This window comes from Rhinopithecus roxellana, chromosome 20 (genome assembly GCF_007565055.1).
Source record: "Rhinopithecus roxellana isolate Shanxi Qingling chromosome 20, ASM756505v1, whole genome shotgun sequence".
Taxonomy (NCBI): domain Eukaryota; kingdom Metazoa; phylum Chordata; class Mammalia; order Primates; family Cercopithecidae; genus Rhinopithecus; species Rhinopithecus roxellana.
The window spans coordinates 41687682-41812844 of record NC_044568.1 but is presented as its reverse complement, the minus strand read 5'-3'; the positions used below and the strand labels follow the sequence as shown (position 1 = coordinate 41812844).

The 125163-nt window shown below is 52.3% G+C and overlaps 4 protein-coding genes and 1 pseudogene across 16 annotated transcripts in view; 4 read left to right on the top strand and 1 right to left on the bottom strand.

Annotated features, from left to right (window-relative positions):
* The first annotated feature begins 5170 nt into the window (after nucleotides 1-5170).
* DRC7 (dynein regulatory complex subunit 7) lies at nucleotides 5171-40577 on the top strand. Of its 3 annotated transcripts, XM_010365498.2 has the most exons (19): nucleotides 5171-5217; nucleotides 6824-6953; nucleotides 8297-8536; nucleotides 9235-9409; nucleotides 10508-10633; nucleotides 12254-12448; nucleotides 15198-15356; nucleotides 17371-17589; nucleotides 28274-28402; nucleotides 31628-31700; nucleotides 32684-32812; nucleotides 32964-33092; nucleotides 34570-34790; nucleotides 35956-36171; nucleotides 36707-36817; nucleotides 37170-37280; nucleotides 38556-38750; nucleotides 40052-40191; nucleotides 40286-40575. In XM_010365498.2, exons 3-19 carry the CDS (start codon nucleotides 8334-8336, stop codon nucleotides 40377-40379), a joined length of 2625 nt encoding a protein of 874 aa, XP_010363800.1. In that variant the 5' UTR covers nucleotides 5171-5217; nucleotides 6824-6953; nucleotides 8297-8333; the 3' UTR covers nucleotides 40380-40575. The 3 variants fall into 3 exon arrangements, with proteins under 3 accessions (XP_010363800.1, XP_010363799.1, XP_010363801.1); XM_010365497.2 differs by lacking the exon at nucleotides 6824-6953 and having other exon boundaries at nucleotides 40286-40577; XM_010365499.2 differs by lacking the exons at nucleotides 6824-6953; nucleotides 12254-12448.
* On the top strand, nucleotides 23675-24832 carry LOC104664073 (annotated as a pseudogene).
* Nucleotides 40578-44946: 4369 nt separating the features above from the next.
* Nucleotides 44947-66636, top strand: KATNB1 (katanin regulatory subunit B1). 2 transcript variants are annotated; one of them, XM_010365500.2, is made up of 20 exons: nucleotides 44947-45072; nucleotides 46191-46496; nucleotides 50887-51017; nucleotides 53558-53675; nucleotides 60269-60369; nucleotides 60707-60748; nucleotides 61088-61171; nucleotides 61387-61502; nucleotides 61950-62021; nucleotides 62199-62349; nucleotides 62498-62688; nucleotides 62810-62940; nucleotides 63359-63409; nucleotides 64341-64408; nucleotides 64538-64657; nucleotides 64764-64913; nucleotides 65221-65297; nucleotides 65372-65446; nucleotides 65744-65860; nucleotides 66202-66636. In XM_010365500.2, the coding sequence occupies exons 2-20, from the start codon at nucleotides 46457-46459 to the stop codon at nucleotides 66332-66334; spliced, it is 1968 nt and encodes a 655-aa protein (XP_010363802.1). In that variant the 5' UTR covers nucleotides 44947-45072; nucleotides 46191-46456; the 3' UTR covers nucleotides 66335-66636. The 2 variants fall into 2 exon arrangements, with proteins under 2 accessions (XP_010363802.1, XP_030780611.1); XM_030924751.1 differs by having other exon boundaries at nucleotides 63359-63418.
* Nucleotides 66637-67618: 982 nt separating this feature from the next.
* Nucleotides 67619-112395, bottom strand: KIFC3 (kinesin family member C3). 10 transcript variants are annotated; one of them, XM_010365501.2, is made up of 22 exons: nucleotides 112148-112394; nucleotides 107867-108077; nucleotides 104805-104947; nucleotides 98456-98594; nucleotides 95366-95568; nucleotides 81599-81664; nucleotides 80924-81067; nucleotides 80579-80818; nucleotides 79910-80083; nucleotides 79183-79330; nucleotides 78973-79103; nucleotides 76260-76371; nucleotides 74869-75050; nucleotides 73546-73650; nucleotides 71565-71695; nucleotides 70866-70989; nucleotides 70494-70623; nucleotides 70178-70407; nucleotides 69705-69839; nucleotides 69125-69233; nucleotides 68523-68549; nucleotides 67619-68307 (listed from the first exon to the last, which is right to left on the bottom strand). In XM_010365501.2, exons 2-21 carry the CDS (start codon nucleotides 108036-108038, stop codon nucleotides 68545-68547), a joined length of 2823 nt encoding a protein of 940 aa, XP_010363803.1. In that variant the 5' UTR covers nucleotides 108039-108077; nucleotides 112148-112394; the 3' UTR covers nucleotides 67619-68307; nucleotides 68523-68544. The 10 variants fall into 10 exon arrangements, with proteins under 10 accessions (XP_010363803.1, XP_030780605.1, XP_010363804.1 ...); XM_030924745.1 differs by lacking the exon at nucleotides 68523-68549 and having other exon boundaries at nucleotides 112148-112395; XM_010365502.2 differs by lacking the exons at nucleotides 95366-95568; nucleotides 98456-98594 and having other exon boundaries at nucleotides 112148-112389.
* Nucleotides 112396-120865: 8470 nt separating this feature from the next.
* Nucleotides 120866-125163, top strand: part of LOC104664081 — a 5421-nt gene continuing 1123 nt past the window's right edge. The window contains 2 exon segments of the mRNA XM_010365520.1: nucleotides 120866-120938; nucleotides 123484-123703. Coding sequence (XP_010363822.1) covers nucleotides 120866-120938; nucleotides 123484-123703 — 293 coding nt within the window.

Sequence of the window (125163 nt, the reverse complement as noted above, 5' to 3'; positions counted from 1 at the left end):
CCAACCATCCTCCCTACCCGGCCCCCAATCATCCCCAGGGAGCTCTGTGGACTGTCAAGCCCTGTCTGCAGGTGAGAAGTTATTGTCACTATTAGGCCTCCCCCAACAGCCCCGGAAGCTGCAGGCTGCAGCCCACCTCCCCGTCCAGATGCTGTTGTTGGCTGCAAATGGATGCGCTTCACTTCCCCTCCCAGCCCGCAAGCAATTGAAAGACAGGAAGGCCAGCCCTCGCCTTGTGCAAGTTGCTGTGTTCCTGGAAGGGAAATCCTGGGGTGTGAATATTTCATCAGTTGAGCCATAGGAGCAGTTCTGGTGAACAAACTTGGTGTGTTTTGGGGCTTATCTTCACAGACATCTGTTTCTCATTCTCAAGGTCTCGTCTCCCTTATCTCAAAGACTCAGGGTTAGTAACCTAAGAAACAGCTGTTCCACCATCTGATAGGTCTGCGCTTAAATCCTGGCTCAGCTGCTTAGGAGCTGTGTGATCCTGGGCATGTTACTTCACCTCTCTGAGCCTCAGTTTCCCCCTCCGTAAAATGGGGATTATAAGTCTTCACCTCATCCTGATAGCATTAAATGAGGTGACAGAAATAAAGTGGCCAGCACTGACTCTGCAGGAGTTAGTCAGCTCCCCGATTCCCCCTTGATTTAAAGAAAGATGAGCCAAGGGTAATGGAACGAAGAAATGGAGGCCCAGACAGGCCCAGCCACCTGCCAACTAAGGTCACTTCATGGGCTAGGCCAAAGCTAGGGCCAGGCCTCCCCAGGTTGCCCTCCTCCTAGAGCGGTCCCTGAGTTTCAGGATTATCACCTGGTCCTTGGCTGGGCTTGGTGGCTCATACCTGTAGTCATAGCACTTTGGGAGGCCAAGGTAAGAGGATTGCTTGAGCCCAGGGGTTCAAGACCAGCCTGGGCAACACAGTAAAACTCCGTCTCTACTAAAATACAAAAAAAAAAATTAGCCGGGCGTGGTGGCGTGTGCCTGTAGTCTCAGCTACCCTGGAGGCTGAGGCAGGAGAATTGCTTGAATCTGGGAGGTGGAGGTTGCAGTGAGCCGAGATTGCACCACTGCACTCCAGCCTGGGCAAGAGAGCGAGACTCCATCTCTAAAAAAAAAAAAAAAAAATTATCTAGGCATGGTAGCTACTTGGAGGAGGAAGCAGGAAGACCACTTGAGCCCAGCAATTCAGGAATTCAGTGAGCTATGATGACGTAACTGCACTCCAGCCTGGATGACAAATTGAGAGCATGTTTTTTAAAAAAAGAAGGAGGAGGAGGAGAAGGAAGAGAAGGAAGGAGGAGAAGGAGGAGGCGGAGAGGAGAAGAAGGAGGAGGAGAAGGAGAAGAAGGAGGAGGAGAAGGAGGAAGAGGAGAGGAGAAGGAGGAGGAGGAGGAGGAATAGAAGGAAGGAGAAGAAGGAGGAAGAGGAGAGGAGAAGAAGGAGAAGGAGGAGGATGAGGAGGGAAAAGGAGGAGAAGGAGGGGGAAAAGGAGGACGGGGAAGAGGAGGAGGGGGAAGAGGAGGAGGGGGAAGAGGAGGAGGGGGAAGAGGAGGAGGGGGAGAAGGAGGAGGGGGGAGGAGGAAGAGGAGAGGAAGAAGGAGGGAGAAGGAGGAGGAGAAAGAAGAAGAAGGAGGAGGAAGAAAAAAGAAGAAGAATAAGAATTATCACCTGGTCCCAACCCCCAGTCTCAAGGGAAATTCTGGGTCGCAGAGTTTCCCAAACTGCTCAGTGGGATGTGGGACCAACAAGACCACAAGCCCCTGATGGCTGGGCTTCCTGGCTCAGATGGAGAGGGCAGTAAGGAGGTGTGACTAGCACTGGGGGTGCACTGCTTTTCTGGCTGGCTCTCCACCCTGGGGCTAGGCAGGGGCCGAGGGGCTGGAGTTCTTCATCACCTAGGGTTCCTGCAAAAGCAGCTCCAAGTGCCAAGCTGAGCACCCATAAGGCCAAGGGGGCTATGATGAAAATACACCCCAAAGCCCAGAGCGGATGGATGGAGTTCCTCCATCATTGCACAGCAACAACAGCAACCTAGGAGGTGGGCCGTCATCACAGGCGGGAGCACAGACCCTGACCTCAGTTCAGCAGTTTCAAATTTGGTTTTCGCAACTTGTCTTGGGCAAATTTTTCAACTACTGAGCCTGTAAAACAGAAATAGCAGTAGCTGCCCCACAGGGCTGATGAAGGAAATGAATAAATGAGATAGTGCCTGCAAGGACTGCCCACTGCCTGGCCTGCCGGGCCCAAAATGAATGTGACGAAGCCAGAGCTTTGCCTTGGCCATCATCTCATTAGGTCCTGGGCACAGAGAGGGTCCCTTCTGCCATGGCTCCTGCCTGGTTCTCTGTTCTGCCCAAATCTCTTCATTCCTTATATTTTTTCAAAACAACATAGCAAATACACAGGAAACAAGAAGACTTTTTTGCTCTATGCTATCAGATAGACAACACTAAAAGATATAAATCCTTCATCAATGAATGGATTCAATGCAATTACAATAAAGATTCTGGGGCAGGCACGGTGGCTCACATCTCTAATTTCAGCACTTTGGGAGGCTGAAGCAGGAGGATTGCTTGAGCCCAGGAGTTCCAGAACAGCCTGGGCAACATAGCGAGACCCTGTCTCTACAATAAAATAAAATAAAGGAAAAAAATAAATATTCTAATTGATTTTACTTTTTTGGATTCTCCAGAAACTTTTAAAATTGATATGGAGGCATATAGACCTCAAATAGTGAAGTCAATCTTAATGGAAGAGGGCATACAGGAGGCAGAGGTTGCGGTGAATAGAGATCGTGCCACTGCACTCTAGCCTGGGAGACAGACCTAGACCCTGTCTCAAAAAGAAAAAACAGAAAGAAGGCATAGAAGGAAGACTTGACATCTAGACATAAAGATATTACAAGACCACTTTGGTAAATACAATGTAGAGTCTGTGCAGGGATAGGAAAGAAGATCAGTGGAACAGCAAAGAGTGCTCAGAGGCAGACCCACAGACACCTGGGAGATTTAATACATGACAAGGGTGGCATCATCATTTTCAGAGGAAGAAATACCTAAAACTAACATATTAGTTCATGAAGACACATTTAAAATCAATAGTTATCAGAGAGCTGAGATTGAAATTACAATGAGACCTCATTGTATCCTTATTAAATTGATGAACTAGAAAGCTAGATGGTACCAACGGGAGGGATGATATGGGAGCCAGGGAGTCTAGACTGCTTCAGCTGCCTGGAGAAAAACATAGTGCTTCTACTGAGTCAGCAATCTTGCTACTGGTTGTTTATCTTAAGGAAACATTCTTCCAGATCCAGACTCTTCTAGACCTGTGTAGCATTGTCTGCGATGGAAGGGAGTTGGTAGCAAATCTGAGTGGTCTGTCCAGTCCACCCAACGTTTGCTGGGGAGTTCCCTCAAGACTGCCCCAAACCGTCAAGAGATAGGGCCAGCTGGAATTCCAAAGAAATAAACACTAAGAGCAGGGGTGATCTGTATCCGTCCAAAGCATTGATTATGGAAACGTACATAGGGAAGGCTGTAGTGTTCTCAAGACAGACAGCAAGAAGGGAGATGTGTCTGTTCATAACGAGGAGGTGGGTTTATGGAGTTTATATGAGGGTTTAAGGAATTTGGTTCAGGGCTGGGGCACATTTAGCATTTGTTTGATCTTTCTGTGTTTCCAGTAACAACCTAAACCACTATCAGTGCCTGGGGACATTGAAAGCTCCCTCAAGAACACTTGGACACCGAATGCCCATCACTGGAAGGACAAAGAGGTAATAAGTGTGGATCCACACAGTAACATGGAGAGATCTTGAAAACACAGCCCTTCATGAAAATATAAGAACCAGAAGGATATATTCATTCAGTCTCATATTAAACATATATTTAAAATACCAGCACGCAAAACAATGCTCATTTTGGAAAAAAAAAATACGCATCAGAACTCTTGCTTTATGGAGGTGGGAAATGCAAGTGGGTATGGAGAGGAAAAGGAATGAATAAATATGTAAAAGGAATAAAATATTGCATAGGGTTGAAAAAGGAAAATGAAGCCTATGCTGCATCCCACCAGCATAACACGTCACCTGTTTTCCTTTCTCTTCCCTCCTCACTTCCCTCCCTCATCCCAGCCAGTTCCCCACAGAGGTAATTACGAGTTGCTTAGCACCAAGTCTGAAATACACACACCCTCTGGTGAGCTCTCCACAGTGCAATTGATCCTTTACAGCTTATTTTTATGGCTGCATGATATTCAAACCGGGAGGGGGAAAATCATTCTCTATTCATGAGAACGGAGGCAATTCCTAAGTTTTTAGCAGTAACACTAACTGTGCAACCTTGTCAGCACAGTGACAGTCTGGATTCCCTCCTGGCAGCCCTATCCCCTGACCAAAAAAGGCCTGGGCACCCCTCCCTCCAAAAATAAAACAGTAAAGATTATATTTTAGGCCTATATTGGTACAAACATAAATATAATTCAGGGCAGATTCATAGTTATATAGTCATTATTATTCTCATTTTTTTCTTCTGAATTTAAAAGAAATTAAACATTTTCATGAGCCACTAGCCTAACGGATAGGTTTTCCCCGTACTTCGAAGTAATGTTCTACATCAGAGCCCCAGCCTGGACTAGAACCCAGGACTCAGTCAAGGCAACGTGGCTCTGTCCACCACAGCTGGCAGCTACTCCAGGCCCCACACTGGTTTCTGTCCGTCTGGATCACGGCCACATTCGGCATGCCGTGTGGCAGGGGCTGCAGTGTGCTGGTAGATGTTTAACAACTGGCTCGCTCAGGGGAAAAGCCCTGGTTTTGCCATTTGCTAATTTTTGTGGTGTAAATAACCCCATGGCCTTTTTTTTTTTTTTTTTTTTAAGAGAGGGTTTCACCATATATTGCCCTGGCTGATTTTGAACTCATGGGATCAAAGGATTCTCCTACCTCGGCTTCCCAAAGTGCTGTGATTACAAGTGTGAGCCACTGTGCCCAGCCCTTTTAATTTTTAATAATGGCTGTGTTTCACAAACATTTTGAAAAGGTTAACAACTAGCAAGTTGATGCCACGCTATACCAGCGCAACGCAGGCCCAAGGACCCATGCAACCTGGGAAGACTACATTTCCCAGAAGCCTCCTCTCCCAGGACCGGCCTTTAGCGTCCCAGGCTGTTACCATGGAGACGGCTAACAGCTAGCGCAGGCTGTCCTCGGAGGGGTGAGGAGGGAGCAAGGGACTTGGGGTGGCTGGACCCTGTTTGGCAGGGAGAGGGCGAGGCTGGTGGCCCCCTTCTGCCTGGGGGCCTCCAGCCCTGATCTTTCTGGGGAAGTTGTTGGGGTGTGTGTGTGTGTGTGTTTATGTGTGTTGGGAGGAGGAAGTTGCTGGTGGAGAGGGGGTGCAGGAAAGGGCCTGTGGGTTGGGGCCGAATCTAGGGAACCTTGAGACAAGACTGCCTTCCCCACACTGGGCTATAGCTGAAGAGGCCACCTGTGTAGGGAATAAAGTACTGTGGGTTCTTCTCCCCAGCTCTGCCTCTGATGGTGTTCTGGGACTGACACGGTGTTCTGGGACTGACACATTGGCTTTCTCTTCATCCTACTTCTTTCCTTGCCCACCACTCCCCCACCATCCCTTCTAGCACTTCCCCATCTCACATCTCTTCTAGCCTGAGATGCACAGGTTTCACAACCAGAAATACTTGGGTTCAAATCCCAGACCTGCTACTTACTAGCTGTGACCTTAAGCAGTGCACTCAACCTCTCTGGGCCCCAGTCTTCTCATCTGCAAAGTGGGTGTCCTAGTGTCTGCCTCCCAGAATCAGTAGAGGATAAGTGAGATGATCTCCGTACAACCCTCAGCACAGGGCGTGGCACACAGTAGGTGTTCAGCAAACTGTAAGTGCCTTGTAATGGTGATGACTGCCCTCCCTGTGCTCATTCTCTCTGGGACCAAGAGGCCGACAAATGGATCTGATGACTGGGAAGTGCTGCTTGGCTAGAGGTTCTCCCCTGAGGATCTGGGGTCCTGAATGCTGTTGGCCCACCTGGGCTTGGGTGGGCTCCAGCCAGATGAGCATTTGTCCCCTCCTGAGTCCCAGAGCACAGAATGTCAGAATTGGACAGAAAATATCTGTCCTCCCTTCCTATTGTAAAGAGAAACTGAGGCACAGAAAGGAGCAGACAGTGACCCAAGGGTCCAGCAGGAGCTATTGGCAAAGCCAGGGTTTCCCCAACCGGGCTCGGTCCTGGCTGGTGGCCAGTGACTCACCTCCCTAAGAGGCGGAGGCGGCCCGCGTGGGTGTGGAGTGGGGAATGGGACCAGCCTTTATCTGCTGCTCCCTTCTGCCCTCTTGTTCCTGACTTCACCCAGGGAAGTGGGGGATGATTACAAAGCCGAGGGGATTCTGCTTTTTTCTCCTCACTACTCGCGCCCTTTGTCCTGTGGGTTTCATTTGTTTTCCTCCTCTCTGGACCCCTGTTTACTGTAAGGAAAACAGATGTTGGAGGAGAGAAATAGAAAGACCCCAGCTGGGAGGCTGCATCAGCTGGGGTGGCATTGGGCAGTGTGGATCAGGGACCCCCATAGAGGCTGACGTTTTTTATATGAGGAAAGGCTGGAGGTGGCACTCCAGTCCTCTGTGGCACCACAGCTCCCCGATCTCTTGGCCCTGCCATCCTTAGCAGGCTGCTTTAGCCCTCATCTGTGGTCACCTCATGGTCTCACCTGGACTGCCCCACCTCCCACTCTATCTCCACATTCCAGGTGGGAGGAGGAGAAGGGCAGAGGGCGCCCCGATAACTTCTGCCCACATCTCATTGGCCAGAACCACGTCACATCCCAGGCCCACCTCTAGCTACAAGAGGATCTGGGAAGCTGAGCAATTCAAACCAGGCACACTGCTGACCCCACACAACTGGGGTTCTGCCGTACAGAAGAGGAGACTGGATCTTTGGGTAGGTGACTAGCAGTACCCGCTCAGTGAGGCTCTGCTCTGTGGTCGCAGGACATATAGTGAGCACATGTGGCGTCTCTGCGTGGATCACAGAATGAAGCCTGTTCTCTGGGCCGACACAGGCCTTGGCCAAGTGAGAGCAGGCTCTGTTACCCCCACCCCCCACTTCCTGTTTGTGTGCCCTGGTGCAGGCACCTTCACTCTCTGTGCCTTGGTTCCCAATTTGGTCAGGTGAGATATCATTCACCTGCCGTCTTCATTTTTGGGTGGGTTGTAGTCCATATTACCTTACTGTTAGGATTTTCTTTAAACCAATTTATTTATTCATGTATTTATTTATTTATTATTTATTTGAGATGGAGTCTCACTCTGTTGCCCAGGCTAGAGTACAGTGGTATGATCTCAACTTACTGCAACCTCTGCCTCCCAGGTTCAAGTGATTCTCCTGCCTCAGACTCCTGAATAGCTGGGATTACAGGCATATGCCACCATGCCTGGCTAATTTTTTTGTATTTTTAGTAGAGACGGGGTTTCGCCATATTGGCCAGGCTGTTCTCGAACTCCTGACCTCAAGTGATCCACCTGCCTCGGCCTCCCAAAGTGCTGGGACTACAGGCATGAGCCACCACACACAGCCAATTCATTTATTTAAATAGGAAACTTGACAATACTATAGTAACCCCCACAGCGTTAGCAGTACTTGTCATTGCTAACTGTCAGCTGGCACAATGGCTCATGCCTGTAATCCCAGCACTTTGGGAGGCCAAAGCAGGAAGATCGCTTGAGGCCAGGAATTTGAGCCTGGGCAACATAGCCAGACCCTGTCTCTACCAAAAAAAAAAAAAAAAAATAGCCACGTGTGGTGGTGTGTGCCGTGGTCTCAGCTACTGGGGAGGCTGAGGTGGGAGGATTGCTTGAGCCTGGGAGTTTGAAGCTGCAGTGAGCCATGTTTGCGCTACCGCACTCCAAGCCTGGGTGACAGAGTGAGACCCTGTCTCAAAAAAATAAACAATTTAAAAAAGGATAACTGTCAAATACACTAAAAGCAAATTGACATGTGTCCTGCCCTGTCCTGTCCTGATGATGGCTTCCAACTGGAGGCCTGCTTTGTCTTTGTTGTAAAGGAATATTTGCCAGGATTAGAAAGGTGTTACAGATGGGGTAGCACCAAACAGAGACCTTCTCCACGTTTGAAAGGAAGTCAAAGAGGGAATCACTGCCTTCCTATGTGCTCTACACCTCCCCAAAACCATCTCCCAGGCCTCCCAGGGATGCCCTGGTGCTGTTGGTGGCTCCTGCCTGGTCTAACAGTCAGCCATGGAGTATACTTACCCTTCCCCACAGAGACATTCTGTCTCCAGACAGCCAGAGACGCTCCAGAATGGAGGTCCTGAGGGAGAAGGTGGAGGAGGAGGAGGAGGCAGAGCGGGAGGAGGCGGCCGAGCGGGCTGAATGGGCGAGGACCGAGAAAATGATGAGGCCAGTCGAGGTGCGGAAGGAGGAAACCACCTTGACACAGGAGACGCTCAGAGACCTGGAGAAGAAGCTGTCGGAGATCCAGATCCCCATCTCAGCGGAGCTCCCGTGAGTGTGGCAGGGTGGGGGCCCTGGCAAGGGCAGACCGGGGCTGGGCACAGGGAGACCCAGGCAGAGTGGTGGCGACTGGTCTGGCAGGGTGACCAGTTAAGAGTGAAGTCTTTCTGCTTTCAAATGGCCTGGGCTGAGTGTCCAAGCTCCCCCCACTAGCAGTGTGACCTTGGGCAAGTCACTCAGCTTCTCGGTGCCTCAGTGCCTTTATCTGTCTAAAAGTGCGGGTGCTGGCCGGGCGCTGTGGCTCACATCTGTAGTCCCAGCACTTTAGAAGGAAGAGGTGGGAGGATTGCTTGAGACCAGGAGTTTGAGACCAGCCCGGGCAACATAGCGAGACCCCCATCCATCTCGACAAAAAATACAAAAATTAGCCAGGCGTGGTGGTGCCTATAGTCCCAGCTACTTGGGAGGCTGAGGTGGGAGGGTCACTTAAGCCCAGGAGTTCAAGGCTGCAGTGAGCTATGACTGTGCTACCGCACTCCAGCCTGGGCAACAGAGCAAGACCTGTCTCTTAAATATCAATCAATAAATAAACAAACAAATAAATAAATAAGCAGATGTTAATGATACCTGCTTTCTCAGTAGCTGTGAGGATTAAATGAGGAAGGGATAGAGCCAATGGCAACTCAGTGGAACCAGGGCTCCTGTGTACCAGGCATGGCTTCCCTAATGCCGTCCCTCTTGTGGCACAGGGCCTTTACCAAGGACACTATTGACATCTCCAAGCTGCCTGTTTCCTACAAAACCAACACACCCAAGGAGGAACATCTGCTGCAGGTGGCAGACAACTTTTCCCGCCAGTACAGCCATCTGTGCCCGGATCGTGTGCCCCTCTTCCTGCACCCCCTGAACGAGTGTGAAGTGCCTGTAAGGCTGGCATGTTGAGGGCAGGACCAGGGAGCCTGGGGCTGGAGAGCAGAGGGCACAGGGAAGTAGGGCGGGTTCTCCAAGGGCACTGGGCCAAATCACAGACCTCCTGTGGACTGGAGTGCTTCTAGTCTGGGGGAAACATAAACTCGAATGCCAGCAGGCCTCAGCAGGCTCAGTGCAGAGTACCCTGGAGGGTGGTGGTAGCCTGGAGACCCCATGCCTCACCTAAAGAGGCAGCTGCTGATTGCTCCAGGGAAACTGCAGGTCTGGGGCTACCTGATCAAGAGGAGACTGGGGATTTGTGTGGGAGTCTCTGATTTTTAAATGCTGGCAGCTGACAAAAATGCTAAACATCGTCACGTGGGCCAAATAAAGCGGGTCTGTGGGTCCCTGTCAGCCAATGGGCAGCTGTTTCCTACCCCTTGGATGAACCCCATGTCATTCCATCTACAGATGGAGAAACTGAGGCCCAGAAAGGCTCAGACACATGCTCTGGGTCACAGACCTGGAAGGAAGAAGCCAGAGCTTAGGTTCTTATGCCTGTCCTGGTCCAGTTTGTCTTATTTCTCTGTCCTTCCCTGGACAGGCTGACCTCTGAGGCTTCAGACTGTACTGGCCACCAGCTGGCCCCAGCCCAGAACCTCTGTAGGCCCCAGGGAGAGCATCGCCCCCAGGAACCCCAGGAAACAGACCTGATCTCCTCATTCAGCCCTGACTTGCTGGGTCACCTCAGGCAGCTCTCAAGCCCGCTCTGGGCCTCAGGTGTCTCCATGATGCCCTAGGGGTTGAAGGCGGCAAAACTTCAAAGCTCTTCAAAGTCCAGATCCAGAATATGCTTGTGCTGTCTCCGGGTGCTGGCAACGTGATGGGGGCCTCCCAGTCATTGCCACTACGCCACTGATGGCTGCCATGCGCCAGATCTGGGCGTCAACTTCCCAGCCAAGGGCTGCTCTGCCACCCCAGGGCATGTGGGCCTGGCCTTCCGCATTTGCTCGGGCCTCTAGGGTCCCCCTGTGGATTCGGAGAAGGCCCCAACACTGGATCTCAGAGATTTTTACTGCCATGACCCCACTGGCACCATCTCTTTCCTTGCAGAAGTTCGTGAGCACAACCCTCCGGCCCACACTGATGCCCTACCCCGAGCTCTACAACTGGGACAGCTGCGCCCAGTTTGTCTCTGACTTCCTCACCATGGTGCCCTTGCCTGACCCCCTCAAGCCGGTAAGTGCCACTCACAGGCTGCATGCCTGAGCCCACTAGGACTAAGATGGTGTGAGAAACAAACTCACCCATCCAAACCCAAAGAATGGAGTTAGAGGCCAGGCACGGCAAGGTGGGCGGATCACAAGGTCAGGAGTTTGAGACCTGCCTGACCAACATGGTGAAACCTCGTCTCTACTACAAATACAAAAATTAGTGGGGTGTAGTGGCGTGTGCCTGTAATCCTAGCTACTGGGGAGGCTGAGGCAGGATAATCACTTGAACCTGGGAAGTGGAGGTTGCAGTGAGCCGAGATGGCGCCATTGCACTCTAGCCTGAGTGACAAGAGCAAAATTCCCATCTCAAAAAAAAAAAAAAAAAAAAAGACATAGAGACCTGGAGAACAGTGAAAGTAAGACTTTTAATGATGGTCTTGCAAGATTGGGTGTCAGAGAGACAGACACACCCAGCACAGTTGTAACAAGCAATTTATCCCCTAGTGCACAGGTCCCTCCCCTGGTTCTTCACAGGCTAAGTACTATGGGATCACAATCTTCACAGACATCGCCTATTGATTGTTAGGCAGGGGCTTTAGGTGTTTTTTCTAGGGTTGTTTTGCGGCATTTTGTTGCAACCCACAATGCATTGCAATCCTAGTTCGCTCAGGGGCTCTTTAAGTATTTGACTTACGACCTAGGTAACTGGGCAAGCTGATAAGAACAGACAAAGCCAACTATTTTGCAGACTAGTAAACTTTCATCTTAGGCTAAACTTTTTTGGTTTGAGTGAGGGCAGCTAAGGCAGTAGGTAAAGCGGAGGAAGGAGGAGGCTGACAAACAGGCTTTGGCTATTCAAGCAGGGGCCTAGTATATCCTGGGTTTTTATTTTTGGTAGTTTGCTGACCTAAGCAGATTCAAGGCACTTTTCCTTGGAAACTGATCACTGTGTACATTATTTCCTTCAATGGGATGCCAGGCATGGTCTGGGAAAAGGAAGTTCAGCCAGACTCAGGGCATAGCCTCTCAGGGCCCTAAGGGCAAACAGGCCCAGAGAGAGACAGCCACTTGCCTGAGGACACACAGCAAGCCTGGGCTTCTGGTTCCCACCTGTTTTCTCCTTTGCGTTCAGAGCTTCCCTGCCATGGCTTCAAGAGGTGCAGGAAAGAGAAGGGAGGCCTGGCTACCCATGGCCCTAATCCCATCTTTGGGCTTCTGGTCAACTCCATCAGCTTCTCCTTCAGAATAGAGGGAGGGAGGAAGAAAGGGCAAGATCAACAGTGGAGAACTGATAAAGGGAGGAGGAGGAAAGGTAGGGATCAAAGGAAAGGGGAACATTGGAGCGAAACAGTAAACTAACCAATCAGAGGGCATTAGATCAGACACTTCTACAGTCCAAAAGGTTTTCTCTATCAGCAAGTCCATAGCCCCTTCAAATGACAGGCAAATGTGAATGGCATGGTGTCTGGTTTTCATTCCATTCTTAGCAGGCTCCCTGACCCCACAAGGGTTAGGGGCCCAAAGCAGGTCCAGCCTGTGCATTGGTCCTGGCTCCCCGCCCTGACAGGTGGTGGGCTGTGACCGGTGGGGAGGACAGGCTGGGGCAGTGGAGCCCCAGCTGTGCTGACCGTCCCACTATGACCAGCCCTCGCACCTGTACTCCTCGACCACTGTGCTCAAGTACCAGAAGGGGAACTGCTTTGACTTCAGCACGCTGCTCTGCTCCATGCTCATTGGCTCCGGCTATGATGCTTACTGCGTCAACGGCTACGGCTCGCTGGACCTGTGCCACATGGACCTGACGCGGGAGGTGTGCCCACTCACTGTGAAGCCCAAGGAGGTATGGTCGGGCTCGAGCTGCCTGGGTTTCCCAAAGGATGCACATTCCCGGTGCTGTCGTGCCATTCTTAGAGACATCCATCCCTGCCGCCTCATCCCCAGCCCTGGCCACATGGACAGAGATCCCTCACGACCAGCCCTTCCACTGCCCTGGAGTTCATATTTCAAACCACCAGTGATTTATGTCCTCAATGTCTTAACACATCCAGCCCAGTTTTCCAAGCTGGCTGTTCTTCTCTGTCTGTTGTAACTCAGTTTTCAGTTACTATGCTCCCTGCTTGGTAAATTTTATGAATGCCACATAGCTTATATCTTAAGTCAAACGATTCCAAATTTACCCTATGCATTTGATAAAAATCCAGCCAGCCATTTTTATATAAGAAAATAGGCTGGGTGTGGTAGCTCACGCCTGTAATCCCTGCACTTTGGGAGTCCGAGGCAAGTGAATCACTTGAGGTCAGGAGTTTGAGACCAGCCTGGCCAACAAGGTGAAACCCCGTCTCTACCAAAAATACAAAAAAATTAGCCAGGCATGGTGGCATGTGCCTGTAGTCCCAGTTACTCAGGAGGCTGAGACAGGAGAATCACTTGAACCTGGGAGGTAAAGGCTGCAGTAAACTGAGATTGTGTCACTGCACTCCAGCCTGGGTGACAGAGCAAGACTCCATCTTAAATAATAAATAAAAAATAACAGACAAGTGGACAGACATTTGGTTCTCAGTTCCACACTCCTGAGGTAAAAAGCCCCCCACCACCCTGCTTTTTTTTTTGAGATGGGGTCTCTCCTACTCTGTCACCCAAAGCTGGAGTGCAGTGGCGTGATCTCAGCCCACTGCAACCTCAGCCTCCCAAGTGGCTGAGACTACAGGCATGTACCACGACGGCCAGCTAATTTTGTTTGTTTTTCATAGGTTCTCACTATGTTGTCCAGACTCGTTGTGAACTCCTGGACTCAAGCAATCATCCCGCCTCAGCCTTCCAAAGTGCTGGGATTATAGGCATGAGCCAAGGTGCCTGGCCCTCAGGCCCCTTTTTAATAACAAAAAAAAAAAAAAGAAGAAAAAAAAGAAAATCACCAACCCTTTAGTGGCTGGTGGCTGTGTTTTTAGATTTGCTCATTAAGAATTCCATAAGGACCAGAGGCTGCTACAGACACAAGAAACACTCTGAAATGAATATCAGAATCACAAATGCATCTCTTTACATTTAGACAATAGTCATACTACAAACAGAAAATGCTCTTCATGAGGTGATTAATTCCAGGACTCTGGGATCAGGGTCAGGCTCCCGTGGGTGTCTGCAGCTTGGGGATGGGGATCCAGGGGCCTGAGGCACCCAGCAGGATCACCGTGTAGCTGTGTTATACTTGGGTGAGCACCCAGGGACCCCAGGGTGGGTGCTCTGGTGGGAGAAGGGCGAGACAGAAGGGGAGGCACAAGAAGAGCCTTGCTCTCTCAGGCCTGCCTCCCCAAGAGAAGATGGAGCATGAGCTCCGCCATGGCTTTTGGCTTCAAAAGCCTCAGGCTGGGTGCGGTGGCTCATACCTGTAATCTCAGCATTTTGGGAGGCTGAGGCAGGTGGACCACTTGAGCCCAGGAGTTCCAGACCAGCCTGGCCAACATGGCAAAACCCCATCTCTACTAAAATATAAAAATTAGCTGGGCGTGGTGGTACGTGCCTGTAAACCCAGCTACTCCGGAGGCTGAGCCAGGAGAATCGCTTGAACCTGGGAGGTGGAGGTTGCAGTGAGCTGAGATTGCACCATTGCACTCCAGCCTGGGTAACAGAGGGATACTCTGGCTCCAAAAAAAAGAAAAAAAGAAAAAAGGAACCTCTGAGCTCCCACCCAGGCATCTCAGCCCTCTCAGCTCAGCCAAAAGCTTAATGATTAATGTTGTATCAATAACAAAACAGATGCAGAGAATTTTCGGGTTTAAAATCCACTTTTATGTCCATTGCGCTCGTTGCTCCCCATGATGGCCCAGTGTGGTAGGTATTGTCACTCTTATTTTACAGATAAGTATGTTGATGAAATCAAAAGGTAACATAATGTGGCCAAAGTTACACAGTGGGAAAATGGAGACTCAGGAACTGAAGCCCGGGTCAGGTGAACTTGAAACCCTGGAGATTCACTATTTCTCCTTCATAACTATCATAGGCCCACTTCTGCAGCCTCTGCAGTGCACTTTCCTGGGAATACTTCTTACCACCTAGCACATATTTGTACACACACAAGTGTACTCGTGTACACACACACATACACACACAGAGTTTATTCTCATTCCTGGCCCAGCAAATTCTTAAAGTCAACATATGAGGCCCTCTGATGACAAGATCTGAAAAATCCAACTCCTGACAATTCTCCCCACTTCTGGATCAGACCTAGGTCACAGCTAGGATGGGTGGTAAGGATTGAAGAGGAGAAAGCCACACCTCCTGAGCTCTTGGCCCTGACAGGTACCTCCCTTGGGCATTTTTTCTATCTTCACTTCTCAGAAAGAGGCTGGGGAGAAAGTTGCTATTATTCTCACATCATGAACCTGAGATTCAGAGAGGTGAGAGGACCTCCCAAGGTCAAGGAGCTGGAGCTGGGGCTCCCTCTGCATTTAGGGCCAGAAAGGCCACAGGCTACAGGAGTAGCTGCCATCCCCTGGTCCGAGGGACTGGCTGGGCAGGTCTCACCTCTTGGAGTTGCATGTGTGAAGGGGGGATGCAGGGCCACTGACTCTTCCTCTTCTTTTGGGTGACAGACCATCAAGAGTGAGGAAAAGGTTCTGCCTAAGAAGTACACCATCAGACCCCCCAGGGACCTGTGCAGCAGGTTTGAGCAGGAGCAAGAGGTAAAGAAGCAGCAGGAGATCAGAGCCCAGGAGAAGAAGCAGCTGAGGGAGGAGGAGGAGCGCCTCATGGTGGGTCCTCAGCCTCAAACCCCTGGGCTCAGCTATCGAGAAATGACTGCTAGGGATGGGAAAAGAGGCACAAGTCATGGAAGGGATGTGTGTATGGATCCCCCAACTAGGTCCACCTCACAATCACCCCCGACCTCTACCCGGCCCTGCAGGAATCTCCCACTGGTGGTCAGCCAGCTTCTCATGATGGACTCCTAACATCAGGGCACTGTACTGCCTGGGGTAGCCCATTCTATGCTAGGCAGCTCTGGTGTCCTCTTTGCTTTAGACTCTTACTGGGGATATACCTGCATACACTCTCCCATCCATTCATCCTCCTGTCTCTCCTCCCATCCATCCTCCCATCCATCTTCCCATCTGCCCATCCATCCATCCATCCTCCCATTCATCCTCCGATCTCTTCTCCCATCCATCCTTCCATCCATCCTCCCATCCATCTATCCATCCATCCATCCTTCCATCCATCCATCCTCCCACCTATCCTCCCATACATCCATCTTCCCACCCATCCTCCCATCCATCCATCCTCCCATTTCTCCTCCCATCCATCATCTTCCCATCCATCTATCCTGTCATCCATCCTCCGATCTCTCCTCCCATCCATCCTCCCATCCATCCTCCCACCATCCTCCCATCCATCCATCCTCCCATCTATCCACCCTCTTACCCACCTATTCTCCCATCCATCCATTGTCCTGCTCCATCCTCCCATCCATTCTCCCATCCATCCTCCCATCCATTCTCCCATCCATCCTCCCATCCATCCATCCATCCTCCCATCCATCCATCCTCCCAACCATCCATCCTCCCATCCATCCATCCTCCCATCCATTCATCCTCCCACCATCCTCCCATCCCTCTATCCTCCCATTTCTCCTCCCATTCATCCGTCCTCCCATCCATCCATCCTCTCACCCATCCTTCCATCCTTCCATCCATCCATCTTCCCTTCCACCCATCCTCCCCTCCGTCCATCCTCCCATCCATCCATCCTCTCACCTATCCTCCCATTTATCCATCCTCCCATCCATCCTCCCACCATCCTCCCATCCATCCATCCTCCCATCTGTCCATCCTCCCATCCATCCATCCTCTCATCTATCCATCCTTCCCATCCACCCATCCTCCCATCCATCCTCCCATCCATCCTTCCATCCATCCTCCCACCATCCTCCCATCCATCCATCCTCCCATTTCTCCTCCCATCCATCCATCCTCCCATCCATCCATCCTCTCACCCATCCATCCATCCATCCTCCCATCCACCCATCCATCCATCCTCCCATCCTTGCATCCATCCATCCATCCATCTTCCCATCCACCCATCCATCCTCCCATCCACCCATCCTCCCATCCATCCATCCTCTCATCCTCCCATCCACCCATCCTTCCATCCATCATCCCATCCATCCATCCTCCCATCCATCCATCCTCCTATCCATCCATCCTCCCATCCATCCATCCTCCTATCCATCTGTCCTGCCATCAGTTCTCTCATCCGTCCTGCCAGCCATCCTTCCACCCATCTCCCATCTCTTCTTTCAACTCCACACTCCTATCCTTCCTCCAATCCTCTTTCCCCCCTCCCTTCTTTCCTTTCCTTCCATGGAGTATTCCTTGAGCTTCTCTTCTGGTCCAGACCTATTTATACATAACAATGAACAACAGGACAGTCACAGTTCTCGCAGAGGGAGGCAGATAAGGAAGCTGCTTGGTCTCCCATTTCCTTTCTGTGGATGAAACTTCACCCAAAGTCACAACATATAAAGCCAGTAACCCCCAGATGCCCAGTGCCCCAAAGAGTCCAATTTGTAAACCACAGATCTAGTCAGACTCTCCCATTGTTTTGATTTTACAAATGGGCTCAGCGGTTGGGTGATGGGAGATGAGGTGGGCCATCACACTCCAGTTGATGGTGCCATCTGCATCAGAGCCCAGCCCCAGGGAGATGTCTGGGCCCCTGACACTCCTCTTCCAGCCATCTGACTCATAGTCACTCACCTTTCCTTGGCAGGAGGCGGAGAAGGCAAAGCCGGATGCCCTGCACGGCCTGCGGGTGCACTCCTGGGTCCTTGTGTTATCAGGGAAGCGCGAAGTGCCTGAGAACTTCTTCATTGACGCATTCACAGGACATAGCTACAGCACCCAGGACGAGCGCTTCCTGGGCATCGAAAGCCTCTGGAACCACAAGAACTACTGGATCAACATGCAGGATTGCTGGAACTGCTGCAAGGTGCCTGGGGAAGGGGAGCTGGGGGGGCGTGGCAAGCACAATGCAGGTGACAGGAATAGAGGGAAGCGATGGCAGCCAGACCTTGGGGAGAGCGAGACACCAGGCCACGAGGGCTTTGAACCTTCTCCATAGCTGAGTCTCCATGGCCCACTCCCTTGCCCATGAATAATCATTCTGATACGATTATTGTCTCTCCTGATTTGTGTATCCTTCTAAAATGTGGATTGTTTGCATTTTTAAAAAACTCTATATTGAAGTGTAACCTACATACAGAAAAGTGCACTCATCCCACGCATACATACAGTTCAATGAAATTCCACAAATTGAACACACCTTGGTTTCCTACACCCAGATCAAGAGATAGAACATTGGCCGAACCCCAGAAAGTCCCTTTGTACAATTACTATCTTGCCCCAAATGTATTTTTAACTTTTGTATGTGACACTGGTACGCACACGCACCTACAAGAGGATACAGAGGAGGTCACGATCCTAAGTGTACATGTCATTGAATTATCACACACTGAACACACATATGTAGCCAGGACCAGCATAAGCCCCCTCATGTCCCCTCCTGGCCACCAACCCCACCATCGTCCCCAGAGTTAAGCACTACCTTGACTTCTAGCAACATCCATTAGTTTCATCTGTTTTTGGAGTTTACATCAGTTGAATCACACAGTGATTCAATACTCTTATGCCTGGATTCCTTCACTAATGGTTATGTTTATGAAATTCATTATGGTTTTTTGTGTGGTTTGTTGATTTTCATTTTTTATTACTTTTCCATTATTTGAATACACCAGAACTTATTTGTCCTTTCTACAGTTGCACATTGAGACTGTGTCCAGTTTGGGACTATTTTGAATAGTGCCGCCATGAACATTTGTATACATGTATTTCGGTGAACACATATACATATTTCTGTTGGGTAACTACTGAGGGGTGGAATTGCTGGGTCACAGGGTGGGCATGTGCTCAGTTTTAGTAGATACTGCCCGATTTCTCAAGTGATTGCATCCATTTACACTCCCACCAGCAATGTATGAGGGTTCTCGGAGCTCCATCCACATCCTTGCCAATGCTGGATACTTTCTTTTCCATTTTAGCTGTTGTAGTGGACATGTATTGCACTGTGGTTTTATTTAATGCAATTGATTTTTGGCTGGGTGCGGGGGCTCACACCTGTAATGCCAGCACTTTGTGAGGCCGAGAAGGGTAGATCACTTGAAGTCAGGAGTTCGAGAACAGCCTGACCAACATGGTGAAACCCTGTCTCTACTAAAAATAAAAAAAATAGCCCAGTGTGGTGGTGGGCACCTGTAATCCCAGCTACTTGGGAGGCTGAGACAGGAGAATTGCTTGAACCCGGGAGGTGGAGGTCGTAGTGAGCCTGTATCGTGCCACTGCACTCCAGCCTGGGAGACAGAGCGAGACTCTGTCTCAAAAAAAAAAAAAGCAATTGCTTTTTACAAACTGTTCACATATCCAGTAAGTTTTAAACCTACTTATTCATTTTAAAATTTAATCTGTAAAGACTTTGGGATTTTCTGCATACACAATCAGTCCTACAGCTGAATGACGGCTGTTGTATTTATTTTTAATCCTTATACTTTTTCATTTCTTTTTCTTGTTTTATTTCTCTGGTTAGTACATCCAGTATAATGTCAAATTAAAGTGGGGATTCTGAATATCCTGTCTCAGTCCTGATTCACAAGTAAAGCCTTAGTATCATAACATTTCACTTTTATCTTAACTGTAGGGTTTTTATAGCTAGCTACCCTTTAACTAAGGGATTTCTTTCTGTTTACTAGCAGTTTTTAATCAAACAAAATTTGTTTATATCAAATTTTTTTCATCTATTAAATGATCATAATTTTTTCTTCTATTAACTGGTAAATTAGACTGTGTTCCCCCCCTTTTTTAAGTTGAGGTGTAATTGACATAACATAAATCCACTAAAGTGCACAAGTTAGTGGCTTTTGGTGTATTTACAAGACTGTGCAACTATCACCACTATCTAATTCCAGAATTTTTTCATCACCCCAAAAGAAGATTTTTATTTTTTGTGACAGGGCCTTCCTTTGTTGACCAGGCTGGAGTGCAGTGATGCGATCATGGCTCACTTCAACCTCAACCTCTGGGCTCAAGCAATTCTTCCACCTCAGCCTCCCGAGTAGGTGGGACTACAGGCATGTGCCACTATGCCCAGCTAATTTTTGTATTTTTTATAGAGACAAAAAATTGGTTTTGCCATGTTGCCCAGATTGGTCTCAAGCAATCCAACCATCTTGGCCTCCCGAAGTGCTGGGATCACACGTTTGAACCACCGTCCCATGCCCTGAAAAGAAGATTGTGACTGAGATTATATTGGATCCATAGATCAATTGAGAGAGAACTGTTTTATCAACAATATTGAATTTTTCACCCATGAACATGGTATCTCTCTTCAGTTATTTAAGTCTTTTAAAATTTCTGTCAGCAACATTTTGTAGGTTTCGGTGTACAGTTCCTGCACATCTTTTGTCAGATTTATTCCTAAATATTTCACTTTTTGATGCTATGATTTTTTTTAAATTTCAACTTCTGACTATTCTTTGCTAGTGAATAGAAATGCAATTGATTTTTACATATTGATTTTCTATCCTGAAATCTTCCCAAATTAACTGATTTGTCCTAATAGCCTTTGTGTGGATTCCATCAATTTTTATATAGATAATTATGTTATCTGTGAATAAAAACAGTTGTACTTCTTTTCCAACCTGGATGCTTTTCTTGCCTTATCACACTGGCTAGAATCACCAGTAAATATTAAATAGAAGTGATGAAAGCACACCTGTTTATTCCTGATCTTAGGGAGAGAATTTAGTCTCATACTATTAAGTATAGTATTAGCCACAGGTTTCTCTTATTGGTTCCCTTTATGAAATAAAGGAAGTTTTTCTCTAGTCCTAGTTTGCTGAGACTTTTTTCAGAAATAGATGCTAGATTTTTGTCAAATACTTTTTCTGAATCTATTGATATTATTATGATTTTTCTTTTTTAGTCTATCTACATGGTAAGTTACTTGGATTGATTTTTGAATGTTAGACTAATCATGCATTCCTGGGATAAACCTCATTTCATTAGGATGGTTTAATCATTTAAATATTATTAGTTTTGAACTGAAAATTTTGCTTAGAATTTCTGCATCTTTGTTGAAGAGAGATACTGTTCTGTAGTTTTCTTAGAATATCTTTGCCAGGTTTTGGTATCACAGTAATGCTGGTCTCGTGGAATGAGTTGGGAAGTTTCCCTTTTCTTCAGTTTTCTGGATGAGTTTCTGTAGAATTGGCATGATTTCTTTTGTACATGTTTGCTGGATTCTGCAAGTGAAGCCATCTGTGGCTGGAATTTTCTTTGTGGAAGGGTTTTAAGGTACAAATTCAATAGGGATATTCAGGTTATTTCTTTTTGAATGATCTTTGGTGTTCATATCTCTCAAGAAATTTGTGCATTTGTTTTCAAATTTGTTATTATAAAGTGTTCAAAATAGCTCCTTATTTTCCTTCTAATATGTTAGAGTCTCTAGTGACATTACCCCATTCATTCTTAATATTGGTAATGTGTGTGTCTCTCTTTTTCTCCTGTCAGTCTGGTTAGAGGTTTGTCAGTTTTGTCGGTCTTGACGTAGGGGCAGGCCCCAAAATCAGGGCTTTGCCAGTGAGGATTCGTGGCTTTTTCCAGGAAATAATTCAAGGGCAAGCTGGTGGTGTTACAGGCAATTTTTCTTGAAGTGGCAGCGTACGGCAGCAGCAGACGGGCTGCTCCTTGTGGAGCAGGGCTACCCCATGGGCAGTGTGCCCAGATTGTAACCACCCAAGGGACCCACCTTGCCCGCTGCCTAGACAAAGCTGATTCAAGTCTGGGGAATTGCAATAGAGAAAGAGTAATTCATGCAGAGCTGGCTGTGTGGGAGACCAGAGTTTTATTATTACTCAAATCAGTCTCCCATAGCATTCTTGCATTCAGGGAGCAGAGTTTTGAGGGACAACTTGGTGGGTTGGGGGAGGCCAGTGAACCAGGAGTGCTGATTGGTCAGAGATGAAATCATAGAAAATCAAAGCTGTCTTCTTGCACCAAGTCTGTTCCTGGGTAGGGGTCACAAGATCAGATAAGCCAGTTTATCCATCTGGTGGTGCCAGCTGAGCCATCAAGTGCAGGGTCTGCAAAATATCTCAAGCACTGATCTTAGGAGCAGTTTAGGGAAGGTCAGAATCTCGTAGCCTCCAGCTGCATGATTCCTAAACCATAATTTCTAATCTTGTGGCTAATGTTAGTCCTACAAAGTCAATCTAGTTCCCTAGGCAAGAAGGCAGTCTGCTTTGGGAAAGGGCTATTACCGCCTTTGTTTTAAACTATAATAAACTAAGTTTCTCCCAAAGTTAGTTCAGCCTGCACCTAGGAATGAACAAGGACAGCTTGGAGGTTAGAAGCAAGATGGAGTCAATTAAGTGAGATCTCTTTCAATGTCTCAGCCATAAGTGTACAAAGGTGGTTTCAAGATTAGCAGCTCAGAGGCAGTTCCCCAGTCACATTTATATCCATTTTAATCATATGCAAATGAAGGGGCAGATTATGCAGAAATTTCTAGAAATAGGGTGGTAACCTCTGGTTCACTGGGTCTTTGCCATGGAAAGGTGTAATTTCTGGGTGTTGCCTGGCCCTGTTTTAGCTAGTCCTCAATTTGGTCCAGTGTCTGAGTCCCCCGCTTGGAAGTCAAGTCCCACCTTCTGAGTCGAGTCCCACCTCCTACCTCATTGTCAATAAACCAGTTTTTGGTTTTGTAGTTTTTCTCCATTGTTTTTGTTTTCTATCTCATTGATGTCCACTCTGATCTTTATTATTTTATACCTTATGCTTACTTTGCGCTTCATTTACTCTCTTCTAGTTTCTTAACATGGAAGCCGAGATAATTCATCTAAGACTGTTCTTTTTCTTTTTTTTTTTTGAGATGGAGTTTCGCTCTTGTTGCCCACGCTGGAGTGCAATGGTGCGATCTTGGATCACTGCAACCTCCACCTCCTGGGTTCAAGTGATTCTCCTGGCTCAGCCTCCCGAGTTGCTGAGATTACAGGCATGCACCACCATGCCCGGCTAAGCCTGTTCTTTTCTAACATAAGCCTTCTTTCTCTCGGAAGTACTACTTTAGTGACATCCCACACATTTTACTCTATCGTGTTCATTTTCCTTCCATTCAATATGTTCTCCAATTTCCCTTTTAATTTCTCCTTTAATTCATGGACCATTTGAAAATGTGTTTAGTTTACAGATATTTAGAAACCCTCTAGAGATCTTTCTATTGTTGATTTCTAATTTAATTCTGTAGTGATTAGAGAATATAACTTGGTATGACTTCTATTATTTTACACGTGCTATAGTTTGTTTTATGGACCATAATATGGTCTGTCTAGGAAATTCACCAAATTCTTAATACGGTGAATTTTCTGTGTGTACTTGACAAGAATGTGTATTTTGCTATTAGGTGGAATGTTCTATAAATGTCAATAATCTGAAGTTGATTGATAGTGTTATTCAAATCTTGTATATCTTTGCAGATTTTCTGCCTACATTTCTTTCAATTATTGACAACATTATTGAAATCTTAGGGCTACAATTTTGGATTTCTCTATTTCTTCTTTCAGTTCTATCAGTATTTGCTTCATGTATTTTGAAGCCCTACCATTAGATGAGTAAATGTTTGAGATTGTTATGTCCTCATGACGAATTGACCTATCAGCATGAAACAATCAGCTTTGTCCCTAGTAATATTTTTCATTCTGACATCTATTTTGTCTGATATTAATAGAGCCACTGGAGCTTTGATTTATATTAGCATTGGTTGTCCTCTTTGTGGAACTGTGAGTCCATTAAACCTCTTTTTTCTTTGCACATTACCCAGTCTCGGGTATGTCTATCAGTGCTCTTTCGTTGTCTCGAAGGCACTCTGTTTCTGACCAGGCCCATTTCCCTTGGGTCCTTTTTAAGGAGACCCTGAGGAATGGCTTTCTCATTTGCTTGGTGGCTTGGTCTGTCTGTCCATCTGCATGGTGGACGCAGCCAGTCTGGTGCTCCTGAGCTCCCGTCTCACCATCCTGTCCCAGCTGCTCTCATGGGGTATGAGCTTCTTCCTGCAACAACAGGTCAGAATACTTTGGGGCAGCAAGTAGGTCAGCTTCCTGGTCCCTTTAGTTATACTCAGTACATTGCCAGCATTGATGGGAGGTGCAGGTTGTTCACACACTTAACTCCAAAACTGCTTGGGAATCCACGGTCAAATTTTGCAGTAGTTAGGACCTGGAAATGTACAGAAAGCTGTCTCATCTTCCTTTGACTGAGTTATCATGGAGATAACTCGAGAGATAATCACTCGTTCTGCTGCTACTCCCATTGCACATCCCTTCTGCATGATTACTGAGATTTATGGTACAATTCATTGACAGAGAGTCCAAGTACTGTGAACTTTGTGACTCCATAGCAAACATCTACTGGGAAGAAGGCATCCTAGGATTTCTCATCTGTCTTGTTCCTCACCTCCTCCTAGGCAACATCATTTCTTTATGGCTCTGTAACTCGCTGGCCTACCTCATCAATACCTATGCACTCTGGTGGGGCATGGCAGCTTACGCCTGTAATCCCGATACTTTGGGAGGATGAGGTAAGAGGATCGCTTGAGCTCAGAAGTTTGAGACCAGCCTGGGCAACAAAGTAAGACCTCATCTCTATAAAAAAAAATTCAAAAAAATTAGCCAGGCATGACGGCATGCACCTGTAGTCCCAGCTACTAGGGAGGCTGAGGTGGGACAATTGCTTGAGCCCAGGAGGTCAAGGCTACAGTGAGCCATGATTGTGCCACTGCACTCCAGCCTGGGCAACAGAGAGAGAGTCTCTCTCTTTCTCATGCACACACACACACGCGCGCACGCATGCACGCACTGGACAGTGAGGTTTCTATCAGGAATGAAATGAACAGTATGAAGAGTTATTCTCAAGCTGTCACAGCACTGCTTGCCAGTATGTTGACCTATCCCTTTGTGCTGGGCTCTAATCTTATGGCTGTCAACAGCCATGGGCTTGCTGGTGGACTCCCTTCTTATACTACTTGCATACATTGCTGGTGCATGCTACAAAAACAGGGAAATATGAGCCGAGGAAATAGCTTGTTTTTCCCAAAGGATCCCTTTGGAAGACTTGTGTTGACCTGAGAATGTGAATTTGAAGATGTAGGGTGAGACAGTGACATTTCTATAGTCCCAGACGCACCAAATTATGGGAGACAATGTTGATTTCTATATAGTGGTCCACACTTTTATTTTATTTTATTTTTGAGACAGAGTCTCGCTCTGTCACCCACGTTGGAGTGCAGTGGTGCGATCTTGGCTCACTGCAGTCCCCGCCTCCAGGGTTCCAGTGATCTTCTCACCTCAGCCTGAGTAGCTGGGATTACAGGCAGACACCACCACACCTGGCTAATTTTTTTGTATTTTTAGTAGAGACAGCGTTTCACCGTTTTGGCCAGGCTGGTCTCGAACCCCTGACCTCAAATGATCTGCCCACCTTGGCATCCCAAAGTGTTGGGATTACAGGCCTGAGCCACTGTACCTGATGACCTTTTTAAATGGTCATTTAGTCCTGGGGAATGAATAAATAAGTAAATAAGTGTCAGAGGGACGACTGCCGGCCCCTGCAGGAGACAGGCAGAGTTGATGCATGATTGCTCTGCTGGTTGCTCTGTCTCTGTGAATAAGTCAGAGGCTCCAAGATAGAGAAACTTCTGCCTTCAGCAAAGGAGATGCCTCTCGTCACTCTGCCTCCCTTAGACACTGATTCCAGGGTTGTGGAAAGTAACACTCAGTAGGTGCTCAAAATAGTCTCTAGCTGTTCAATACATGTTAACTATTGTTGCTCCCATTTACAGGTAAGGAAACTGAGGCCGAGTGAAGTGAGATCGCTTCTCCCACGCCACGCAGAGGGAGAAGAGCCGACACTGCCCTCCCCCAGGGCCTGGGCTCATAAGCACCATGGTGGTCAGTGTCCTCTGAAGGATAACAGCCCTTCAGAGGATGCTACAGTCCTCCTTCAGCCCCTCTTCCAGCCTGAATGTCCCCATCCCATCCATCAGGCTCCAAGGTGAAGGCGGAAGTGAGGCCAGAGGGGCAGTACTGTACCAAGTGAGGGCATGAGGAAGAGATGATGACATAGGCTGTCACTTTTACCACCACACGAACATTGGAGCAGCTGCTTTGTTTCTTCAAAGAACCTTGAAATAGCGAGGGGTTGGAGGAGGATGGTAAGGCATCCACAGAGTGACTGCCTGTTGCTAACATACCCTGGACACATGGATGTGGCCGTTGTCCATTCAATTATGCTTTTTCTAAAGAAATAGAACTTAAAGTAACAAAGCATAATATCTAACTAATGCTTACACTGGTTTACAAAAGTAACAAAATATAGGCCAAGAGTGAAAGTAGGTTGGCCAGGCACGGTGGCTCACGCCTTTAATCCCAGGACTTTGAGAGGCCAAGGTGGATGGATCACTTGAGGCCAGGAGTTCAAGACCAGCCTGGCCAATATGGTGAAACCCCATCTCTACTAAAAATACAAAAATTAGCCAGGTGTGGTGGCGGGCGCCTGTAATCCCAGCTAACTGGGAAGCTGAGGCGTGAGAATTGCTTGAACCGAGGAGGCAGAGATTGCCGTGAGCCGAGATTGCGCCAGTGCACTCCAGCCTGGGTGACAGAGCAAGACTCCACCTCCAAAAAAAAAAACAAAGTGTGAAATGCGGCAAATATCTATACAGTTGGGTTCCTATCCACTAAGCCCACTAAGCTTTGTCCGCAGTTGCTGTGACATCTACCAGCAGTTCTCTCCCCCACTCTCCTCTGTTGTGCCCCCTATTTCTCTCCCCTCCACCCACCAGCTAGGGCAGAGAAATACTCAGGAGCCCTCCCAGGACTCATACACGACAGTGAGTACTAGGCTGAGTGTTGGCTTCAGAACAGCTTAATATTAACACCCCTCCAGGCAGCTGTTCTGCAGCTTTTGATTTCCTCTGGAACATGATTTAGGGTGAGGAGAACACCTTGCTCTAGGAAGGTGTTGCTTAGAATGTGAGGTGCTCCCCACCTTCTAGGAATTATCTGACAGATGAACCACTTTTATTGAGGGGACCGAGGCTTCAGGTGGGCTGGGTGAAAAGAGGTCAGGAGTTTGAGACCAGCCTGACCAACATGGTGAAACCCATCTCTACTAAAAATGTAAAAATTAGCTGGGCTATGGTGGCGTGCACTTGTAGTCCCAGCTACTCAGGAGGCTGAGGTATGAGAATCGCTCAAACCCAGGGGGTGGAGGTTGCAGTGAGCCAAGATCGTGCCACTGCACTCCAGCCTGGGCAACAGAGGGAGATCTTGTCTCAAAAAACAAAAAACAAACAAACAAACAAAAAAAACCAGAGAGAAAAGAAAGAGAAGAGGTGGCAGACACACTCCATAAAGGAGAAATTCCCACCCACCTGCTGTTTTTTTTGTTTGTTTTGTTTTGGAGAGACAGGGTCTTACTCTGTCTCCCAGGCTAGAGTACAGTGGTGTATTCACAACTCGCTGCAGCCTCAACTTCCTGGGATCAAGTGATCCTCCTACCTCAGCCTCCCAAGTAGCCAGGACTACAGGTGCATGCCACCATGCACTGGCAAAAAAAAAAAAAAGAAAAGAAAAAAAAAGGCCAGGCACAGTGGCTCATGCCTATAATCCCAGTACTTTGGGAGGCCAAGGCAGGCGTATCACTTGAGGTCAGGAGTTCGAAACCAGCCTGGCCAAATTGGTGAAACCCCATCTCTACTAAAAATATAAAAATGAGCCAGGCATGGTGGCATGTGCCTGTAATCCCAGCTACTCAGGAGGCTGAGGCAGGAAAATCGCTTGAGCCTGGGAGGCAGAGGTTGCAGTGAGCCAAGATCACGCCACTGTACTCCAGCCTGGGCAACAGAGTGAGACTCTGTCTCAAAAAAAAAAAAAAAAAAATTGTAGAGATGGGATCTCCCTTTGCTACCCAGGCTGGTCTTGAGCTCCTGGGTTCAAGTGATCCTTCTGTGTCAGTCTCCCAAAGTGCTGGAACTACAGGCACAAGTCACCATGCCTGGCTGTCCACCTGCTTCTTATGTATAACCTCCACGTGTGCCTGCCTAGTTCCCTTGTTCCTGGCATGGGTAAAATAAACAGGAGGAAGCCTTTTTTAAAAATCTTCCGCTTTCTGGGAGGTGCTAGACCCTTCTGCCATCAAATCTTGCTGGTTTGTTTTCGTTGGCTCTAAGCACTGCCCAGCTGATGCGGAAAGACCTGCACATCCAGGTCTAGCCTAGGCCAGAGAGCCTCATAGTCTTTCACAGAGGTCAGCACGAGATTTCCTCACAGAGAGGCTGAATGATGGGCAGGGAGTTCTGCTTCCCCTCGGGGCCTCAGTTTCCCTGTTGGGATGAGGAGGGTGGGCGTGGACTCTCAGAGCCGCCTGGGACTGACATTCTGCTTCTCTAAGCCCTGGGCCCAGGTCCCTTCTCTGCCCTGGAGTAGCCGTCTCCCAACTCCTCATGGAGCAGATGGGGACGTGGTGGCTGTGGGGTACACTCAGTTGACTGTCCTCATCCCCAACAGGACTTGATCTTTGACCTGGGTGACCCTGTGAGGTGGGAGTACATGCTTCTGGGGACTGATAAGTCTCAGCTGTCCCTGACTGAAGAAGATGACAGTGGGATAAACGATGACGATGATGTGGAAAATCTGGTGAGTCTCAGCAGCTCAAGAACCAAGGGAATGTGTGTGAAGGCTTCAGGGAGCCTGACAAGTGTCCCCAGCAGCATGTGTGTGGCAGTGGGGGATGGCCCAAGTAGACCAATGATCCGTTCCTCAAAGCATGAAGGCTTGGGCAATTCCCTTATTTTACAGATGGGCACATTGAGGCCCAGAAAGGCCAGTAGCCTACCCAGGACCTCCCAGTGGGTTAAGGAAGGGACAGGACTTGAAGTCAGGTCTTCTGCCCCCCATATCGTCCACCTTGTTCAGGAGTTGCCCTGCTCCTTTGAAAAGCATGCCCCTTGCCAGCCTGGGCAACATAGTGGGACCCTGTCTCTACAAGAAAATTTAAAAATTAGCTGGCTGTGGTGGCATGCACCTGTAGTCCCAGCTACTTGGGAGGCTGAGGCAGGAGGATCACTTGAGACTGGGAGGTCGAAGCTGCAGGGAGCTGTGTTCCTGCCACTGCATTCCAGCCTGGGCAACCCCACCCCACCACAAAAAATAAAAATAAAAATAAATTTAGAAAAAGAAAGTTGCAGAGCGGGGTCATAAGACCCCACTCTGCAACCCCCTGGGAGTCCCAGAGCTGACTGTTCTCCATTCCATCCCACGTAGCCATCATGAGCCCCACACGCTGCCAGGCCTTTCTTGTCTGTTCTGTCAGTTCCTCTGAAAGTCGTTGGCCAGGGCCTTACCCACATCACCAGCCTCCCTTCTCTGAATTCAGTTTCAGCCTTTATGTGAAATGGAGGCAGAAGGGTCATAGTTGTATTCATGGTAATTCTAATAGGTGCATTCGTCTGGCATCACAAAGCACCACAGATGGGGGTGCTTAAACGACAGAAATTAATTTTCTTACAGTTCTGGAGGCTGGAAGTCTGAGATCAAGGTGTGGACAGGGTTGGTTCCTTCTGAGACCCCTGTCCTTGGCTTGTAGACAGCTGTCTTCTCCCTGTCTTCACACTGTCTTCCCTCTGTACAAATCTATGTCCCAATCTGTTCTTATAAGGACATCAGTCATATTTTTTTTTAATTGTTTTGAGGCAGGGTCTCCTCTGTTGCTCAGGCTGGAGTGCAGTGGCACGATCATAGCTCACTGCAGCCTCGAACTCCTGGGCCCAAATGATCTTTCCACCTTGGCCTCTTGAGTAGCTGGGACTACAGACACACACCACCACACCTGGCTAATTTTTGTTTTTCAGAGAGACATGGTCTTGCTATGTTATCTAGGCTGGTCTTGAACTCCTGGGCTCAAGAGATCCCCTTGCCTTGGCCTCCCAAAGTGTTGGTATTACAGGCATGAGCCACCATGCCCAACCAACACAGTCCTATTGGATTAGGGCCCACTCTAATTGAACTCATTTGATCTTAATCACCTCTCTAAAGACCCTGTCTCTAAATACAATCATTCAAACAGTAAGTGATCATGACAACAACAACAAATAAAACATATGAAAAATAAATAAAACAAATATAGTCACTTTCAGGGCTTAAAACTTCAACCTATGAATTTTAGGGGGTCGCCATCTATTCAGCCCGAAGTAAAAGGTAGCACTCATATGGTCCTTACTAAGCATTGGGATCTGTTGTATCTATTTAACCTGAAGTAACTCGTTAAAATCCCCACAGCCACCTGGTGAGGTGGGCGCTGGTATTACCACCTGTGATTAATATGATCCCATTTTACCGATGGGAAGACTCACACACAGAGAGGTTAAGTCACTTACCCAAAGCGACACAGCTGGTAAGTGACAGAGCTGGGATTTGAACCTACACAGTCTGGCTCCACATTCTGGGTTCTCAGTGGTAACTCTGTTCCTTCCTGGGGCTGCTTGATGTGATATGCTTGGTACAGCAGTGTAGACCGCCTGAAAAGGGTGCTAAATGTTCTCAGCGTCCTCATCTCCAGAGACTGGGGACGGCTCGTGTGCAGTAAATCCGGGCATAGGCGCCCCCTGCTGGCTGTGGGGCATGGACCAGCCAGGGCCTGAGAGCCCAGCCCTGCAGGCAGCTGGCTTAGTGCCAGCATGGCTAATAATCAAATAGTTCCAGTCACAGAGTCCTGGTCCACCCTGGCCCAAGAGCCCTCGTTACAGCAAAGATGGACAGAGGGCAACCCAAAGAGTCAGAGCCCAGTCATGGACCCCCAGGAAAAAACAGACCCCTGGTGACAGCCCACCCACCTGGCTGTCTTAGAGATTTTTGACAATACTAACTAACTGCTGACTGCTCACCTATTTTTGTCCCCTGCAACATGTCACAATTAGATAAGCAGGTGTCAGACGTATGAGCAATGTTTGTGGAAAAAAAGTTTTAAGATAAGAAAGTCTTATCCAAGTTTCTGTGATTATCTAGTTTGAGGACCATTTATCTAGATCAGGCCTTATTTCACAAATGGGGAAATTAAGGCTCAGAGAGGAAACAATAAGAGGCCAGGCATGGTGGCTCACGCCTGTAATCCCAGCACTATGGGAGGCCAAGATGGGCGGATCATTTCAGGTCAGGAGTTCGAGACCAGCCTGGGCAACATGGTGAGACCCGCCCCCCCCCCCCCCCATCTCTACTAAAAATACAAAAATCAGCTGGGTGTGGTAGGCGCATGCCTGTAATCCCAGCTCCTCAGGAGGCTGAGGCAGGAGAATCACTTGAACCTGGGAGATGGAGGTTGCAGTGAGCCAAGATCATGCCACTGCACTCCAGCCTGGGCAACAGAACAAGACTCCATCTCTAATAATAATAATAATAATAATAATAATAATAATAATAATAATAATAATAATGTCAGCCAGACAGAGTCCCAAGGCCTTTACAGACATTATATCATTTAATCCTCCTAAAAGGTCCAGTTTACAGTTAAGAAAACTAAGGCTTAGAGCAGTTAACAGACTTGCCCAGGACCCCTTAGCTGGTCTTGGAGAGAGGGTGGGGCTTGGGCACCCTGACTCCAGAAACACCTCTCTAATCACGAAGGGCCTGCAGCCAGGGCAGGGGGTGCTGCTGTCCTAAGCCAGGCAGGTATAGGGAAGGGCTCCCTGCCCAGAGTAGATTCCTCCTCTTCCACATCATGAGTCGTGCTCATGACCTCCAGTTCCCCTGGGGAAGGCAATGGACCACCTTGGCTTGGCTCTGCAGGCAGAGACAGAACTTTGACCATAACTTCTGCTTCAAGGCCCTGACCAACACCACCTCCCCCACCCGCTTCTCTCCCATCAGGGCAAGGAGGATGAGGATAAGAGCTTCGACATGCCCCACTCGTGGGTGGAACAGATTGAGATCTCCCCGGAAGGTATTTTCTATTTGTGTGTTCACTTACCCTCTCCAGATCCAGTTCCTGGGCCTCTAGAGAGGTCTGCAGCAGCAGTGAGGCGGGGGGACACAGCAGGGAATGCCGTGCTCCACATTTCCACCCTTCCCACCTTCAGCTGCACCCTCTCTCCCTCCCTCCTCCCTTCCTGCCACAAGCACTCAGCTCTGACCCCGAGGCCCTGACACCAGTCAGGCACACAGGGCGACGCAGCTTAGTGAGCATGTGTGGGATGATGGCGTGTGGGCAGCAGCAAGGCCTGGGAACCCAGCCCGTTCCCCTCTCACACTCTTCTACCCAGAGGAGGCTATGGGCAGTGCCCAGATGGTGCGGGGGGTCTCAGGACCAGACAGGGGCAGGTAGAGAAGGCAGGAGGGCAGGGGCTGTCATGCTCCATGTCAATATCTGCTGGTGCCCACCTAGGAAGCACCCAGGCCTATGGGGAGGGCATGGGCCATTTCATCAGGGTGGGAAGTGCCAGAGAGGGTGTCACGGGAACCCAGAGGAGGCACACCCAGCCCAGCACTGGGGCTAGGGCCTGGGGATGGGTGAGCAGAAAGGGGTACCAGAAGTAGGCTAGAGGTCACCTGGGCAAAGTTTTGAAGGATCTGAAGGAGTCAGTCCAACAAGAGGAGGAGAGGATGATAGTGTTTCTGGCAGAGACCTGTACAAGCAAAGGCCTGGCAGTGGGTGGAATAGTGTGGTTGGCTGCGGGGCAGACCCTCTGATGGGGCTCAAATCCACTCAGATCTTGGATGGATTTGTGCTTCTGTCTGGCCTGAGAACCGCTCTAGGGCTGGGGCCACCCCTGGTGATTATTCTCCTCGGCCTCCCTGGATCAGGGCTTGGGGCCAGAGGAGTTCAGCACACAGAGAACGGGCAGTGGATGGATGAGTGGCTGGGCAGGGCTGGCCCCCCCTTCCCCCAAACTAGGAAGGAGAGACCCCAGCTGACTGTGTCCACAGCATTTGAGACCCGCTGCCCGAATGGGAAGAAGGTGATTCAGTACAAGAGGGCAAAGCTGGAGAAGTGGGCCCCATACCTCAACAGCAACGGCCTTGTGAGCCGCCTCACCACCTACGAGGACCTCGAGTGTAAGGGGGATTGCTCTGGCCATGGGTCCAGGCCCGCCCAGGGGTGGGGGTGGCTTCTACTCTCTCTGGGGGCATTGCTGGCCTCTGTGTGCCTGGGGTTAAAGACTAGGGGAGCTGGCCTGGCTGCAGCAAACATCCATCGGCCCCACAGGTACCAATATTTTGGAGATAAAGGAGTGGTACCAGAACCGGGAGGACATGCTGGAGCTGAAACACATAAACAAGACCACAGACCTGAAGACTGACTACTTCAAACCTGGCCACCCCCAGGCTTTGCGTGGTGCGTGGCTCCCCTATCCTGGGCCGGCCAGGAGCCTGGGGTAGAGGCCTCACACACCCTGTGGCAGGTGGTATATGGTGGGAGGAACCAGCATACATATTACACACGGGTTCTTGGGCAGCAAGTAGTAGAAGCTGCCCTGCCTCCCTCAGCAAACCCGATGTGTGGGAGGTCAGGGAAAGCTCAGAAAATCTAAGGAAACATGACAAATGCTCCTCCAGGAAAGCTAAAGGGGGCACCACATGCCTGTTCAGTGGTTGAAATCAGGCCAGAACCTCACCACAAGGTCGCACGGCAGAGGCCATATTTAAAGGAGGCAGTGCCAGGCACAGGGTCTCACACCTGTAATCCCAGTACTTTGGGAGGCCAGTGTGGGCAGTTGAGCCCAGCAGTTCAAGACAAGCCTGAGATATATGGTGAAACCCCATCTCTACAAAAAATACAAAAATTAGCCAGGAGTGGTGGCACGTGCTTGTAATCCCAACTACTTAGGAGACTGAGGCAGGAGAATCACTTGAACCCAGGAGGTCCAGGCTGCAGTGAGCCGAGATTATGCCACTGCACTCCAGCCTGGGTGACAGAGAGAGATCCTGTCTCAAGGAAAAAAAAAAAAAAAAAAAATCCTGACCAAGAAATTTACAAAAGAAAAGTACAGGGGTAATATACATTTTTTAAAATGATCAACCTCATTTGGAGGTTGATATTGAAAAAAAGAAACTAATAAGGTCCCTAACCAATAAAGGACCCATCTTATAACCCCCATGTTGGCAAAGATGAAAAAAATGGTACTACTGGGTATGAACAAGTGTGGCAGCAACAGTCACTCTGTGTCACTGTTGATGTGACAGCAAATTGGAACTTTTATGGACAGTTGGGCAAAATATTGATAATGACCACAAAACGTGTATGCTTTTGGCTGGGCACAGTGGCTCACACCTATAATCCCAGCACTTTGGGTGGATCACCTGAGGTCAGGAGTTTGAGACCAGCCTGGCCAACATGGTGAAACCCTGCTACTACTAAAAATACAAAAATTAGCCAGGTGTGGTGGCAGGTGCCTGTAGTCCCAGTTACTCGGGAGGCTGAGACAGGCGAATCACTTGAACCCAGGTGGCGGAGATTGCAGTGAGCTGAGATCACGTCACTGCACTCCAGTCTGGGTGACAGAGCGAGGCTCCATCTCAAAAAAAAAGTACACTTTTGGACCCAGCAACTCCACTGCTGATAATTTATTCTTAGCAAATAATGGACAAGAATGAAAAATGCACGATGCAGATGTTCATCATGGTGTTGGTAATAATCAGAAAAAGTTGTACACAACCTAAACACCCAGCAATAGGGGACTGGTTCCATAGTTAACCTCATCCATAATGTGGGGCTGTCTTCTCCCTGGGCCTGGGGTTGGACGATCAAGCCAGCAGCCATACTTCCTAGTGCTCATGTAGCTGTCTCCTCCCACCTCCCGCTCCCCACCCAGTGCACTCGTACAAGTCCATGCAACCTGAGATGGACCGTGTCATTGAGTTTTATGAAATGGCCCGTGTGGATGGCCTGATAAAGCGGGAGGAGACAGCCAGGACAATGACAGAGTACTATCAAGGACGCCCAGACTTCCTCTCCTACCGCCATGCCAACTTCGGACCCCGAGTCAAGAAACTCGCTCTGAGCAGTGCAGAGTCAAACCCCCGGCCCATTGTGGTAAGAGCTCGCCGAGGCTGGGAACAGGTCGCCCTCCTTCTCTGGCAGCTGATGTCACCTCTGAATGGTGAGAGCCCTGGCTCTGGAGTGGCATTAAGGCCTGAGACATATCCAAGGGCACCAATGATGAACAAAGCATTTTACCAAATGTATATTAGTCTGTTCTCATGCTGCTATTAAGAAATACCTGAGACTGGGTAATTTATAAAGAAAAGAAGCTTCATTGACTCAGTTTCGCATGGCTGGGGAGCCCTTAGGAAACTTTGCATCATGGCAGAAGGGTCCTTTTCACCAGGCAGCAGGAGCGCGAATAAGGGTGGAGCAAAGGGGAAACCGCTTATAAAACCATCAGATCTCAGGAGAACTCACTCACTATCATGAGAATAGCATGGGGGAAACCACCTCCATGATTCAATTATCTCCACCTGGTCCCGCCCTTGACCTATGGGGATTATTACAATTCAAGGTGAGATTTGGGTGGGGGGACACGAAGCCAAATCGTATCACCAAATGCACCATCCTGGGGTTGTCTGGTGCCAGACTGTGCCCTCAACCGTGGGGCCAAGGATGTGTTATTTCCTTATTGTTATGCAAAAATACACACTCATGACTAAACATTTGGAAAACATGTAAGAATGTAGAGAAAAGCAAAAATATCTCAGAATGGCATCTCTCATATATTACCATGGATTATAGGTTTGGTTTTGAGAGTTTTTTCTAACGTAATTGAGATAGGGATCTGGGAATTGTAGTCCCTGTATTACCCACTTAACATGAAATTGTGCATTTCCCCCTCCATATCATTACAATTTAGTTGGCAACTGTGTGTAATGGCAGCATGCCAAAGAAGCTCTTTCTAGCAGTAAGGGATGTCTAGGGGTCTAGCAATGGAGTAGGCTGCCTGCAGAGGTGGTGAGCTCCCCATCTCTTGAGGTAGGCAAGCAGAGTCTTGAAGGAGCTGAGGAGGGGCCCAGCAACATACAGGACTAGAGTGGCGTGGCCCTGAGAACCCACGAAATCCATTGTCTGCTTAGCAGGAGGGGCTATTCCACATGAATCCCCAAACAACCCCAGACTCCAGTGTCCTGAAGGTCCGTTGCTCCTGCCTGCGGGCATGCACAGAAATCTCTCACACCCTCATCCTTTGCTTGTTCTCGCCTCCCAGAAAATCACAGAGCGGTTCTTCCGCAACTCAGCGAAGCCCGCGGAGGAGGACGTGGCAGAGCGCGTGTTTCTGCTGGCGGAGGAGCGCATCCAGCTGCGCTACCACTGCCGCGACGACCATATCACAGCCTCCAAGCGCGAGTTCCTGCGGCGCACCGAGGTGGACAGCAAGGGCAACAAGATCATCATGACGCCCGACATGTGCATCAGCTTCGAGGTGGGCCTGGGGACCACGGCGGGCAGGGGTCGGGTGTAGGAGGAACTGGGGCTCTTTGTCTTATTCCAGCAATTTGGGAGAGCCTGGATGGGCACTGGTGAATTCCGGCCCCCAAATTCATCTTTGCCCCTTGGGAAAACCAAAAGTTCCCATCTGGGGACCCTTCTCTTTGCAGCTCCTCTGAAAATCTTCCCTTTTCTACCAAAAAAGAGAACTCAGCAGGCTAAGACGACTCCTCATGTTCCCCACTCCTGGTCAGGGCAAACCTCAGATCCTAGGGAGGCTCTGGGGGAGGGGCTAGCCTTCCTAGTCAAACCCTTACTCTCCCGGCACAGTCCCCAGCTTTTCTGAGTCTTCAGTTTCTCTTTTATTATTATCTGTATTTTTATAAGTGAGAAAATAAAGGCTCAGAGAGGTTTAGCAACTTGCTCGAGGTCACACAGCTAGAAAGTGGCAGGGGTAGATTTGAACCCACGTGGTCCTATGCCCCGATCATGGCAGCCTCTCTGTGTTACCGAGGTGGTTGTTGTCCCAGGTGGAGCCCATGGAGCACACCAAGAAGCTGCTCTACCAGTACGAGGCCATGATGCACCTGAAGAGGGAGGAGAAGCTGTCCAGACATCAGGTCTGGGAGTCAGAGCTGGAGGTAGGGTTCTATGGGAGAGTGAGCAGGTGGGCGGTATCTTTGTTTTTGAGATAGGGTCTCGCTCTGTAACCCAGGCTGGAATGCAGTGGTGCAATGATGGCTGTACATCCCGGGCTCAAGTGATCCTCCCACCTCATCCTCCCAGGTAACTGGGACTACTAGTGCACACCACCATGCCTGGCTAATTTCTTGTTTTTGTTTTTGTTTTTCAACAGACAGGGTTTTTCCATTTTGCCCAGGCTGGTCTCACACTCCTGAACTCATGCGATCTGCCCTCCTTGACTTCCCAAAGTGCTGGGGTTACAGGAGTGGGGGGTGTCTTCATCACGCCCTCCAACACTTCTCATTTCAGGTGCTGGAGATCCTGAAGCTTCGAGAGGAAGAGGAGGCGGCGCACACGTTGACCATCTCCATCTATGACACCAAGCGGAATGAGAAGAGCAAGGAATATCGGGAGGCCATGGTCAGTCCCAATCCCTTCTCCAGGCCCCAGCTTTTCCTAGACCCCCCGGCCTCCAGGGTGGTGGGGACCATGAGGGATTCTGCTGAGAAACCCTCTGTGGGGGGTACGGTTATTGATACCATGTGGTCATCCTTGCTGCCGAGCTGACCATTTCTGTGGTTCATCCCAAAGAGTACTTGGGATTTGGGCAAAGTCTCCCCCCATCCCCAGGGTCTGTAGCCAAGCCAAGGCCTGTGGTTGGGAAAATAATTAAAATTATGTGCCCACCTCTACTCAGGGCTCCCACTGAGGTTGCACCCTGGGTCAGTGGCCCCAGTGAGCTACCTCTGGCTCCAGGCCTGAGCTCTCCTGCTCTCCAGCACAGGGAGGGCATTCGGGTTACACCATCGGGTTGCAAGGCCCCACCTGGTTTACAGGGCTGGCTTCTGAATCCCTTTCACCAATTTCTAAAAATAGTTTGGGGATCGTGAGGCAGGACGGTGCATCAGATGACCGTTCTCAGATCCCAGGGAAAGGTGTCTGCCCCCACGTCTCCAACTTCACTACCCCCTGTCTGCAGATGTAGGACACAGACCCCAGGGTGGAAAAGAAAAGTGAAGGGAGTTACTGGCAGTTTTTAACTAACATCATTAATAACCACTACCATTGACTGAATAAGCATCTGCTGTGGATTGTCAGGCATCAGGCTGCGTGCTTTACAGACATGATCCTGTCAGATCCTCAGAGAAGGAAACCAAAGCTCAGATAGAGAGACACAAATTCATGTAAGAAAAAAAGAGTTGGCTGTCACCGGTAAACACAGGTCCAGAGGCTGGGCACGGTGGCTCACGCTTGCAATCTCAGCACTTCGGGAGGCCGAGGCGGGCTTATTATAAGGTCAGGAGATCGAGACCATCCTGGCTAACACGGTGAAACCCCATCTTTACTAAAAATACAAAAAATTAGCTGGGCGTGGTGGCAGGTGCCTGTAGTCCCAGCTACTCGGGAGGCTGAGGCAGGAGAATGGCGTGAACCCAAGAGGCGGAGCTGGCTGTGAGCCGAGATCACACCACTGCACTCCAGCCTGGGTGACAGAGTGAGACTCCGTCTCAAAAAAAAAAAAAAAACAAAAAAAACCCCCACAGGTCCAGAGACCAGCATGCAGGCCCTTCTAAGGCCTGTCTTGGAGGCACCATGCACCGGGACCGGGACCTGGCTGTGAGGTCTCGCTTTGTGCTGGCACACTGTTGATGCAGAGCTGGAGACGTCTCTGCTGACTGCCCCTCACCCTTACAGGAGCGGGTGATGCATGAAGAGCACCTGCGGCAGATGGAGACCCAGCTGGACTACCTGGCCCCATTCCTGGCCCAGCTCCCGCCAGGAGAGAAACTAACACGCTGGCAGGCAGTGCGCCTCAAGGATGAGTGCCTCAGCGACTTCAAGCAGCGGCTCATCAACAAGGCCAACCTCATCCAGGCCCGCTTTGAGAAGGTGCCGCCAGCACCTTTGTTGGGGAAGGGATCTCAGCATCTGCATCCAGAAAATGGGCCTAGGGCTCTCTGCCCACCACCTCACAGGCTTATGAGGGCCTGATGAGGGGGATGAATATGTCAATGCTTGGAGTTTCCAAATGACTGAGTTGTTCCTCCTCACACTTGTTTATCAGATAGATGAATGGATAGGGAGATGGATGGGTGTAGGTATGGATAGGTGGGTGGGTGGGTGGGTGGATGGATGGATGGATGGATAGATGGGTGGATAGATGGGTGGATGAATGGATGGGTAGATAGATGGATGAATAGATAGATAGATGGGTGCGTGGATTGATAGGTGGATAGATGGATGGATGGGTGAATGAATAGATGGGTGGGTGGATGGGTGGATAAATGGATGGATGGGTAGATGGATGGGAGGATGAATGGATGGGTGAGTAGATAGATAGGTGTATGGGTATATGTATGGATAGGTAGATGGATGGATGGGTGGGTGGATGAATGGATGAGTGAGTGAGTGGGTGGATGGGTGGATGAATTGAGTGAGTGAGTGGGCAGATGGATGAGTGGGTGAGTGGATGGATGAGTGGGCAGGTGGATGGATGAATGGATGGATGGGTGGATAGATGGATGGATGATTGGGGGGATGAGTGAGTGAGTGGGTGGGTGGATGGATGAGTGGATGGATGGATGGGCAAGTGGATGGATGGGCGAGTGGATAGATGGGCAGTTGGATGGATGAGTGGATGGACGGATGGATGGATGGATGGATGAATGGATGGGCAGGGATGAGTGGAGGGATGGGCAGAGGAATAGATGGGCAGATGGCTGGGTAGACAGAGAGATGGTACATTATAACAACTCCTAGTCCTTGACCCATTTTTGTTGGTCAGGCACACACCATGTAGTTCCCATGCACTACTAAGATTATGTCACTTAATCTTCACAAGGAGCTCTACAAGGGGAGGGGGTAGTACAATGACCCTCATTTTGTAGACAAGAAATTGCAGGTTCTGAAAATGCCAGTAACTTGTCCAGAGCTATATGGCTCTCTCAGTCTTGACCCCTGCTCTGACCTCATAGACATGACATCCCTTATAAACATGACCCCATTGGCTCCCACCCAAGATATTTTGTGGTCCCTGCCTCTGTGGCAGCTATGGATAGGTGGCTTGTGTGGGTGGGGACAGTGGGGCCAACTGTCATGGGGCTGTCTAGTGACCAGTGGGATTGCAGCCTGCAGCCTGGGTGAAGGTCAGCCTTGTCAGCCCTCCTTCTCTGTCCTCCCTGTGACCACAGGAGACCCAGGAGCTGCAAAAGAAGCAGCAGTGGTACCAGGAGAACCAGGTGACGCTAACACCTGAGGATGAAGACCTGTACCTGAGTTACTGCTCTCAGGCCATGTTCCGCATTCGCATCCTGGAGCAGCGCCTCAATCGGTGAGCAGGCAGGGCAGGCGGAGAGAACCCACTGGGAGGCTGGACCACCAGCTTTGTTACCTCTCACCGTCTTTCCTTGCCCCTCTGACTTCAGACACAAGGAACTGGCCCCACTGAAGTACCTGGCTCTGGAGGAAAAGCTCTACAAGGACCCACGCCTGGGGGAGCTCCAGAAAATATTCGCTTGATGTCTCTCCTGGGGCCTCAGCCAGAACTGCCAGAGAAAGGAAACCTCTTCCCTGAAGCCTGGCTCCTGTGTTCCCTCTACCCAATCAATGCCTGTTTACACAGACACCTGGCCTCACTGCCAGCCCACCTCTCCTACAGCCCTGTTTGTTCCTGCTTCTCTTGATTTTCCTGTAAATAGACACACTCTTAATTGGCCATTTGTGCCTCGCACTTCACAAGCTCCAGCAGCAGGCTTTCTCTTCTTCCATTATCTATAGCCTGGGACCACCTGCTTCCTCCCCTTGGCCTGTCATTTACTTCCTGTCCTTCTCTCCATTGGAATGTCAGGTCTTCACAGCACCTCTGCATATGGTCCCGCAGCCATCTGCAAACAACTGGTTAGATCTCAGTGTGACTAGGGTGGCCCACCTCACCAGGTGGGATGGGGAAAGCTAAGATGCATGCCCCAGGATTTGAGGGCTGAATCCCAGATCCTCTTCTTACCAGATACTGATCTGTAGAATGGGGTAGTATTGTTGCATTAAATAAGACTTGTGGCCAGGTGTGGGGCTCACACCTGTAATCCCAACATTTAGGGAAGCTGAGGCAGGAGGATCGCTTGAGCCCAGGAGTTTGAGACCAGCCTGGGCAACATAGTAAGAAAGACCCCATCTCTTAAAAAAAAAAAAAAGAAAGAAAAAGAGCCAGGCATGGTGGCATGAGTCTGTAGTCCCAGCTACTCAGGAGGCTGAGGTAGGAAGATCACTTTCACCTACGAAGTCAAGGCTGCAGTGAGCCATGATTGCACCACTGCACTTCAGCCTGAGCAACAGATTAAAATCCTGTCTCAAAAAAAAAAAAAAAAAAAAAAAAAAAGACATAAAGCAGGGAGGCTGGAAATGGCACATAGAAAGCAGTCATTAAATGTTAGCTTAAAAAATAGTCAAAAAACACATGAAATGATTGTCAAATTCATGAGTCATCTGGGAAATGAAATGTCACAACACCCTCTGGTGTGAAAAAAATAAAAAGTACTGGTGATGATGAGAAACAACTGGAACTCCCAAATAACCTTCCTAGTGAAAGTATAAATCAGTACAACCATTTTGGAAAACTGCTTGGCATTATCTATTAAAGCTAAACTAAAGCCCAACAATTCTACCCTTAGATTCTACTCCAATCCATCATTCATCAAGTAAGAATGATGAACAACTCAACAGAAATGTAGATAGCTATCTGCCAAAAGGCATGTGCTAGAATGTTCATAGCAGCATTATTGATAATAGCACCATACTTGGAAGTTACCCAAATGTCCATCAAGAGCAGAATGGATACAAAATACAGATATTTTGGGTTGTCAACTGCTTAGGGAGAATGCTACTGGCATCTAGTGCATACAGGCCAGGGATGCTGCTAAACATTCTACAATGCCCAGAACAGCTCCCCACAGCAAATAATGATCTAGCTCCAAATGCCAATGATATTGAGGTTATAGAGTGTATTAGTCTGTTTTCATACTGCTGGTAAAGACATACTCAAGACTGGGTAATTTGTAAAGAAAAAGGTTTAATGGACTCACAGTTCCACATGGCTGGGGAGCCCTCACAATCATGGTGGAAGGCGAAAGGCACTTCTTACATGGTGGCAGACGAGAGAATGAGAACCAAGTGAAAGGGAAAATCCCTTATAAAATCATCAGATCTCATGAGACTAATTCACTACCATGAGAACAGTACAGGGGAAACCACTTCCATGATTCAGTTATCTCCCACTGGGTTCCTCCCATATGTGGGAATTATGGGAGCTACAATTAACAAGATGAGATTTGGGTGGGGACACAGCCAAACCATATCATAGAGCAATGAAAACAAATGAACTTGCAACACAAGTATATGGAATGATATGGTCGAACTGCCTAAGTATAATGTCAAAAGATTCAAGACACAAAAGTACATACTGAATGATTCCATTTATGTAAAGAACAAAAATAAGCAAAAGTAACTGGTGATATTAGAAGTCAGGACAACCGTCACTCTTGGAGTGTGAGGGTTAGTGAATAGATGTGAGCATGGAGCCCTGGGAGGGGATTCTGGTTTCTGGTCATGTTCTGCTTTTTGACCTGGGTGTGTTCAGTTTGTAAAAGTTCATCAACCTTGTACACTTACAATGTGTCCTCTGGAGTGTTTTTAAGTGCTTGTTGTCATGAATGTAATCAAGCCTTTAGCCCTAACTTAAGAAATTCAAGGGAAGAAATGCATTTAAGAAGAACTTCCATCGAACAAGAACTTCAGGAAATTCAGGTAAATGACACTAAAAGGAAACATTCCTAACGTGGGACAATATACTAGGTAAATGGCCTGATCTCTTCAAAAGATCGATGTCATACAAATAAAAGGTTGGGGACAGAAATGGAAAGAACTTAAAAGAGTCAAGTGTGCTGAATACTGATTGGTTCCTAGTTAGAAAAAAAGTCATAAAAGGTTTTTGGGATGACTGGGGACATGGGAAAATGGACTGGTTGTTAGAGAATTAAATTTTCTTAGCAGTGGTGATACAATGGTTATGTAGAATAAGGTCATTATTTTTTTTTTATTTTTTTGAGACGGAGTCTCGCTCTGTTGCCTAGGCTGGAGTGCAGTGGCACGATCTCAGCTCACTGCAAGCTCTGCCTCCTGGGTTCACACCATTCTCCTGCCTCAGCCTCCCGAGTAGCTGGGACTATAGCTGCCCGCCACCACGCCCGGTTAATTTTTTGTATTTTTAGTAGAGACGGGGTTTCACAGTGTTAGCCAGAATGTTCTGGATCTCTTGACCTCGTGATCCGCCCACCTCAGGCTCCCAAAGTGCTGGGATTACAGGCGTGAGCTACCGCGCCCGGCCTTTACTTTTATTTTTTGAAATGGATCTCACTCTGTTGCCCAGGCTGGAGTACAGTGGCCCCATCTCGGCTCACTGCAACCTCTGCTTCCCAGGTTCAAGTGATTCCCAGGTTCAAGCAACTGCGCCTGGCCAAGGGCCTTATTTTTAAGGGCTACATGCTCAGTATTTGGTGTTGGGGTGAAATGTCGTATCTACAATTTTCAAATGGTTCAGAAAAAGACACACAGACGAAGCAAATATGGCAAACTTAACAAGTGCTGGAATCTACGTGGTATCATGATATTGTGTTTTCAAGTTTTCTCTATTTAGTTTTTTTTATAATACAAAAGTTAAGGGGAACTACAGACTAGACAGCTTTGATCCGATGTTATTCTAATCTTTTAAAGGTGCCTTGCGGTGACTCACGCCTGTAATCCCAGCACTTTGGGAGGCTGAGGCGGGTGTATCATCTAAGGTCAGGAGTTCAAGACCAGCCTGGCCAACATGGAGAAACCCCGTCTCCACTAAAAATACAAAAACTAGCCTTACCCAGGCATGGTGGCAGGCGCCTGTGGTTCCAGTTACGCGGGAGGCTGAAGCAGGAGAATCGTTTGAACCCAGAAGGTAGAGTGGGGACTCCCCCATGCTTCGGCTTTCAGAACAAGGGTTCGAATTCTGGGGCTATTACTTTCTGACCGTGTGGTTTTTTGCAAGCATCTTAACCTGGGCCTCAGTTTCCTCATCTGTAAATGGGAACAGGAATTCCTACCCCTTAGGGTTGTAGTGAGCGTCATGTGAACCCAAGGAGCCCTGACCTGAGGTGAGAGGCTGGAGGCCGAATGGCGAGGTTCGAGGAGCTCTGGGTGCCCGGGCCAACCTCTGGGCAACAGGAAGAGGCAGCTGCGGGGCCGAGTCCGTCCTAAGCGGCCACGCGAGAGGCCCCGAGTCGAGAAGGGTTACGGCGCTTCCCTGAGCCCACCCCGCCCAACGTGTCACAAAGCCGGCCTTTCTCCGATTCCCTGATTGCGGCCCCTCAGGGTGCACCCCTTGCCCACGCATCTATTAGCCGAGGCAGTGGCTGCGTGGGCAATGCTCCAGGGCTCAGCGCCTGCCTCGGCTCCGGAATCAGGCTGTTTCCTTCTAGACCTTCCGTGGGGGATTCATGCTGGCGTCCGGATCAAAGAACAGGGGCAAAGTCCTCCTGGGTACCATCTGCAGGCAAAGGGAAGAATGAGGAGGCAAAGGGAAGAATGAGGAGCTTCGGCAAAATGCGGACTAAGGCCTCCCTAGGTTTTGCCCCACTCCAAGATGGAAGGCCTGCGGCTTCACACTGCCCCCGAAGTCTCCTTCCCATTGGCTATCTTGTAATTGGTTTTCCAATAATGCGGGCTCTGATTGGTCAATCCAGGACGGTTGCTCAAGCCATTGGCGCAGCCGCCATTGGAGGGCGGCTCTCAAAAGTTTTCAGACACAAATTAGGTTCGAGGAAGGAAACGGAAAGGAAAGGGAAACTTGAGACGGAGGCGGGACTAAGGAAAAAGCAGCTTGCATTGGTTTATCAGAGGCCAAAGGGCGGCTCTTGAACGCTCCTTCCTCTTGATTAGTCCGATTTAGGAAAAGAGGGCGGGTACTTAGGAAAAGCGGCAGAAGCGCCTGCTTCCATTGGTCAGTCCTGGCAGGAGGCGGAGCGCCTGCGGCAGCTGATTGGTGCGGGAGGCGAGGTGGGCGGGGCTCTGAGCCGGAGGTTTTGTTGTGAGGGTCGGTTGTCAAGCAGCGGCCAATCAGGGCAGGGGATGGAGGCAAGTGGGGGTCGCGCCTGGAGCAGAGCCTCGGCCTCCGGAGCTGCAGCTGCAGGTGGAGTGGGCAAGGGGACGAGGTGGCGAGGGGACGGTGGGCCCTGGGCTGGGCCGAGCCAGGCGGGGCTGGCCGGGCTTGCGGGCAGAGAGCTCTGGGCGTGGGGAGGCTAGAGCCCATACTCCGCAAGCAGAGGGTTGGGAGGATCAGCCGAGGCCGAGGTACCTGCCCCCGCCCCCGGACCAGAGGGGTCGGGGTGGAGGCCCGAGGGGGCAAAACCAGGGAGGCCGGAAGCAGAGCTGGGGGCCTGCAGAAGGACGGGTAATGAATAGGGAGACAGAGAAGCAGGAGAATGAATGAATGGGAGACCCCGGGAACATATGGGAAAGGGCAGTAACGGGAGTCTGGCGAGGCAGGGGCCACGTGAGGGAGCTCGGGAGGCAGGATGTGCATGAGTGGGAGACTCAGGGAGCAGGGAGAAAAGGGGATGTGAACGGAGGACTAGAGAGGCAGACCCGGGGACCCCGGAGAAAGGGGACGGAGAGGAGCGGGCTCATGGGAAAGAGGTGAAGTGGCTGTGGGAAGGAGGTAGGAGGCCCCATGAGGTGGCCTTTCAGAGTTGAGGAGTCATAGCCACTCACGCCCAGACCGGAGGCCTAGTTCCTAGCTCTGTCCTTGGGAATCTCAGGGAGCAGGAGCGGTTCCCTTGCCAGGAGCTGGGGAGTTGGGCCATCACGGTCGTCTTCGAGATTCTTTCCAGGGAGGACTTCAGTGGCCGTCTCTGGGATGCCTTTCCTAGGCCCATAAGCTTAGCTTCTGACTCCACTCCCCCACATCCCACACGTCAGACAAAAACAACGACTCCCGGGAAATCTATGTGAATTGCAGACACGTGGTCTTCTCCGCCCCACTGCGGCTGGCTGCTGCACTTTAGGCAGCCAGCATCCCGGAACAGAGCTGCATCTCATTATCCTGGTCTCTGGGAGGAGTTTCTTTTTCCTTGTGTTCCAAATCACCCTACCTGAGGTGCCCCCTCTGCAGATTCCCAAACCCAATTTGCTTCTGGCTCTTGTGGCTTTGATGGGTGCCAGTCTTTATCAAGTGGCCTTGGTGATCCAGGTAGCAATAGCTCTTACCAAGCATTTTCTAACATGACATCACCTCTGTTTGTATTGCAGCCTGGTACTGAGCTGAGATGGCTCAAGCCTAACATCCCATGATCCAGGATCGTGACAGATGTGCACAGGCTGCTGCTGTTGCTGCTGTGGGTGATTTGGAACCACGAGGCAGCCCACAGCCAGAAGACGAGGCATTCTCCCTGCCTGGATGTGTGGGAACTCTCTGCCAACTTGATTGGTGGATCTGGGGGGGATCCACCCCCACCCCACGAGGAAAGCACAGTTTGTTTTGTGGGTGGGGCTTCAGGTGGCCAGCCAGCTGAAGGATGGCCACCCCTGTGGTCACGAAGACAGCCTGGAAGTTGCGTGAGTGGTTTTCATTTTTCTTTATCACCCCATTTATTCTGTTAGCTGCTTGTTGCTGGGAGGCCTGAACCTACAGCTTTGTTTCCTGTTCTTGGCACAGGAGGAGACTCCTGGACTTTGGAGTAAAATAGACCACGATGTAAATCATGACTGTGGCACTTCGTAGCTGGGTGACACTGGGCAGGTGACTTAACCTCTCTGAGGCTCAGTTTTCTTGTCTATACAATGAGATGACGCCTGCATTCTATGGTTGCTGTGAAATTCAAGTGACAAGATGAACATCCTAAAGCACTTAGCACAGCATTTCCAGTTAGGCTGACAGTGGGGTGAGAAATCCTGAAAGATGTTCACAGCATTCTCAGACATCTATCTCACAAGTCAAACTTCCCCAGTCAGATAAAAGCATCTTGGGCCCAGGATGGGGGAAGGAGTGGGAGCGAGAAGGGATGGGCAGAGGGTTGCAGACAGGGCTTGGACTGTAACTGATGGGCACTGCCCACTTCCACCATTGTCCTGAACAAGCGGTTCTAGACTCTTTGATCTAAAGATTTCATACTCTTAACAATTATTGAGGACCCCAGAGTGCTTTTGTTTGTTGGATTTATATATCGTCAATATTTACCATGTTAGAAGTTGATACTGAGACACTTTCAAACAAGAGTATATAATCATATAGGCCTCTAGTGATGTTCTGGGAAACTCCACCATATGCTTGTGAGCAAATGAGAGTGCATAAAGGCAGATGCCATCTTAGTGTTATTGTGAAAATCCGTTTGTCTTCTCAGACCCCCCGAAAGGATCTCGAGGATCCCAAGCATGCCCAGATCAGAGTTTGAGAATTCCCGTACGTGTTGGCACCTCTATCGTAACTGGTTGGCATAGCTTTTGTGCTCTCCACCTGGTCACTGTCTGCTGCCAGCTGTCCCTGGGCTGGTTTTCAGGAGCTGGGACAAGACTCCACACTTGCTTTTTTTTGAGACAGACTCTCACTGTTCCCCAGGCTGGAGTACAGTGGTGCGATCTCAGCTCACTGCAACCTCTGCCTCCCGGGTTCGTGCGATTGTCGTGCCTCAGCCTCCCGAGTAGCTGGGATTACAGGCATCCACCACCACACCCGGCTAATTTTTGTATTTTTAGTAGGGACAGGGTTTCACCATGTTGGCCAGGCTGGTTTCGAACTCCTGACCTCAGGTGATCCACCTGCCTCGGCCTCCCAAAGTGCTGAGATGACAGGTGTGAGCCACCACACCTGGCCAAGACTCTACACTTTTTAACCATGAATTTAACCATAAGACTCTGGGCAAAGTTCTTTGCAGGGCCTCTGTTTCCTTGTTTGTAAAGTGAGAGGTTTGGGCCATTTTCATGTTGTTCCCCAAAGCTCTAGGGCTCTGGGAGAACCCTGTTATGGTTCCCCAAGGAGGGCACACTTCGGTCAGAGTAACTTTGTCATTATTGGGATTACATATTCATCCCTTCAACAGCTGGCCTTTCCCCAGAGCTAGGCACTGGGAAGCCACTGGGCAACAAAGTCGTCAAGGTCTCTGTACAGTGGGAGCTCAGAGCCTGGGGAGAGCAACAGGCAGGAACTGGATAACTGTATCCCTCTGTGTCTCCTCTAGTTGCAAGCTGAATTAGTTAACTCGGGGGTGGGGTAGGGGGTGGGTTGGGAATACTGCAGGTTGCTTGAACAGCAAGCGCAAAGGCCCTGAGGCAGGAGGCTCGACGTATTGGAAGGACTCAAGGGAGGCCATGGGCAGTGGCACAGCAGCAGGAGGAACATGGGGCCGCACAGACCTAGTGAGTTCGCAGGAGCACGTGTCCACAGGACCCCAGCCCTCCTGAGGCTGCCGTGGCTTTATCTTAAAGGCAAGGCCAAGCCATCAGAGTGTGCCAGCAGGAGGTAATGAGATCAGGCGTGTTGGGCATCTGCTACTGCTGCTGATTTCATGTGCATGGTGGTGTCCATGGAAATCAACTCTGAAGAGCCCAGGGCCACATGACCTCTGGCTCCTTGTGGCTCCAGGGTCTGGTGAAGATCAGAGGTGCGTGGCCCACATGAGGTCGTTGAAACCTAGTACTTTGTATCTTGCATCTGGGATGTGGATCCTCAGCCCTTACCACACCAGTGTTGCCCAGCTTTGGCTGGATATGGGGCCCAGGTTGTATGTGCTCCCAGAGCTTGGCCTGCCAGTAGACACTGAGGATTTTTATTTTTCATTTTTTGTATGAAAATCAAGTATTCGGCCTGGGCTGTTGGTCGCTGTCCTTCAAGCCAGGATGAAGGAGGAGCTCTCGGGGTGGTGCCCCGTGCCTCCTTTGCAGGTGCCTGTGCTGTGTCCCTGCCCCTCTGCTCGCCCTCCTTGGGGTCCAGTCAGTCCCTGGTCAGGCTGCTTAGAGGGGAGTGATGTGGGCTCCTCAAGAAGGGCCCAACTTCTAAATTCTTCTCACCCCAAAGTCTGTGGTTTTGCCAGCTCAGTCTCCCGCCCCCACCACCGTCTGATCACACTGGGGCATATTTTGTGCAAGGCCTAGAGTGGGCACCCAGGAAATACTGATATTATGAATGAATGACTGTCTCCAGGGGCAGCAGTCCTGAGGCCCAATGAGGTGGGGCCCAGCCAGACACTTTCCCTGGGAAGAGTGAGGGCCAGGGGATAGACAGAGCCCTCCAGGTAGGCCAGGGGGAGTGGGCAGTGCCTCCACGGAGAGGATGCCAGGCTCGGGCACAGAATGCCAGGGAGAAGGTGCTTTGCCCTCTTTCCGGGTTGGGCGGAAACTCTTGAACAGACACATGTCTGTGGCTGGACTCCCCAGGTTTCTGTCCCCACAGTGTCCAGAGGACAGAAGGCTCTTGTTGAGATGGGACTAAAGTGGGGCCCAGCTCCCTGGGATCCCCACGGCAAGCTCCCCGGTGCCCTGGCCCAGGTTTGGGCCCACAGGGAACCCTCGCCCTTGCTGGTGCTGCTGCCTGTGCCAGCTCTGCCCTGGCTGGGCCAGGAGGCATGGTGTCATCGGTGAGATTGAGCCTGCGACTTGTCCCCTGAGCATTCCTGGTGGCCCCTTGGAGCCCGGCTTTCTGGCAAGCAGCTTCCGTGGACCCAGTTTCCCAACCTCCTTGTGGTCTGAAGTCCGCAGCAGAGACACCCAAGCAGGGTGGAGTTGGAGCTGGGGTGCAGGAGGAGCCTCTGTGGAGCACCGTGGCTGCAACACCCTTTTCCTTGGCGTCACCCACGCTGGCCTCCCGGGTGCCTCGGGGCGTCAGCACCTTGGGGTTTTCCCCTGGCCTGTGTAGGGAGAACTGTCTTTTTCCTTCTTTCTTTCCAGAAGGAGCTTGCACAGGGATGGGCTCCGAGGCCCTGGCTGCCTCTTGGTTCCCTGCCTGTGCTTTGCTCCCTGTAGAGCCCTCTGAGGCTCATGCCTGCCATCTCCACTGACCAGGCCAGGGACCTTGGGCTGTCTTCATGGCTTCCTCCTCTGTGTGGTCAGCCCTCACCCCCACCCCGGCTGCTCAGTCTGTTACCTCCTGCCCTCTCCTCATGAAGCCCACCCTCCAGTGCCTGCCCGGGCCCCCATGCCCATTCTCTCATGGTGACTAGCCCCGAGCCTGCCCAACGTCACGGAGCCCTCACCTGCTACTAAGCAGCACGCAGGCACACTCTGAGGGAGTCCTCAGCATCAGGTGTGAGCAGGCACCATGGGTATCCCCACTTTCCAGACGAGGAGCCAGGCCCTCAGAGGACAGGTGACCTGGTAGCCAAGGCCACGCAATAGCAGATCGCAGACCTCAGACCAGAACCTGATCCATGATTCTGAATCTGAGCCACAGCCCCGTGCAGGCTCACCTGGGGGCAGCTTGTCTAGAGGTGACTTCAGTTGTTCTTAGAGTGTGTTCTCCAAAGCAGGGTTTGCATGTCCACATAAGCAGCAGCTGAGAGGTGCATAGGCAGTGCATGGGTCAATTTTTTTTAATTTTAATAACTGTTTTCCTTTTTGTATCATAGAAAGAGTATCATGAGTATATCATACTTGTAATTTCATGGATATGGCCTAAGACCAAGCTAATAAAAAATAGCAAGTCAATTTTAAAAATTGAGTATAACTAGTCAATATTACCAAGTGATGTGCAGAAACAGGAAGACAATCGTGAAGTCTAAAGGTAAGAAGGACGGGCATGATGAAAGTTGAGAAACAGTGATTTCCATCTCAGGCCCATGCCCTGCCCTGTCTGCTGGTCCTACAGCTCATGGTGGGCACCAAAGCGGGAGCTGAAGGAGGCAGAGCCTTCCACTGGGTTTCAGGTTCTGGAGCGGGTAGCCGAGCAGGGTCACCCCTCCTTCACAAGGCCACATCGGGCCCCCCTGATGGCCTCTCCCTCTCCTTCCCTGTGTAGAAGAGATCGTTGCACATGCCAGCAATGTGTCCTCACTGGTGCTGGGCAAAGCCTCCGGGCGGCTGCTGGCTACAGGCGGGGATGACTGCCGTGTCAACCTGTGGTCCATCAACAAGCCCAACTGCATCATGGTAAGCCCCGACAGCCAGCAGGGGGTCAGGACAAGGGCCTGGGGAGGGGACAGGGACAGGGGTTGGAGGCTGAAGAGTGAGCAGCTTCTCAGGCTCTCTTGAGCCCAGGGCCCCCTATCCGCTGGGGCCCAGCCCAGGGGTGGAGGAGGTGTGGTGCTCAGTGAGGCGCAGGACAGCCCAGCGTGGCTGGGACAGTGGCCAGCCCTCAGGAGTGAGGGAGTCACCTGTCTGTGGTACTATTAAGAACTCCAGGCAGGCTGCGTGAGAAGGTTAAAATAAGCCCGGGGCCTGTGGTTGAGCCAAAAGACTTATACCCCTCCCCTCCCACCTGCCCATCTGCCTGCGTGGCAGCAACATGTGGGCGTTTATTTTAATTCATTCCCAGCCTTCATTCCCCAACGAGGATTTGAGGGGACCTGACTGGAGCTGGTTAGGAAGCGAGTTCTTAAATAGTATCTCCCCACTATTTATGCAGCTATGTTCAATGCTAGAAACTGTTTACCAGATAGGAGCACATAAAGGAGAAAACACAAAATGAATTACATATAGTTCTTTTATCCAAAGGCCACCACAGTTGGTGTTTTGGGCTGAGTCCTTCTAGATGCTGAGACAGATACGTATACGTGTACATGCACATGTGTACACACTTGTACATGCATGTACACATGTATACACGCAAATACTCATACAAGCACACACACACAAATAAAAATACACTGCCACTCTTGTGCAGTCTGATTTTTAAAAATAACAATGTTGTAAGGATTTGCCTGTGTCAACAAGTATTCTTTTACAACATAATTTTGAATGACTTAATGGTGTTCCATTGTAGGGATGAGCTGTAATTATCTTAGCCACACCCTGTTATCAGCATGGAGGTTGTTTCCGGCTTTTTTTTGGCTCCGCTAAACCACCCTGTGGTGAACATCCTCAGCCACCTAGATCCTTGAGCAGATCCGTGATCATTGCATTCAATCCAAGGGTGTGTGCTTTTGTTAAAGCTTTCAAAACAGATTGCCAAATTGCCCTCCAGAAATCATTTTACATTCTCACCAGCAGCATCGGAACCTGCTCTTTCCTCCATGCCCCACCCCCCATCCCTTGCCAATCAGGGAAGTATCATTGTTTTGACTCTTGGTGAAATAAAGAAAAATAGGACAGGCACAGCGGCTTACACCTGTAATCCCAGCATTTTGGGAGGCCGAGGCGGGTGGATCAACTGAGGTCAGGGGTTTGAGACCAGTCTGGCCAACGTGGTGAAATCCCGTCTCTATTAAAAACACAAAAATTAGCCGGGTGTGGTGGCAGGCACCTGTAGTCCCAGCTACTCAGGAGGCTGAGGCAGTAGAGTTGCTTGAACCCGGGAGACGGAGGTTGCAGTGAGCCGAGATTGTGCCACTGCACTTCAGCCTGGGTGACAGAGCGAGACTCCATCTCAAAAAAAAAAAAAAAAGAATATGGCAAAGGATGCATTTCTTAGTAGAAACTTAATCACCTCTGTTTTTCTGAGATCCAGGGGTAGAACTGAGATCCACCCCAGCCTCAGCAAGGGTGCCAGGGGTCAGTAAAGATGAATTGAAATGTTTTGTTTTACTTTGCTTTTAGGGTTCAAATGTGTGTTTCTACCCCCCCTGAAATGCCAAAGTAGTAGCATACACAAGCTGAAAAAGCATCACCAATGACTGACCAAAGATAGGACATGCCACGACCCCCGGAGAAACGGGGCCAACCGTCTGGGGCCTGGCCTGCAGGCTTGTCTTTGAATGCCAGGTACAGCTGTCAGGCCCCAGCCGGTCTCGCCCCGGGCTGCTGCCCTGGCTCACACACACCAGCCTCCCAGGCCTTACAGTGCCTCCAGCCTGCCGGGGTCTCTCTCTCCTTGGGGTTTCTGTGCACGCTGTCCCCCTGCAGGCCGTCCACTTGGATTTATATTTGTTTGTTTTTGAGTATGGGATACACTTATTCCTCTCAACATCCAAAAGATAGAGGGTCCACAGTGAAAAGTCTTCCACCCTCCTCCAACCCCCACAGCCCTCTCCTTTCCATGGGGATGAGCAGTTGGGAGAGCCGGGGTTCCAGAGGGGCAAGATTTGTGCCCGGGACCAGGCAGGCCTTGGTTCTGCTGTGGCTTTCCTCGCTGAGGGGCTTGTGTGGGGCAGAGTGAAGAGGGGAATAGAGCAGGGGCGGGTTGCTTGACTTAGGGCCGAAGGGACAGCATCCCTTTATCTTGGCCAGTCACTCCCCTCTGAGAGGCCCAGGGCCATTTCTGCAGGTGACGCCCATGTCAGAAGCACAGCGCGGAAGAGGGAGGTGGTGGGGGGGATGACTGGGGTTTGTCCACTTTTAGCCCTGAGAGCTGAGGGCGAGAGGAGTAGCTGCTCAGAAAGGGCCTGCAGGAGGGCTCCGCTGTGGCCCCATGGGGCGCCCTCTCCTGCCTTAGCCACTTCTCGCTGAAGTGTTTCCGGGGGACCTGGAATTCAGGGCGGCAACTGCGGGGGTCTGTTCAGCAGTGTCCTGAAGCTGCTGCCCTCTCTCCACAGAGCCTGACGGGCCACACGTCCCCAGTGGAGAGCGTCCGCCTCAACACCCCCGAGGAGCTCATCGTGGCTGGCTCCCAGTCGGGCTCCATCCGTGTCTGGGACCTGGAAGCTGCCAAAAGTAGGCCTCCGAGCTTGCCTCCTGTGCACGCGCACCTGCCTTAGTCTTCAGGCTCTGCAGTTGTGCCACTTCCTCCAGGAAGCCTGCCTGGACTAGGTTGGCTGCTTTGCTCCTGGAGCACTAACCGGGCAGTGTGGCACCCACTCCACCCCTATTAGCCTGGCATTGACATGCACTGCTGCCTCTAGCAGCTGGCACTGAGGGCCTGCCGGAAAATGTCTGCATGAACCATCGTGTGGGTTGGGGGATGCGCAGGTGTGTGTGTGTGTGTGTGTGTTTGGATGTGTGTGTGTTTGGATGTGTGTGTCTGCATCTGTGTGTGTGTGTGTGTGTATTTAGAACCTAGAGGGACGTCACATGTGGCCAGGGGCCCTGCAGGTCACGTGAATGAGTGAGGTGGCTGTGTGGGACATCCGTGAAGAACCGGGGAGCTTGTACCCCGACTCCAGGTGGTTCCCACTCTGCCTTGGCTCCCTGGTGCCATCAGGCAGCCTGGAATGGCCAGATCTGTTTGCTTGTGCTCTGTTTTAATTTAGTTTTCATCTGTATGGAAGCTGTACATAGCCTAAAATTTAAAACCTCAAATACCAGTAGTTCTGCAGTTAATTCCAATGGAAAGAGGAAACTTCTGCCCCACTCCTTCCCATTCTCCAAGAGCCGAAACGTTCTGTGCTTTCGTCTGCGCTTTGCTGATCGCCTCCACCTTTCTAGACCACATGGTTATACCACAGTTTCTTTATTTTCTTATTTAAAAAACATCGTGGCCAGGCGCAGTGGCTCACGCCTATAATCCCAGCACTTTGGGAGGCTGAGGCAGGCAGATCACCTGAGGTTGGGAGTTCAAGACCAACCTGACCAACGTGGAGAAACCCCATCTGTACTAAAAATACAAAATTAGCTGGGTATGGTGGCACATGCCTATAATCCCAGCTACTTGGGAGGCTGAGGCAGGAGAATCACCTGAACCCAGGAGGTGGCAGGAGGTGGGGGTTGTGGTGAGCTGAGATCGCACCATTGCACTGTTGCCTGGGCAACAAGAGCAAAACTCCATCTCAAAAAAAAAAAAAAAAAAAACACACACATTATTCTCTTCCTACTGTAGAGGATGAAAATGTAGCTCTCTCGTGGCACCACCCCCAGCCCTATCGCTCGTGTTTCTCCTCCCACCCTCCCAGTAGCACCATTTCAATAAGCGGTGTTTATAACGTAAGGACGCGTAAGTGTCATTTACCGCTGACTGTTTCTTTTTAATAACTTGGTTTCCCTGGAGTTAATAGTTGTTCTTTTTTCTTTTTTAATCTGTGTGTTTTCTATGTCTGTATTACTCATTTATCCCCAGATTCTCTGCCAGAAGAGTAAAGCTCCTCCTATTTCTTTGAAACCCTTGCCATAATCCAGGCGCCTTTTCTCAGAGCCTCTCCTCTGGTCCTAGAGGCCTGCAGCCCGGCTGTCATCCTGGGCCTCCGTGTCTCTTCTCCGGGGAATTCTCTAATCTGCTGTTCCTGGTCCCACCCCGCCACCTTTCTTGGTTTTCTCCCTCTTTTTGATGGAGCACATTCTTTTGTAGCTTACTGAGAAAGGGTGCTGGGAAGGCATAGTTTTGGAGACCTTCCATGGCTAAAAATGACTTTATGCTACCCTCATCACTTTTTTTTTTTTTTTTTTTTGAGACGGAGTCTTGCTCTGTCGCCCAGGCTGGAGTGCAGTGGCCAGATCTCAGCTCACTGCAAGCTCCGCCTCCCGGGTTCACGCTATTCTCCTGCCTCAGCCTCCGGCGTAGCTGGGACTACAGGCGCCCGCCACCTCGCCCGGCTAGTTTTTTTGTATTTTTTAGTAGAGACGGGGTTTCACCGTGTTAGCCAGGATGGTCTCGATCTCCTGACTTCGTGACCTCATGATCCACCCGTCTCGGCCTCCCAAAGTGCTGGGATTACAGGCTTGAGCCACCGCGCCCGGCCTCTACCCCCATCATTTGCTTTTGTGTTTGTTTTATGAGTTTGAGTGTAGAGTTCTATGTTGGCAATAAAATATCGCCCTCAGAATTTGGACGGTGCAGCTCTTCTGCCTTTTAGGTTCTAGCGTTGCTATTGGGAGGGGCTGGTGCTGTTCTAATCCCAGATCCTTCACAGGGGACTGGCTTCATTCCACGTTCTCTCTCTTTTTTCCTCTCTCTCTCTCTTTTCTTTCCTCTCTCTCTCTCTTTTCTTTCCTCTCTCTCTCTCTTTTCTTTCCTTTCTCTCTGTCTCTGCAGGCTTTTAGGGTCTTTGTCCCAGTGTTGTGGTGTGATGAGCCTTGGGGTGGGTCTGTTTCCACCCTGTGCTAGGTCATCGCTGGTTTCTTGCGGTTGTGGTCTGGAAACTCATGCCCTCAGTTCTGGGCTGAGTGGAGAGTCTCGCCCACTGCTCCTGTGCTGTGCCTCGGTGCCTTGGCAGGTGGTGCCAGCTCTACAGATTTTTCAAGAGAGGCTGGAAATCTGGAAATTCATGTGGATTCACCCATTTAAAAATGTTGACAGCTCACTCAACATTTGTTTCAGAATACCATGCAGGCCAACACTGCGAGGTCCAAATGAGACCTGTTTGCCTGATGCTTTTCTTTTCTTTCTTTCTTTTTTTTTTTTTTGAGACAGAGTCTTGCTCTGTCACCCAAGCTGGAGTGCAGTGGTGCAGTCTCAGCTCACTGCAACCTCTGTCTCCCAGGTTTAAGTGATTCTCCTGCCTCAGCCTCCTGAGTAGCTGGTACTATAGGCACGGACCACCATGCCCCACTAATTTTTATATTTTTAGTAGAGGTGGGGTTTCTCCATGTTGACCAGGCTGGTCTTGAACTCCTGACCTCAGGTGATCTGCCCTCTTCAACCTCCCAAAGTGCGGGGATTACTGGCATAAGCCACCGTGCCTGGATTGCCTGATGCTTTTTGACAGCCTTGGTTGGATCATCCCACGTGCCAGGCAGGAGGCCACCTACCTGAAGCCCTAGAGAGGAAGCAGCAATGTGGATTTTGCCGAGGCTGCTTTTTCCAGAAGAGAGCCCCTCTGGCCCGGCTGAGACTTCAAGATTCTTCTGGGCCTCTCCTTGGTTTGTGCTCTATGTTGGCAGCAGTGCAGCAGCCATGAGCCACACATACACAGTGGCAAGGTTCCCTTTGCTCAGGAACAGTGGGCTTTCTGTATAGGTGGTACTCAATAAAGATGCACCCAGGCCTCTTCAGTGATGCTTGCCTACTCAGTGATGGTCAGTTTAAGAACAAAAGAGCCCCAGGACCTCTTTGATAACAAACAGGACTGCAGGCTTTGCGTCTCGGCACGTGATCACACTGCCTGGTCACACCAGGGCATGCTGTGCTTGGGTGTCACTGAACTCAAGCAGGCCAGGGAGGAGCGAGTCCAGGATGGCTGGGCTCTAATGGAGAAGGTGGGAAGGCTCAGGCAGAAGGCGGGCAGCTCCCTGGACCTGAATCCCAGCGTGTGGGCACCAGCCATTCAGTATTCACTGAAGAACAAGAGACAGAAGAGAGAAACCGAGGGCGCCGTGCCCCCTGTCCAGGCTTTCTCAGCCACAATTGTTTTGCTCATAAGGGAAATGTGAGGAATTCCTTGAAGTGGCTGAGAAATGAAAAATAAAGACTGCTGGATTCCTGGGCCCTGGACAGCCGGGGCTGGCTCCTCCACAAGGAGCTTATTACAAACTCACAGCCCAGACTCCACCCTCAGAGAACCCGACTCAGTACTGGGGTGGGCCCAGGATCTGGATTTTAATAAGCTTCCAGGTGATTCTGATGGACAGCCAGGTTGACAGATGGGCAAATGGAGGCCCAGGGAGGGCACCAAACTTAGGAAAGCCCTGGTAGTTGCAGGCAGCAGAGCCTGGGACTTGAATCCTGGCGTCAGGAATCCCATCCCAGTGCTCTCTGTTGTGCCATTGAATGGAAGAGAAACTTGCCTTCAGCATAGCAGGTAGAGCTAAGACCTCTGGCCTCCTCCACCCCCACTTGCAAGAGCTCGGGTGACAGTGACAGACAGGCAAATGGAGGCCCCAGGTGTAGAAAGGTTCCAAAGAGAGCTGCTCCACTGGCATGGTGGCTCACACCTGTAATCTCAGCACTTTGGGAGGCCGAGGCAGGAGGATCACTTGAGGCCATGAGTTTAAGACTAACCTGGGCAACAAAAGGAGACCCCTGTCTCTATTTAAAAAATAGAGAGAGAGGGAGAAAGAGAGAGAGCTGCCTGTCATATTGGTTGCCTTGGAAGGCCACCCATCACTGGAGGGCTCAGATGTAGGCTAAGGATGTGCTCAGCTGGGAGGCCATGGGGGTTCCTGTATGGGGCAGACAGACCCTGGAGGCCCCTCCACTCTGCAGTTCCTAGATCCCATGATTGAATGTGGGCATCAGAGGCCTTCGTGGGATAGAAGAGCAAGGACAGGAGTCAGGCCAGAAGAATGTGGTCCTGCCTGCTTTCCACAGCGCAGCCAGAGGGCGAGGGTGGCTCAGCGCAGGGGATCCCACGGGATCCCACAGGAGGGCGGCCGGCACTTCATGCTGCCAGCCCACACAGGGTGGGACTCCTCCACATCCTCTCCAGGCAGGGCAGAATTTTGGAAGCCTTGCTGTGGGATCCAGGCTGAGTGGGCTGGGAGCGGGTGTGGACTGGAGCAGGAGCTAGCGTGGCCTCCTTGGCCAGGAGGCAATGCCCAGCCCCCAGCAGCACCTGATAGCTACACGGAGCAAGGAGGGACAGCTGCAGAGATTCTGGTGCAGGTGAATTGGATATGCATTCGACAGACTCCAGAGGGATGTGAAAGTGTCCAGACCCAGCTCCAGTGCCAGACAGGGCCAGCTGCAGAGGGGCACTGAGGCCTGGGGAGGAGGAGAGAAGGCCCAGCTTGCGGGACAGCCAAGAGCAGAAGGCAGGCCTTGTGCAGGAAGACATGTGAATGGGACTAATTACGACTGGCATTTATTGAGCACTTACCATGTGCAGAGCCCGTGCTAAGCACTTTATGTCTGTTTGTTTACTCCATTCTGTGACCCAACGTGAGGCCCAGAGACAGTATGTGATTGGCCAGGGTCACACCACCAGTGAGGATTGGAGCCAAGGCTGATCCCAGTACTGTCTGACGCCACAGCCCACATCCTGACTTTGGAGGTAGAGAAGATCATACAGTAGAGTTCATTTAATTCACCCAGTGCTTGGATCTCGACTCTGCAGTGAAGTGTTATATATGGAATCTTGAATACCTCCTCTGACAGAGAGCTCATCACCTCACAAGGCACCCTATTGCACCTTGGTTCAAAACTAAGAATGGCTGGACTCCCACATTTCCTGGCCCCGCCACTCAGGATGGTCAGTTTTGTTCAGATAGTGAATTATAAATCTTTCCAAAAGCAGGAAACATGAGACAAATTTGAGTGGTGCTGGAAGACACCCTGAAACACACAAGGTTTGCCTCCAGGCTGGGCCGCTCCTGGCCATGGAGATGCCTGCAAAACCTTCAAGGAAAGGATGGGAGATGTGGTTCCTAGGGCAGCGGGAGGCGATCAGGCCCCACCCCGGGAGTTCTTTGGTCCTTGCGTGTCCTCCCTGTATCCTCTCAGTTCTCACTGCTCCTCAGTGTGTCCTCACAACCATCCTCAAGATCCCATGGACAGGGGTCACCCAAGAAGACTGGTGTGTGTACCAGGGCCACCCCAGCCATGCCCTCCCCTTGCCCTCCTTAGGGCCTTTGCCCATCACCTCCATCTACCTAACAGTGCATCCCTTATCCTCCACCCACTGACATCTACTCAAATACCACCTCCTCCATAAAGCCTTCCTGGATTTCTCTTTCCAACCAAGCTGTTTCTCTCCCAGCTTGAACCTCTCCTGGTCTCTCTCTCTCCTTGCGCTGTCTTGGGTGGGGTTCAGCGCCCTGCAAACCATAAGCTGCATGCCCATAGGGCCTGAACTGAGTGTGGTGGTTCCCTGGCTCTGCTGCCACTGGGGCATAGTCTTTGGGGAGAGTGCGGTACAATTTCTGCAGACTTGAGGTAACACAGGGCTGTCATCTCTCAAGAGAAATATAGGAAAATTAGTTGTCGACTGGACGCAGTGGTTCACGCCTGTAATACCAGCACTTTGGGAGGCCAAGGCGGGTGGATCACTTGAGGTCAGGAGACCAGCCCAGCCAACATGGTGAAACCCATCTCTACCAAAACTATAAAAAACTTAGCTGGGTGTTGTGGCACATGCTTGTAATCCCAGCTACTTGGGAGGCTGAGGCAGGAGAATTGCTTGAACCCGGGAGGCGGAGGTTGCAGTGAGCCGAGATTGCACCATTGCACTCCAGCCTGGGCGACAAAGCAAGAAGACTCCTCAAAAAAAAAAAAAAAAAAAAAAAAAAAAAAAAAAAAAGGAAAGAAAATTCATTGTTAGGGTGGTGGGACCCTTGATTATTTCCTCCTGTTTTAAAAATACGTGTCATTGTTCTATTTTTCTGTTCTGTTTTCTGTGCAGTTAATCCAAAAGCGCACACACAAATCCCCACAGCAGCCCTTCCTCTGCCAGCCTTCTCATTTGCCTCTTAGCCACTGTCTCTGCTTTCCTTCTTGTCAGTTCTTCGCACACTTATGGGACACAAAGCCAACATCTGCAGCCTGGATTTCCACCCGTACGGCGAGTTCGTAGCCTCCGGTTCCCAGGACACGAACATCAAGGTGAGAGGCCGGTCCATGCCCCCGTGTCTCCTGCTGGGCCTGCGGCAGGACCGGCCCGGCCCTCAGTGCTGGATGCCCGCTGAGGGGACCTCTTCCCTTTCTGCAGCCACATCTGCATCATCCTAGGGAAGGTGGGTGGCAGGCATCTGCCAGACGTTTCTGCTCAGAATGCCAGCTTAGTGAGCAGTTTCTGTCCTTGTTACCGTGGGGAGTAACAACCTAGAGAAGCCTGTGTCCCGCCCTCTGCTCACGGCCACACACCTTCCTCCAGTCGTGGCTCTGGGCCTCAGTCATGACCTCTCCTGACTCTGCCCCTTTGCTTCTCTCACCCCCACAGCTCTGGGACATCAGGAGGAAAGGCTGTGTCTTCCGATACAGGGTAAGGATGCGCTCTGTCAGTGACTCCATGAGCACCTTGCAGGCAATTGAGTGTGGCGTGGTGCCCAGACCTCGGCAGGGGATGGAGGGGACGGCTGTCTCACATGAGTGAGAACATAAAACATGGATCTGGAGCCGAGCAGGAGTGCCATGGGTGGCCCACCTGGATCCCCTGGCTCTCCATGAATCCCCTAGAGTCACGTTCATCAAACTGCTCCACACAGAACCAGGCGGATAACCGGTGTCGTTACATAGAAGGGGTCCCATAGGAGTGAGGAGGCAGGGAGAGGTCTGTTGGGCCCAGGATCCCAGGGTGAGCTCATGCTGTGTCCTCCCTCAGGGGCACAGCCAGGCCGTGCGGTGTCTCCGGTTCAGCCCCGATGGGAAGTGGTTGGCGTCGGCCGCAGATGACCACACCGTGAAGGTAGCTCCCAGCCTGACCTGGGCCCGGGGGCTGGAGGCTGGGGGCTGCTGATCACACCAGGCTGAGTCCTCACCTCCCTCCTGATCAGGCTCACATGTCCCAAGCCTATCCCAAGTGGAAGGTAGCTTGTGGATAAAAAGCTTGGCCTGGATTAGAGAGAGGGTGGGTAGCCAAGATGCCTGGTCGCCCTGACCTCCTCCCTGCCCTGCCTCCAGCTCTGGGATCTCACTGCTGGCAAGATGATGTCTGAGTTCCCTGGTCACACGGGGCCTGTCAATGTGGTCGAGTTTCACCCCAACGAGTACCTCCTGGCCTCTGGCAGCTCTGACAGGTGAGGAGGAGCGGGCAAGTTGTTCGTGACTGCTGTCCTTCACCACCTTGCCCTCTGCGCGTCTCTGCTCTCGGTCTGTCACTGTCTGGGGTGTTATATGCCTGATGATCCTGTGTAGACTGAATTGGATTTCAGCCCAGCCAGGACTGGACCCTGGTCCATCTCGCCTGGCTCTGGTTCCCTGGCCTCAGTGTCCCAGGTCTATGGCTTCATGGGCAGGTTGGGCCCCAAGGCACCTAGCGGGGCCCCATAGGGCAGGGAGGCTGATGGCTGTTGGGGCCAACCCTGGGGCCAGGGCCATTGGGCCCAGCCTCCCCCTTGCAAAGTCAGGGCCAGCTCTGCCCCAGACGTTGCTCCTGGTGGCCCTGCCCTGGGGGATAGGTTTCTGGAGAGAAGCTGGCTTCCCAGGGGCATAGGCTTGGCAGCACAGCCTGGCTACCTTTGCAGGACAATCCGTTTCTGGGACCTAGAGAAGTTCCAGGTGGTGAGCTGCATCGAAGGGGAGCCTGGGCCTGTCAGGTACGCAGGCTGTGGGGTGGGCGGCCCAGCGCTTCTCCCAGGCAGCGGAGTGTGGCTGTGGGTGGGCCTTTCCCATCTCCGCTGCTGTGCCCTCCTTGCCCCGGGCTCTCTGGGTTCCTCGGGGTGGGGACCAGGCTGGGTGCCACAGGACCCACAGCCATGTCTCGCCTGGCCCAGGAGTGTCCTGTTCAACCCCGACGGCTGCTGCCTGTACAGCGGCTGCCAGGACTCGCTGCGTGTCTACGGCTGGGAACCTGAGCGGTGCTTTGATGTGGTCCTCGTCAACTGGGGCAAGGTGGCCGACCTGGCCATCTGCAATGACCAGTTGGTGAGACAGCCATGGCACCCACCGCCCCCCACTCCCACGGGGCCACCCGCCTCCCTCCAGCCCAGGCCCTTCCTCCTACCCCCACACTGGGGCTGGGATTTTGCTCCCTCAGCTCACAGGCCCAGCCCCACCTCTCTGCTTCCTGCAGATAGGTGTGGCCTTCTCCCAGAGCAACGTCTCCTCCTACGTGGTGGATCTGACACGTGTCACCAGGACTGGCACGGTGGCCCGGGACCCTGTGCAGGACCACCGGCCCCTGGCACAGCCACCACCCAACCCCAGTGCCCCGCTCCGGCGCATCTACGAGCGGCCCAGCACAACCTGCAGCAAGCCTCAGAGGTGAGGGCGTGGGGGGCCTTAGGGGGCACAGGAGAGGGCCTGTCATAGGGGAAGCCTTGGAGTTCCAGCCCTGGGCCTTACAGGGCACCTGCTTCCTTTGGGCTTGGCCTCATGCCCCCAGGGTGAAGCAGAACTCAGAGAGCGAGCGCCGCAGCCCCAGCAGCGAGGATGACCGGGACGAGCGCGAGTCCCGCGCAGAGATCCAGAACGCCGAGGACTACAACGAGATCTTTCAGCCCAAGAACAGCATCAGTGAGGCCGGGCTCCCGCCCCCAGCCCAGCATCCCCATCGGTGAAAGGGAGGCTGGGGGTCCTTCCAGGATGGCCTGCTGTGGCTCTACGTCCCTTTAGCTTCTTCCTAACCCAACCTGGGTTCCACGCCCTGTCCTCATGTTCCCTGGGCCAGGCTGCGCTCTGATGGAACTGAGAGGGGGCCCTGGGCACTCCCCAGCAGCGGCCCAGCAGCTGCTCAGGGTCTCAGTCCCTGCCCTGCCAGGGACAAGTGGGCTGGGAGGGGCAGGACTGAGGGTTCCTGGGACCAAGAGCAGGGTCCACAGTCTGCAGCCGCATGCCTGGGAGCTACTCTCTGTCCCCCGCACTCTGACAGGGCCCTGGGTCCCAGGTGGCCTGGCCAGGAGCGCTCACAGCCAGGGGCCTCTTTCCTCTGCAGGTCGGACACCACCCCGGAGAAGTGAGCCCTTCCCTGCACCCCCAGAGGACGGTGAGTTGGGTGAGCCTGGTTTCCTAAGGTCTCTGATGCCCCCTGTCCCTCATCTTCTCTCCCTGTCAGTCCTCCGGACAAGCCCCTTCCCTGGAACCTCCCCTCTCAGGACACGACCCACAGCCTCTTCCCCTGGGTCTCTGCCCTCCACCTGTTATGTGCTGGGTCCCTGCAAGACTGACAGTGCCTCCCAAGGAGCCTGTGCCCTGGTGTGTGGGGGACAGACATAGACACCACCGCACGGGCGGGCCTGCCGGGGGCACTCGGGCTGTGGAGGATGGAGAGGAGTCACTGGGGGCCCACCTTAGATGGGGTCTGCTGTAGATGGGATGATCGGGAGGCTCTCAGGAGGCCCAACAACTGCTGAGGCCTGGGGGCCAGCAAGAAGAGGGAGAGGGGAGCGCTTCTGGCAGGAAGGGAGCTGAGAGGCGGGGAGCTGGGGTGAGTCCCAGCAAGAGGTCAGGCCCACAAGGCCTCAGCTGGGGTTTGGATTAAGAAGGGAGAAAACATGATCTGCGTTGTGGTTGGAGAAGGGGCAGGTGTGGGGCCCCCTGTCCTGCAGAGTACCCCTGCCCTCCACCTGGCCTTCCCTCAGGGACCGTCCTTGCCGTCTTCTGGAGGCTGGGTTTCCTAGGAGATCCACTTCCATCTTGCCAGTCACTTATCCCAGCCCCCTCCACACACATGCCAGTGAAGGGACAGGACAGCCACATCCTAGAGCCCCCTGGGTCCCACCCACAGGCAGACTTAAGATTGAGTTCGGGGAGAGGGAGGAGGCAGGTCCAGGCCTGCCCCCAGGTCGTCTGGAGCCCCCATGCTACTGGCCTGCTGCCTCCCCACGCTCCTGCTCCGTCCCCATTGCGATGTTGCCCAGAGCTCCGCCCTGAGGCCCTTCTGGCCGGACCCAGTCATCTTTTCCTTTTGCCTCCAGATGCAGCCACAGCAAAGGAGGCAGCAAAGCCCAGCTCTGCCATGGATGTGCAGTTCCCAGTGCCAAACGTACGTCCATGGAGGGAGCATGGTGTGGGGCCTAGAGAGGGTCCTGACCCAGGGTTGGGGGTCCCTCGTATTGGGAGGCAGAGAGGGAGGCCCCAGGCTGGCACCCACTGAGCTTCACACCCATTTCAGCCGGAGGTCCTGCCCCGGCCCCCAGTGGTTGCTTCCACACCTGCACCCAAGGCTGAGCCTGCCATCATCCCTGCCACCCGGAATGAGCCCATCGGGCTGAAGGCCTCCGACTTCCTGCCCGTGAGTGGGAGCCCAGTGTGAGGCATGGGTGGAGGTCTGTGGGTGGAGAGCAGAGCTTTGCTGCCGGCTCTTCCCATGGCAGCATCTGGGTGCCCATCCCACACAGGCTGTGAAGATCCCCCAGCAGGCCGAGCTGGTGGACGAGGATGCCATGTCACAGATCCGCAAAGGCCACGACACCATGTGTGTGGTGCTCACCAGCCGCCACAAGAACCTGGACACCGTGCGGGCTGTGTGGACCACGGGCGACATCAAGGCAAGCGCCCACCGTCGCCCAGGGCCTCATCTTGCCCCTTGCCCCTGCCACCTGCCTGCCCAGGCTTGAGGCAGAACAAGAAGAGGCCACCCATGTGGGATAGGCCATCCTGTCGTCATCATCACGGCTGCCGTTTAGTGAGCACCTGTTTAATGCCTGGCCTTACACTCACTGCATTAGGTGCAGTGCTGTAAACACCCACAGCCCCTCCAGCACACTCACATTCACGTTCGTGCCCCCACCCTCACCCTCACAGGGCCACACTGTCCCCCCCTGCCCCTCCCCTGACGGTGCTCTGTTTGCACAGACGTCGGTGGACTCCGCTGTGGCCATCAACGACCTGTCGGTGGTGGTGGACCTCCTGAACATCGTCAACCAGAAAGCGTAAGTGGCTGCCGAGGGGGAGTGGGTGGAGAGGCAGGGCTGGGCTGACGGCAACATGTCCTGGCCTCTCCTAGCTCCCTGTGGAAGCTGGACCTGTGCACCACGGTGCTGCCACAGATTGAGAAGCTTCTGCAGAGCAAATATGAGAGGTGCGTGTGGGGAAGCCATGCCTGCCTCAGGCAGGGGGAGGGAAGAGGTAAGGAGCCTCCTCCTGGACCATGGGAAGGCCCCCCAAGAGCCTGGGTGTTCCTGTGAGCTGGCTGTGAAGCATTGCTGCCCCTCAACGGTCCAGAGGTGGGAGTGGAAACAGGCGTGTGTGTGTGTGTGTGTGTGTGTGTGTGTGTCTGTGTGTCTGTGTCTGCCCCTCTCCTCCTTTGTTCCTCGCTGTTTCTCTTTCTGTCTGTGGCCCTGAGTCCATCTGTGACTTCATCCATCTCCCTCTGAAGCTATGTCCAGACGGGCTGCACCTCCCTGAAGCTGATCCTGCAGCGGTTTCTGCCCCTCATCACGGACATGCTAGCGGCCCCTCCCTCCGTGGGTGTGGATATCAGTAGGGAGGAGAGGTGAGGGCCAGGCGGCACGTGTGTTGGGGGCAGGGGTGCCACAACAGGTGAGGGGACAAAGGCCTGGAGACCCTGGCCCCTCTTACTGACAGTCCTGTTGGGACAGAGTACAGAGGGTGTGTTGGTCTGGGGCCATGGCTCAGGGCATGGGTGGGCTTAGCCAGAGCTGGGTTCCTCCATGGCCTGGCTGTGCCCACAATCCCTGGCAGGGCCTGAGTAATTCCCTTCTGGGCCTCCGCCTTCCCCTGGGAGGAGGGGCTGGAGCAGTTAGGATAGCAAAGGCCCTGGGGTTGGGGTGGTGGTGGTGCCAGCTGGCCCCTCAGGCATTGCCGTCTCTACAGGCTGCACAAGTGCCGGCTCTGCTACAAGCAGCTCAAGAGCATCAGCGGCCTGGTCAAGAGCAAGTCGGGCCTGAGCGGCCGCCACGGCAGTACATTCCGCGAGCTGCACCTGCTTATGGCCAGTCTGGACTGAGGAACGCAGTGGGCAGGGGCGCTTCGCTGCCCTCAGGGCCTGGCCTCAGACCCCCCACTCCTGTTCCTTGTGTGCCTAGTGGCCCATGAGCCTCTGCCTGGCCCCTGCCGCTGTCCTGTGGCCGTCCTGGAGGAGGTGACGCTGGTCCCTGGCCACCTCTACAGCCCTGAACTGAGACAACTCTCTCCAGCAATAGCTGCCCAGCTTTGCCCAACTGTTGCTTCTTGGGGCAGCGAACTGAGCCCTGGGGCTGCTGCTGTAATTTATAAGGCAAATTTTATTAAATTTGTAACTATTCCCAGGTTTCCTTGCGGGGAATGTTTTCTGCTGGCCACAGGGCTCCCGGCGGCCCAGGAGTGCCTGCCCCGTGGTTTCTGAGATGAGGCCACACCCCCTCCAAGCCCTGCGGTGGGGCTCCGGGCCGTGTGGCCAGCAGGGGGCAGCAGAGAGTCAGGCCTGTGGGACAGCACCAGTTCAGCCAGTTCAGACTGGGTAGGAAAGGGAGGCAGCAACCACCCTTCCACCACTGGGTGTTGAGGTTATGTAGGGGTAGGCCCCACCAGCCGGTCCTCCCCACCTCAGCCACACACAAGCTATCTTATGGACACCCCCAGGACGCCTCCAGGGGCAGGACTGGAAGGCACCTGCCCCTTCTGAGCAGGGCTCTGATCAGCTGTCATTCCCTGCTGGAGCCCCCAGCACTGGCTGGCGGGAAAGGGTCCACCGTCTGTGGTCACTGCGACAGGTGGGCCCCCTTCTGCTCCCAAGGCAGGGACCAGGTACGGCCCTGCCCTGGGGTGGTCAGGGTCCTCGGCACTGGAGGAAGGTGGCACGGACCTCTGGCCAGTTCACTGAAGAGGAAAAAGGCCAGAGCAAAGGGTGGGCACAGGGTGGGCAGTGGGTGGTGCCCAGCAGTAACCCGGAAGCCCAGCATGGTTCGGGCAAGGCTTTAATGAGCCTTTGAAGCTCTCTCCAGCCTTAGTTTCCTTCCCATCAGTAACATGGAGGGATGCCCCTGTTGGGAGGTCGGTCAGTTATTGTGGGCACACGGTAGGCACTGCAGGAGGTGACTGTGACCACGAACAACAGAGAAAGTGACCCAGGGTGGGACAGCACGGGCTCCCCCCAGTTGTTAAGGACGCGTGTCCCTAATTGACCTAGAGGACAGATCCTGAAGGGCTGTGGGGTGACCAGCCAGCACAGGAGTCCACAGGACCTGCCAGTGCCCCATCCCCCTTAGCAGACCAAGAGGGGCTCACAGACCAACTTTTTCAGATCATACTTTGTAAAAAGGCTTTTATTTTAATAAGTAAAAATGGCTAAGCTTCCAAAAGTTCTTAAATAGGATTTCAGAGGGAAGAAAATTCAAGAGACCAGTGAGCCAGGCAGGTGAGGGAGCAGCAGAATCCCCCACCCACTGGCTGCCTCTGTCAGCCATAAATACAGCACAGCCCCATGGCAGGAGGCCGTGCGCCTCTGTACACACCCCAGCTGTGGGAACCCTCCTTGAAGGAGGGGTGGGGAGGGCTGCCCTTGGTGCCACCAACCCACCCTAGTCCGCATGGTTCTTGGGCCTGCCAGGAGGCTCCTTGCCCACCCACTAAGGAGGGGGCTGGCCAGTCCTGCAAGCTGAGGAGAGCTGGGGCAGCCTGGGTGAGAGGCCCGCCCTCCTCCACACTCCTGCCCTCCTCACGGGGCCCAGCTTACTGACAGCCCAGGCCCGCCAGGAAGAGCAGCCACGCCCGCTTTTCCGCCCATGCAATTTGCACCCAGAGCCACAACCGAGAGACACCGCTTCCTTCTGAACATGTTTCTCATCTCTGAGGGGAGACGGGGCAGAAGAGGAGCCTTCACTCTTGCCTCCACCTCCGGGGGTCCTGGCGCTGCAGCAGGAACAGGCCAGTGAGGCCTCGGGGCCCAGCTCCAGGCCCAGCAGGGTCACATCCGTCACACAGGCAGTGGCCGCGACTTCCCTGCAAGGGCACCAGGATCATCAGCCTCTTGTCCACTCGCCCACCGGCAGCCCACAACAGGTGCCACCAAGAGCAGGAGGGAACCCAGCAGAAGCACACAGACAAGCACCAGCGGAGGCTAGACCCAGCCCTGAGCAGCAGAACGTCCCAGCGCAGCCCTGCAACCCACGGGGGCAGGCAGGTGGGTAGCCATGGGCCACTGGCCCCACACTCACCTAGAGGCTGCAGCCCCAGCCGTCAGGCTGAAATCAAAGTGACAGGAGTCTCACTGGTGGGCCTGCCTCAGGCCAGTACCCCACAGGACCCTGCTGCTGCTACCCCTTTAGACTCAAGGACAGGCCAGGCCTTCCCATGATCTGGGCTAAACAGGGGCTGGAGTCCTGGGTCCCGGTCCTGTGGTGGGGTTCACTCCTCACCTAGGACGTAGGCAAGCCCTGCCCTTTCTATTCCCAGGGCAGCTGAGGCGCAGGGAGGGGGATGCAGGGACTGCTCTGGAGGGGGCTTACTGCACAGGCCCAGCCAGCCCACCCTCAGAGAGCAGGGTCCCAGGGTAGAGTCAGCACCCCAAGCTGGGAGGCTGGGGTCTCCTTACACTGCCCCCTCCCCACAGACCTTCCATTTCCCACCTGCAGACTGAACACAGCACTGTCTGCCCTGACGACTGCCTGGGGGCAGGGGAGGTTGTAAAACAGGTTCTGGAGAAGTTGTAAGAACTTTTTAAAAAGGAAAGAAAATAGAAAGCCAATCCAGGTAAGGGCAGCCTGGTGACTATTATCCTGGGGAGACTCCCCCACCCACACTTTCACTCCAGGCTCACCCGAGGGCTGCAGCTTCCTCCGGATGGATCCAGGGCGGCTACTGGTCCCAGAGCTGGGGGCTGAGTGGGCCCGTGCTGAGGGCTGTGGCGTCTGACAAGCCGGCTCCCACTGTCAGCAGGAAAGGGCGGGTGGGCGTGGGCCACGGCTGCCCTGGCCCCCCACCCTGCTGTGCTTTTCTCTATTCCCCTGCCCTGCCTCCTAACCTCCTAACAACCCAGTTCCCTCATCTGCAAAACGGGCATGATGCTCGTGCCCCAGCCTCACAGTTATGGCAAGAATTAAACGAGATAATACATGTAAAGAAGTCAACTAGTTACCACTGTGTGCTAGGTACAACTAGTACCTACTGTGTGCCACCCCCACGGCCAGCTGGTCACCCCACAGGAACCTCTGAGGCCAAGAAGAATTACCTGTACTGAAGAGGCTCCTGGCTGTGGGTTCCAGCTGTAGCTCCACCCACCTCCGGCAGCTTCCCCGCCCCCTGTGCTTCGGGACGTCCCCACCCAGTTCCCGCTCCTGCCATGACCCAAAGTCTCTGACCCAGGGCCACCTGAGCCAGGCCTGTGACAGTCCCCGTACCTCTAGATGCTCCTGGCTCGACCAGGACCCAAGCTCTGCCCTGCGTAGCCCAGGCCCCAGCTCCACAGAGCGCACCCGCTCAGCAAACTTGAGGGAATACAGCGTCTCGCTAGTGTTCTTCTCCACAGGGGACACCTAGGGGACACAAGAGCTCACTGCCCAACCAGGCCAGCTGGAGGGACAGCAGGGTCACCAGAGGGAGCTCACAACTGGGGATGTCAGAAGGCTTCCTGGAGAGGACTGAGATGGGGTCGGAGGGCAGGCAAGGTGGCAGAGGTAGCGTGGTCAAAGGTGGAGAGGAGGGACTGGGAGTTACGCAGGGTGTGTGTGGACAGGTCTGGGGCTGGGGGCTGTTGCTGACTATGGAGCTGCTGAGACAAGGGTCCCTTTGCACAGCCTGGGGTCACTGGGTCTCGCTGCTAGCGCAGCCCGTACACTCTAGGGACTGGCCCGCCCTAATCCAGGGCACTCACCTGTACCACCATGAGGGTCTTGCTGTCACCACTAAGTGAATCCTGCAGCAGGTAGGTGAGCTTGGAGTTGCGGAAGGGCACGTGGCCCTGGCGGGAGCGCAGGGCAGCAATGACGTCCCCCAGAGCTGACAGCGACTTGTTGATGTGCTGTGCCTCCCGCAGGCGGCTGCCCTCAGCCCCCGACTTGCCCACGCGCTCGGAGCCAGCCAAGTCCACCAGGTTCAGCTTCCCTGCAGGGAGGGCACCCAGCAGATCAGGCCTGCCATGCCCCTTGTGGTTGTGGGGATCCTCAGGCCAGGCTGCCCGCCACTCTCACCCGTGGTGCGGAGGCCCGTGCTGCAGTCCATGCCTCGCACCGTCACGATGAGCAGCGCATGCGAGCGGGAGCTGTGCTCGTTGAGGTTGGTGAACTCCGTCGTGCGATTGGTGTGGCCAAACTCAAACACCTGGGGGATTGGGAGCGGGAGGGCAGAGGCACAGTGTTGAGAATGGGGTCCTCAGAGTCACCTGGCCCCAAGCACCCGTGAGGAGTGGCACCACCCTCTGCAGTTTAAATGAGGGAAGAGGCTCAGAGAGGCGTAGGGACTTGCCCAAGGGTGCGTGCTTAGGACACACCAGAGCCTACATTCAAACCCAGTTCTGTCCTCTAGAGCAGCGTGGCTGTGGTGAGGGGCTCCCTCCTCCACACCTTGTTGATGTCGTCCACGCTCTGCACCTGGAACTCAGTCAGCCCTGGTACATACAGCTGCCCACTGCCATCTGGGCATAGCCGGATCTCCAGTTTTTCCTGAGGCTCTTTCCCTAGCAGGTCCCTGGAGGGGTAGGTGAGACAGTCACTCCCTCCTCCCATTTCTGGCTGCTGTTTGCACGGCACCCAGCCCCCCAGCCAGGAATGTTCCCCCAACCCAGGAAGCCTTCTTCAGCCATCAGCTGAGCGCATCTCTCCTCCTCCAGCTCCTCCACCGCATTCAGCTGACGCAGAGATCTCACTCCACAATGCAATGAGCCCTGTGGGCAGGGCCCCCAGCTGCCCACTCTCACCCATGGCCACCTGGTGCAGCCCACAACTAGGGGCAAGGATTGCCTAGGTCTGGGCTGGGGCAGGCTGAGAGAGAGCCCCTCCTCCCCCCAGGACCACCCAAACCGATGGGCTGAGTCAGGACTTGCAGCCAGGTCCCTTGATGGCCTCATCTGTTCCCTGCAATCCCTTCAGGAAGACCCCACTTCCTATCCCCCATTGCTCCAGCACCACCCCAGAGGACCCCAAAACTGCCCGAGGCCTGCTCCCACATGCTGGGGCTCCCACCTGAGGAGCTCATTCCAGCACCACCCTGGAGGACCCCAAAGCTGCCCCTGAGGCCTGCTCCGCACACCCTGGGGCTCCCACCTGAGGACCTCGTTGTAGATTTCCGCGGCGCTGACGGTGATGGTGTACTCCCAGTCAGACGCCTTCTCCTGCACCTCAGAGAAGAGCAGCTGCAGGGCCCGCTGGTTGATACCTGGGTTCTCGGGGGTCCCCTGGGGGCAGAAGGAAAGGCCCCAGTGAGCCAGGCCTGTCCCCAAAGATGCTCGTGTGGCGTCTGTCCCCCAAGCCCCTTGGCTACTCCTCCCAGGCAAGCCTCCTTGCCCAAACCTCCTACCTACCTGCCACTGTCCCCGCAAAATGCCCTCCACCAGCTGCAGGCAACTACACCTCTATTTCCCCACCATTAAAATGGTATCGCCCTGCCAGGACTACCCTGACACTTATTGTCCATCACTGGGGTGAGGGGCCCGGCCCAGACCCCACATAGGCCAGCTGACGGCCAGATGCATGCCTGGCCCTGCGGGGCCACCTGGGAGGGGCACTGGAAATGAATGACCCCACCACTGCCCAGAAAGGGGCTCAATTTCAGGGAGGCTGAGGCCTGGGCTCTGCGGGTGGTGGAGAGGAGGCACAGGGAGGAGTGGACCAGTGTCCTGGGGCAGGAGAGTTGGGCCGGCCTTTCTAGAAGGAAACCTGGAGTCCCTACCTGGGCCCTCGAGGCCCTGGGAGCCTGGCCCTCGCCCCTCTTCTGACAGTATCTCTCACCCTCTCTCTATTCCTGCCGCAGGGGCCTCCTGGCCGGGCCTCAGGTGCCCCTGGCATGCTCTGGCCTCTTGGCCTTGGCCCTGCAGCTCCCTCTGCCCCGGGTGCTCCTCTGACCTCCCCTTGGTCGGCTCTGTCATCTCCCTCAGGGAGGCTGCTCCTTCACCCAGCACCCCCAAACGCCCTGTCCCTCCCCCTAGTCAGTTCCACATCCCTAGCTTTATTTTTCTCCTTGGCCTGACAGGACACTTGCTGATTTATGTGGACCGTGTTGTCTCCCCACAGCCAGGTTGGCCCCATTGGGAGGGCCCTGGTGGAGGCAGGGACTGTTTGGGTCAAAGCCGTACCTGGCACAATGCCCGATATGCCTCAGGCATCAGCAGATACGCTTAAGGACAAACGCTGATGTTTCTGGTGGTCAACTCAACTCTAAGCAATCCCAAAGCAGAGCGGGGAGCCCAGGGGATGCTGCACACACCCCCTTCCTCCTCCCACCTGGTCTGGCCTGCCCCCACTAACTAGTCTCACTAGTTCCAGAATTGAGGGAACAGCAGAGTCCAGATGGGAAATAGAGGGCCGCCATGACAGGCTCTCTGCCCAGCAGGCCTGGCCAGCCCTTTTCCCTGCCCAGATGCCGTACCACCTGGCCTCCTTCTGACCTGGGGAATCCCACAGCACCCCTGAAGAGGGCTAGCTTTCCACTGCCCTCTGCCCAGAGTCAAGATCCTTCCTCATCTCAACGCCCCCCTCCCTGGCCAGCCACCTGCTCCACCACACCTGGGAGGGCGCCAGTGACGAGCAGGGAGAGGAAGCCTTGGCCTGGCCCCAGGGGCCACCAGCAAGAGCTGGGCTCTCCACCACAGCCTTCGCATGCCAGTCTTGCCCTGGGATCTCCTTGAGGACTGAGACCCACCACTCATCCCAGATCCCCCAGGCCCGCCTGAGGCAGCCGTAAAGCAGGAGTGTGCAGTGCATACTCAAGGTGAAATGCAGCCCTGGTCCTGAGAGAGGTGGGTGGCCTGCCCTGGACTCTGTCCCCAGGCCAAGATCCCTGTGATGACAGACACCCCTTGCCTCTTCCCCAGTCCTGCTGGGCCCATTGTGGGTACCGTTGGGCAAGGGGGCCCCCTCTTAAGGCCTGGTGCCTTGGGGCTAACACAGATAACTAAAGCCTCTGCTCCTGGGTTGTAAGGACCAAATGAGGCAAAACACACACTGCACAAAACCCCAAGACCAATGAAGGAGCCCGCATCCCCTTCATACTTCACTGTGAACCCCCACCCCGTGGGGCAGCACCCACCTCCATCGTGTACGTCTTGCCAGCACCCGTCTGGCCGTACGCAAAGATGCAGACATTGAAGCCATCGATGCAAGAGGTGATCAGGGCCTGCACCTCCTGGAACACCTGGGAAGGTGGTGGGAGGGAGGCTGGTGGGGGGCTTCCAGGGCCACTGGGACCACCAGCTACAAGTCCAGCCACCTCCCCAACCATGCTGTCCTTCAGCAACACCACAGCATGTGTTACTGCAGTCACTCAGCTCACAATGGTTCGTGATTCGTGAGTCATACATTAGACATCAGTGGGCAACTGGGCCATCCAAAGACTGCAGGGAAGACAGGCCGATGCCTGCTGCCCTTCCCCCAGCTCCTCCTGCTCTTTCTCAAAGAGCGCTCAGCACAAGGAAGGCAGAGGTCAGCACATGCCTGTGGCCTCTCTGGCCTGGGCCTGCCTGCCAGCCGTCAGCGGATGGGGGCAAAGACAGAACCAGACATGAGAACAGGAGGGCACAGGCCTTGGTAAGGCTGGCAGGTTGGTCTGTGCAGAGATAAGGGAAGAGTGGACACTGAGAACACATGGTTCTCATATAGCCTCAGGGGGTCGGGGGATTCCTAGGAAGGCCCAGGGGACTGATACAGGAGGGTACTCCCAGATGGAGAAGATGGGCAGGGTCATGAAGATGGATGGGGCCATGTGGGTGGGCAGTCACAGCCATGAGGGTTGGAGGGGCTATGATAGTGGGAGGGGCCTGAAGGTGGGTGAGGCCACATGGTGGGAGGGTGGGAGGGGCCTGAGGGTGGGTGGGGCCATGCAGATGGGAGGAGCCACAGCATGAGGGTGGGATGGGCTGTGATGGAAGGAGGGGCCTTGAGAGTGGGCAGGGCCAGGCAGTAGAAGGAGCCACGTGGATGGGAGGAACCAAAGCCATGGTGGTGGGAGGGGCTGTGGGTGGGGCCATGTGGTGGAAGGGACTGGATATAGGAGGGGCCACATGGTGGGAGGAGCCACAGCTGACAGAATAGAATGGGTTATGATAGTGGGAAGGGCCTTAAGGGTGGGCGGGGCCACACAGTAGACGAGGCCTTGGGGATGGGAGGAACCACAGCCATGGGAGGGATGGGCTGTTTCTGGATCTCTCCTTCCGAAGGAGGCTTCCAAGGCCTTCAGTCTTAACTCCCCACCCTCTTCTGTCCTCCAGAGGAAGGCGCAGGACCCTGGCTCCCCACTTCTGATTCCTGTACCCCCCACTCTTATGCTTCTTCCTGCCCAGCCCCTCTCCCTCCCTGTGAGTCCGTCTTTCCCTCTCTCCATTGCTTTCCCTTTCCCGCATGGGGCCACACTCACGTCCTGCTGCGAGGCCTGTGGGGAGAACACCTTGTCCAGCTCGAAGGACACAGGCTTTCCCTTGTGCAGCAGGTGGATGATGGAGTCGTCGTCGGCATCGAAAGTCACAGCATTGGTGGCCTCAGGTCCTTCCCCATCCTCTTTGGTGACTGGCCGGACACGAGCAATCACTCGGATGTTCCCTGGGTTGGTTGGGGATGGAGAAATGGGCCCAGGCCATGTCAAGACCAGTCTCCACTCTGGTCCACTGGTGTCCCAGGCAGACCAGGTGGCCTAGGAGTCCCCTGACTTTTAAGCACAGCCCCCTGGGGAAGGGGGCCCACAAAGTTGTTATCCATCATTCACACTATAGTATGAATCCACTTAGAGTACATTTCTTCTTGAACAGACCAGCTGACTGGGGTGGAGCTCTGCCTTGGGGATGGGGAGGAAAGGTCAGTTGTGGGGCTCAGGCACTGCACCCAGTCAGGATGAGAGGCCAGAACAGATACTCTCTTTTCCTCCCTGGACTTCAGTTTCTTCATCTAGACAATGAGGGGCTTGGGTCCCAGTGAGCAAAGAGCCTTGTCCTGAATGCCAGGACAGGGCTTAGGAATCAGATGGGCATATAGGCCCGGCAGCAGGTGATGACTGATGGTGTATCTGAGGGCCCAGATAGTGGGGCAGCCACAGGGGTATCTGGCAGCATGAGCTGGTCATGCCACCATCTACTTCCAGCCTTCGTTGGGATCCCTGTGCTCTTGTAATGAAGAGGAAACATCCCCCACTTCCAGCATGGCCCACCTGCCCTCCCTTTTCACCCATCTGTTCCAGTTCACCATCCAGGTCTCAGCTCTAACTTTGCCTTCTCTGGGAAGCCCCTCAACACATTTGCCTGTCCCATACCCAGGAGAGCCTGTCTCAGCCCTGGAAGGCGGCAGGGTTGGGGTTCCCTGACAATCATCATTGTCCATTCTCATACTAAAGTGAGCACCGGGAGGCAGTCTGTGGGGCCATGACCATAGCCTCGGGCTGGAACGGCACCTGGCACAGAGCAGGCACTCCAGAGCTCCATGCAGTGCATGGTGGAGTCTCAAGCTTGACCAGGCCCCAGGTCACAACAAGTAGCTTTCCAGCTGCCAACAACCCAGTGCTGCAGTACCACACCCCTCGGCCATCCAGGGCCTGGGCAGTCACCTGAGCTGGACAGACTCAAGTTCAAATTCAAGGCGGATCATTTAATATCCATGTGGCTTTGAGCAAGTTCCCTGCCTTCTCTGTGCCTCTGTTTCCTTATCTACAGAGATAGGATTAGAATAGCACCTCAATGGTGGGGTGAGCTCCAAGCATGACTGCCAAGCCAGGTCGAGGACCCCGAGGCTGGTGTCCACCCCCAGCCCTCCTGCAGTCACCTTTCAGCCGCACGAGCTCGTTGTGGCACTTCTTGCGCAGCTGCAGCTCACGGCGGTACTTGCGCAGCAGCTCCTGGTTGTTGCTGTTGACCTCCTCGATGGCCTGGCCTATCTGGTGGGGGGTGCACACCACTGTCAGGGGGTCAGCTCCATCAGCCTTGCTGGCCCAACTGCCCACCCCTGAGGGGTGCTCACTGCCTCCTGCCCCTGGCTGAGTACCTGACACACACTATCACATGTCAGACTATCCCAATCACCCCTCTGGGTAGGTACTGCTGCCATCCCCATTTTATAGATGATGAAACTGAGCCCCAGAGACGCTAAGCTGACAGCTCGAGGCTGTTCTGCTAATAAGCATAGAGCCAGGACTCGGCCTCCACACCATAGCACTAGTGCTTGACTATGTGATTCAACCAGACTCAAATTCCAGCTCTGTCCCTGAGTAGCTGGGGACCTGAGACTGCTGGCTCAATGTCTTTAAGCCTCAATTTTCTCATCTGGAAAACGGATAATACCATCTAACTCATGAATCTATAAAGATCTCCCAGTTACATATCACAGGGGGAAAGAAGATGCAAAATCACACAAACAGTATCCCGCTGAATACAGAATCACACGTCCCCTTTCTGAGGTAGAAGGAAAGTGTATACAGTGTACACAGTCGTCCCTTGGTAACTATGGAGGATATAAAACTCCATGGGGGATATAAAACTCCACAGATGCTCAAGCCCCAGATATAAAATGATATAGTGTTTGCCTGTAACCTACACACATCCTCCCATATACTTTACTTTTTTGAGACAGGGTCTTGCTCTGTTGCCCAGGCTGGAGTGCAATCACAGCTCTGTGGACGTGGTGGAAACTCATCATGAATGGTGTTATCTTGGCTCACTGCAGCCTCGACCTCCCAGGCCCAAGCAATCCTCCCACCTCAGCCTCCCGAGTAGCTGGGACTACAGGTGCAGGACACTGCACTCAGCTAGTTTTTTTATTTTTGTAGAGATGAGGTCCCACTATGTTGCCCAGACTTGTCTTGAACTCCTGGGCTCAAGTGCTCCTCCTGCCTCAGCCTCCCGAAGTGTTATGATTACAGGTGTGAGCCACTGTGCCCAGCCCCGCCCATGTACTTTAAATAATATCCAGGTTACTTACAATACCTAATACAATGAAAATGCCAGGTAGGGGCTGGGCGTGGTGGCTCATGCTTGTACTCCCAGCACTTTGGGAGGTCAAGGTGAGCAGATCACCTGAGGTCAGGAGTTCAAAACCAGCCTGGCCAACATGGTGAAGTTCTGCCTCTATTAAAAATACAAATCAACAACAACAAAAAAAACTAGCCGGGCATGGTGGCGGGCGACTGTAATCCCAGCTACTGAGGAGGCTGAGGCAGGAGAGTCACTTGAACCCGGGAGGTGGAGGTTGTAGTAAGCTGAGATCCCGTCATTGCACTCCAGCCTGGGCAACAAGAGTGAAACACTGTTTCAAAAAAAAAAAAAAAAATGCTGTGTAAATAGTTGTTATATGTTATTTTTATTTCTATTATTTTTAAATGTTGTACTGTTATTTTTAATTTTTTTCAAATATTTTTGATCTGTGGTTGTTTGAATCTGGGAGTGCAGAACCTGTGGGTGGGGGAAGGGCCTGCCATATATTCACACACACACATATCAATTGGCTTAAGCATGCTCAGAATGGTCAGGGGGAAGAGCTGAGAGGCCACACTGGGGGAGCTGGGTAGGTGGCAGAGAGGCCTTTCCTATTCACCTGATGCCCCGCTATGGAGTTTGACTTTGCACCATGTCCACGTATTACTGACCTACTCTTTTAAAGAAGAACTATATTCTGTTCCCAAAATATATTAGTCTCTGCAAAGCTATCATACAAATTCAAGGAGCTAACGGCTATAAACAGCTCGACATGTAGGAGGCACTTAAGAGGCGCTGGCTATTCTCATATGTACAAGTACAGCTTGAAAGAATTAAGTTAAACCTAACAGAGATAAAACTGTATCGGCCAGTCATGGTGGCTCACACCAATAATCTCAGCACTGTGGGAGGCCAACGCAGGAGGACTGCTTGAAGCTAGGAGTTCAAGACCAGCCTGGGCAACATAATGAACCCTGTCTCTAATAAATAATTTTTTAAAAAATACGTATGTAGCATGTTTTTTGTTTTTGAGATAGAGTCTCGCTGTCACCCAGGCTGGAGTGCAGTGGCACAATCTTGGTTCACTGCAACCTCCACCTCCCGGGTTCAAGTGATTCTCCTGCCTCAGCCTCCTGAGTAACTGGAATTAACAGGCACCTGCCACCATGCCCAGCTAATTTTTGTAATTTTAGTAGAGATGGAGTTTCACCATGTTGGCCAGACTGGTCTCAAACTCCTGACCTTGTGATCCGCCCGCCTTGTCCTCCCAAAGTGTTGGAATTACAGGTGTGAGCCAACGCACCTGGCCTGCATGTTTGAAATATGAAGTTATCTGTAACACGTTTGGTTTAAAGAATCATAGTAAGACAAATAGCCGAATGCTTGCCCTGAGCAGTCTAGTTTCAAACAGGGCCTATAAGGGCAGCAGTAAGTGTCATGGTGGGTGGGGCAGGGGCTGCTGTCTGAGGGGCTTTGTCTGAGCTTTGTAGGGAAGCCCTGGGTGGATGTCGTGCCTCTCCCAGTGCACTCCTTCAGCCTGGACCCTCCCACCCACTGCCCTCGCTCACCTCGGCCTTGACACTCCTGAGGGCCTCCTGCAGCAGCAGCGGGAAGCCGCGCACCTGCCGCTTGAGCCCATTGTAGTCGTTGGTGAGGGTCCGCAGTGCTGGCTGCAGGGTCAGCAGGTTGGTCCGGACGCCTATGGGGACACTCGGGCTGTGAGGCGGGAGGGGATGAGGGGCCGCGGTGTGGGGCAGACAGGGCCCCGGTCAGCTCACCTGCTAGATTCTCATGCACAGCCTTCATCTCCACCTGGGCTCTGGCAAAGGCCTCCTCAATGGCCCGGTTCTTGTCCTCTTCCAGGGACTGCATCTCCTCCAGCATCTGCCCATGGGCCCGCTCCAGCTCTGACTCGTACATGGCAATCTGGCAGCCAGACCAGGAAAAGGCTCAGTACCTCGAGATGTGGGAGGGAGAGGGGCAGGTGCCATACCGAGAAAGAAGCCCCACTGGTCACCTCCCATGCACATGAACACACATGCACACACACGTGTGCACACACGGAGGGGTAGAATGGCCTTGTCTCTCTCCCCATAAAGGGCTGTGAGCTCTGTGCATTGGCCCCAACACCAACCCAGTACTGAGCACACATCAGGTGCCCAAGTCATGTGCCCTCAGGAAGGTAGGAGAGGGCCTCTGTGATGACAGTGACCAATGCCACTGTAGAGCTTACTGAGCAAGCCTGTGTGCTGGGCCCTGGGCAAGAAGCTTCTTGGGATCACATTCCTGAGTCCCCACTGTGAGGTGGGTTCTGGGACCAGATCGTGTTATAATAGATGAGGAAATGGACACCAGACAAAACTCGCCCCAGGTCCCATGGCCATCGGGGAGAGGAGGGACTGGACCCCATGTCTGTGGGGTGTCCGAATGCTTAACTGATGCATTGGCCCAAGGGCCTGCCTCTGGCTTCCTGGCTGGGTGTGTGCCCCCACACAGCCTGTGTACCTGTGCCCGGAGCCGCGCGGTCAGCTGGTGTGAGCTCTGCAGCTGCTGTTCCATCTCCTTCAGCACTTGCCTCTGCATAGCCACCTGCTCCTGCAGGTGCTGGTTCCGGGCCTGGGACTCGCTGAGGGCCTGCTTGGTCTTAGGTGACTCCACCTCCACTGTCTTGATGACATACTGCAGGGCGAGGGAGGAATGGCGCGTGGAGCCAGCAGGCACCAGACCTCACCCCAGACCCTGAGACGCAGCCGGCCAGGGGAAGGAACTCTCAGGAACATCCCACTCAGAAACCCGGAAAAAACTAGAGAAGCGTTGAGGTCCTGGCTTTCCAGAAAGCTGGGGGGTCTCCTGGAACCTTCTCTTCTTAACAAGAGGCTACTATGAGCCTGCCTGGGGCCCCATCCTGGGTACAAACAAGAAAGGCAAAGATGGGGGCAGAATCCAGAGGCTGCGCTGCATCTATGCCTGGCACCTCAGTTGTTGGATACCTACTCGGTGCCTGGCCCTGGATACAGGAAGGGAAAGGGGCAGGATCAAGCACAGAACTGAAATGATTCCTCCACCCACATGCACCTACCCTATTCACCAGGTCAAGCCCCTCTTATGGGCTGGCCCTGCCCCAGGCACTAGGGACCTTGGGCTGAGGCACAGATCAGGTGGGCCAGGGCTCACCTTGACAGGTGGGGACTGGGCCCGCAGGCTGGCAATAGTCTCATGGCTGTCACGCAGGCGCCGGCTGAGTCGTTCCTCCTCCTGTGCCTTCTCAGCCAGGCAGTCCTTGAGCCGCAGCTCCACCTCAGCCAGCCGGTCAGTCTTCTGCTGCACCTCCAGGTTCAGCTCTGACAGCATCCCTTTGCTCTCCGCCATCTCCAGCTGCAGCTGGGACAGCTTGTCACGGAGCTGGGCACTCTCCTGCAGCCAGTGGGAGGCACTAGATGAGTGCAAGGGACAGGCTCACTCTGAGGAGCCGGGGTGGCCCTCCAGGACCAGCATGGGGGTTGCGGCCATTCTGCTCACCTGGCTGTGCTCACAACCTGGGCAGGGACCTGCTGGCTTTGCACGTAGCTCTTGCAGCTCGGCCTCGCAGCGCCGCATCTCCTGTCTCAGTCGCTCATTCTCCACCATCAGCAGGTCCCGGTGCTTCTCCAAGTCGGTGCCCCCCTGCAGAGAGCCAGGGCCGAGGGGGCGCATGTGGCGAGGGCAGATGGCAGGGGAAGGAAGAGGGGCCAGCGGAGATGGCACAAGGGCAGGGGAGAGAGGAGAGGTGAGGAGAAAGGCAGAGGGAAAGAGAAAAAGAAAAAGGCAAGGGCAAGAGAGGAGGGAACGAGCTCAAGAGAGAAACCAAGAGAAAGACGGTGGAGGGCAGAGTCGAGATCAGTGGCAACCCAGGGCCTGCTCTCCCTGCTGCCCCTATTCTGAGTGTGAAAGTCACAAGGAGAGACATACTTATACCAGGGTTCACACTCCTGTTTAATGTCAGCAACCGGGAAGGAATCTCCCACCCCTTGGAGCCACAAGGCCTCTGAGGGTGCCAGGACGTGGGGATAAGGCTCTCGGTGTGTTTCTGAGACAGGGTGGGATGGATGTGTGGGCTCAGGAGAGAGAGGGTTGCACCCCTGCCCCTGGCAGGGCCCATCTACACAGGGCCAGGCCAGCCCCCTGTGCTGCCCCAGGACAGCCTTGCGGCCTCACCAGCTCAGATCGCAGTCGGCTCACTTCCTGGGCCTGGCTAATAAGCTTCTCCTTCAGGTGTTCCACCTATGGGCACAGAGTCAGGAGCAAGGTGAGACTCAGTCCTCAGCTCCAGCCCACACCCAGGCCTCCTGCCCAGCACCAGGGATGACTGATGTGGCCGTGGCTGCTTCTAAGGCTGTGGCCTTAGGTTCCCCTATGTTCAAGCATCCCGTCACACCTGGGACTTCAGGTGAGCAAAACGTGTGCTGGTACTGACAGCCTCCCGCGCCCTCTCCCTCCACAGTACAGAGCCAGCCCCAGCTCTTCAGGAAAGCCCAGAGAGCAAGTGCAACCAAAGCCATCCCGATGCCACCTGGGACCACCCAACAGCAGCCCACCCTCGGGACCCCTCACTCCACGAGCCCCTCCCGAAGCCCTGTCCCTGCCTGTGTCTATGTAATGTCATGTTCTCTCTCTTTCCTGTCCCTGCCTGTGTCTATGTAATGTCATGTTCTCTCTCTTTCCTGTCCCTGCCTGTGTCTATGTAATGTCATGTTCTCTCTCTCCTCTACCTGCCTGTGTCTATGTAATGTCATGTTCTCTCTTCCCTGTCCCTGCCTGTGTCTATGTAATGTCATGTTCTCTCTCTTTCCTCTACCTGCCTGTGTCTATGTAATGTCATGTTCTCTCTCTCCTCTACCTGCCTGTGTCTATGTAATGTCATGTTCTCTCTTTCCTGTCCCTGCCTGTGTCTATGTAATGTCATGTTCTCTCTCTTTCCTCTACCTGCCTGTGTCTATGTAATGTCATGTTCTCTCTCTCCTCTACCTGCCTGTGTCTATGTAATGTCATGTTCTCTCTCTTTCCTGTCCCTGCCTGTGTCTATGTAATGTTATGTTCTTTCTCTTCCCTGTACCTGCCTGTGTCTATGTAATGTCATGTTCTCTCTCTTTAAAGGGGCCCCCAGATTATACATACTCCAGGTCCTCCGAGCCCTGGATCCACCCTGGCCTAGCCCCCAGAATTTTCCACTTGGGGTGGTCTCTGGCAAGTCGGCCTGTGGAGATGGGTCTTCCAGTAGCCAGAGCACACTTAGAACCTGTGTCCACCCCTGCTCCCAATCTGCCTTGCAGGAGAGCTGTGGCGGCCAAGACTATTAGAGGGGGAAGAGGGTGTGTACCCCATGAGGAAGCCATGGTTACCTGGCTTATCCAGACCCCAGAAGAGGGGACGCCATCATGGTGCCAGTCCCATGAGGGCAGATCCCAGGGAAGCAAACCTTCCCCAGAGCTGTCCTCCAGCCAGCCATCCCCTCCCAAGGCCCCAGACCCTGGTCTCACATCAGCCCACCCCAAGAAACCTCTCCTCAGGAAACAATCCACAGACACAGACTTTGGCTCCAGCTTCTGTCAGGGCATGTTTAGGACTTTTCTTGCTGAACGTCCTGTGGTGAGCACCCCTCACCTCAGGAAAGGTACGTTAAGAGCCAGATTCCTATGTGGTAGTTTAGGAGGTTTACCCAGCTGGGTTCTCATTACTAAATGACAGGCAACAATGTCCACTGACTACAGGGGAAAGCCAGGTAAGGCGGGTGAGGGGCTGCGCAGGGCTGGACTCCCAAGAACCCCCTAAGGCGGCGGCCACCATTTGCTCCCCTCAGACCACGGGAGGTGAAAACGCACACTCAGCATCGTGAAAATTCTCATCTTTCAAGAAAGGCCTAGGCCAGCCTGAGCAACATAGCAAGACCCCATCTCTACAAAAAGTTTCAAAACTCAGCCGTGTGCCAGTGCACGCTTATAATCCCAGCTGTAATCCAGAGGGTTAGGATCACCTGAGCCCAGGAGTCTGAAGCTGCAGTAAGCTATGATAGCACCTCTGCACCCCAGGGTGACAGAGCGAGGCTGTCTCAAAAAAAAAAAAAAAGAGGTTTAGAGTCTGCCCTCTTAGCACAGCCAGCAGCATGCATCAGCCATAGTTAAGACAGGCCAGACATCTGGATTTTGCGAGGTGTGTGTAAAATCTCCCTACTTTACATGGTTGAGATGTCATCAAGCTAGTCTGTGTCATCAAACAAGGTAGTGTTCGGCCTCGGAGGTCCCTGTCTCCCAGGGCTGGAGAGAGCCGCTGACTCACAACAGTTAGGCCAGCTCTGAGTGGTTAGGGGTGGACCAAGGGATCCACCCCCACCTCTGAGGAAAAGGCCAGAGAGCTGGCTTTGCCTACTCACAGTGGGGCAGGGGATTCTAAGATGTAAGACCCAGGTGAAAGGCTGGGGGCCCAGCCAGGCCTCCTGGGGGACAAGCAGGTGACCCAAGGGCCAGGCCCCAGGAGGTCAGCTCTGCTGCCACCTGGACAAGCACATTCCTTCCTAGCAACACGCTGGGCCACAGCCAGGCAGGGAGGCAGAGCTTGCACCACTTCTCTGCCCGCTCAGTGTCCGAAGAGAGGACGGCTTAAGTCCTTTGGCCCCGGGTGGGAGTGGGGACAGTTTGCATGAGGCAGCCTTTCTGCTAATTTAGTCCTAAAATTGAGAATACCCTGAATACCCATGCTTAGAGGAGTGGGCAGGTGAATTACAATGTGTATCTACATTACATGGACTATTCTGTCATTACATTCATGTTTATCAAGAGTTTTAAATATCATGGGGAAAGGCTCATCAACGTATTAAGTCCAAGAAACATCTGAAAAACTAGTACTGAATATACAGTACTAAAAAACATCTGAATATACAGTACTAAAAAGTGGGGGTCTCTGGGTTGTGGAATTATAGTTGACAAAATCTTTATGCTTTTCAGTAATTTTTTTTTTTTTTGAGACAGGGTCTCACTCTGTCACCCAGGCTGGAGTGCAGTGCCGCGATCTAGGCTCCCTGCAGCCTAGACCTCCTGGACTCAAGCCATCCTCCCACCTCAACCTCCCGAGCAGCTGGGACTACAGGCACATACCACCACGCCCAGCTAACTTTTTTTAAAAATATATAGACAGGGTCTTGCCATTTTGCCCAAGCTGGCCTTGAATTCCTAGCCTCAAACAGTCTTCCCGCCTCAGCCTCCCAAAGTGCTAGGATTACTGTTGTGAGCCACTGTGCCCACCCAGTAATTTTTCAGTCTCAAAGAATATGTATTCCTACTCTTCCTACCCTAAGTGAATCGACTTCCTTTTCAAAAGGTTGGAGTCTCCTTCCACCCCACCTCCCTCCCCCACACAGGCTGCTGCCTCAGCATGGGGCTGAGCGTGCTGACCTTGATCGTCTCCACTGTCACCACTGCCAGGCACTCAGACCCCGATGCAAGGAGAGTGGGGTTTGCCAGTGTTTGCTGGGGGTGGGAGGCGGGATACCCACTGGCCACCTGCCTGCAGCCCAAGGTTCTGTTCTGTCCTTGCATCACAATGGGAACCTGGGGGCTCCTGGGTTCTGTCTGGAATCTCAGAGGGGTGCCCAGAAGGAGGTGGCTGCAAAGTGGGGGGGTCAGGCTCGGGGAGCATGGGGGATGGTGAGGGAGTTGAGGAAGGGGCTGTAAAAGGCCCCTTTATTCAGAGATGTCAGACACTAGGTCATCTCTGGCTTGTTGCGGGCAGCAGAGCAGGGGAAATGTGGCTGAGACGCAGCAGACTGGCACCACGAGCACTCTGGTCCAGGCACCAGTGACCTGCTCCGTGGCAGGTGGTTGGCCAGCTCTACTGGGTGTAGGTCTCGGGCTTGTAGGGAAGATGTCCGCTTTCTCCCACACTTGAAGGCAGGCAATCTCTCAGAATTAGGGAAAACAGGCAAGAAGTCAGAGAGAAGTGGAGGCACCTGGGGAAAGCAGATGGGAGATGGCCTGGGAGCAGTGAAAGCCAAGAGCAGGCAAAGCCAGAAGGCAGGGCCTTCCTCAGGGGAGACTGAGGGCCCTTCACACACTCACCGCAGCTCCCAGCCAGCAAGGGCCGTCCGTGTCTCTAAGCCCACCAGGGGAGGGTCCCGAGCGCCACTGTGGGCTCGATACATACTTGTGGCTGCAAAGGGGTAGTGGGCACATGCCTGAGCCCAAGACACCGGATGGAGGAGAAAGCAGGCTCCCCACTAGGCCGCTGAGATGGTTCCAGGACAGCATGGATGTCAGTCCAGGGCTGAGGACGGACCAGGCTGGGGCTGTGCGACACTCCTCCCAGGCCCAAGCTCTTCATCAGCCAGAGCAACTAAGTCACGGGCCTGCTGCAGGGGGCCTCGGCCCTGCCTGCTCAAGGGGAAGAGGGAGCTGGGCCTGTCTGCAAACTTGACACCACCTGCATTTACACTTCACAGGCAGAAGCTGCTCGACCGAGGGTGGGGCCGGCCCAGGTCTGTGTTTTCTCAGCTGTCTGCTTCCAAGGCGGCCTCTTACTATCACAGAGAGAAAACCTGCTGGTTACCTCTTTACCTCCCACCAAGCCCAGCAATGATCATCAGCTGTCTGCTAAGGAAAAGCGGGCTCTCCCAGGCCGAAGCTGCTGAGCTGGGAAAGCCAGAGGGCCTGGAATCCAGACAACCTCAAACTCAGCCCAGAGGCCAGCCGGGTGACCCTGGCAGCACACCCTGTGGAGCCCACAGAAGGCCTGATCCTGGCTCTATGACCACTGGCCAAGCCTGTCTGTCCCCGGTTCATGCCACCCTGCCTCTGTTGCCAAGTCTTCACCTCTGGGTCCTTCTGCCACTGATGGGCAAGTAATAGCAGCTGACAATTTGAATTCTTAAGCCAGGCTGCCCAGGTTCTAATCTAGACATTCCCTTACCCGCTGGGTAACCTTGGACGAGTCTCTTAAGTTCTCTATGTCTCTTAGTTTCCTTATTTGTGTAATGAGGCTACCTCATGGAGGCTGTCTCGAGGATTAAATGAAGTGATATATGCAAAGGAAAGGTCTGTGAAGGCAGGGATTTTTGTCTGTTGTGTTCAGCACTGTACTCCCAGTGTCTGAAACAGTGTCTGGTACACAGTAGGTGTTCAGTAAGTACATGTAGGAAGAATGCTGAATGCATGAGGTGCCAGCCAGAGCAGAGCTTGTGGATGAGGTTGGTAAGCAGAGACAGAAAGGGTGGTGGGGCTGGAGTGTGCTAAAGGATGCTCATCTCTACCAAAGGCAGGAGCTGCCACTCGACCTCAAGCGGTGGGTGCCATGTGGGAATGTCAGCTCAGAGGTGCCACATCTTCCAATATTTATGACAAAAAGGAAGTCTAGAGTTTTATATGAATTTAATTAAGATTTAAATGTTGGAATTAATTTGATTTTAAAAGCAGGGCAATTAGAACTAATAAATTCAGCAAAGTTGAAGGATACAAAATGAACACACAAAAATCGGTTACATTTCTACAACTAACAATAAACAATCCAAAAAGGAAATTAAGAAAATAATTCCATTTATAATAGCATCAAAAAGAATAAGGTACTGAGGAATAAACAAAGGTTAAATATTGTATGCTAAAAACTACAAAATACTAGTGAAAGAAATTAAAGATGACACCAATAAATGGAAAGACATTCCATGTTCATGGATTAGAAGATTTAATATTGTTAAGGTGTCAGTACTACCCAGAGTGATCTACAGATTCAATGCAATGCCTAACAAAATCCCAATGACATTTTCTGAAGAAATAGAAAAATCCTTATCAGGGGACACCATATAGCTAAAACAGTCTTGAAAGACTGAAGGGCTCACACTTCCTGATTCCAAAACTCACTAAAAAGCTACAGCAATTGGCCAGGTGCAGTGGCTCATGCCTGTAATCCCAGCACTTTGGGAGGTCGAGGCAGGTGGATCACCTGAGGTCAGGAGTTCGAGGCCAGCCTGGCCAACATGGCAAAACCCCATCTCTACTAAAAATACAAAAATTAGCCAGGCCTCATGGCAGGTGCCTGTAGCCTCAGCTACTCAGGAGGCTGAGGCAGGAGAATCACTTGAACCCGAGAGGCAGAAGTTGCAGTGAGCTGAGATCGCGCCTCTGTGCTACAGCCTGGGCGGCAGAGCGAGACTCCATCTCAAATGAAAAAAAAAGCTACAGCAATCAAAGCAGTATGGTACTGGCATTAAAACAGCCATAAATACCAATGGAATGGAATACAGAGTCCAGAAATAAACCCTGACATACATGGTTAAATGATTTTTGACAAGGTTGCCAAGACCATTTAATGTGGGAAAGGATAATCTTTTCAACAAATGGTGCTGAGAAAACTGGATATCCACAGGCAAAAGAATGGAGTTGGATCCTTACCTTATACCATATACAAAAATTCACTCAAAATAGATCAAAGAGGGCCAGGCATGGTATAATCCCAGCACTTTGGGAGGCCAAGGTAGGAGGACTGCTTGAGCCCAGGAGTTCTAGAACAGCCTGGGCAACATAGGGAGACCCTGTCTCTACAACAAGTAAACAAAATTAGCTGGGCATGGTGGCACACACCTGTGGTCCCAGCTACCAGGGAGGCTGAGGCGGGAGGATCACCTGAGCCCAGGAGGCCAAGGCCACAGTGAGCCATGATCACACCACCACCCTGCAGCCTGGGCAACAGAGCAAGATCTTGTGTCAAAATAAAAAACAAAAAGCCCCAAAGACCTAAATGTGAGAGCTAAAACTATAAAACTCTCAGAAGAAAATGGAGGAGAAAATGTCATGACATTAAATTTGGCAATGATTTCTTGGATATACACCAAAAGCAGAGGCAATAAAAGAAAAAACAGGATAAGTCAGACTTCATCAAAATTAAAAACTTTTGTATAACAAAGGATACTATCAACAGAGTGAAAAGGCAACGTGTGGAAAATACTCGCAAATCATTTATCTGATAAGGAGCTATTATTCTGGATATATAAATAACTACAACTCAACAACAACAAACCCAATTAAAGAATGTGCAAAGAACTTGAATAGAAATTTATCCAGGCAAGACATACAAATAGTTAAAACAGACATGAAAAGATATTTAATATCACTGGCATTAGGGAAATGTAACTCAAAACCACTATGAGATACCACTGCACACCTATTAGGATGGCTGTTACAAAAATAAAAATAAGCAGGAGCGAGTCCCAGCTACTCCAGGAGGCTGAGGCACGAAGATTGCCTGAGGCCAGGAGTTCAGAGGCTGCAGTGAGCTACGACCATGAATGGCCACTGCACTCTAGCCTGGGCAACATAGCGAGACCTCATTTCTACAAATAAATAAAGAAAATGAAAAACCAAGTGCTCATAAGGATATGGAAAAACTGGAACCTCTGTGCACTGTTGGTGGGAATGTAAAATGGTGCAGCCACTATGGAAAACAGTATGATGGTTCCTCAAAAAATTAAACATAGAACTATCATATGATCCAGCAATTCCATTTCTGGGTATATACCCAAAAGAATTTAAAGGAGGGACTCAAAGAGATACTTGTACACTCACGTTTATAGCAGCATTATTCACAGTAACCAAAAGGTAGAAGCAACCCATGGATGGATGAATGGAAAAACAAAACAAACAAAATATGGTATATCCATACAATGCAATATTATTCAGCCTTAAAAAGGAAGAAAATTCTGATGCATGCTACATGGATGAACTCTGAGGACATTATACTAAGTGAAATAAGCCAGTTGCAGAAGGACAAATATTGGATGATTCCACTTACATGAGTAGTCAAACCCACAGAGATCGATGGAGAATGAGGAGTTACTGTTTAATGGGGCCCGAATTTCAGTAGGGGAAGATGAAAAGAGTTCCAGAGATGGATGGTATATTAGTGAGTTTTCACACTTCTATAAAGAAATACCTAAGACTGGGTAATTTATAAAGAAAAGAGGTTTCATCAGGCACAGTGTCTCACACTGGTAATCCCAGCACTCTGGGAGGCTGAGGCAGGTAGATCACTTGAGGTCAGGAGTCTAAGACCAGCCTGGCCAACATGGTGAAACCCTGTCTCTACTAAAAATACAAAAGCCGGGTGTGGTGGTGCACACCTGTAGTCCCAGTTTACGCAGGAGCTTGAGGCAGGAGAATCACTTGAACCCAGGAAGTGGAAGTTGCAGTGAGCTGAGATTGTGCTACTGTACTCCAGCCTGGGAGACAGAGACTCTGTCTCAAAAAATAAAAATAAGTAAATAAATAAATAAACAGATAAATAAAAGAAAAGAGGTTTAACTGACTCACAGTTCCACATGGCTGGGGAGGCCTCAGGAAACTTATAATCTTGGCAGAAGGAGAAGGAGACACAAGGCATGTCTTCCATGGCAACAGGAGAAGAGAGAGTGAGCACACGAAGGGCAAACTGCCACTTTTAAACCATCAGACCTCATGGGAACTCACTATCACAAGAACTGCATGGAGGAAACCACCCCATGATCCATTTGCCTCTCACCAGGTCCCTCCCTTGACATGTGGGGATTATAATTCGAGATGAAATTTGGGTGGGGACACAGAGCTAAACCATATCAGATGGTGATGGTTGTTGCACAACGAGAATGTACTGCTGCCAAACTTAACTCTCAAAAATGCTTCAGATCAGCCGGGCGCGGTGGCTCACACCTGTAATCCCAGCACTTTGGGAGGCTGAAGCAGGTGGATCACCTGAGGTCAGGAATTTAAGACCAGCCTGGCCAACATGGTGAAACCCTATCTCTACTAAAAATACAAAAATTAGCCAGGTGTGGTGGTGCGCACCTGTAGTTCCAGTTACTCAGGAGGCTGAAGTGGGAGAATTCCTTGAACCCAGGAGGCAGAGGTTGCAGTGAGCTGAGATCATGCCACTTCACTCCAGCCTGGGCGACAGAGCAAGACTCTCTCAAAAAAAAAAAAAAAAAAAAAAAAGCTTAAGATGGTAAATGTTATGTTACATCTATTTTTAAAATGATAAAAAAAAAAAAAGAAGAAGAAGAAGAAGAAGAAGATGGCAGCCAAACGAGACACATTTGAGGGCAAGAGCTTCTAGCCTGTGGCCTCTGAAGACAAATTTTTTTTTTTTTTTTTTTTTTTTTTTTGAGATGGAGTCTTGCTCTGTCACCCAGGCTGGAGTACAGTGGCACCATCTTGGCTCACTGCATCCTCTGCCTCCCAGGTTCAAGCAATTCTCCTGCCTCAGCCTCCCTAGTAGCTGGACTTACAACCGTGCAACACCACACCTGGCTAATTCTTGTATTTTTAGTAGAAACGGGGTTTCACCGTGTTGGCCAGGCTGGTCTCGAACTCCTGACCTCAGATGATCTGCCCACCTCGGCCTCCCAAAGTTCTGGGATTACAGGTGTGAGCCACTGTGCCCGGCCTGAAGACAGTTTTTTAAGGTTCACTCTTGAGGTGCAGGGGGCAGGAAGGGAATGCAGTGAGTGCCGGGCACGGTGGCTCATGCCTGTAATCCCAGCACTTTGGGAGGCTGAGGCAGGCAGATCTCTTGAGTCCAGGAGTTCAAGACCTGCCTGGGCAATATAGCAAGACTCTGTCTGGACAGAAAATACAAAAGTGGGCCAGGTGTGTTGGACACCTGTGGTCCCAGTTATTCAGGAGGCTTAGGTGGGAGGATGGCTTCAGCCCGGTAGGCAGGGGCTACAGTGAGCTGTGATCATGCCCCTGCACTCCAGCCTGGGTGACAGAGTGAGACCGTGTCAAAATAAAAAAGGAGTATAGTGAGGTCTGGGCAGCATATCACATTATTGGGAACTTCAGGAACCTTGAGGCCATGGCTCTAGGGACATCCACAAGAGGACAGGGGAACTCAAGGCCAGCAGGACGTGGCCTGGAACTGTTGTTAACAACACTGGGGAGGGTCATCCCAACAGCCACAGCCTCCTGTGGTCACCAGACCGAGATGAGCAGCCTCTGTGGCCTGGGTCAGCTGGGTGCTCAAGGACTATGGACCTTTGGCCCAATTGCTCTCAGTATATACAAACACCTCCTCCTCCTGGCACAGCAGTGGGGAGGCCTAAAAAGACCACTGCAGCCCCCACAAGCCCAGATCCCAACAGTGATAATGGAGCCCCATTAACTGAGTCGGCTTTGCCAGTAGGGCAGGGGGATTTCATAAGATCATTTTTCATCCCCTATTCCCCTGAGGTAGGTACTATTATTATCCCCATTTTACAGGAAGAAAAACTGAGCTCCTAAGAGGTTAAGCCTTGGTTAGGCAACTTACTTGAGGTCACCTGACCAGTAAGTGGTGGACCTAGCAGAACTCGCATCTGACTGACCCTTGCAGAACCCTCACCCTTAACCATGGGGCCACACAACCTTGCAGGAACAGCAGTGTGAGAAAGCACCCGATCAGAAGCCAGTGTGCACAGGGCTGGGAACATGGCACCGCGGAAAACAAGGCACAGTGTATCCCCTGGTGGGCTTTGCTTAGAGAGGCAACGTTCAGAATTCCAGGAAAGTCCAAGTCTGCATCAAACCACAGTGAGGCTAGCAGGAGACCAGGGCACATGGGAGTGACAGCTCACGATGCACCACACGTTACAGTTGACCATCCTTTTTTCTGTCCACTCTTACAACAGATCCACCCCTAAACTGCAATGCAACATTTGTAAGCCCCAGTTTAGAGACTGGGAAGTGAAGGCTCAGAGAGGAGGTGACTTCCTACAGCTGCCCAGCTGGCACATGGCACAGCCAGAATAGAATTCTGCTCACGGGATTCCAAATCCAAAACTCTCCCAGTAACAACAATGGTGTGGCCACAGCAACACCAATGACTCACTAGGGATCATCTCACCACATCCTATTATCACATCCATTTCACAGATGAGGAAACTGGCCTGCAGAGTGGTAATTAACTGTCCCAAGGTCACATAGCTAATGAGTAGTGCCAAAGTTAGGGTTTGAACCCAGCTCTAGACCCATGTGGTTGGCCACATCTCCACAAGGTTGGGCCCCCTAGAGAGTATCTCAGAGACCTGGAGCTTCAGATACATCCCCTGAGAAATTTCCAGAAAAGAGCTGCAGTCAGAAAGTTGAAGGACAGGCCAGATGCCAGTGGCTCATGCCTGTAATCCCAGCACCTTGGGAGGCCGAGGCAGGTGGATCACCTGAGGTCAGGAGTTCGAGACCAGCTTGAACAACAGGGTGAAACCCCATCTCTACTAAAAATACAAATTAGCCAGGCATGGTGGTGGATACCTGTAATCCTAGCTACTCGGGAGGCTGACGCAGAAGAATGGATTGAACCTGGGAGGTGGAGACTGCAGTGAGCCGAGATGGCGCCATTGCATTCCAGCCTGGGCAATGAGAACAAAACTCCATCTCAAAAAAAAAAAAAAAGAAAAGAAAAGGAAAAACAACGTTCAAGGACAAAATGAGAACAAAGACCAGGAACCATTCTGAATTCCTAAGTCACTTGCGTGAGTGGGGTAGGCTCGGGGTTTCTCCTAAGAGTGGCTGGAGAGCTGGGGGTCAAAGAACTAAAAAGGCTAGGATGTTTCCTCCTCAGTTTCCCTTCTTAAAACATAAGTTGATTTTGTTAATTAAAGGAAAAATGTTTTCAAAAACCTCTTTAAAGACACAAAAGGTTAGATACTATGATTTCACTTCTATGAAATGTTCAGAAAAGACAAATCCATAAAAACAGAAAGCAGATTAAAGGTTGCCAGGGGCCGTGGGGCAAGGAGCATGGGGAGTGACCGTCAGTAGGCCCGGTGGAGTGATGAAGATGTTTGGCAATGAGACACTGGTGATTGGTGCATTGCCATCTTAATATACTTACCACCGACCACCGAACCGTACACCTTCAAGGGGTGAATTTTATGGCATGTGAATTACATCTCCACAAAGCCCTTTTCTTTTTTCTTTTTTTTTTTTTTTCTTTTTTAATGGAATTTTGCTCTCGTTGCCCAGGCTGGAGTGCAGTGGCGTGATCTTGGCTCACTGCAACCTTCCCTTCCCAGGTTCAAGCGATTCTCGCAACCTTCCCTTCCCAGGTTCAAGCGATTCTCCTGCCTCAGCCTCCCGAGTAGTTAGGATTACAGGTGCCTGCCACCACACCCAGCTAATTTTTGTAATTTTAGTAGAGACTGTGGTTTCACTATATTGGCCAGGCTGGTCTTGAACTCCTGACCTCAGGCGATCCACTTGCCTTGGCTTCCCATAATGCTGGGATTACAGGCATGAGTTACTGTGCCCAGCCCACGAAGCCCTTTAAAAAAACACTTATTTGCAAAATGAAGTGTCTGAAGAGCCTAACTGGGGAAGGTCAGGGAAGGAAGAGGGGCTGCTCAGCCTTTGCCTGAGGCCAGATGCATGTCCTGCAGGGTGGGCCCTGGACCCCTTGCAACCCCCAAGGCGCTTGAGCCACGCCCCTCCTACCACAAGTCCCTTTGCACTGGCTGGGCCTCAGCTCAGAGTGCACTTCCCTCTGCTCTGTCCCAGAGCTTAGCTCAAGACGCCCAGGGACAAGACCTCGAGGCCATGCGTGTGCCCATCCCATCGAGCCCTTCCCACTTTTTATGTAGGTATGTGAAGCAAATGTCCATTTTCCCACAGGCAGAGCCTCCACCGGGTGGGAGCCTACATGGCTCCCCCATGCCCAGCTCAGTGCGAGTACAAAAGGGGCATGCACAAATACCCAAGGAAGCAGGTGGGCACGCAGCAGGCAAGAGGATACAGGGCTGGCCTAGAGGAGCCCCCAGTTAGTGGGGAAGGCAGGCCCAGATAGTCAAGCTGTGGGGTAAGTGTGTAAGAGGAAGACACAGAGCATGAGGGGCACCCCAAGGAGGCCCACCCGAGTCAGCAAGGGGCAGGGGGGCAGGCCAGGCCATTCTTGAGAAGAGAACACACCTGTAAGCTGGAAGAAATGCTGCATTTCAAAAGCGTGCACAATATGCTGCCCCCAGAACTGAGAGAACAAGTCACAGCACATATGAGGCACAATAGGCAGACATCCGCATGTCCAGGCCATCTCTTTGCTGGCTCATGGGACACACAAAGAACTTAGCTCTACCTGAAGGCCAGTCTGTCAACACAGAGTCCTGGGCCCAGAGCTCAGAGGCCCAACAGCCAGGCCAGGGCACTGGATCAGAAGAGGGGATGATGTGGTAGACGGGCTTGGAGACCTTGGGGAAGTGGGCAAGGCTGAGATGCAACCACAGAGACAGCCACTGAGGAGAAGAGCAGGGAAGGAGGGTTGGGAGCCGCGTGGAGATCCAGAAGGAGAAGAAAGTGACGCAGCCACACACACACAAGATGGCCGGTGGTCAGCCCTATAGGACAAGCAGCTTATCAGCCAATGGTACCCAAATGTTCTGCCCAGCCAACGAAGGAGACAACGCTGACCTGCATGAACCCTGGCTCTCTCTGGCTTCCAGAGGTTTGAGAGATCCCTTCCCCAACACGCACTCAAACTAGCATCCACCTTTAATGAGAAATCAAAAGCATGAGAAATGTCATGCCAATCTCCTGTGGGGTGACCATCTGATGAGTTTTGTCCACTCAGGCTGCCCGGTGCAGGGCACCATGGAAGATGGGGTGGACTCAGGGTGGGAAGCACCCTGCACCTTCCTGTTCCACTCACATCTACATCACCTCCTAGGGAGGCAGGTCCTGGCCCCCTGTAACCCAAGGAGATGGGGCACAAGAAGGACCAGGATGGGAGGCCCCTGTAAGCTGAAAGTAATGCTGCATCTCAAAAGTGCATCCTCCAGGATGGGAGGCCTCTGACTCTTACCACCCTACCCTCCAGCGTATTCCAGGAGACGAGACCCCAGCTGTCTCCTCTTACACCAGTAGCCTGGTAGGGTCAGGTGCCCCAGGTGGTGTCCTCTGACCTGCTCCATAGTGGGCAGTGGCCTCTGCCCATCCCAGCCTCCCCAGGTACCTGGTTCTGCAGCTGGGTGGATGTGGCCTGCTGGTCACTGTCGCAGAGGACCAGCCTCTCCCGTAGGACCACCAGCTCCTCCTGTAGCTGGGCCTTCTCCTCCTGGAGCTGGGACATGGCCTCCACCATCCTATGCACCACAGGGGCCGCACCTGGTGGCCCCGACAGGCTCAAGCACCTCCTGCTGCCAAAGAGACGCCCACCTACAAGCAAAGTAGTGGCTGATGAGAGGGCAGCAGAGGTCTCATGCTGGCAGAGGAGAGGGTCCATCACAACAGGGCAGACCACCAGGGATGACAGGGGTGCAAGCAGAGGGGGTGGGCAACCAGGTGAGGGCTGGGGCAGCAGCAGCATAGGTTAGCTGGGGCCTCCAGGGCCTGTCCCAGAAAAAGACACTTCCCCAGGCAGCATCTGGGGGATTAAATTGCCTGGATCAGGACTTAAGAAAGCAACTTGCACTGAATATGGCTCTCAAAGCACATGTTCCAGGTCTGATGGGCCAGCCTCTCTCCATGGCCAGGCTGCAAGGAATCGCAGCTGGGAAAGACAAGGGATTCTCACCCTAGAAAACTCTATTCTTGTAGGCACGTTATTTCTTTAAGTCTCAAACCCTCTCAAGAGTACAGAAGAGAAGAATGGGGCTCCCGAACCTCCCCATGTGGCAAGTGGTCAACTGTGCAGAGAGAGGGGAGCCAGGGGAGCCGTGTGCATGTGGGAGGGACAGACAGACCAGGACACAAAGCCCGCCCTGCACATGGGGCAAGAACTCAGCCAGCCAACACCTAGCAAGGATGGAGCGCAGGGACCTCCCAGGCAAGACAGAGGGAGTCCTCCTCCTCCAAAGGCCCACCACTGTCCTGTCACCAGGAATGAGAGAGATGGACAGATGGATGAAGGACAAGAACACAGAATCGGGGCCCATGACCTGTGCACGGGGCCTGGGATGCTTGTTACAGCTTGCTTCCAGGGCGCCAAGAATGGCCATGGTCTCTGCAGGTAGGGAGCAAAGAGTTTAGGGGAGAGAGAGAAAAATGGGGGGCTGGGGAGGAAGGGTGGGTGATTTGCCTCCTCCCCTCAGGGAGCACAAATGGGACATGACAGAGCGTGGCAGAGTGAAGGGTGAAGAGGGGCATCTGCTGGCCAGAGAGCGCTGCTCTCTACCTTGGAGCCTGGGGCTTTAGGCATTCCCACATTAGTCCCCAGGAATCCCAGCCCTCGGCAGGCTGGGGTTGGGGGCTCCTAGACCCTGGGAAGGAAGCCACTTGCACCTGAAGTCACACACCCCTCTGACAGCCTGGCCTGAGGGAAGCCAAACGGACTCAGATGGACAGAGAAGTGGGGAGGGTACAGCTTGCAGCTGGGCGGAGACATCTTGGCACAGCCCCAGGAGGAGGGGCAGATGGGTAGAGGCCCTCCGCCCCGCTCTAGGAGAGCAGGAGGGACACACACAGGTTGGCTCTTCCCTCCTCCACCCGAGCACTCCGGAGAGCTGGAGCTGGGCATCCCCGGTTGGGTGGTGACCCTGGCCGTGTGGCTTGCACGTGACGCTGCATGCATGTCACACAGAGCTGGCCAAGCTCCTGTGATCTGTTCTAGAGCGAGTGAGGTCAGACGGATGCTTCCAGGCCTGCACACGCGGCAGCATGAGCGGCATGTGACCAACGTGGCCCTCAGCCCTTTGCAGGCTGCTGCAGTGAGGCAGGGAACGCACTGGACTCCTGGCCCAAGAGCTGGTTCTGCCACTCGAGAGACGTGTGGGAGGGGCCCGGCAGGAGCTTCCTAGGAGAAATGGGGACAAGGGGCCTTGCCTGAAAGGAGCCCAGCACTGTGGAGATGCACAGGCGTGGGTAGCTGTTACACAACAGGCCATGGGGCAGAAATGAGGCCTCGGAGAGCCCAGTTCATCCGGAACACTGCTCATGTCATGGGATGTCACCCCCAGAGGGGCTCGCTGGGTCTCAGCACTGCGGCAGGGCAGTGGGAAGGGGGCCAGGAGAGTGCTTGTGGAGAAAAGATCTCCAAGAAGCTTAGGGAGGTCCCAGAAAGAGGAGGATGGGAGGACGAGGTGAAATCAAATGGGCCCTTGTGCTGGAGAGGTTGCACTCAGGGTTCAAAGATACCATGCAGGCACGGCCTGGTCCCACTGACCGGGTCACCCTTGCTGTTCCCTGGAATCAGCCTTCCTCTTCTCAATGCACAATCAGCAAGATGATGTCCCCTGCCCGAGGCTGGCCTGCTCACACTCAGCCAGACCCCAAACCCTGCCGCTCGCTGCAGAAGAGTGCCTGGGCCCAGACAGGCCAGAACCCCAGAACGGGGCTCTGGACAGCCTCAGAGAAGGGAGTGGCTCCTTCCACCACATGGCAAGTTCAGACACACAAGTTAACCTTTTGGCAATGGAGGAGGAAGATGACAGAAAGCCCAGCTCCTCTTTCCTTCACATGCTCTTGGCCTTCCCCCGGGATCCTGGAGGATGCTGCTTCCCCATTATCACCGGGCTCTCGCTTACTGCCAAGGATCCCCGGCATGGACCCGTAAGACTACAAGGGGGGCCTGTAGAATCTTCCAGAACCAGCCGGCCCTGGACACCATGGCAGACCCTGCCAGAGAAGAGCTGAGCCACCGGCTCCTTTATCTCAGCCTCTGACCAGGAGAATCCAAGTCCTGTTCTAGGAGCCTCCAGACCCTGGGAGCCCATGGATAGGAGGGAGAAGGCCGAGTCTCTCTTTGCAGGCAGTGGCGTCTGTGAGGCTGCCACCCTTGCCCTGCTTTAGACAGGCGCTGGGAAAAGACAAAAAGCAGAGAAATTCAACCCCAGCCCACACTGGCCAAGGCCTCTTATCACTGGGTGGGGCCTGGATGCTGTGGGAGGCAGGTCGAGATGAAGGTTCCATACACACCACTGTCCCTGAATCCGGGAGAGGCAGACTGGGGGCTTGGAGCTGTGGGTCAGGCAGCTGGAGTCTGTCTAGGCCACCTCCAGCCAGGGAGGACAGGGCATAGGGATAGCATAGCACCAATCGCACAAGAGCCTCCCTCCTGTGCTGGCTTCACTGGGGAGTGCCAGGTGGGCGGGCAGGCCTGCTTTACCTGTATTCTCTACATTCATGGTGCCACCAGCTTCCTGGGCCTCCCGGGCCTGCCTGGGGGCCGGTGCCTGTCTCTTCCAAAGCTTCTCTTCTTTCGTCCCCTGACTCTGGCTCTTGCACCCCTTGTCCTGTAGGGCCTGCTGCCAAGACACAACCAGAATCCTCACATGAAGGAGACTGCGCCAGGGAAGGACCCTCGAGCCAAAGGATGGTGCACTCCCGGAGCTGGCCAGGATCCCAGGGCCCAGGGGGTCCAGTCCCTCCCTGTGTGGGGGGGTGGGGACGTTGAGGCCCAGGATCTGGAAGAGGATGTGCCAGGTCCCACAGCAAGACAGTGGCAGTGCCTTATCCTGGCCTCCCTTAGCAGCTGGTCTTCTGCACCAGCAAAGAAGGTTCTTAGGTACTTCAAGTCCTCAGGAGAAACTCATGCCATCCTTCCAGAGTCTGAGAGTCACCAGCACAGAGGCCAGCTCACTTCCGGCGCACACGCCCCACAGGCAACCATCCAGCCCCACCACACACATATCAACCTCAGGGCAACTGCTCCCATGCCGATGCTGCCACCCCAGGCACACAGCCCTGCATCTCCAGATGGAACCCCCAGGACTGCCAAGGAGGCTGCCCACGAGTCTGTCTGAGCAGAAGGGCCACAGCCCTGCCTCCTTCACTTTCCCCGCCCCACAGGGCTATCGAGAGGCCACAGGAAGCCATCTCCTCTTCCAGGGCGAACACGGGCAAAGGACTCGAGACAGAGAGGGCCAGTGCGCAGGCACAGGGAGAGAGAGGGGAGGCACGAAGAGGTGTTTCATCCAGAGAATGTCACCTACCACTCACACATAAAGATGCCCAAGGCAGGCAGCAGGGCCACATGCAAAGAGTGAGCCCACTTGAGGATCATGAAAATAAAACAGGCATAGAGACAAATCTAGAGAACTATATAGACAGTGATCCTCTGTGGAAGGTTGGGGAGATGGTGTAGTGGCTGAGAGTAGAAACAAGCATCATTTCAACTTGGGGGGAATAAAAAGAAAGTTCACAACAGAGAGAACGTGAGAAGAGGGGAAAGGAGGTGGCCTTACATTTCATTTTGAACCTCTCTGGCATTTGAATTGTTAACCTTATAAACAATGACTGTGTGGTTTTTTGGTTTTTTGTTTTTTTTCTTTTCTTTTTTTAAACAGAGTCTCACTCTGTCACCCAGGCTGGAGTGCAGTGGTGCGATCTCGGCTCAATGCAACCTCCGCCTCCCAGGTTCAAGCGATCCTCCTGCCTCAGCCTCCCAAGTAGCTGGGATGACAGGTGTGTGCCACCACACCTGGCTAATTTTTGTATTTTTAGTAGAGATGGAGTTTCACCATGTTGGCCAGGCTGGTCTCAAACTCCTGACTTCAAGTGATCCACCCGCCTCGACCTCTTGAAGTGCTGGGATTACAGGAATGAGCCACTGCGCCTGGCCATTTTTTTCTTTTTCTTTTCTTTCTTTCTTTTTTTTTTTTTTTAAGACAGAGTCTCACTCTGTGGCCCAGGCTGGAGTGCAATAGCACAATCACAACTCACTGCAACCTTGACTTCCTGGGCTCAAGCAATCCCCCAACCTCAGCCTCCCGAGTAGCTGAGACTACAGGTACACACCACCATGACTAGCTGATTTTTGTATTTTTTGTGTAGAGATGGGGTTTTGCCATGTTTCTCAGGCTGGTCTCAAACTCCTGGGCTCAAGTGATCCTCCTGCCTCAGCCTCCCAGGCTAACACAAGCATGGTGGCTCATGCTTGTCGTCCTAACACACCCAGCATTTTTTTTTTTTTTTCCATATCAACAGAGGTTATCTTGGAAGAGAGATAGCAGACAATTTCTGTGTGTCTTTGTGACCTTTAAATTCAAAACAAAAAAAAAAGTTACTCTCTTGAAAGTGCTCACTCTAAAAAATAAACACGTAGTCTAGAGGCGGCAAGGCCTGTGTGTGAAGCCTGGTTCTTCCTCAGCTAAGCTGTGTGACGTTGGGCAAGTTACTTCCCTTCTTGAAGCTGCGTTCTCCTCATTCTTAAAATAAAAATGGTAATAACAGGACCGCATTGAGCTTGTGTGAAGAGTAACAGACAATTGCAGCCAAGTCCCCAGAGGGCGCCTGGCACACAGTAAGAGCTTGATATGAGATAAGTATTATCAGGACATGATTCCTGTAATCTTCACATTTTTTTACTTTGACATTCAAAAAGCCAATACAGATAATTGAAAAGACAAGAAAAGTGACATCAGCAGGCTCCTTAGCCCAAAATGCACCCCCTCCTTCTCTCGACCCCGAGCTCCACTTGAGAAGGGCGGGTGGGGGACACACCTCTTATATTTAGGAATATTCGTGCTGGGCGCAGTGGCTCACACCTGTAATCCCAGCACTTTGAGAGGCTGAGGCGGGCAGATCACCTGAGGTCAGGAGTTCGAGACCAGCATGGCCAGCATGGCGAAACCCTGTCTCTACTAAAAATAGAAAAAAAATTAGCCAGGCGTAGTGGCAGGCACCTGTAATCGCAGATACTCGGGAAGTTGAGGCAGGAGAATCGCTGAACCCAGGAGGTGGAGGTTGCAGTGAGCTGAGATTGCACCACTGCAATCTAGCCTGGGTGACAGCTCAAGACTGTGTCTCAAAAAGAAAACAGAAAATTCCCTCCGACTTAATTTTGTCCCCGCCCTGTGACCAACTGCCACACCATCGCTAGCAGGCTTGTGATCCATGGCGGCAAGGACAGCAGCTGGAAGTTTCCATTTGCCAGCCAGGGCAAAGGTTACACTATTTCTGGCCCGTTGGCCAAGCCACAGGAAGGACAGACGGGGCCCTGGGGGGTTGGGAGTTTCTGCAGCGCCTCTGTGGGATGCATCTCAGGTTTTAACTGCTGGACAGAGCCTAGGGAGGGGGTGTCACTAAGGCCACCAGGTCGCCGCACTGTGCTTGGGACCCACCCTGGCCCCACATCTTCAATCCTGAAGCACCTACCGCATAATGGAGCTTTGTGGGGGCCCACCAGGATGTGAACGTGGAAGCTAGTTGCTGGTGCCAGCATCCCAGAGATCTTCAGCAGATCTGCTGACCCCAGGACTCAGCTGCAACCACAACTCAGCACCCCATAATCAAAGCTCAAGAACAGAGCCACCACCCAACTCGAGGCTGTGGGTTTCTGACTGCCGCCTTCCAATTTAACTATGGATGGCTCAAGACAGAGCAAAGAGTGGGTCCTCGGGTTTCTTTAACTGTTCTCTCACCAGACCTGCTTTTCTGGCAGATTTGAACAGATAAAAGAAGAAACTTTTGGTTCAGTTTTCAGATGAATCACGAGAAGAGACAAGAAACACCTCGAAACACAAGACTGCCCCTGAAGCGACATCAACCCCTGCATCCATGTTCAGATCAGGGGCTGGGAAAACAAGCTACCCGGGCCTGGACATCCATGTGCACCAGGGAGGATATGTCCCTTGAATGGTATGTGTTTTCCACACTCCATCCTGCCCACCATTTGTACATGTTCCTGCAAGGCTCTGTGAAAATGTGGCTTCCAGAAAGGGCAGAATCAGTGTGTGTGGATGGTCAGGAGAACGTGGGGGAGTGGTGGGCCCTCTAGTGTAACGGTTTTCTTGGGGGGTGGGCCTTAGCAGCACCCCCAGATGACTCTGGTGTCGATCCTCTGCCACTGCCTTCTTGGCCCCTGCCTGGTTTGCCTTCATCCCTTCATGACTATTTGGTCACTCTCTGGTGCCTCTGCTAGACTCTCTTGTCTCTTTCTGCACTGCACCTCTGACCCTAGCATAGACTGGCACCTTCTAAATAATCTGTTGAACGAATGCATTAATTAAGAATGGGCAGAGCTTGTACTGCCCTGAAAATACTCAAAGCTATTGCTGCATGAACACAGCACAGATATTTGTTTAAGGAGCTCACTGCAATCAGAAACAATGCAGAGGATCCGTTATAAATAACGTATAGTAAGTCCTGAAGTAGACTATTATGCAGCAGTGTAAAAGAAAGAGGTAGGGCTGGGTGTGATGGCTCACACCTGTAATCCCAGCACTTTGGGAAGCCAAGGCAGAGCCCACAAGTTCAGGACCAGCCTGGGCAACATGATGAAACCTCCATCTCTACAAAAATTAGCTGGGCATGGTGGCACATGCCTATAGTCCCAGCTACTCAGGAAGGTGGCTGGAGGTTGCAGTGAGATTCCAGCCTGCATTCCAGCCTGGGCAATAGAACCAGACCTTGCTCAAAAAAAAAAAAAAAAAAAGGGTAGTTCTCTATATGTTGATGAGCATGAAGAGATTACAAGGAGTTACTTGAGGCAAAGAGCTAGTCACAGAATAACATGTAAAATAAATAATAAAAATCATATAAATATGCATTGGGCACTGTGGGTCATGCCTGTAATCCCAGAACTTTGGGAGGCCCAGTGGGCAGATCACTTGAGGTCAGGAGTTCGAGACCAGCCTGGCCAACATGTTGAAACCCCATCTCTACTAAAAATACAAAAATTAGCCAGGTGTGGTGGCGCATGCCTGTAGTCCCAGCTACTCGAGAGGCTGAGGCATAACAATCGCTTGAACCTGAGAGGTGAAGGTTGCAGTGGGCTGAGATAATGCCACTACACTCCAACCTGGGCAATAGAATGAGACTCTGTCTCAAAAAAAAAAAAAAAAAAAAATTATATAAATATGGCTGGGTGGCTCACACCTGTAATCCCAGCACTTTGGGAGGCTGAGGTGGGCAGATCACTTGAGGTTAGGAGTTCATGACCAGCCTGGCCAACATGATGAAACCCTGTCTCTACTAAAAATACAAACATTAGCTGGGCATGGTGGTGCACGCCTGTAATTTTAGCTACTCGCGGAGCTGAGACAGGAGAATCACTTGAATCCGAGAGGCAGAGGTTGCAGTGAGCTGAGATCATGCCATTGCACTCCAGAGCAAGACTCCGTCTCAAAAAAAAAAGAGTTCATGGCCAACATGGTGAAATGGTGAAACCTTATCTCTACTAAAAATACAAAAATTAGCCAGGTGTGGTGGTGCTACTCCCAGCTACTCAGGAGGCTGAGGTAGAAGAATCACTTGAACCTAGGAAGCTGATGTTGCAGTCAAGATCACGCCACTGCACTCCAGCCTGGGCAACAGAGTGAATGAGACTCCATCTCAAAAATAAAAATCATATAAATATAATTAAGTGGTTCGATATAGGAAAGATAAATAAATAAACACCAAATACTTAATAGTGGATTTCTCAAAGATAGAGGACTATGAGAGGCAGTTTCTGGGTAATTGTATCTCTGCCCTGTTACAAGGCTAGTTGTGTTGAATGGTCAAATATGTGACCAGCAGCCAGTAACTTAACCTCTCTGAGCCTCCACATCCTCATCTATAAAGCTCAGATCAAATACTGTATCCTCAGACTGTTATGAATATCATGAGGACTGACATGAGATCTTTAATGCCTGGCACAAAGTCCATGTTTGATAAATAGTAGCTCTTATTACTATTATCATTATGTATTATTTCTATAGCCAAATATACCTATATATGTAAAGTTTATCTTTTTTTTTGTTGTTGTTGTTGTTTTGAGACAGGGTCTAACTCTGCCACCCAGGCTGGAGTGCAGTGGTGCAATCACAGCTCACTGCAGCCTCAACCTCCTGGGCTCAAGCGATCCTCCCACTCCAGCCTCCTGAGTAGCTGGGACTATAGGAACCACCATGCCCAGCTAATTTTTTATTTTTCTTTTTATAGAGATGGGGTCTCACTATGTTGTCCAGGCTGGTCATGAACTCGTGGGCTCAAGCGATCTTGCTACCTCAGCCTCCCAAAGTAGTGAGATTACAGGCCTGAGCCACTGCACCCAGCCTTACTTTGTCTTTTTAAAGTCACTTTATGATAACTACAAGGGAGAAGACCCCAAGTTTTAGTGAATCCCCCATCTAGCTTTGAATTTTCACTTCAAACAAGGAAATATTCCCAAGGAAATACAAGGAAATACTCACATAACCACGTTTGAGAATAACTAACTACCCCAAACCTGCCTGTTTTCCCAATACCTTCTCCAAGCTCTGCCCACCTCAGCTAAGGCCCCATGCTTCCCACTTTAACACCTCAGCCAGGGCATGGCTGAAAAGTTCCTGTCAGCTCCTGTGAGATTTCCCCTGTCTGACTTAATAAAGCAGGCTCACACGCAGAGGGGTCATGAGGGGCCTAGCAGAGAGGTGCGAGGCGGGTCCCTGGCTCTCCCCTGGTGCTTCCTACCCCCAGGAACCTGGCAGCAACCCAGTCACTGGAGCTCAGAGAGCCAAGGCACATGCAGCCTGGAAGGCCCCAGCGCTTACCTGCAGGGTCAGGTAGAGCCCGTGGGGGCTTCCGGGGCCAGCCCAGTCCACGCTAAGGGCTCGGCACTGAGCTAGGGCCGGGCGAGCTGCACTTCGGGCACTGGAGTCCTCGTCACCACAGACTGGGGTATCTTTTCCACGCCCTGTCCCAGGACAGAGAGATAGGTGAGACACTCCGACCGCTGGCCGAAGACTGCTAGCCATGGACCACTGGCCAGGGCCGCAGCTGACCTCAGCTTTCACACACCCCTGGCTGGTTCAGATAAGGCCAGGAGGAGCTCACACACTCTTACACACCTGCCCTGCACAGAGGGGAAGGCCTGGCTGGGGGCAGGGGCTATACTCCTTTCTTACCAAAAGCCGCCCCAAGATTCTCTTCTGGAGGGGGCCCAATACCCCACTGGAGGCTCCCCTATCCTCACAGTGGCTTTTGGGGTAGGCACCTGCTCAGCAGGGCAATGGAAGGAAGCCGATGCCAGCCAGCCTGCACGAAGCTTTGAGGACTTGCACAGGGGCTATGGCTTTATTACCCCGGCTGCCTCTAGGTGGCAATTTCTTCCCTGACTTCATTAAGACCAAATCCACACCTGGTGGCCCAGACTCCGTTGCTTCCCCAAGCATATTCAGAACCAGCTAACGTGCATCCCCTTGTGCCTCTGACACACTGCCTCCCTCACCCATGGGAGAGAGGGTGGGCTGCGGCAGCAATGCCCCAGCCACCCACCTCCACCTGCAGGGCTGAACAGGGTGGATGGGGGCCAGCCTCACGAGTCATGAGGCACACTGCAGAGCCACTACCCTGGGGCGTAACAATATCCCAAGTGCCAGCCACTGGGCCAAGTGCTTTTTAAGCCTTACACACATTTTTTTTTTCTTTTTCTTTTTCTTTTTTTTTTTTGAGACAGGGTCTCTCTCTGTTGCCCAGGCTGGAGTGCAGTGATGTGATCTTGGCTCACTGCAACCTCTGCCTCCCGGGTTCAAGCAATTCTTACACCTCAGCCTCCCGAGTAGCTGGGACTACAGGCGTGCACCACCAGCCCAACTAATTTTTGTACTTTTAGTAGATATGGAGTTTCACCATGTTGGCCAGGCTGGTCTCGAACTCCTAACCTCAAGTGATCTGCCCACCTTGGCTTCCCAAAGTGCCAAGAGATTACAGATTACAGGCGTGAGCCACAGCGCCCGGCCTTTACACACCTTCTTGATCCTCAGTTTGCTTGTCAATAAAATGGGGACAACTTCACAGCCCTGTGGTGAGGATCAAATGGATGAGATACACGTGGTGCCGATGTAGTGCCAGGCACACAGAAAGGGCCCACAGTACAGGCCAATAGGACTACAGTTGCCATCAGCTCCTCACAACTCCCCAGGGAGGTGGGGGGCATTCTCCCAAACTGACAGGCGAAGAACCGGAAGCCCTGAAGGGTTAACAATGTGCCCAGGGTCACAGGAGCCAGGATTCAAATCTCATGTGCTAACCAATCCTCTGCCAGCCGACTCTCAGGGTGGCAATATGGGGGTTGGTTGGGGGGTTCAGAGGGGCCTGGGGCAGCTGAGCTGGCTGAAGTCCAGTGGCAGGCACGGTGCTTGCATTTCACACACAGGATTTCATCTGACCTTTGTCTTAAATTTTTTAAGTGGATAAAAGTCTGTATGGTCATATAATCTTCATAATACCCAATTTTTTCCTTCAGGTTAGAAAGCTGAGATAACACAATATTTCAAATACCTATATGCACACACACACACACACACAGACACACATGACTACAAGGCAATATATAAAATGTTCAGTGACTAGCTTATGATTTTTATTTCCTTTTTGATATTTTTCTATGTGTTTTAAGTATTCAAAGGGAAAATGTTTTTGTTTTACCAGAAAAGCAATACTCATTCATATTACATTTGTAATCCTTACGACAACCTTATGGGGCAGAGGCCATCCTCTGCCCCTTTCAGACAACTGGGCTACCTGGCCCAAAAGCCCAGGCTTTTCCCGAGGGCCCTGGGTCATCCCCAGCCTGGCTGTGCTGCTTGGGAGCAGCCAGCCCCAGACAACCATAGAAGCAGAGAGACCTCAGCAGATATCAGTCCAGCTGCCACTGACAGCACAAATGTGGTGGGAGAGAGGGCTGAACAGGAGTTTGCTGTGTGCCCTCTCTGGGCCTCAGTTTCCCCTTCTGTGCACCAAGGGGCTTGGACCTGATGGCCCAGAGGGACTCTGCTAGCCCTCACAGGCTGGCAGTCTAGACCCTGTTCCTGTAAGTCACGAGGGACAGGGAGCAGACCCCTGAAGGCACGTTGCCTGGAGAGCTCTCTCCCCCACACTACCAGGGCAACCTGCCCACGCCTCGGGAGAGGGTCATGGGCAGCTCCCTAGCCCCGTCAATCCAGTCCCTGCCCTGAATCAGAGAAGCCGCTCACTTCTTGACTTTCGCAGCACCGGGGGACATGACCCAGAAAGGCGAGCTGGCACTGACAGCTCCCTGGGGAGACACTGGGGGCCAAGACTCTGGGACCCCTGCCCACCTGCTGTCAGGGTCTCTACAGAAACACCTAAAATGAGCACATGGCTCCCAAGTCCCGCCAGGCCACGTTCCAGAGCAGCCTCGGTCCACTCCCAACGCCATCCAGGGGCCAGCCCAGGCAGGATCAAGTGTCAGCGGCACTTGGTGCCCGGGCAGCCACTTCACCTACCTTGTTTACCAGCCTAGGCAGAGACCAGAGTGAGCCCATAAGCTTTTGGCCAAGGACGGCAGCCCGCAGAGCTCTGACCAGCTTGGCCAGAGGGAAAGCAGCTGATTCCCCTGCTCTGTGCCCGATCCGTGTTAAAGTTTAACCCGGCTTCCAGGTCTCCTCTTTCCAGACAGGGGCGCAGGGAAGGAGCACCTGGCGAGACTGACGCTCCGGCTCCACGCCCGCCCGGCTCTGGGCTGTCGGTTACCCTGTAATTACCTGACAGCTCTGACTGGGCTTAAGAACCGGTGAGAAACCTCAGTCTCATCTCTGGTATCTGGAGGAAGGAAGGGAAATAAAGAGGCATTTTAAAAATGCGGACTCACCAGTTCTCAACCTCCCCGGGCCGGTGTGTGGGAAAGGGCGGGCGGCCGGGCTGGCTGGGGCTGGGGCGGGGCGAGCCATCCCCGGCTCGGGCTCCGGGGCCCGGCCCACTCTCCACAGGCCCCGCAGCGAGGGCGTGGCTCCCAGGTTCCACGTCCTGCGAGAGGGGACCATGGCCTGGGGCTCAGCAGCCTCCTCGGGGCACCGGGCAGCCTGCGGAGAGAACAAGGGGAGATGAGCTTGAAGATCACGGACCAGCACGACTGCACCTCGGGCAGAGCCAGTCATCTGGAAGGGTCTACGCCCCACCGGTCGCTGGTTACCCAGGGCAGCAACTCCAACTGCACTGTTCCCCAAAGACCCCAGGGCTCGCAGGATGAAATGGGGCCTGTTGCCTTTTGGGGATATTTGTTTCCGAATACGGAGGCTCCAAAGTGGGAAAGGAGTATTTCAGCTGTGCTTGAGACCCCACACCTGAGCCCTTCCGGGCTGAGCCTGGCAGCGTGAGGACAAGCCAGGTCCTAGCCCCACACAGAGGAGGCACCGCGAGTCAGCAGCGTCTCCGTAAGTCTAATCCTTTTCCTCCAAGACACCTAATTTTCTAATTGCACTTAACCACATTCTTAACCCTTAGGCTTCAGGCTCCTCTGCCTAAGGTCTGTCAGCAGAGCAGTGAATGCTCTGAATATTAACATTTCACTGAGGAGGGACTCAAAAGGGCCCTGACTGTGGCCAGTGACAAGTGAAGTCTATATACAGCAAGTTCTCATTCATGTATTCGACTAGGCTGCGCTCTGTGCCTAGCATGTGGCAGGCACCGTATGGGTGTTGAGATACAAAGATTCATTCAGTCTTCATTTAATAATGCCTACTGGGTGCCAGGCATCTGCCAGGGGTTCTTTTGGATCAGAAGAGATGAGGCCTGAAAGCTCCCGGTCAGAAGGGAGATAAACACTTCAAAAACCCTTAGTCTGAGCAGGCTGCTGGAGGTTGCGGGTGTGGGCCAGGCACCAGGTGGTATGGGGAATGGAGGCGGGTGGGGAGCATTGGTCAGGGATGGAAAGCTTCAGTCAGGGATAGTTCCCTCATGAACTGAACAAATGAACAGAGCTCGGATATTCTCTGCACAAGTCTTTATTGAGCACCTACTGTGTGCAAAGCAACCTTGAGAGCATTTAAGGTGATCATGCTACAGTCCCAGACTCAGATAGTAATGTCATTTACAGAAGAAGCGAAGTCAGCTCAGAGAGGCAACATAGGGTTTTAAGATTGAGGTGGGGGTAACCGAAGGACTTCCTAGTGGAGCTTTCTGGGCTGTCAACTACTCTCCCCATCCCTCACTGCAGTGGCCACTTCCTGCCAAGAAGTGCAGATAGCTATTTCAAGGGTGTCCACCTCCCCTGACCCACGATGGGTCCCACAGCTCACACACATTCATGTTTGCAGCCCCATTGCACCCAGCCTGCAGCTGCACCCACACTAAGCACTCTGGGATGGCTTGTGGGGTGAACGTTCTGAAATGAACACACACAAGCTTGAAATGAAGCCTGGAAGAGAGGTCAGGGCTGGACACAGACTCAGAGCTAAACAGGACCACCAATGCCACAGGTGAGGAGGCAATCATCAAAGCCTGAGCAAGAGGAGACAGCCATGTGATAACAGGGCTCACCGGGGGTGGAAAGTTGCAGAAAGAAGGTGAGAGAGGGACAGGAGCTCCAGGCAAGTACAGAGTTTTCAGAAGTGACTGAAGTGTAAGTGGGAAGGAGAGGTTTGTCAGTGCCCAGTGCATCATGCACAGACATGGAGGACTGGAAGCCCAGACAGGCAGAAAGCCTGAGCCTGTGGAGGGAGAAGGGCAGATGGCAAACTTGGGAGGGCTCAAAGAGTGGGGAGGGAGCTGGGGGAGGAAGAAGCCACTTCCTTCTCCTTGGGGGTGTTTGGCTAGGATGGGAAGGAGAGGATGTGGTGTCTAGAATAGGAGAGAGTTGAGCATGCTGGGGAGACAGAGGGACAGGAGTGACTAAAGCATTGAGAGGCAAAAAAAAAAAAAAAAAGGTAAAGGGTTCAGGGGTTAGGGGTCTGAGGCTCTGGTGTCTGATGTTTGCAGAGCCCAACCCTGGAAGAATGCCAGGCACCTGGCGAGGGAGCCATGGTCTCTTCCTTCCTTGACTGAGAACAACTAGGAGGCTCCTGGGTACAGTCTTACTGGGAAGGGGATGGGAATGTGGGCCAAAGGACAGGGCAGAGGCTGATCTAAATACATGGGCCAGCTCCACTGAGGAAACTGAGATGGACCAGTGTGGCGTGGAAGAAACCAAGGGGAGCAGCCAAATGTCCTCTTCTCCAGGCTGCTTGGCACAGAGCTGGGCACACAACCAACCCTGCAGACCAGCTGTCCAGTGGGCAAAGGAAGGAGCAAGACAGGTCCATCTGCATGCTTGGCTGCTGGGAAGGTGAGACGGTGCAAGGCATTGGAGGCTGACTCCACAGTGGACAGAGAAGACTTTCAGGGAGATCAGTTCCGTCTGAGGGGCAGGGACAGGAGGAGATAGCGTTTCTGTGGTTATCAGGAAGGGAAGTGGAAGAGGCAGCCAGGAAGATACCAGGAAGAAAGAGGAAGGGTGTGTGCTAGATCCTGAAGAGGAAAAAGCAGCTGAATTTAGCAGCCTCAGGGGTGTGAAGGTCAAAAGTATCAAGGAATCTTAAGCCCAGGGTTCTGGGCCAGGAAAGCAGCACTCTCTCTCTCATTTTACATGGGCATCTGAGATGAAACCTGGTGTCCAGGGACTTCTACTAACCTAGAATTCGTGGGGGAGGGCAGTGGGACTGGTTCAGAACCTGGCTCCACTGTTTACTAGATGTGTGACCTTGGGAGAATTACTTTGCCTCTCTGTACCTCATTATCTCCATCTATAAAATGGGCAGAACTCCACCTTATAGGGTTGCTCTAAAGATTAGACAAGGCCAAGTGTTCAGAACAATACTGGCATATACAAAGAGCTCCAAAATTTTATTTTTCAGTGACTTCACTCCAGTGGTGGGTGAATGCAGAGGGGCTGGCTGGGGAAGAGGGTCTCTGCCTCTCTGGGTTTAGACCAGGGCAACAGAGCTGCAATACTCCCCCTGCCCGAGATCAGGGACATTGCAAAGATTGGGGGGACAGGCTGGACAGCTGCCCAGAGACTGCAGCTGGCAGGGCTTGGTCCCCCTGTGAGAGCAGGCAGAAGGTCAAGGAAGTTGTACAGGGAATGCCACCTCCCTGCACACCATCACCTATCCTAGGCTTTCCAGGGCAACCCAGATTTCAAACCCTCTGCTCCCCAGTGCCCCTATGAACAGCAGAACTCACCACCCTGTGCCCCTAAAGTCCATCACTGCAAATGCAGGGCCCCATTCTGAGGCTGCATTCCTAGCAAATGACTCTCCCTGGTGAAGGAGACGGCTACTTTAACAAGGGCATGGGGAATACACGTCTGGAAAAGAACGGGTGCTCACCCTGTCCAGGCAGAGGAAAAGCCGGGGAAGGGGAAAGGGCCAGGGGTGGCCACAATCCGCAATCTTGAGACAGTGTTGGGCTATGGTGGCGGGGGCGGGGGGTGGCAGTAAATGGTACTCCAGAATTTAAACACAGCTTCCTCTTTAATATCTCCCAGGACCAGGCCCTTCACTGCACCAGCCAGAGTTCTGCTCTGACTAGCAATGCGGGGCTTAAGGGGGTGGTCCTGGGATCCCCCTCCCTGCTGAGACCCTCACAACTGCTGCGGCTGTCTTGGCCCGATTCCTCACCGCCCGGAGAGCGCCGGCCAAGGCCCTTCTTCCTAACCTCTGGGCTGGGGCACCCCGCCCCAGGCCCTGCCAGAGAAAAAGCGAACTCCCCAAGGGACGTGATGGGAGGGACCCAAAGGCAGCCTTCCAAGGAGCCCTGAGGGTGGGGGAGACCCCAAGAAGGGGAGGGGGCGGCGCCGATTGACACGCCGATCCCGGGTAGGGTCTGCGCTCTCCTCGTTCAATGAAATCCAAACGGGGTCCCGAAGCTGCTCGGATCCCAGGGGCACGCCGCCCCCGTGCCCAGCTCCCAGCAAGGTCCTCGACTCGGGCTGAACGGCGCTGGAGGGGACCTCGCAGGGCTGGGTCTCCCGGGTCTTTCCCTCCCCGCGCCCCCAGCGGGTCCGGGCAGAGGGGTCCCGAGGGCAGGGCCGGCCCGGACGCGGCTCCCCGAACGGCGGGCTGGGCGGAGCCCCAGCGCCTCGCCCGCACCCAGCCCGCCTGGGCCCCCCACTCACCGGCCTGGCGGAGGCAGAATCCCGGCGTCGCCGCAGCGCCCGGGGCTCGGCCTGGCCCGGCCCGCCGGCAGGAGGCAGCTCCACGCCGCCGCCTCCTTGGCCCGCCCGCTCGCGCCCCTCCCGCACACTTTCCACAGGAAATGATTAACTCGGGCCGCGGCGCGTTCCCATGGCAACCGGCTCCGACCCCAGCGGGGGGCGGCGGCGCGCGCTCGCACTCACGCGCACTGGCGCGCACGCGTCAGCCCGGGCGCGCCCCCGCAGGTCTCCCACCGGCACGCCCACTCCCACTCCCACTCCTTCGCGGGGCCTCCCACTCGGGCTCTCCCGCCTCCCCGCGTCCCGCACTCGCACTGGCACACGTGCTCATGCGTTCTCTGAAGGCTCTCACAAAACATGCCTGCGCATGGGCTGGCTGACACGAGGCAGCCCACACAGCCCCACACCTGGTGAGCCATGCGTACTTCTGCACAGCCTCAAACCCGAGTGCAAAACTTCCACGCGAGTACTCACACATACACATCTCATGCGGGCTCTCATACCAGTACGTGTCTTCCCATCCCAACACACATACACATGCTCTTCTTACGAGACAGTACATGTACACCCCTTACCGTGTCCTTGCACACGCTGGCGCACATGCACTCACTCTGTTTTACAGCACTCACCCTGTTATACAGCGCACACCCTCTCACTCGCTCCACCACCTACTCGCTGGCCAGGCAGCCTCCCAGCCACAGCACTTCCTACCTCTGCACCCCCAGCCCCACCCCAGCAAATGAATATCTTCCCAGTAAGGAAGCTGCCTGGGGTCTCTTAAGTTAAAACATTCCGTCAGGTTCCAGTGAAAACACACCAATGGTGCAGCAGTTCCCAGCGTGGCTGCAGAAGGCCCTGCTCCTGGGGGGCCTGGAGCCTCAGAAGAGGCCTGGGGGAGGCCAGGGGCCTGCCAGCCTGGAGAGACAGCTGACCCGGAGGAGCCACTCTGTTCTTTGTCTCCCAAACAGAGGCAGCATTTTATTCCAGAGCCAGCAGCAATATTCTCCCTCACCCTCCACACACACACCCCATACACACCCCCGGGTGCGGAAGAGGAGAAAGCAAGTCACTCTGAAGCCAGCCTGTGCAGGCTGATGGTTCTGCAGATAATCCCAGGAGGGTGGGTACTCTGCCCCTTCCTGCTTGTCAGGGGATTGCCCAAGAAGATCAAGGAGAGGACTGGAGGGGGTCGGGCAGCTCCAGGTGGGTTCTATCTCCCACTGCTGCCCAGGCGCTGGGCTGCCAGTCAAGAATCTCAACCAGAGACGGAGCCAAGGGCCTGGACCTCAGTTTGTTCTGGACACCAGAGCAGGACAGTCACAGTCCCCCAGCTGGAAGCAGCCTAGTGCATGCTTTATTTGCCAACTGAGATTCCTCAGTGAAGGCCTGATAGAGGGTGAATGTCATGCTCCTCGAATCATTCCCTAGAGAGTATAGAGTTAGATTTCCAGCTTGAACACCACACCGAAGAACCCTTCCAATGGGAGAGAAAGCCTTATTTGGGGAGTTAAGATCTCTGAATTCTCCTGCCTGCCCTCCAAACAGCAGTGATCCAGGGGACTGCCAGGGTGGATGAAGGCAAAATGTCTCTAGAATTCTGATTTAGTATCTAACTCCCTTGATTACAGTGAGTTGATGGGGGCGGGGGGAGGGCAGAATGTTTGTCTTAAAAGTCCTGGTTCAAAACTGGAGGTTTTTTCTTACTCGGGGATTGAGTACATTGACATTAACTGTAGGTCCTTCCCACCAAAGCCAAAGCCAGATTTTTAAATTAATAATAACATTTATTGTTCTTTTGCTTTGATTACAAAAGTAATAGATGTTCATTGTAACCATATCCCACCCACTGGAGATAAATGGTGCCAACACTTAGAAATCTTTTTTTTTTTTCTGTGTACATAATAGATGCCATTATTGAAGCTAACACTGTGTCAGGCACGGCACTAAGCTCTTTATAAACAAAATCCCATTTAACCCTGAACACCCTATGAACACCAGTACCGTCATATTCCCATGTTTCAGGAAAGGAAAGTGAGCCTCAGAAAGTCTGTTCACAAATGCAGTGTGTGATAGAGCTATGAGTACAGTAGGTACTCACACAGTACTATCAGATGCATATGGGTATAACAACTTACTAAGATCAAAGCACCAGCGAAAGAAAAAGAAAATTGAAGTATAAGGAGGTTGTATTTTTGGAATTCTAGCAAAACTCTGATTTGAAATGTAAAAACTACTTGTTTCATCGTTGTTGCATTTTTGAGACAAGATCTTGATCTGTTGCCCAGGCTGGAGTGCAGTAATGCAATCATAGCTCACTATAGCCTCAAACTCCCAGGATCAAGTGATCCTCCCACCTTAGCCTCCTGAGTAGCTGGGACTACAGGCATACACCACTGTGCCTAGCTAAATTTTTTTTTTTTTTTTTTTTTTTTTTTTTTAGTAGAGACGGGGGTGTCTCACTACGTTGCCCAGGCTGGTCTCGAACTCCTGGGCTCAAGGGATCCTTCTACCTTGGCTTTCCAAAGTCCTGGGATTACAGATGTGAAGATGTGAATCACAGTGCCTGACTCAATTTTTTTTTTTTTTTTTTTTTTTTTTTGAGACGGAGTCTCGCTCTGTCATCCAAGCTGGAGTGCAGTGGGATTGCAGGCACAGACCACCACACCCAGCTAATATTTTATATTTTTGGTAGAGACAGAGTTTCACCATGTTGGCCAGGCTGGTCTCAAACTGCTGACCTCAAGTGATCCACCCACCTCAGCCTCCCAAAGTGTTGGGATTGAAGGCGTGAGCCACCGTACCCGGCATGACTCAATTTTTTTAAAAAAACATATTGTGTGGAGTCGGGGTCTAGCTCTGTCGCCCTGGCTGGTCTCAGAATCTTAGCCTCAAGTGATCATCCTGCTTCAGCCTCCCAAAGTGCTGGGATTATGTGCATGAGCCACCATACTATGCCCATCCCAGTTGTTGGAATTTAAGAATGTACAATGTCACCAGGAACTACATACCGACTCCAAGGTCATTTCTAACCCAGAAACTTCGCTGATGATTTACATAGGAGGCTGCCAACTTTCCTGGCCGCAGGGAAGGTGGAAATTTTGCTGAAACCTGGCCATCCCAACACTGAAGTCCTAAACCCTTGAGGGAGGACTCTTAACCTCCTGCCTCAGCCTTAACCCTTCCTGCCTACCTCTGGCAGAGGCATAGCTGTCTCAGGGAAGGCCAGACAAAACACAGTGTCCAGAACACTGTAATTCCACGCCCACATCCACCCCATCCCCAGGCAGGGGCTAGCAGCGCCATCTTTGTGTTCAGACAAGATCAGGTGCGTTCACGGTGGTATGCCCATAGACTTTGTTGTTGTTGTTGTTGTTTGAAACAGAGTCTCTACTCTGTCGCCCAGGCTGGAGTGCAGTGGCGCAATCTCAGCTCACTGAAATCTCTGCCTCCTGGGTTCAAGCGATTCTCCTGCCTCAGCCTCCTGAGTGGCTGGGATTACAGGCATGCGCCACCACGCTCAGCTAATTTTTGTATTTTTAGTAGAGACAGGGTTTTGCCATGTTGGCCAGGCTGATCTTGAACTCCTGACCTCAGGTGATCTGCCTGCCTCAGCCTCCCAAAGTGCTTGGATTACAAGCGTGAGCCACCACACCTGGCCCATCTTTGTGTTCAAAGGGCCCGAAACCCCTTACTGCTCAGGTATTCGTCAGAGAAGTGGCCAAGAGCCTGAGAGTTCTGCTCCCCAAAAGAAAGGAAAGAAGGGGAGTGAAAAGCCAGATTGTGTTTAATCTGATTCTCATAGCAACCCAGAGTAAAGCACAGATAAGATTTACATGATTTTCCCATTTGAAATGATTTAACCTGAGATCAAGTCTTCTCTGAGCCTTTGCAAATGTCCTCACTGCCTGGAAAGCCCCTCTCCTTCACCCCATTCTCATCTGCCTCCACTAACCCTTCCCTGGTCAATTCCATACCTGCTTGTCCCTCCTTCAAGCTTAGAGGTCACCTTCCTTGACCCTCCCAGGCACCAGCAGGTGGGCTCAACCCACCCCCTGCAGCATCCCTGACCCTGGATCATGATGGCATTCCTGTCTATACCATCTGCTCCTTCAGGACAGGATCCTTTCCTGACTTGATCACAGGGAAAGCCTCAGCTGACCCCAGCTGAGGGCCTGGTATCACAGACATGCTCATTGAATAAAATCCATAGATCCTGTAGAATTCAGAAGGGAAGAACAGGTGCATGAAATGTACCCAAACAGACTTTCTTCCCATGTAAAGTAATGATAATTTCTACCAAAAGGAAGTAAGAGAAGGCTCCTTAGCAATTATTTCCATGTGGTCAGGAAGGAGTGCCCTGCAGCTGTGAAGTGTGTCCTCTCATGCTTCTGGGTAACAGAACATTTATTGAAGTTGGAGAAACTCATTCTGGAGTGAGCCGCATATTAAGTAATCCTGACCCAATTAGCTGCTTTTTTGAATCCACATCTTCCAGTCTTCCAATACCTCTGAAATCATTCATCATGAGCATCTCAGAAAGAACTGCGGAGGAGGCTGGATGCGGTGGCTCATGCCTGTAATCCCAGCACTTTGGGAGGCTGAGGCAGGCGATCACCTGAGGTCAGGAGTTCTAGACCAGCCTGGCCAACATGGCGAAAACCCATCTCTATTAAAAATACAAAAATTGGCCGGGCGCGGTGGCTCAAGCCTGTAATCCCAGCACTTTGGGAGGCCGAGACGGGAGGAACACGAGGTCAGGAGATCGAGACCATCCTGGCTAACACGGTGAAACCCCGTCTCTACTAAAAAATACAAAAAACTAGCCGGGCGAGGTGGCAGGCACCTGTAGTCCCAGCTACTCGAGAGGCTGAGGCAGGAGAATGGCGTGAACCCGGGAGGCGGAGGTTGCAGTGAGCTGAGATCCGGCCACTGCACTCCAGCCCGGGCGACAGAGCGAGACTCCGTCTCAAAAAAAAAAAAAAAAAAAAAAAAAAAAAAAAAAATTACCCGGATGTGCTGGCGGGTGCCTGTAATCCCAGCTACTCAGGAGGCTGAGGCAGGAGAATTGCTTGAACCCAGGGGGTAGAGGTTTCAGTGAGCAAAGATCATGCCACTACACCCAGCCTGGGCAACAGAGCAAGACTCTGTCAAACACACACACACACACACACACACACACACACACACACAAAACCCTGTGGAGGAGCTCTTGGAGGCGAAGAGCATGGCCCTGCACCCAGCCCCACAAGCATGAATTTGGTTTCCAGCTTTGCATGTCACCAACTGCAGGTCTTGGGCACGTGACTCAATCTGAGCACCTCAGGGGGTCTGGCACAAGGCTCACAGCTGCAAGCTCTCAGGAAGCCACGCTCCTCAGTGGGCATGGAGAGGTGGTGGTCTTGGATGACCCTTGACTGGACTGTAAATTCCTCTCATCCTTGTCTGCTCTAGACCCAGCTCAGCAGGCAGTAGGTGTTCAAGTGATATTTAAACAAATGGTACTTTTCTCACTCTTTTATCTCCCTCTCGCCTTCCTGCTCCCTGTGTCCCTTCCTTTCTAGAAACTGTATTAACAGGGGAAAACAGTTCTCCCATTTTCAGAGAACCAAGGCAATCTTTCCCCCAAGAAAATCACCTTGCAGGCCAGGCACAATGGCTCATGAGACAGGAGGATTGCTTGAGGCCAGGAGTTCTAGACCAGCCTGAACAATATATTGAGACCCTGTCTCTACAAAACAACTAGCCAGGCGTGGTGGCACCGGCCTGTGGTCCCAGCTACTCGGGAGGCTGAGGTGGGAGGATGGCTTGGGCCCAGGAGTTTGAGGCTGCAGTGAGCTATGATCATGTCACTGTACTCCAGCCTGGGCAACAGAGCAAGATCCTGTCTCAAAAAAAGAAAGAAAGAAAGAGAGAAAGAGGGAGGGAGGGAGGGAAAAATAAAACCTTCTAAGGGGACTAGAAAATAAAAAGAAAACCACCTTGCTTTAAAATATCCAAATGGTGGCTGCCTTTCTGCATTGGCCAAAATGACTGAACTCGACAGTACTCCCCTAACTCTCAGTTTAGGGGAACCTAAAACCTCTTTATGACTCAAGGAAGAATTTGGCGGAGATTCCCTCCCTCTTAGCACTCCAAGGCTAAAAGCAAACCGAGGCTTTGTGGGTTTTTTTCCCCTTTATCATTTCCTGTAGTCTAAAAAAAATGAGAGGAATGCAAACATTGAGGAGATAATGGACGTAAGCACCAGGTAATAAAAAGATTTAGCAATAACCGCCCTGAGAGTAGCACGGGCCAAATAAGCCCCACCCCAGGCCTGCCTCCCAGCCGGAGGATCCTGTCACCATCCTCCAGAAGCCTCCGGGCTCCTCCTCACTAAGTGGTCTGCCGCTTTCCTCCTTGCTCCTAAATTGTTCTAGCTCCGGATTTTAAGCCAGCACATGTGTTATTAACATAATTCCCATTTTTCCCCACTTCCTCATTCACTTCTCCCCACCTGCTACAAATTCTAGGTGGCAGTTTTTGGTTTGGAACTTAAATTTTTTTTTCTGGACAAATCTAATAGAAATCAAAAGAGAGAGGGAAAACACAAAAACCACCCTTCACTTATTGTCATTGGTCCAGATTTTTCCTTCCAGTATCTGACCATGAGCTGATGTCATTTCTGTGTTAAGGAGATGACAGTACAGAGGAGTGGCTAAAGGTGGCTCTGGGGCCAGGTAGACCTGGGTTTGAGCTCAGTCACTGGCTCAGTCACTTCCTCTGTGCCTCAGTTTCCTCCTGTGAAAATGAGAGTAGGGCTAGTGTCTAACCCATTGAGTTATGGTGAGATGTAAATTAGAGCAAGCACATAGCACCCTCAGCCCAGCATCTGGCACACAATTGGCGTTTCTGCAAACACAAGCTGCAGTTATAGTGGGAGGCAAAGACTGGATAGAATTTTTTACTCTGCCTTTTCTTACTTTGAATCATGTAAGTGCTGGGCATGGTAGCTCACGCCTGTGGCCCAGCTTCTTGGAAGGCAGAGGTGGGAGGATCACTTAAGCCCAGGAGTTTGAGGTCAGCCTGGGCAACATAGCAAGACCCCCATCTCTAAAGTTTTTAAAAATTATTATAATAAGCATTTTCCATGTCACTTTTTCCTCCTAAGGCCTGCATTTTTCTGAAGTACAGACGTCATAGGATAAGGCCAAGGTCACATTCAGAATGGAGGTTCCAGTGTCTGGGGCACACCTAGCACTCAATAAAAATGGCTGAGAAGTATTTTTATTTATTCACTTATTTAGATTTGGGGTCTCGCTGTCTCACCCAGGCTGGAGTGAGGTGGCATAATCAGAGCTCACTGCAACCTTAAACTCCTGAGCTGAAGCGATCCTCCCACCTCAGCCTCCCGTGTACTGGAACTACAGCTGTGAGCCACTGCACCCAGCAAAAAACTGTTTTAAATGGCTACATAATATTCCACTGAAAGCCTGTGCCCTGACTGAGCTGGCCATTCCATAGGGTCTGATATTTGAGTAGCTCCCATTTTTGTCACTTTTATAAACAGCATTGCTGTCACCATTGCCACCCACATAGCCCGTTCATTCCCTGGTGTGGGGAGGGAAGGGAGAAGAGAGGTTGTCAATTTCATAAAAAATCTTTCTGAATAAAGAGTCTGAGCATTTTTTTTTTTTTCGCTTTCTAAACATGTTGCCAGATTGCCCCTCAGAAGGCCTGTACCAAATTTACACTGTTGGCAGCATTTTTTGACGAGAACTACTCTTCACGCTAATTTACAGTTTTTCTCTTGGATCTGGAATTCTCACCCTGGCTGGTTCTCCTGGGAGGCATGAGGCATATATGAAGATATCTGAGCGATGGCTGTCACCAGAGGGACGTATCTGGTTCTTCTGCCAGGTGCTCAGGCTGGGAGTGTTTCTGTCTGCTGGGCCAGGACAGGTGGGTCTGAGAGCACTGCCTCAGTGCTCCCAATCCCTGCCTGCTCTTAAGCCCCCAGAGATCTTCCAAGGTTGGTCCTGGAACGCCTTGGTACCCCGCGGTTCAACACTCTGGCTCATCCTAGACAGATGAGTCTCATCAGGTGTCACCACCATGATTCCTGCTCTCACACCCTGACACTTCATTGGGGCTCCTCTGCAATAAGTCAATCAGCTACTGCTGGGGAAAAAATTTTTTTCTCCTGGGTAGGGAGATGGGGACAGGGGCCATAAGGGAAGCCACATGCTCCTGGAAAGCCATAGCCACAGCCCCTGACCACGTGCTGAACTCTTAGCACCACTGCTGCTGCTGCCTTTAAACTGTAGCATTGCTTTGCTGAGGTTCTGTGACGCGCAGCCTCGCCCCTAGCTCTGGTCCTCCTCCTCCGGGGGTGGCCCTTGTTTGCAAACAGCAACAGGAAGTTTTGACGCTGCTGATTAACCAGACTCTCACAGCTCTCGGTGCTTAGTCATCGCCACTAGTGTCAACCTCCTGCCTGCCCTGCCGACACCAACAGCTTCCAGGTGACCGAGAGGAAGCAGCAAGCATCCTGTGGTTCCAGTGGCTTCCATCTGCCACCTTCTAGGGGAGGGGAGGGACAAATTTCCATCCACCCCAGACAACCAGAATGTACAGGGCCCTGAATGCCAGGATGGGAATTTAATCTAATTAAACTTCAGCAATGGGCTGAGGGACAGCTTCATGCCAGGCACAGGGAAAAACTCTTTACACACAGGATTGCCTTTGCTTTTGTTCAATCCCCGCAACATGTGTGGTAGGTGTTATTATTCCCATTGTACAGATGGAGAGACTGAGGCCAGTGGGAGGCCCATGGATGTGTAGGGGCTGCTATGGGAAGGCAGCTTGGAGTGCCGGAGATGGTGGGTACTGCCAGCAGGAGCTGCGTCCTCTACGCACGATGTGACCTTGGTCAGATTTCCTCCCTGTTCTGGGTCTCATGCCCCTCCCTGGGTAAATGAGGACTGGTGACCTTCTCAGGGCTACAGCCACGAGGAAGTGAGTGGGCCAGCTGGATGGCCCACTCTGGGATTCTGCTTGCTGAAAACCTGATCCAAGGGCAGGACCATCCCACCTCAGCCACCTGGGGCTGGCTTCACTGTTCACAGTTGCGTCACCAAGGAACTCCAAGGAAAGAAAATAATTGAGTGGTTGCCAGGACCTGGGAGGTGGGAGGGAGAATGAGGAGTGACTATGAATGGGGCTTCTTTGGGGCATGATAAAATGTCCTAAAGTTAGACTATGGTGACAGTTATACAACTCTGTGAATATACTAAAAACAATTGGACTGTACACTTTAAACAGGTGAATGTTATGGTATGATAATTATATCTCAATAAAGCCGTTTAAGAGAAAAAGGAGGAAGGAGGGAAGGAGGACAGGACAGAGAGAGACCTACTCAGAGGTCAGGCCAAGCACGATGGCTCACGCCTGTAATCCCAGCAGTTTGGGAGGCAGAGCAGGGAGGATCACTTGAGGTCAGGAGTTTGAGACCAGCCTGGGCAACATGGCAAGACCCCATTTCCACAAAAACATTAAAAAATTAGCTGGGCATGGTGGTGCATACCTATGGTCCCAGCTACTTAGAAGACTGAGGTGTGGGGCCAAGCGGAGTGACTCACGCCTGTAATCCCACCACTCTGGGGGGCTGAGGCAGATGGATCATTTAAGGTCAGGAGTTTGAGACCAGCCTGGCCAACATGGTGAAACCCTGTCTCTACTAAAAATACAAAAATTAGCCGGGCATGGTGGCACATGCTTGTAAACCCAGCTACTTAGGAGGCTGTGGAGAATCAGTTGAACCTGGGAGTTATAGGTTGCAGTGAGCCGAGATTGTGATTGTGCCACTGCGCTCTAGCCTGGGTGACAGTGAGACTCCGTCTCAAAAAAAAAAAAAAAAAAAAGATTGAGGCCAGAGAATCACTTGAGCCCAGGAGTTCAAGGCTGTAGTGAGCTATGATCACACCACTGCAGTGCAGCCTAGGTGACAGAGCGAGACCCCATCTCTTAAAAAAAAAAAAAAAAAAAAAGAAGTCAGGCCAGAGCTGCCTTTGAGATTTGCCTTCTGGAATAGGGCCCTCAGCATCCAGCCCCTCTCCAATCATCCCCTTCTAAGCAGCCTCACTCCAGAGCCCAGGAAAGGTGTGTGTGAAGACACCCAGTGGCAGGTGGCGGCCCCAGCTGCTGACCGAAGGTGATGGGGCCCTGGCCTCTGGTGCTTGCTCTCCTCAGAGAGGAAAGAACCATGAATCAAAGGGCAGGTGTGTGTGGACCTGGAGGAATGCGGGGAGGGTGGCAAGAAAACTGCTGGAGGCGGAGCGGGAGAGACCCTGTGAGTCAGGGTGAGGTGAGGTGTTGCTCAGACAGGGAGGGCCTGGAAACAAAGCCTGGACTGGAAACACCGAAACACCGGGCTGGCCAGGGCGCTCTCAGTTGCCTAGAAACATCTTAACACTCCAGAAAGTGTAAGTAAAGAATACCTGCTGCTCGTGAGGGGCCCCCACCAACTGGTCCAGCCATGTCTGCTTGGCAATCGGGGGCACAGGCAGATGCTGCTGCCCAAGAGGTAACCCCAGCCTAGACCTAATGCTGAGCCAGGGGCACAGGTGCAAGGGATCCATCATGAGGGCTAAACTGGCCAATAAGAGGCTGGAGCTCATTCCACTTGTACTGTTTGGGCAACTTACTGTTGAAAAAGGAGAACCTGGCCGGGCACAGTGGCTCACACCTGTAATCCCAACATTTTGGGAGACTGAAGCTAGTGGAGCACCTGAGGTCAGGAGTTTGAGACCAGCCTGCTCAACATGGTGAAATCCCATCTCTACTAAAAATACACAAATTAGTCAGGCGTAGTGGTGCATGCCTGTGATCCTAGCTACTCAGGAGGCTGAGGCAGGAGAATCACTTGAACCCGGGAGGCGGAGGTTGCAGTGAGCCAAGGTTGCACCACTACACTCCAGCCTGGACAACAAAGCAAGGCTTTGTCTCAAAATAAAAAAAAAATAAATTAAAAAAAAAAAGGAAAAGGAGAACTCAGAGGATCTTGGAGGCACAGTGTCCCTGTCTAAATCTCCAGATAACCCAGAAAGCACGCGCTGCCCCCACGCCACTCCACCCCCTCCACGCCTTCCTGTCCTATGCTCTTCACGCCCACCTCCTGGGGCAAATGGCACCGGATGCCCCTGTCTTAAGTGAACAAATGGAGACTCTAACCACCTTCTGAGAATCCCAGCCCTGGGGTCAAACCTGCATGCCTGCTGAGTACCTGCATGACAATAATTAGGATTTCCTATACTCTGAAGCAAACCTCCCACCTGGCATCCTGCATGTGTCCAGCAACTCCCTGCACCCGGGCACTAATCACGCAGGTGGGCTTGGCATCCTCACAGCCTCTGCAGCACATGCCTTCAGGGGGAAGAGACCCGGGGACTCAGGAGACTCAAGGCATCTCCAGAGTCACAGCCTGAAGACGGAACCCCATGCTCTCCTGGACATAAAAGCCACACAGTCCCTGGTAGACAGGTAGGCAGAGGTGAAGGGATTTACCCTGGCACTGGGTTGGAGCTGTGCAGTCACCCCTGCCTATTCTTCCTGTACATCCCGCTACTGTCCCCCGCTATAGATTTGACTGGGGCAGGCTGGCTGCAGAGTCCAGGTCTTGAACCACTGCACCACACTGCCTCTCAAGGGCACAGTCAGTTGGGTCCTTGTCACTGTGGGCCATTCCTCAGCATGCATTCAGGGCTCTTCACCATCTGCCTGCAGCTGCTGTGCCTGGCCTTTTTTCCCACTGATCCCCCAAGGCACCCTCTTTCTGGTCCTTGAGTTTTCCATATGCTCCGCCCCCACCCCCACATCTCTACCTGCAGCTGTTTACCTGTGAGGCTCAATGAAAGGACCACCTCCTCCGTGGGGACTCCTGATACCTAGTCAGAAGTCCCCTAGGACTACCTCCCCTTCCCTTAGCTCACCTAGCACTGGATTCACAACTGTGAGGGACTGTCAGTCTCCTACATTAGATTGGAGGTCCCTGATTCAGACTCCCATGCTGTGTGACTTAGGGTAAGGCCCTTAACCTCTCTGAGCCTCAGTTTCCTCATTAACAGGTAATATTTACTGAGCACGTACTATGTGCCAGGTACTATATGCTACTATCCCATTTAATCCTTACAGCACCTATGAGGCGGGTACTATAATCATCCCATGTTACAGATGAAGAAACTGTCACTGTCATTAGGACTACCACCATTGTTGTCATTCTTTTTTTTTTTTTGGAGACAAATGCTCTGTCACTCAGGCTGGAATGCAGTGGTGCGATCTCAGCTCACTGCAACCTCTGCCTCCCAGATTCAAGCAGTTCTTCTGCCTCAGTCTCCCAAGTAGCTGGGACTACAGGCATACACCAACACACCTAAGTGTTTGTATTTTAGTAGAGATGGGGTTTCACCATGTTGCCCAGGCTGGTCTTGAACTCCTGAGCTCAAGCAATCCACCCACCTTGGCCTCCCAAAATGCTAGGATTACAGGTGTGAGGCACTGTGCCTGGCTTATTATTGCCCTTCTTTTATCCACTACAAAACCTAGCACACAGCAGATACTCAAACTCAGCAAAATTCAAGTATGGCTAGAACTGGAACCAGCCTTGGATAGGAAGGAGTTTCAGAAACAAAGTTCTGCACATGCTCTAGAACCCGCAGGCCTGGCCCGGTCCTGGCTGGGGTGATACCATCTTTGGAGGCTGATGCTGGCAGTCTGTCGTGGCTGGGGACTTGGAGTGGCCTCCTTTCACTTCTCACAGCAGCCCTGCCTCTATCCACAGAAACAGACTCTGCCCAAACCAGTCCTGCAATGCACAGAGCCCGGTGGCAAACAAGCCACCTGGATAAATGGTGCCCAAGGCTGTGGGGGTCCTGGGAGGCTGACTGGAGGTAGAATTGTGCTCATTTGTAACCAGAGTAGCTCCGGGTTACTTCTGTTAGCTC

Excerpts from the sequence above, each read along its gene's own strand:
- KIFC3 (XM_030924745.1), bottom strand. The coding sequence starts at position 108,038 with ATGGTCCCCTCTCGCAGGACGTGGAACCTGGGAGCCACGCCCTCGCTG. Across the intron at positions 79,104-79,182 it reads TGTGCATGAGAATCTAGCAG|GCGTCCGGACCAACCTGCTG; the intron begins GTGAGCTGACCG and ends GTGTCCCCATAG. Across the intron at positions 69,840-70,177 it reads AGACCCTCATGGTGGTACAG|GTGTCCCCTGTGGAGAAGAA; the intron begins GTGAGTGCCCTG and ends TGTGTCCCCTAG.
- KATNB1 (XM_030924751.1), top strand. The coding sequence starts at position 46,457 with ATGGCCACCCCTGTGGTCACGAAGACAGCCTGGAAGTTGC. Across the intron at positions 60,370-60,706 it reads CCCAGGACACGAACATCAAG|CTCTGGGACATCAGGAGGAA; the intron begins GTGAGAGGCCGG and ends TCACCCCCACAG. Across the intron at positions 65,861-66,201 it reads GATATCAGTAGGGAGGAGAG|GCTGCACAAGTGCCGGCTCT; the intron begins GTGAGGGCCAGG and ends CCGTCTCTACAG.
- DRC7 (XM_010365497.2), top strand. The coding sequence starts at position 8,334 with ATGGAGGTCCTGAGGGAGAAGGTGGAGGAGGAGGAGGAGGCAGAGCGG. Across the intron at positions 28,403-31,627 it reads ACGATGATGTGGAAAATCTG|GGCAAGGAGGATGAGGATAA; the intron begins GTGAGTCTCAGC and ends CTCTCCCATCAG. Across the intron at positions 34,791-35,955 it reads CAAACCCCCGGCCCATTGTG|AAAATCACAGAGCGGTTCTT; the intron begins GTAAGAGCTCGC and ends CTCGCCTCCCAG.